A 144,179-nucleotide genomic window follows, 5' to 3' on the forward strand; every position below is an offset into this window, starting at 1 on the left:
TTGTAATGATACTTTTTATTCTTTATTGCGTCACACGTCAATATTGCAGCAATATGATGTCGGACTGTAAATGATGAATTCTGGATGTGAAAATCCAGGGATTGACGTCATGAATATCAGTCTGCCCTGTTGGAACACTTACTATGACCTTCGTCAGATAAGTTTCCAGGCCTGACCAACTTGAGCTTGGATATTCAAAGTGGACGACATTTGTCAGACTTCTTTTTAAATATTTCTTTTAAATAAGTTCTAATATGTTATACTGCTTGCTGTTTCAGTTCATGGCCATTTTATTAGTTGTTCCAAGAAGTTGATTTTTTTTAACAATTTGTAAGAGATTTCCATTGGCCATATGTTGTCACCATTGGTCAGAAGCCAGTTAGCTGAAGTTTCTTAGCAGTTCACTTTTGGATCAAAATTACTCTTGACTTTGACCTGAAACCAGAAACAAACTTGAGTGAGTGGACAACTTCATCTACTACTGCCAAAAGTGATTTAGTTACAGTATGTTCAGTTATTGGTACAGATCACCGATCTACCTCAAGTAATGTGATGCAAAACATTCCTTTTTTTCTCCTCTATCACGTGAGCCACCACCCTGCTGTTCACTGGGGAGATACTCTCAGGATGATGCAGAAGGGAAGGGTTTCACCCAGACATTAATAATTCATGCTTCATCGAACTGTATTCCTCAATAATATCATAAAGTACAAAAAACCTATCCAAGTCTGTATTAACTTTTTAAAAGTACAAAATATTTCAATAAATAGTCTCCTTCAAATCCCCAAATCACACCAAGGGATAAAAGCGTAGTTCCTCGGTTGCCAGTATGCAGCTATTGCTAAGTGCAGTGTTTAAGAGTCAGTCTGTTCTCAGTAGGTGATTGATGTATTGGTAATCAATACCACTGATCCAGTTGTCAATATCCTCTGTGAGTGGAGCCCGATGACATAACAACTCTAGTGTGTTGACATATGTGGTATTGGCAGAGTAGATTTTGCAGGCCACACGAGGCTTCCCAGCAGTAATGATCCCTGTAACTTAGCTACACATAACATTATCTGGGAGACATTTAAAAGAGTTTTCTCTCATTGATGATATTTTGTTGATGTCAATAGTGATCTGTTTGCATACCTTAGTAATACCCCCATAACTTTCTTTGTCTTTGGCTTTAGGCCCATAGTGAGTTTTGTTTTGTGCCTCTATTAGAAATAGTCCAGCATACACCACAGCAGTGTACACGAGAATTGGACGTCAAACATTGTAACCATGTGGGGACTAAAACATGATCAACTTGATGAGTGAATGGTTGGCTACCCCACCTGCCTTTTTGGACTCATAGGATACTACTTGTAGTGTTGTTTTTCAACCAACGGATCATTATGAAATCTCTCTTTACTCCACTTTGCTTCTTGTGATGAATAATACATGACATGCTTTTGAGAGGCCAGGGATTGCGGTGGTTCAGTTTGTGATTGGGATGATTGTGTGTTATTGTGACCCTGAGGCATCGACGCCTCTATTATCAACCACCAGCTTGTTATATATGCACCACTGCAATATGCGGACTCACACATTAAGTACTTGCTCGCTCCTTAGCCCTTTTTTTTATTCACTCACTCACTCACAAACGAACGACCTGTGAAGGACTGGGTTACGAATGATCTGCAGTAACCCATGCTTGTCATGAGAGTTGTCTAATAGGATTGGATGGTCAGACTTGAGGACATGGTTGACACATGTCATCGTATCCCAACTGCATTGACTGATGTTCATGATGTTGATCATTGGATTGTCTGCTCCAGGCTTGATTATTTACAGACTGTTATCATATCCCTTGATTATTACTGATTGCAGCATAAAACCTCACTCACTCACCCACCTACCCACTTACTCACTCACTCACCCACCCACCTACCCACTCACTCAATCATTCACCCACTTACTCACTCACCCATTCACCCACCCACTTACTCACTCAATCACCCACCCACTCACTCACTTAAGGGATCATTTTTATGTATCCTTAGTTCTTCAATGGTGTTTGTCTCAGCCTTTTGCCGAAAATCAAATGTACTTTATTACAATATGATTAAGTCATATTTTGCTAGCATTCACACCACTTACTGCTATAACTTCTGTCTTCGTTTACCAATTAAGCTTGTGTGTATTGTTATCATTTGTTTTCTGCTCATGAAGTTACATAGCCTTAGTGTTTGTGCTTGCACTGATGCAGTGTTTGTTAGCCTCGAGGTATGGATTTGTTAACACAATATTACTGGTGTCATTAACACCTGTGCAAATCAAAGGGGACTTGTATTGACACTCTTGGCAGATTGTGCAAGCTGCGCAGGAAGAAGTCACAATGTCTGAAATGTCACCAGTCTATTATGAGGTTTGATCAATTGTGGTCGTTAAGGGCCACCGCTTTGCCTCCAGAGACAGGATCATTAACTCAGAACACAACAATAGAGTCTAGAGAGTAAGACAGCCATGCATCAAAAGCCTTCAATCATTGCCGTAGTGATTTGTTAGGCTGGGCCCTTGAGTGGGTACCTTTGTTGAAATTATGTTGTTGTTTTCAGTTCAAATTGCGGAGAAAACTATTTATTTGGAATTTGAATATTTTATGTGTAATTTTCTAGAAGTTCTTTTCATTTGAGATTATTTCAGAAAAATAGCTATTCCAGAAGTATCAGTTCAGGAAATTTTCGAAAAAAGTAAACCTTTTTTTTCAAAGGACCAGTGATGTTGAAATAAGTAACTCAGATTCCCTTGAGTTGAAAATAATATAGTTTTATGCCAGACTGACTAAGCAATAGTCTATAGATATCATTGTCACTTGCAGATAGTGATGTCTTCATGGCAATAGTAGGGCAGCAATAGTTGAGATATATCATGTATGCCATTTGGTTATGGTGTCTTGGCAGCAATAGTTGAGATATATCATGTATGCCATTTGGTTATGGTGTCTTGGCAGCAATAGTTGAGATATATCATGTATGCCATTCGGTTATGGTGTCTTGGCAGCAATAGTTGAGATATATCATGTATGCCATTTGGTTATGGTGTCTTGGCAGCAATAGTTGAGATATATCATGTATGCCATTTGGTTGTGATGCCTGGGCAGCAATAGTTGAGATGTCTCATGTATGCCATTTGGGTATGTGATGCCCGGGACAAGTTTTTTTTCATTTTTGGCAATCAGATAATGGTATCTTATCGAGATACTTTCCACTTACGGTTTCAAACTGCAAATAAACTTATATTTCATTTCATATCTGCTGATAATGTCGCTATTACATTTCACAATAACAACAATTTAGATTCGCTGTTCTTTGAATTTTATCACTATGCAATAAATAGTCCAGTAAACATTCAATTGGAAAATTAGTCAGGACAAGTTACTTTCTTGAAGTCACTTGCCCTGTGGGAAGTCGCTACAAATTGAACCCCTGGTATGGTGTCTTTGCAGCAATATTCCAGTGGATAGTATCACTGTGGCTGTACATAATGGTGTCTGGACATGAACAAACCAGTGTCTGACAAATGGGATACAGTCATCCAGGTTGCAGATTACATAATCCCCAGATCTCCTTTACCTGTCCCGTACAACATGCGTGGGGCTCTAGTTTGGGGGACCCATGGAATGATCATGTTGACTTGAATGAGCCAGTTTGTAAGGTGTGCATCTACTGAATAGTACCCATCTTCAGTCTTACTGCTTCTGTATATTGTTGTGGTTGAAATGGCCTGACACCAAGATGGCTGTCTGTGACTCATGGATTAGATTTGTGTATCCTGTAGCATGTAGTCTGTGTACAATGGTGGTTGTGTGTTGTGTCTGCAGCATTGTGTTTGGTTGGTAATACATTCCACACAATTGGTAATGTAATAGGGCAACCAGCATTCCTCTGAACGGACCACCACACTGTTTGCTCACAAAACAATTGAACCCATAGGTCTTTCTTTACTTACCAAACATTGACTTGTCATGTCTGTTTGTAATATGATATTTGATTTGTACTACAGAAATGAAATGTGAAAAGTGAAATGAACATATTCAGTCATGAGCATTATTAATAGTTGATGTAGTAATTCTATACTAACATTTTTCAATCCGTGATTTTGATCAAAGAACTGTTATCAAAGGTTACAACAGGAAATGACTGACTGTGTCCCAATAAAAGAATGTATCTTTTGAAGATCACATATACTCTAGGGGCTACAAGTACATAAATCATTTACTGGCATCATTATAAATGAAACCCATCATTAAGACTACTCATTTCAAAATTTAATTACCTTAAATCAATCCTTATGAAAACAGTACAGAATTCTTTCCTGTGAACGAAATTTCAAGCAATGAGAGGGGCAGACCTCTGTGATGTAATGTGAGGTATGCGTATGTGGGACACTGTATAATTCATGTACATTTCCAGTGATAAATTATCTTGTTTACAGGTTTGTCTAAACCTGCAATCGTGATTATTCTTGTGAAAAATAGAAGCTTTATGTTTTCACAATCTACTGTCATTTAGCAGGGGTTCAAAAATATTTGGAAAAGCCACTTGCCACAGGGCAAGTGACTTCATGAAAGTAACTTGTCCTGACTAATTTTCCACTTGCCCTGATTTTATGACACAATGAGTGATGTTAATGTTTACTGGACTGTTTATCAAAGAGTGATAATTTCACTCTCTACTAGCTCTACTTTATTATTACTGCGAATTTTTAATAGCTTCATATGAGCAAACATGAAACAAAATCCAAGATTATTTGTGGTTTGAAACCATAAGTGGAAATTATCTAGTAGTCCACGGACAAGTAAAATACCATTATTTGATTGCCCAAAATGAAAACTGACTTGTCCCGGGCGTCGGGCAATGGGATTTTTTAACTCCTGATTTAGTCTTGTTATCTGCCTTGCCAAGCTTCCGAGTTGTTTTCATTTTGTTGTCATAATGGTTATTAATCATTATGTTATAATGAGTGTCATGCAAAATCGTTTTGGCCATGATTCAAAAAAGTATTTGACTACAAGTAGTAAGTACTTTTTATTTCCAAACCTGCTGAAAACAAACCATAATGTATCTGATTCTCAAACTGACTTTAGGCCATCATGCAACACTTAAAAAAATGGGAGTAAATTCAGTTTAGGTATGTTTTCACAGTGTTACAAAATCTAAACTACTTTCAACTGGAAGGAAATTATGTATTTAATTGATAGACAAGAGAATTTTGCATGTCATTGCATATAACATAAAAATTTCACTCTTGGAGGTGAGGTGGGTCTCAATATACTACTACTGACAATGTTATTGTCACCTCGACCACAACCTCACTTCCAAGAAAGAAGTTGTTATGTTACAAGTTGTGCGTAATACTTTTGATCATCAATCTTTTACTAAAACTAGTATTTAGTTTTGATTCTTTTAACTCTATGCAAAACAAATCTAAATAGCATTTTTTATTTTGGAAATGAGGTTGGGGGTCGAACTATCCAATTTAATATATATACTACAGACTTCCTTCGCATTCACAAATGCTTGTTTCACACTCACTGACAACACATTGAGCACAATATGCGGTGTCCGGTGGAAATCTGTGCATGGTGACACCATCACCCGACCCTTTGGAACAGGTGATGGCAACTCAACAATTCGTCATGACTTTGTTGACGTTGAGAAATCAGCAAAATGACAGGCTTCTTACACATTTTCCATACAACTAACTGAAAATCCTTCCTCACATGACGTCACTGCGGTTTGGTGCAGTGCTCTGGTGACAGACTAAACCTGTCAGTGGTTTCATTGACAAGTGAGGCTGAAGGAGACGACCTTTGGACAACTTATATGGTATTAATTAACTGCAAGTGTTTAAGAATGAATTTGGTGTTCAGCTTAAGACTAGTCACAAGTCTTTCATTTGTAATGGTTGAAAGAGTACAAAATACAAAAGTTTATTTGTTCTTTAATGCAGAAGCTCTTCTCACCTGTGAAGATCCTGGTTTGAATTGGTCTTCAGTAACCCATGCTTGCCATAAGGGCTGAATAACGGGATCGGATAGTCAGACTTGCTGACTTTTGACCCAGTGTGTTTGACCACCCGATCCTGATCTTCACAGGTACAAGGAATCATATACCTGACCATGACTGGTGACTTGTGCTGTTACCATAGAGTTTGACTCTCCTTTCTTTGTGTTGGTGGTAGAATGCAGACAGAAAAAATTCTGCGGAAGGATGACAATATATTGCGACATCACTTGCTTAACAACGATGTTAGGACCTACACTAAAAAGTCATTCTCATAGCAATAAGGAAGTTCATTCATATATTGTCATTCTTCCTTACTGCCTCAACTTCTACATGCAGCTCGAAGAAGTTAGAAAAAAAATTGTTTTGGTTTTGTAACCAGTGATTAATCAGCAACTGATTGGATTTATTTTGCTTTTTTGTCACATTGATGAAATATTCTGACAAGGGTTGTTATGATCCTAGGAACCAGATTAATCTTTAGAAATCAGTATTGACTGAACCGTCTCAGAAAATGCAACATTTTCCACTGTGGCACTGCTGGTGTAACTGCAATAAACTTGTGAACATAAATTCTGTACACTATGATACTGCATTCATTAACTTTCAAGCTGAACCTATAAAACTTTGTCAATTTGGATAAAATATTCCGATTATGATAAAGTTGTTATATTAGTAACAATATTTGTTCATCATTTGTATGACCAGGTTTGTTGTTAGAGTTAAATCAATGGGTGATCGAAGAAAATAATGGTGGCCATTGTGATGCATCCTCCAGAACACATGGGGTAATCAATTTCATGTAATTGTCATCCATAGCATTGATGGATGTGTCACCGAGCAGTCGTCTGTAGCATGTTGTTTTCTTATATCTGTTGACATGAAAAACATTCAGCACAATACGAGACAATAACCAACAAGCATTCTATCATAATCAACCAATAGTAACATCTGAGGACGGTGCCAATATAGCTTTAGCTTAGTTTAAATATTTATACAATTGTTTGGTCTGGAAGATTTTTACAACACTTGTTTTGTGTACAAGGACATGATATTTTATGGATTGCAATTTCTTTATACTGTGTATCAATGTTTCATGCTTGTTTCTTGCCTGTTATCCATCACTTGAAGTTTGCTTTTTATATAGAGTGTCACATCTTTCAGTTTCGTTCAGCTGTAAACTGCATATATTCCATGATGTGAAACAGGTTTGGTCTAATATAAGCATTATTTGTTCTTAACATTTAATCACCTTAGGAATATGCTTTTACTGTAAAAAATTTCATTTGATTGAGGTATGTCCTACTTGGTTCAAGATTATGGGCAAGCATGCATTTTAGTAGTCCCCAAGATACCATAAATAATGCTTAACGGTTTTCTGTTCATGCTGATATATGCACTCAAATATTTTTAACAGTCAGTGCTAAAGATCTGCTGATGTTAAATAGAGGTGTAAAAATATATTGAGGCTGTGTATCCCCATAGAGTAGTGGTTATAAATTCAAATTTGCTCAAAGTTCATTTGGCAAAGATGGGAATTTGTGGGGGAGATACAGGTAAACTTGAGGATACCGTGAAGATATTACTGTTCATATCCAACCAGAAAACGCTAGAGAATATGGTTCTTGAACAGTTTTTGGTCCTATTCATGTTTTACATCAATAATGTATGAGAAGATTGATACTCATGATGTTGATCTCTGGATTGTCTGGTTCAGACCTAATTAGTTACAGCCAGTCTACACATAGATGGAATATTGATGTGTGCAGTGTAAAACAACAACAAAACAAAACATCAATAATGTAATGAATTGTGTATGTTGCAATACAGGAGTGGAAATCAATGGTTTGTTATGCGACCTTCATAAAGTGTTATAATATTCATAATGTATTGTGTATTGTTGTGTATGCCAAATATGGTTGCTAGGGAATTAGTACATAGAACCTGTAATCACTACCATGGTAAGACAGAGGCACTTTCTGTCTTGTATTGTGTCAAAGAGTGTCTATACCCTAAATCCAAAGTCATAACTTGGACTTTCATCAGAACTTCAGTCGCTATGTATACTCAAAATTCTTTTAATTCTTCCATGCAGTCAGTCAATGTCTCAAGTCCTCTAGGTAGTTTTGATGGTCCTTGGTGGTTATCAGGAAGGCTATAGTGAGCAGTATTGACCAGTGGACAGATCAGGAGCCATGTGTATAACACCCAGTTGATAACAGTCAATGGAGGAGAGATAAACCCAGATAAAGACATAAAACAGTCTTCACTATGGTAGGCGGGGCTTTATGGTCTGTTGTGACGAAGTCAGGTAGTGATTAGTAGTGAGGATATGTATGTTATATACCCTGTAGGGCAGACTGGCAGTTCCCTAGTTTCACAGTCTTGTTTATGTTCTCCAGCGTGAGAACAAAATGAATGAACAAAATCAATTCTACAGTTAATATGTTTATTGTCACAAACAAACACTGTATGTTTTACAGTCAATGTGTAACATGTGATCATTTTGAAATTTCCAAGATACTTAAATATTTTAGGTTTTTAAGAAACAGAAAAGACATATCTTATATTGACCCACCAGGAAGCATGGAGGTGAAAGACTGTTTCAGAAACTCAGTTTTATTCATTTTTTATGAAACATTGAAATAACCATGAATGCGAATCAAGTGAATTAGAAGATACCAGATACTGCCTTCCTCTGTCTGTGCCACAAAGCTTGAGCATACAAGCATTATAAACACCAGTATCATATATAGCCAAGATGAACACTGTTCTGATTGTAAAGAAGGCTGATATGAACCTTGTCCACTTTATTGATGATCTTGCGTTTATCAAGGAGAACATATTTGGTCTCCAGTTTTACACATAATGCAAACAATTCGTGATGGGTTTACGTGGCCACACTGAAGGGCCAAAGGAGTGTTTTCAGAAAATCCCATGTCCCAACAAAATGGATACACACAAAGCAATCAATACATTAAATAAAGCTGGTTTTATCCATAGTTTAGTTCTTTTGATGTGTGGAGTAAATTTTAGCTTGTTTACCAGTCTCTAATATCTCTCTGAGCAAAAAGGTCAGGGTCACGTGAGGAAAGGTCCATTTGTTCAGAAGTGTCCTGAAGACAATTCAGTGGTTGACACTGTAAGCAATGATCCATGTTATAGAGTAATGTCAACACACAGTCAGCTCAGTGACTGAATCAGGCCACTCCATCCATATGGCCACCTCTTACAATCTTTCGTAGGTTTCTTGGATCAGTTAGGGCCAGGATGGGTAGACATTTCAGACCTGGTACCCAAGGTAGCATTACTCGACCCAACCCAAGTACCAGTTAGAGCTTATTTGACATGACGGCTGAAACTGTAGTACGGTCATATATTGATAATCGTCATTGTAACACAATTAATAGGGGGAGTTTAATGTGTGCATTTTCATGATGGAAGAACAAATATATATTGTATGTTTGGTTGATTATTTAGGTTCCATGTTTTCATGTCATATATCAGACTATCTATTTCATGTGACCATTTGGGTCCAGATAGTTTAGCCAAGACACAGGTATTGATATGTATTCAACCACCCAGGTTCTAGGGTGACCTGCCCCAGGCCTAGTTTACTGGATCCATTCTAACCAGAAACCCCCACGAGGTCATTTGAGTTTATCATCAAAGTCTGCTAAGCTACGCCTCATTAAGCAGTTGTCCCAGGGTTGATTATAGTTACAATTTGATACCCATGTAGGTAAAGCTTTTGCATTGAGTTGCATTTACATTCAGGAACATTTATGTCAGTAGCATGTAGTCCCTGCCATGTGACCTTCAACAAGGTCATGACCTCATGCTATAGTGCTAAGAATGAACACGGCATTACCTGAGTGTTTATACAATAATGACTGAGCTACATGGCATTACAGAGTAATTATCACACAGAAAAAAGGTCAGTCATCATTAGTGCAAAGTAATAATGGGTTGGACGTTAGAAAGTATTTACTTTCCTTTCGCTGAGCTGTTCAGAACTTCTGAAACCAGCAATGATTTTGTGAACTGTACCATGCATAAAACATATTGTCGTCTTTGTCCAAATGGGTGTTTAATTCAGTGGTTCGAAAGTACATCGATCAAATGCTTCAGAAAATATGCAGGGTCACTAGTTGGATTTGTTTGATGAAACGTGATATCTTCAGGCACTGGAAATTAATTTGACTATGCCATTGCAGTTTTAACTGTGCCAGTGGGAGTCTTGCTTCAGGAATTGATGACCAGGATAGGGTATGCAATTAGTATATTATATTTATTGAATGGGTCCCTGAAAATTGGAAAGTTTCAAAATAGTTCAGTGACATTTACTCAATGATGTAAGTGTGTAGACCCTAGAACCATCTTGTTTGAATAGATTTTGTGTCTCTTATAACTTTAATTTCAGACAATACCAAATATATTTCCAGTAGTAATATGTCCTCTGATGTTCCTACATATCTGTTCTGCCTATTTTCAATTTGTAATGCCACTTTCAACAGCTCTTAACAAATCCACATTCTGAGGGTACCAAACATGCATGAGCTTACACCATGTGATGGTCCCCACCCCCACCCCAACCACCACCACCCCCTCCATCCCTACACACCAGAAATGGACTTCACACATTGTACCCATGTGGGTAATCAACCTGGGACTTCAGCAGAACTTGTGGATGCTTTAACAATCAGACTACCCCACCACCTGGCATTTGCTTTGAGACACTGAGAGACTTCAAAGCTGTCAGTTCTTTGAGGACCCTTCTAGGTGCCTTGGTTCAGTGAAGTTGTGTTGGGTCAAGTACCTGGTGTGAGGGTACTACATAGCACCTAGAGTCACTTAGCTCTCCTGGTGTCATAAACTTGCAGGGTAGTCAACATGTAACTGTAAACTTTTTACTGAACGTGCTATACTGTCATCGGGTTAGAATCTTGATCTTCAGTTACCCATGCTTGTCGTAAGAAACAACTAATGGGATTGGGTGATTAGGCTTGCTGACTTGGTTGACACATGTCATCATGTTCTAATTATGTAGATCGATTCTCATGCCGCTGATCCCAGGATTGTCTGGTCTAGACTTTTTCATTGACAGATCACTCCCATGTAGCTGGAATATTGTTGAGTGTGGCGCTCACTAAACTGCTCCTCTTGCTAAATCCTCAAATAGCATCATCAGCTTCTGTCAGTATACTGCATTTGCACTACTCATTAGAGTTTAGTAATTGTTTAGTCTGCCTCATGTTGACCGTCATGAGTGCAGAATGACTTGTCGTTAGGCATACCAATTGTTTTAATTCAGAAAACCCAGCTCCCTGTCCAATCCATGTAGGCACCATTGTTCCAAGTGAATACCTTCACAGGCAAAACAACAGATCCAGACAGGTATGATGGATTTGTTACAAGACTGATCAGCTTGATTGTGAATGTCAACACAATGCTCAAACATTATACTCTGGAGGATCAGTTCATGGTCACGGATTCCTGTACTAATACACCATTGAGCTTGTGGTCACGCATGATCAGGCTGATTATAACATTATTGGTCTGGATGTGAAATCAATCTGAAATTAGGACTGGGTACGTTGCCATGTGGGAACAAGCTGTTTTAATGGACTGACTGCCATATGGACTACACTGTGGAGAAGTTATTGAGTATTTTCACTGGAATATCAAATGTAAGATTGTGTGTTCAAAAGATTCTTGTTGTAAATGTTAAAAAATGTGACCCGTGAAGATCCTGGTTAGAACTGATCTTCACTTACCAAAGCCTCATAATAAGGCAACTAACAGGATCAGGTGGTCAGGCTCTAACATTGTTGACACATGTCCCAAATGCTCATGCTGTTGATCACTGGATTGTCTGGTCCAGACTCAGTTATTTACAGCCCGCTGCCATGTAGTTGGAATATAGTTGAGTGTGGCCCAGAATTACACTCACATGAACTATTAGTTTTATGATGATGAGCAATAGCTTAGAGAATGACACCAGTATAAGTTATAAACTACATGATAGGCAGATGAGTAAAGATTATATATCGTAAGCGCATGCAACTTTTCAGAAGTCAGTTAAAAGGTCTCAGAGCAGGTCACTAACTTAGCTGTATCGTCAGCCAGTGTTGACTTGAGTATATGATCACCTCTGCAAGGATACATGGGTCATTAGGCTGGCAGTAGGACCTTTAGTGTATTGTCAGTGTTTCGTACTTGAAGTCCTCCAAGATCTGATATAGAACCATGCGTCACTAGCTTTCTATACACTGGTTGATCAGCTACTGGTCATACCGATAGTCTGCATGGTTGCTATATTGCTACCTTTGGAATGTTGTAGGCTTCAGTGTGGCTGGAGTGTTTGTTTCAATAAGTCATTTGGTATTGAAGAATTGCAAATATTTTGCATGCATTGATAACAGTTTTGTATGTGGTTGGTTGTAAATTGCCTAAGGACACAGGGACAGTCAGTGTGGGATATTGATGTGATATTTATCACCATGCAAAATAGTTGTGTAAGGGTTCGTTATGTTCACCTTCAAATATGTTTTATTTATATTAGGAATTTTATGTTTGTAAGGTATGCAAAAAGCTTAAAACATGTGCATATGGAATGAATTTATAAAAATTGCTTGCATATTGAAAAAGACATCAATTGCTATCAACCTGTTTTTGATTAGTCATGCTATAAGGCAGTGCATACATGCTTAGCAAACTGACACAGTCACATATGCTTAGTTGATTAAAATCACTGAAATGCTCACATATTCGAAAGCAGTAGATAATAGACATTGATATACCCACTCAACATTGTTATTGCCCACAAGAATACAGTGGGTACAGTAGCTAATTCTTGAGCTCTACTAAGCCAACGCCATTCCCTCCTCAGGACTGACAATGTGTAAGACCTCATACTTCATTCTCTGAATTTGCATTTTGAGTCTAATTTGTAATTGTTTTGTCACTTGGGTGGGTTAATGTTATCATGACAACCAAGATTATGTCTTGTTTGAAGTAAACATAAACAAGCATGTTTCTTTGAAAAGGACAATAAAGATTAAACTAGTTTTAGAAAGCTGTTGCAACCTATACTCAAACACATTCATTTTGATGCAAATGAATGAGGTGGGGATCCGGAGGGACTGTTTGAATCATTTACCGCCGTAAAAACTAATCAACACTGTAGAAGGCATGTTACACTTAACTGATTTCTATTTTGATAATGAATACTGACATACACAACACTGAGGGAATCAGTGATTGATTCTGTCACTCCAACTTTGAAATCCTTGTCATTTGTTGACTAAAGGCTTCTGAGCACTGACAGTGAAATTTCTTGGAAATGAAAGACATTTATGCTAATGTTGCCTGATTTGGTGCCTTCTCGATATAGACACATAAGTCTGTTTTCTTTGTTGGTGCTGTGAAGAAGAATACTAGCAAATTAATTACATTCTTTCTATGAGTTATTGCGGTGGTCGTCAATACTTCTTGACTTAATAAATATAATCATGTATATATGTTTGAAAAACGACAACTAAAATATGATTTAACAAGAAAAGTACGATACTTTTTTTATAACAACCCCTTCATTGTATTGTCATGGTGGGGCAGCTTAGTGGCATCCCCCGTCGTGCTGAAGGTAGGTGTTGGATTCTCCACATAGGTCAATGTGTGAAGCCCATTTCTGGTTTCTGTGATATTGCTGGAATATTGCTAAAAGAGATGTAAAATTGTACTCACTCTTTATTGTATTGTGATGATATGTTTTGGTGATGATTTGTATACGTTACTGTCAGTATGGCTGTTTATAGGAAGTGATAATCATAAGACTTGTAGGTGTTTTTATAATTATTTGTTCCTGCGTGTTTCTTGACATAAATTTGAGCAACACATACTTTTGGGCTGTCACTGATTTGATCTGTGTTATAAAATGGACCTTTCTAGCCGATTCTTAAAGTATTGCCCTTAGATCAAGTTGAAATGAACAGTATACTTCAGATTTCATCGCACTTATAAACAGATGTAGTAATTATTATTAGTTGTATTGACAGGTCTTTGTCGTATTTTGTGTCATAAACTGAACCTTTCCCAGCCGCTGCTATGAGTATTGCCTTTAGATCAAGTTAAAATGAGCAATAAACATCAGGTTTCACTTCACTTCTTATAAAGTGATGAAGGAATTATTATTAGTTTTATGGAAAGATATTTGTCATGTTTTACAACTGATTTAACAACTCTCTATATCGTCATGAATAATCATTGTCACTTTCAAGATTGAATTCTATAATTAAAATCCCAAAGAATACTCTCAGTCAAATAATGTATATACATATATATGAATGTTTGAAAGCCGATACCCTATTGGTTCCTTACCGTCATACTTAAACTCCTGTAAAGTTCCAATTCATTTCTATTCAATTTATTTTCATAGCCATGTCACACCGGCCTGTTATGTTCTGAATATGAGAGGTCAAAGGAAATGTGTATTTTTTCGTATGATATTTGTATGTGAGCACAGCATTATGTAGAGAGGGTGTGAATGCCTAGCCCCTTAGCAACAACATTCACTGCACCCCTGCTACGTACGAGCGTCAATTACAGTCTCAGACACAGTCACAGACACACAGCCAATGTTATAGCTGACATTGATTTCACTATGTACAACATAGCAGCTGATTGTGTGAGCTTGTATATCGTACACAAGAATGAACTGATAGAGCAAATGGCACAATGACTTGTGGAAAGGGAGGGTAGACTATGTACTTACTCTGTTGACAGAGTGATTATGGCGATATCAACAGTGTGTCGGTTTGGGCGGTGGTTTCCATGAACTCTTCAAACTTTCGTAATTCTTAAAATGGTATTTATTCAACTTTTGCTTTGACAACCACAACATGCTGGTGTAATTCAGGGATAGCAGAATCGTTTACGCTTGAGCAATCATCCCATGTGTACATGTAAGTAGGACAAGATGAGATCTATACCTCCATTTGCTGTATTAATACACTTTCTGTAGCTTTGGGATATGTTACCCTTTCCTTTTTTTACTGTGAAACTGACATGGTCATGTTTGATGACAGTTCAACAAGTATATACAAGGAATTATGTACTGACAGTGAATTCCTTGATGAAATCTAGTGGTTTTGTTTACCATTGTTCTCCCCTGCAACATTGTTGTTGTGGTTGATATAGAAACGAGTTCCGTTCGTCCGTCACCCGTGCATCCACAATAGAAGAAGAATATCTCCTAAAATGTTCATGATAACATTACCAAAGTTGGTACACATGGCAAACATGATCCGTTTGCAGGTTAGACCAAGATATGAATTTTATTTTTTTGTTGTTTCCATAGAAACATGACTGAGGCTGTGACTATGAGGATGTCACCTTGTCTAGCTCAGATCTCCTGAACTATAAATGTTAGCTCCATCAAACGTGGTACACACATCAAGCATGATCCCTAGATGTGTCTTTTGGGGATTAGACCCAGATATGAATTTTAATTTTTGCAGTTTTCATGGAAACATGACTTATGCTGTGACCATGACCGATGATGATTATATCATCTTATCCAGGGCAGAGCCCCCAACAGCTTTATCAAACTTGGTACACATGTTTGCCATATTTATCATGATCCCTAGATGTGCCTTTTTGGGGGTAACACTAGTGTGTGAATTTTTTGTGGTTTCCATGACGGTTTTGACTTTGACTGAAATTCGTGGTTGCGCTCTTTTCTGGAGCAGAACTTTAAAACCATTCGTTATTTCTTCACCAAACTTGGCACATACGAGGGTTGGCTGAAAAGTTCTAAGCCTCACTGTGAAAAAAAGTTACAAAGTCCACGTTTGTAATTTATTTTTCTACATAGTCCCCTTCCAAGTTCACACACTTTTGCCAGCGATGCTGCAAGGCCCGAATCACAGTCAGAAAGAAATCTTCTTCAGCTACCCTAAAAAAATCAGTCACAGAGGAAATGACATCATCATTACTTGCAAAATGGCAACCGGCGAGTTCCTTTTTCATTTTGGGGAACAGGTGGAAGTTAGAAGGAGCCTAATCAGGTGAATAAGGAGGATGGTCAATGAGTTCAAAGCCACAATCGCGGATTGTTGACATGGCCACCACCGATTTGTGAACAGGTGCATTGTCTTGGTGGAAGAGGACACCTTTAGCAATCATCCCTCGTCGTTTGGCTTTGATTGCTTCTCGCAACTGGTTCAGTAGATCAGCATAGTATCTGCCGTTGATAGTTTGACCTTTTTCAAGATAATCAATGAGCAGAATACCCCTGGAATCCCAAAAGACTGATGCCATCACCTTTCCAGCTGAAGGAACAGACTTGGCTTTCTTCGGAGCTGTTGAATCAGGATGCTTCCACTGTTTTGACTGTAGTTTTGTTTCTGGTTGAAAGTGATGTATCCAGGTCTCATCCATGGTTACAAATCGTGCCACAAAATCATCGGGATCTGCTTCAAAACGACGCAGATTGTCAAGGGACGTCTGGAACCTGACACGTTTCTGTTCTGCTGTCAAGAGCTTTGGCACCCATCTTGCGGAAACTTTAGTCATTGAGCATGATAATATGCTCAACCCTCTCATGAGAGATGCCCACTACACTAGCAATATGTCGAGTACTCAATCGTCGATCATCCATCAACATATCGAGCACTCGCGTGATGATTTCAGAGGGTAGGTTTACCAAAAGAGCTGTAGTGGAGATAAAGCTATTAGTACGTTTGTAGTTCTTGTGTCTATGATTCACTAAATGATTGTCCTCATTGGTGGCAAACACCTGTCTCTACCTGGTGGGGAAAAACCACTCAGGCTGAGAACTTTTCAGCCAACCCTCGTAGATAGGTCTGGTGGAGTAGTGTTGCCTTTTGGTAGGTTTGGATTTCTGAATGAAATATTTTTTGCTCTTCCATGGCAACAGGTTCGACCTCAACTGATTTTTGTGGTAGTGTTCTTTTCTGGAGCAGAACTGTAAAACTTTACAATGCTCTCCATCCATCCATCCACTTTGCCATAAGCACACCAAAACATACTTTAATCATAACTAGCAGACATATTCATGAAGAGCATGTTGTCGTTGTGGGGGATATTGATGACTTTGTCTTCTTGTTTATCTTTGTTTATCCATCAAAAGCCAAACATGACTAGGCTATTGAAGTTAGGAATATGTTTCGTTACCTAGGAATCAGCACATGCTGAAAAATGGGGAAACCTTTTGGGCTCAGTTATTAGAATTCTTTGGGTAGCTTTTCCAATAAATATAATCCTTGGACCTCTTTCACCATGGAGTTACAGTAGAGAATGTTTTGCTCATTTCATTGTTAACCTTGGCTTCATGATCTCGTCAATAGTCTTTGTTTTTCATTAACAAACAGTATGAAATTTTTTCAGATGATTTTGGACATACGTTTTGTTTTAAATGGTTTTGAAGGTAAACCTTGAAGAAGTCAAATACATTTGTGTTTGAAAACAATGGAATTTAAATCCATTGAGAAATGGCTTCCTCAACAGAACAGACTTTTCACTGTGACACTTAAGGGTGGCATCCCATCGATTATTCATTGATTGCATGTTCATTGCTGCTGTTTGTGGTATTTTTTCTGTAAGAAGTACTGACATTTTTTGTGTGTGTCAAACCAGTGTGCATTATGTTATGAATGATTTATCAGTCAACACACAATACTGGCCCGACATCTTCAAGGGTCAAATGATTAGCAGTGTCTTCAGCACATGTAGATGTCTTCAGTTTCAACATATTTAAAAACCATAATACATCTCCACAGATGTTCTTGATGCTGATGCAGGATGTTGGGGCAGCCTAGAGGTTTAAGCAACTGCTTATCACGCCAAAGACCCTTGCTCAATTCCCTGCATGGATACAGTATGTGAAGCCCATTTCTGGTGTCTTCACCTGTGTCCCTTGCTTGAATATTGCTAAAAGCGACTTGAAACTAAACTCACTCACTCTTTATGTTGCAGAATCAGTGGGTGAGGAAAAACCTTCCCCAGGTCAAGACAGCACCAGAGACCCAAGAGAATATCTACCTAAACTAGAGTCTACCAGCAACTACACGGAAAGTGGTGACAGCCAAAAGTCACAGGATCTCAGTCCCACTACACAGTTGGTGAACGCTACTATCCTCGAGAGTCTGTATGAGCTTCAACTAGCTGGGGAAATCTCTCTGTATTCTTCTGACTCTGATTTAAATAGATCCCAGCTTGAACCTATCCTTGAAGAGGAGGGTTCTGTGATCAGTGAGGATAATCTTGACAAGGAACGAAAAGAGAATGTGTTGGATGAAAGTTTAGTTCCTCCAGTTACTGAGCCTTCAGAGACAGACAGGACATCACAGATTGTGAATTCTGAGGAGTGTGTAGATAAGAACCAGAATCAAGTAGAAAAGGATAGTGTTTCAGGTTCTGAACCTGCAAGGTTAGATCGTGATACTAAGAATCCTGAGGATACCGTACAGGATTCAGCAGAAGCTACAGGTGATCACAAGGAGGAAGATTTGGAAGTGAGTGACAAAACTGAGAGTGGATTAGGCAGATCACTTGAGACAAGTGATCATCTTGAGACAGCTACACCAGACCCTGACTCAGAAGCTACTCAACCAAGTCAGGATCTTGAATCAGAAGCTATTGAGGTGGACAAAAGTGGAGGAGATAATTCTGGTGAATGCTGTCAGGCTGTAAAAAGTGATACATATGTGAAAGGTGAATCAGCTGGTGATAGTCCAGTACCAACAGTAGCATCACCACATCTTGCTGGAAGCAGCTTAAAGGAGGCAACTGCAACTTGTGATGGTGTGAATGAAAACCTACAAGGTGTAAAAAAGTTACCAGAGCCCAATTCCAAGGATACTACTGAAAAGGAGACTAGTGTTAACGAGGAAGAGAATTATCCAGATGGAAAGAACAATGTGACAGGAACTGAAACTGATTCTGAGCAGACTACACAAGCAGACAGCAAGAATCCCCCACCCAACACAATGGGGTCTGGAGCATCAAAGGATGGGGAGCTTGTCGAGGATGGACAAGATGGCCAGTATGCCCAGAGGTCGATGGCTCCCATACATTCAGGGATGTCACCTACAGGGAGTCAGATCACACAGAGGTCAGGGTCACCGTTGAAGAGGAAGACATCATCCCTTAGTCGGCACCTGTCAAAGACTCAGCTAGGGATATCAGGGCTTCCCCCATCGGTCTCCCACTTCAGCACTTCAGTTTCAAAGTTTATAGGTGAGTAATGATACATGTTGCATGAAGACATGATCATTTTTCTCCAGACTCTTGTAGTAGATCAGCAGAATTTCTGCAAGTTAAAAACTGTAGTAAATCAGGATGACAGATACCAGTACAAAGGATCAAGTTTAAAGAATTATGCTCAGTTAATGATAAAATTTTATCAAGATATTATTTACCAGCAACTAGGTCGATGAAAAACTTTTGTCAAGAAATTATTTACCTGCAACTAAGTTTATTATAAACTTTTGTCAAGAACTTATTTACCAGCAACTTCATTGATGATGAACTTTTATCAAGAAATTATTTACCCACTTACCCATTCTACTTGGCCTACTCTTTGAAGAGTAAAAAGATTAAGGTGAAATTTTATTATTATCTTTAAGTATTAGTTCTTGTCTGTCTGCCAACCATGTTTATAAAACAGTTCATAGCAAGAAACTGAGAACAATCTCCATATGGAGACCAAGCAAACATAGAAATATTCTTTTCATATTCCAGCCTCTCGGTATAGTTTTATCATGTTCATGACTACATACATATTATTATTGTTGTTATGATGATCTGAGGTTGTTGATATTACATTTATTCATTTATTCATTTATTCAAATTTTACATCCTGTTGCTTCAAGTTCCCCTGTGGTTACCATGCCATGTAACCATGTCAATATTATGATCAACATGAAGTAATAATAATTAATTAGGTCTCATATAGCTAGCCAGGGAGCAGGCATAATCAATACATTGCAATCTGTTGTACTATTCCTACATCTTACAATACTCCTGAGATGGCAGATACAGGCTGCTCACAGGAATAGCACCAAGGGCTCTCTTGGCAGTTATTCCACCTAATCATGATCTTTGTTGATGTTGTCCATAAAAAGAGTTATAAATGTTTTATGAATGTCCCCAGCTGGTTTATTACATTTTATTGACATTTATCAATTTGTTGGCCATTTTGAGTGTTCCAACTGTTGCTGTAGACAAATGGAAAGCTGATGCTAGAATACATTAAGAGGATCATCTGGAAGTGTCTTGTTACATGACAGTATTCAGTATTTCTTTGAAAATCATAAAATGTGTATAAGGTAAGAATATCTTCACGTGCCTGGTTATCAGAAAGAAAATGTTAGTTATTCATTGATAACTATTCTTTGTTGCAAGGAGTGACTGGTTACATAAGAGATATGAATATTCTACTATATAAGACATTAAAAATATCTCCTCGTGCCCGATTATCACAATAAAAAGATGTTCTGTTTATTGACCCATGAGTATACTCTGTTGCCAGATGTGATTGGGTATATAAAAGATATGATTTTTGGACTTGTTGATTGGAATACATTTTTATCTCCCTTACATATCTTGAAAACAATCCTCACCTCAACTTGTTATACACGTTCTTTTGAGAAAATATATTTGTTAGATAGATGACATTTACAAATGAATTCTGTTTTTAATTCTGTTTTAGATAAAAGGTATGTTAAGAACAAAAATGAGAGAAAAACGGAACAAATTTGCAATAAAAAGTGTGTTCATTTTTAGGATGTAAGTCATTTTAAGAATTCCAATTATTTTTTCTAATTTATGTTTTCCTCCATCTTTGCTGGTGATAGGCTCTGGTGAGTACATACCATCACAAATCTGCTAACACAAAGTTGCATGCTGTACTTGAACTGACCCACGTGGAAATGACCAGCCTGTTTGCTGCTATGGAGATAGTACCTGGAAAACATGTTTGACACATTAACCTGCACAGCATTTCACGTGTTGCCGAATTTCCACTGTTTTGTTTCCATGGTTACTGTTCAGTAATCTCATTTGTGTGTTCAAGCTACGAAATCCTGTAGAAATGTAGATAATGCTTCCACTTACATTAATCTGCACAGCACATGCATTGCACTATTTCCACAGTTGTTTCCATAGTTACTGGTCAATATGTATGTCCATGAATTCCCATTTTCAGACTTACAGATTTTCCAGAACAGCGATTGTTTGAAATGAAACATGCCCCTTAGAATTCATTCAAATTACGAAGATAAAAAATCCTGTCTGTTCGGAAGTTTATATGATTGTGAAAATGTCCAATACCTTTTTCTTGAGCATATTTTCTGATGATCTAATACATTGTCTATATCTGATGTTATTATGTTAAAAAGATTCTTTGGAAAAGAATAGGTTTGTTTACCCTGATCACGGCTGCAACAATGTAGTTTACCTGATCATAGTTCCAACAATGTAGTTACCCTGATCACAATTGCAACAATGTAGTTTACCCAGATCATAGTTCCAACAATGTAGTTACCCTGATCACAATTGCAACAATGTAGTTTACCCAGATCATAGTTCCCACAATGTAGTTACCCTGATCACAATTGCAACAATGTAGTTTACCCAGATCATAGTTCCCACAATGTAGTTACTCTGATCACAATTGCAACAATGTAGTTTACCCAGATCATAGTTCCCACAATGTAGTTTACCCTGATCATAGATGCACCAATGTAGTTTACCCTGATCATAGTTGCATCAATGTAGTTTAACCTGATCATAGATGCAACAATGTAGTTTTCCCTGATCATAGATGCAATGATGTAGTTACCTTGATCATAGTTGCAACAATGTAGCTTACCCTGATCACAGTTGCAACAATTTAGTTTACCCTAATCACAGTTGCAACAATGTGGTTTACTCGGTTCACAGTTGCAACGGTGTAGTTTTCCCTGATCATAGTTGCACCAATGTAGTTTACCCTGGTCATAGATGCAACAATGTAGTTTACCCTGATCATAGATGCAGCAATGTAGTTTACCTTGATCATAGTTGCATCAATGTAGTTTACCCTGATCACATTTGCAACCATGTAGCTATGGTGATGACAGTTGCAACAATGTAGTTTACCCTGATCATAGATGCAGCAATGTAATTTACCTTGATCATAGATGCACCAATGTAGTTTACACTGATCATAGTTGCAACAATGTGGTTTACTCAGTTCACAGTTGCAACATTGTGGTTTACTCGGTTCACAGTTGCAACAATGTTGTTTACTCGGTTCATAGTTGCAACAGTGTAGTTTACCTTGATCATAATTGCAACAATGTAGTTTACCTTGATCATAGTTGCAACAATGTAGTCTACCCTGATCATAGTTTCAACAATGTGGTTGTCACTGATCGCAGTTGCAGCAATGTAGTTTACAATGGTCACATTTGCAACAATGTAGTTTCCCTGATCATAGATGCAACAATGTAGTTTACCCTGATTACAGTTCCAACACTGTAGTTTACCCTGATCATAGATGCAACAATGTAGTTACCTTGATCATAGTTGCAACATTGTAGTTTACCTTGATCATAGATGCAGCGATGTATTTTACCCTGATCATATATGCAACAATGTAGTTTAACCTGATCATAGCTGCAGCAAGGTAGTTTGCCCTGATCACAATTGCAACGATGTAGTTTACCCTGATTACAGTTCCAACAACATAGTTTACCTTATTCATAGATGCAGCATAGTAGTTTACCCTGATCATAGTTGCAACAATGTAGTTATCCTGATCATAGTTACAACAATGTAGTTATCCTGATCATAGTTACAACAATGTAGTTTTCCATGTTCACAGTTGCAACAATGTAGTTTTTACTGATCATAGTTCAAGGAATGTAGTTATCCAGATCAGAGTTGGCACAGACTTGTTTGGTATGATACCAGTTGGTACAACATAGTTTATCCTAAGCAGGGTTGCAGCAAGATGTCAGTACAGAGATCGCATATGCAAAAGGTAGTTATCATCCACAGTCAGGTGCAACTTTGTTGTTATCCAGATTACCGATCCATCTATCTAAACATCTGTCAGTGACTTTCTTCTTAATTCAGATTCAACAGCCTGGACACTTCATGTCACTGAATTAACTGTGGTGTCCCTCTTGAATTAAACAACGTATTCACTTTTCAGTTAACCAATTCATCAGTGTTGTATTTCATCTCACAAGTTCTATAATGTACTTCCCTTTCTGCTCACAGTCAACAATGTAGGCATTTTTCTACTCAGAATCAACTAAGTAGTTATTTCTTATCTCATAGATTCAAAGAATATTGTCCCTTTTTGGGGGTACAGATTCAACATTGTATATATTCAATTTTCATATCACTGGTTCTGCAGTGTATTTATATTTTATATCACAGATTCGACATTGTACTCATTTTTCCACTCTGATTCTAAAAAATGGATATTTTTTTATAGATTCAAACAATGTTGTCACTTTTTATTTTCAGATTCAACACCAGTCAATTTTCAGGTCACTGAGTCAACAATGTATTCCCTTTGCAACTAAAGTTTACAGATTCAACAGTGTAGTCCTTTTGCAACTTACAGATTCAACAATGTAGCCAGCTTACAGATTCAACAATGCAGCCATTACCCAGGAAACATTTTTTTCTTTCTTTCAGATGGATATGAAGAGGCTATTGTCAAAATCACAAAAGTTGGATTTAGTCTGCCAGAGATAATAATAATGGAAGGCCAAGTAAGTAATGATTAAAAGTATAAAAATCGATAATACTTCTAATTTAGTTCTGTGTGCATAGCAGAGAGGCCCCTGTAAAGTAGAATTACCTAGCCAAATGCATGCCATGTAAACTATTCATTAAAAAAGATTTGCCTCAAGACTGCAGTGATCTACATTACACTGGCACCATCTACCTGTGTTGTGTAGCATATGTTATATTTGATATTACTCTTCCACATCCCATTATAATCGCAATCACGCAAAGTCAGGCGTCTGTCTCTGTGTCTTGGCGATTAGTTGCCTAACTCTGAAGGTGTGGGTTCGAATTGCAGATGGGACTCAATCCACCAACAGTACTACCTTTGACCACTTTCTAAATGGCATTGAGTATTCATGTGTTTTGAATGTCTGACATTTGAATAAATATTTATCATCACAGTTCTCCACTTGTGTCTGATGGGGATGCAGATTTCATGTCTGTATTCTAAAGCAGCAATGTTAGTCCAAGTAGTGTAGGACACAACACAGTCACTCACTCACTCCAACCTTTGTCTTTGTTAGCATGAACCATGTTGTGAAGCAGAACATACTCATATGTGCGTAGATCATAGGTAAGCAGTATCACACTAGTACTGACAAGATGCCCCTGTTGTCAGGTCCGCACCAAGTTCCATCCAGTGTCAGATAGGGTTAGCCAAGTGGTTAAAGTGTTCCTTTGTCCTGACATGGACCTGCGTTTGATTTCCCAGATGTTTGATACCTACCTTAATCCCATTTCTGGTGTTGCCCACCGTCATGCTGGAGTCAATGTTTGCCTTAGGCATAAAAGTTCAAGAGTCATCATGATTCCCTGGTGTCATGAGAAGCAGTCTTGGACATGTTTTGGGGAGTCAGCCTCAGTTTGCAACTTTCATCAAGGTATAGGTGTGATAGTTTAATAACAATAAAAAACAGGCTAAGGAGGGCAGGTATTTAAGCAGCTCTGAGCTGTTAACTCGCGAACATTAAACTAAGTAATTGTAAACAACAGCAAATTATAGGTTTAAATCATCTGAAGTACGGGCCCAGTAGCATTGCGTCAACAATGACACAGGCTTCTAAATTTGGTGTGTATTTTGAGATAATTTGTGCATCAAATACACGGATTTTCTGCGTCAGGACAAACACTGTGGTGTATTTCTTAAAACTGTAATTTGAAACCCAGTCACTCATTCACTCCCATGTAGTTTCATTTCCTCATACTTCAGTATCATCAATTGCAGAGAAATGTTGAATAGGAGAGTGAATTTCACAGACTGATAACGCAACAATGGTTTAATGAGCATTAACTGCAGACAACATTGATGTTTATTGTGGATCATGTTGACCAGTGGGAGGATATACATGTGTTATTCATTATACCATACAATATTCTTGCATTGCATTAATAGCTTGCCATTGTACAACATAACAAAGTGATTGCTGTGGTCTGTTGACATAGAGGGAGGTATTGTTCCCTGTCAGTTGAAATGAAAGGTTGCAGGCAGTTTGTTGAGAGTGGGACCATCATCCTCTTGTCTGGCAGATCATTCTAGCCATCATTCATTGATTCCTGGTATAAGTGACAACCAAACTCATACATTCATAGGGGAAAATTGATTGTCTCCTGAGCAGGTATTTGATGACAGAGATAAAATACAGTCCCAACTCAAATGGCCTCTAAAAATCTTATATTAGTTTTTTTTCATGTCAGGAAAATCAACAGTCTATACATACAGCTTTTCTGAACTTCATTAAAACTAGACATTCAAGATGGTATATAACTGTTTTGAAACATAACATAATATATTTCCTGAATCTGTGAACAATGGGACACAGTGGCTCAGCTGTCTCAGAGTTGTCTCCCCTAGGTGTGCCAGGAGTCGATAATTGTGGGGTTGAATCCCAGTTTCCCTGTGGTTATTACTACCATACCAAATATTTGGGGTTTTATCAGTGGGATAGTCATTTGTTACCACCATCAAGCTGACAAAGCAGCGATTGTTCTTACATGGTTTCAGAAAATATGAGTAATAGTCAAAGGTTCTTTGTTAAAATAACCCTAACTTGAAACTGAGGGATCACCTCTTATCAAAAACCCTTTATTGACATGTATATATTATGTGACCAATTTCTGGTATCCTAAAAGTAGCAAATTGATGAAGTATAGCTAAAAGCAGCATAAATCCTTACTCACTCACTAAAACATCTTACCAATAAACTCCAGGAGTCTAAGGACTACTTGTAATTCCAAACATTGGACATGACGAAATATGCTAATTTCACAGTAAAATGAAATAACTGTGTAACTGAAAAAAGCTTTTAGCATTTTCTAGCTGATGGCCTAGTTGTCGGAGACACTTCATTGTGCTCTTCAGTTCAACAGCATGGGGAACTTTTGTGTTTTGCTTAGGTTCATGGTTTCCCTTGATTATGATACTAGGTTTGGCAGTTTCATATCCCTGCTTGTTGGTTTCACCAAATGAATAAACGATTTCAGGCACACAAGGGGTTGTGTGATAGCCTAGTCGTTAAAACATTTGCTGAAGATCTGGGTCTGATTTTCCAGACGGCACAATGCTTGAAGCCCATTTCTTGTGTCCTCTGTTGTGAATATTGCTGTCATATTGCTAGAAGCAGCATACAACAGTACACATTCATTCAAGCTGATACGCCATGATATGATCCGAATATTGTTACAACCCAAGATGTTCTCTCACTTTTGCGAATTCATGAGTCCCATAATTCATCCAGTGTTCAAGGAAGACTAATCTGCCTGTCCTGTATATTAATACATGATGAGCCAATCTGTGTGCTGGCTCACACTGGGGCAGCCTAGAGTGATTCATACGGGGAGATTTCCCTGTCAGTTCCACAGCAAGCCTCAGCTAAGCTGCTTACTGAATGAAAGGCCCTGAAGGCAACATAGTTAAGCTGTACTTAAATACAGCAATAAGCTGGATTAGTCTCACATAAAGTGTATTTGTTTGCATACTCATATCTTTGTCCAGTTGAACTGAAGGTTGAACAGACATATCTGTCCAGTTGAACTGAAGGTTGAACAGACACATCTATGTCCAGTTGAACTGAAGGTTGAACAGACATACCTATGTCCAGTTGAACTGAAGGTTGAACAGACATACCTATGTCCAGTTGAACTGAAGGTTGAACAGACATACCTATGTCCAGTTGAACTGAAGGTTGAACAGACATACCTATGTCCAGTTGAATTGAAGGTTGAACAGACATATCTATGTCCAGTTGAACTGAAGGTTGGACAGACATACTTATGTCCAGTTGAACTGAAGGTTGAACAGACACATCTATGTCCAGTTGAACTGAAGGTTGAACAGACATACCCTATGTCCAGTTGAACTGAAGGTTGAACAGACACATCTATGTCCAGTTGAACTGAAGGTTGAACAGACATACCTATGTCCAGTTGCACTGAAGGTTGAACAGACATATCTGTCCAGTTGAACTGAAGGCTGAACAGACACATCTATGTCCAGTTGAACTTAAGGTTCAACAGACACTGGTTGTGGGGCAATTTAGATGAGAGTTTTAACATTACTGTTGTGAGATATTACTGGATTGTTGTTTGTCAGGAAAGTAGGATGATGATACTTTCTGAAAAATACACAGATAATACAGCATTGCATTTTTTCCAGACCTCTGTTCAACAAAACAATTGTAGAACACTACTGATCCTAACTCCCATACTGTAAGACCCATAAAGATCCAGATTGAAATTCTCCTTCAGCTATCCATGCTTATCGTAAAAAGCGACTAACAAGATCGGGTGATCAGGTTCTTTGATTTGGTTGACACAAGTCATTGTATCCTGATTTCATTGATTGATGCTCATGATGTTGATCACTGGATTGTCTTAGAGCAGTGTTAAGACCAATCCAACCAACCCATATTGTAACATAGACTTTATACTACTGTAGTACAATGATCATTGTGTGAAACAAGATCCTGTGGTCAAAGTCACTGTGAATGCAGAACCCATCAGAATTCTTAAATGTAACATCAAATTTGAAGAAAGACCTGTCATGATGACGCTGAAGGGTATTATATATAAATCTTTGTATGGGGTCATGGACAAAATGTGACTTTTTCCGATAAGAGCTGTAGGTAACTCGCCCCAAAAGTGGCATGTCAAATGCATAAACAGTAGTAGCAAATATGGGTAACCTCTATGTAGCAAATAGAACATTGTTATCCTACACACAGCAGTTCCTTATCTCGTGTAAAACCACACACTTTTGTCTGAGGACACCTTGCAATCTAAGGTGCCAACACTAAGTGTCCCTTTAAGTGTGCCTGAAGCCAGTGATGAGTTCTGATCTTATTTTGTCCTGATTTGGTTCATTGTTTTGTCAGAACCGTTCCTGCAGTCCTTTCATAAAGTGATAAAGTTCATAAAGCCGAACTTACATGCTTCCATCAATCATCATTTAATCAATGAAATGATTTTGGGCATGTTTATTGTTTCATACTGCCGTCAGCTAAATTACAGCTGAATGACAGTGTTCTGTTAATAATTGTGTCTGGACCAGACAGTCTAGTGATCGACACCAAGTCACAAACCTGCCAGCCAGTCCATAAAATAATGTTTCCTCTGAGGTGTTGGATACATAGACAAAGTTGTCTGGAGTTGGTAAAATCATACCAAGTTCAGTATCACAACGTTTGATCTCAATCACAGTTCATTTGGTACACTTGAACTTAATTATGACATATCTCTCAGACAGTGGTCAAGTCATGATATCAGCAAAGGCAGTGACAGATTTGTCGCTGAAAATAAGGAATGTATATTTACAGTGTTTTTCTATTTCTAGTCTGTCACATTTGTATGGGAAGAAAGGGTGTCCATGATACAGGTAGGTCAATACAGTTAGTGTTTCCCATCTTGAAACCTATAGAACCCTTACCATTCTATAACAATATTGTTATTTGTTTACAATATTGACAGTGTTTGACTAACAATATTTGAGATTTTTAACGCGCTTTATTTGAATATGGGTGATGTTAATCACCCATTTGTGTTTAAATGGGTTTACAAAGTCATTTAGCTTTGATTGGTGGAAATAAAATTACGTCTACTACTTCACTTTGATGAAAAAGTGATGCTGTTATAATTTCCTCTCAGTGTGTAAGGGCTGCCATGCCAAGGAACTTTTTCAAACTAATACTTCTTATGTGTTAAATAGGTAATTAAGTTAATTGTGTATAGCTGTTTGATATATCTGTGTGTCTACAGGTGGTATATGATGGAGAGAAACTGCGACCTGTGATTGGTGGATATCAGGCCAATCCAGATGAAGTAGACGGACAGTATGAGCTGCAGTTCAACCTGGAGGGAGAGTACAAGTTTGCCTTGTGAGTCCAGTTGTAGATACAATCTCAGTAAAATCACATATGTTAATCTTATACAATACCTTTATGCATGAAAAAGAGAGCTCTTTTATAGAGTTTCCTTGAGTTGTTGTTGTTGGATTTGTTGTTAAAAGCCGCACTCAGTCAGTGAGCTTGACCATCTAATCCCATTAACTGGCTCTTGTGACAAGTATGGGTTACTGAAGACCAGTTCTAACCCAATTCACGGGTAATTTTGAGTTGTGGAGGAATATGTTTGTTGCTGTTACAAGATCAGGCCACTTGTATCTGAAGAAGAGAATTGCTATTTTTTTAAAATGGAAGTATAGAAGTTTGAGTTCTTGTCCTGTTGACGTTGTCATTCAACATGAGTAAATCTGTATTGAATGCCTCAAGAAAGTAGCAGTGTTTGTGAGGATAAACCTGACTGAGAGTACAGATAATTTGAACCTGGAGCCATTGCTCTCAGCAAAGATGACGTAGTTGAGTCAAGAGACTTTGTAAGTAGGATTGCTAATGGAATATGTTTATGTGTCTTTTATCTAGGAATGGAGTTCGCTGTACCCCTCTCGCCGTGCTTGTCCGGCGCCGGATGGACCTTCAGGCTGTTGTAACAGATGAAGGGTTTTCTCCAGACATTATTGAAATCTTCCAGGGTCACACAGTGAAGTGGTCGTGGAAGCAGTGTGCTGTCCCCCACACCATCAAGGAAGTCATCCTCTGCATGGACAGGGGATCCTTCAGGAAGCAGCCCACAAACTCCAGGTTGGTCAGGAGGGCTGAAACATACCTCAGAGTAGACCTATCCAACACAGAAGGAGCTTTGTGATTGATCACCAGTCTGCCACATAGAAAGTCCTAACCCCTAACCCCCATTGCTCTTCTGTCCCTATTTCAGAAAACTTACTTGTGAACTGTGATCTTCACAAAGTCTTCATTTTTATGGGAACACCTCCTTTACCAAATCCTAGATCTGTGTTTTAATCATGGAGGACTAAAGTATGTTTTATGATTAATTTAATAATTAAGAATATTCATAATGTGCCTTTCTAGGCTTCATATCTTGCTCAAAGTGCACAAAGAATGCTCATAGCGCAGTCTTGGATTATTGTTACCCCAGATAACCCTAGCTGTGAGTTGCTAGAAGGTTTATGGTTATGACTTAACCCACTGGGTACCCAGTTTTTGCTGGTGAACAGAGGCAATTTTGAACACAGATTTTGACAGGGTACATCATCCCTCTGGATCTGCTCTCAAGTACTAGGTCGGTTTGAGGCTGTTTTTGTGTGGGTCAACCATGATATCAGTGTTGTATCCAGATAACTTAGAGAGCTCTGTTTACTGTTATGAGTTACTGTGTTATATACTGGCTGTTGAGCTTTGTAGTTCAAAGTGAGTTCGTCAGCTTCCAACTGTTTTGCTGTAATTACACCTTGTGCCAGGTTATTGTATTTTGTTTATGAGATCTGTTGTCCTTTCTGTTACAGTGTGGTGGCCACGGTATCAGGGAGCTACAGACACACCTTCCAGTGAGTACACAGCCAGCATAGCTAACTATAGATGGAATCCTGTAGCATTGCTATTGGAGCTATAGATTATAGATAGAGAATATTCAGATCCTGAGAATATCTGCTGATGTGTTAGTGTGTTATTGGAAGGTACAGTTGGTAGGATATTATTTACTGAACTTCTAACCTGTTGTTTGAAATGAAAATCCTGGAACCATGTTTGGATTGTGTTTGTCTTCTTTCAGACGTCCAGGCTTGTACTACTTCATGACGGAGAGCTTGGAACTAGGACGAACTCACCTGTGTGTGGTGCAGGTCAGGGAGGCACCCAGGTGAGAAGGAAGATGTTGGTATGGGCTGCACTCACCTGTGTGTGGTGCAGGTCAGGGAGGCACCCAGGTGAGAAGGAAGATGGGGGTATGGGCTGCACTCACCTGTGTGAGGTGCAGGTCAGGGAGGCACCCAGGTGAGAGAAACAAGGGGGACTGGGTCACACTCACCTGTGTGTGCTGCAGGTCAGAGAGGCACCCAGGTGAGAAGGAAGATGGGGTATGGGCTGTACTCACCTGTGTGTGATGCAGGTCAGGGAGGCACCCAAGTGAGAGAAACAAGGGGGACTGGGTCACACTCACCTGTGTATGGTGCAGGTCAGGGAGGCACCCAGGAGGGGAGTCACCCCGCTGAGAAGGAAGAAGGCACACCTAGGTTTGGATACTGGGAATTGGACAGGGCCTGAAACACATGTTTGGTGCTAGTCCACGAGGTAGCTTTATCACAATAACTAATATAAACATGGTTTCATGAAAAATGTGGTTTGGCTTGGACCTGACTAGAACATGACAAGATTTGGACTTGACTGAGATTGACCATCAGGATGTTTTGTATTCAGATTCAGTTCCCCATTACAACCCAATATGGCTGACCTAACCCTGTGTAGACCTTGTGTCTAGAGCTGCCCTGTTGTTTCAGAGAGCACAAGATCGAGATTCTGGACCGCTCCTTCCAGCCCATGATCCTGCTCATAGAGGAGGGAGACAGGGTGTGGTTCCACTGGGATAAACACAAGGTACAACCCTGGCCAAGCCGCTCCTTGAAGTACTATAAAGAATGTATGAAATGGGTTGTAAAAGATTTTCTGGAAAGAATTTTCCACGTCACTATGAAAAATAGTGAACAGTCATAGTTATCTGGTTATGAAATCTGATTGAGACTGGTTTTGCATTGCCAAGCATTCTCTGGCCACCTGCCTTACATCACCTGAAATATTGATGAGCTCATTGTTGATCAGCTGTCATCACCTGGTCAGATATTTTATGGCACTTCAGTAAATGTTTAGCTTAGAATAGATACTTAGGAAACCAACAGAAAACAAAGACATGTTGTGAATAACATTTGTATTCTAAGATTTTCAAATCAATGCAACAGTATCATTATGGCAATGCAATGCTGTGTGGCAGTACAAATTTAGAGGTAACAGAACAGAAGAGCAGCAACAAATGTAATGATAGTGAAATATGTTTTCCATCTGCTCTGACCAGGACTGAGGTGCATCTGTGTGTACATGTATGTGACTGTTTCTTCCAGTGTAAAAAGCACCACAGTATCTACCAAGTGGAAGCTCCTGCCATGGACCTTGAAGAAGATGAACCGTACATCGTGAGTCCTCTGAATTTATTGTCATGGCTTACATGGAAGTGTTTTGTGGTTTTAGTATTATTTCTGACATTGCCAAGTGCAGATTAGATGTAAATATTGAAGTGTCTATTAAGTAAATGCGTAGACTTGATTATCTACAGACTGCTGTCATATACAGTAACTTGAATATTGCTGAGTAAGCTGTAAAACTATACTCACTCAGTAACTCTTGTCGTGGACATATGTCTGCACTACCCACTGCCTGTTTCTCCATCAGCCTATCAAGGACGGGTTCCGATGGACTGTGCCCAGCAAACAGGGGATGTTGTCACATGAGTTCCACAAGACAGGGGTGTACTATTTCTCTGACCAGAACTTTGAGGAGGCTGCTGAGTATCTGGGCACAATCATTGTCAAGCCTCGGCCCAAGGAACACTACATAGAACTCAGGGAAAAGGGCTTTGCACCTGGTAAGCATATAGGATGAATTAACTTAAAAAGTGTTCTGTTCTATTTTCGATTGAAATGTCATCCAGTGTTCAAGGAGGAAATTTTCTCCCATCTTATCAAACACTTGGGGTTTTGTTTTGTTCAAGTAAAAAATTTGATTTTTGTGACCCTTATGATCCTTGCTTGTAGTGATGGTGTGACATCTACGTTTTTGTCATACGTCCTGTGGGTGTGTGCTTCCAGATCTGCTATTTGCCAACACTGGAGATAGGATATGGTGGACGTGGGACGGAGAGGGAATTGTTAACGTCAATGAAACTCTCCTGGTTTTTGAGGAAGATAAGTGTCTCAACCCCATCGCTCGGCGCCCATCGTCTGAGACTGAAGGTATGCAAGCCATAACTTGTATGTGCTACATCACTATAGCAACAGGAGTCTTCTCGAACTTGCTGATCTTGCAAGAATCTGTAATTGAGAAACAGGGATTGCAAAAGAGAACTTTGACAATACTCCATTTTCAGGATTGTGAGCCATTTTCTTAAATTAGCATGGGCCATTCCTCTTGTTTCAATAGTAAAATTCAAAATTTTAATGGGCTATTTATTATTCTAATGTGCTAAATGGTGCGTGGCCCCAGCATTTCCCAATCCCTGGTGAAATTTCAATAATATTCCTATGATTGAATTTAAGTAAATTACTTAATGAAAGGTATAGTTAAAAAGGTGTCGTTTTTTATTGGTTTTAGACATTAATCAACAAATTCAAATCCTTTACATTAAGCAGTGGCATTCTATGAACACTATAAGTCAGTATGTACTGTTCAATACTTAAGTGTTATAATTTCCTGCTTAACCACGTCCCATGTTACAGTGTATAGTGCAGAAATGTACATGGATCTGGACGAGGCGTCAATGAAGCTGCTGACACGTGTTGGTCATGCAACATATCACTTCACGACAATTGGCGTCTACAACTTCCGTGTGGCGGACACAGGTGACAGCTTCACCACATGCTCTGTTGTGGTCAACCCAGGATCTCGGGTAAGTTCACAGAATGATGTTAGTGCTGGTACAATATTTGTCACCATTGATCCTCATGCATTTCATTTTGTGTAAAGAAAACTGTCAGCTTTGTAGAACAACTGTTGATGCTCACATTTGTACGAGAGTACCTAGGAAACGAATATCTAGGTTTTGAATAAACGCACCGTTTTCGTCAAGTGGATGTCAGATAAGTCTCTACGGTTGTCTTGTTGTAGAACCATACAGTTCATCTGACAGACAATGGGTTTGAACCGAAGGTGATCACAATCCGGCCTAACGACCGTGTGTGGTGGGTGTGGCAGAGTGGCAAGAAACAGCATAACATTATTCAGGTACGCCTTGGGTAACTCTTAGAGAAAGTATCAAATCATTCAAATAAAGCATTTATCAAATCATAAAGACAAAGAGAGTATCAAACCATATGATTAAAGAGCTTCTTAAATCATACAGGTAAAGAGAGTATCAACTCGTACTAGTAAAGATTGTATTAAATCATAGAGGTAAAGAGTATTAAATCATACAGATAAAGAGAGCGTCAACTTATACAGGTGAAGAGTACATTAAATTGTACAGGTAAACAGAGTATCAACTCGTACAGGTAAAGAGAGTATTAAATCATACAGGTAAAGAGAGTACCAAGTCATTCAGTTGAAGAGAGATATACAGATATATACACAGATACATCTCACAGACTGGACTTTGTATTGCAGTATATTGTGATTCAGGTACCCATGTCATTATATTTGAAGCTATAGGGTTTGAGAGTAAGTGACTCAAGATTGTACATGCAGATCCTATTTTGTACATATGAAGACCCTAAACTTAAATTAGGAAGTTTTGCTGAGGAAGAGTATTTAGTCAGATTTTCAGTGTGTCTGCTGCTTTGTTAGATGAGCGTTAAATATGAGTTTTGAATCTTGCTCTCTTGAATTAATGGTACACTATTTCTATATGATACATCTTCAAACTATTCTTTCTAGCTCTGATAATGAGTTATTCACCCCCTGACAGGTATCCCACCAAGGTGTGCCTATCACCAATGGTTTCTGCAGCGGTCAGACCCGAGACTCTCCATCAGCATTCACCCACCAGTTCATCATGCCAGGAGTCTTCTACTTCATCAGTAAAAATCTGCCTAAAGTGTTTGGGGCTGTCGTTGTGTCCACACAACCGCAGGTGAGTTGCATGATAGGGTTGGTTATTGTAGACTTTAGTGGAGTTGTGATTCCTAGATTCTGTCACAGACTGTTAAGGAGAGCTGCATGTTGTAGTATCAGTGAGAAGAATTTTATTTGAAAAAGGAATATGGGACTGAATAACAGAACAATCATATTTTCTAGGGATAGGTATTGTAGTATATTATCTGTGAATATTTCATTGAACATTTACTTGAAATTAAAGATCGCATTCCCCCTAAGGGTTCTCAATACAAAAGGTTCCTGTCCAGCTGGTTGTCATGTAGTTCTGTATTATATTGTGTGGCTTAGTATAAGCAATATTATGAAAGGTAAGGATTGACCGATTAACCTATAAATATTTCATCATGCATCCTCGCGAGACGTAAAGTCATGTCTTCCTCCATGATGGCTTTTGATAGAAAATGTAGGTCAGTTGTTGTTTTCCCTGTGAGACTGTTCTGTATGTTATTTATTTTCTTTGTCTGCAGGTCCATGAAATCAGCGTCACATCATCTGAAATCAAGCCTGACCCGGTTGTGATCCAGGTGAACGACATTGTGGCATGGACGTTCCGCAACCCCCGGACATTTGATGTGGCGCTGGTGGAGACAGTGGACCAAGTGCTGGATGCCCAGTTCTCTGAGAAAGTCCTGGCTCCCAGGTAAGTGTCTTGGGATTGACCCCATGCTGCTGTAGTCAGTCTGTTTTGCAATGCAGAGCAAAGTGGGCGGACTGTCCAGGGTGCCATGCTAGTAAGAGCAGTTTGCCTGGATCAGTCCTCACGAAGTGGAAAAAAAACCTTGGAACTGACATTACTTGCAGGTTCTTTCAGTGTTGTCGCTACCCCAAGTGTGCAGTATACTTTGTGTGTGGTACAAAACCTTTGCACTTAAAAGAATCCCTCATCCAATGGTAGGTGATCCAAACACGTGCAGACACTAAGTTATGGGTACAGTATCATGCAGTTTCCTGTCCTTTTGCCTATAGGACTGATTCTAGGTAGGAACTTGATGGGGACAGATGGACTGATGATAATGGGATTGCTGTGAAACCTAACAGACATGGTTTGTGTTTAATTACACTCAAAGAAGGTTACAAGATATGAATTTAGAGATATGTGAATCAGTTCGGGGAAAATGCTTTGGCTGTTATCCTTTAAAATATTGCTATATTCCCATTATTTGAATATTTCATGATTATTTCATTTGAATAAGGATCATCTTGTCAGTGAAGATTGCAATATATGAAAATACTATGGCTGTTATTGTTTAAAAGACCATTGATAGACAATAATTAGGAGCCAATATGAAGGTATCTTTGGCCAGTTATAGACTGTAATTGACAAAGTTGTAGTTGATTTTATCATTGTTTCCTATTCAATTAAGTCAAACATTTTTTGTAGAGATGATTTTAATCAGTGTAAGGTACCTACAATTGTCAGGCTGCCAAACAGTATTGATTTTAGGAACAAGGCAGTAGACTTTCCAGATGTAAGTATTCAGAAAACAATTTCTCATTCAGAATATGTTTAATGCAGTGATGCAGGGACTGCAGCCATGAATCAAATGTTATGCTCGACTAACTGTTTATTTCTTGTAATAATCCCTTGGGGCTGTAGGCAATACACTTATACCTCCATACACTGAATTGCAATGGCCAGGTGCTTGTGATTAAGATGCACGCTTTGACATTTGTCACTCACAATGTAGAGTCAGTCTATATGCCAGTATCTTGTACAGTGGTGAGTTGACAGGATTTATACAGTTTTTATAGGAAACTGGACTGTATACCTGTGTTGTGTGCAATTTGATATTGTAGGATTATTTGTTTTCCGAAATCTTATCTGTTATCTTTTCTCAATGTGTGTTTCATCATCCAGACATTGTAAATACTCACATTTTGATGAGATGGAGTTATCTTTTATAAGTTATCAAGATGTTTTACAAATGTTCAGGTGATTGGCTGGAAAACAATGAATGTTTCTTAAGCATGACAAAACGGATAATATGATGATACAGTAATGATTCTAGGCCAAGCCCTTGCACCATTCTAATGGAATAATATTTAGCATGGCACACTGTATAGGTGTGTCAGTGAAGCCATAAATGTGATGCTGAAACACGTCACAAGTTTGTTTTCGCTTTGCAACTCAGCCAAAACTCAAGTATGGTTTTGGTCTCTCTTGTTGGCCTCAGCTGGATTTCAAACCTTGTGAACTCATACTGGTAACTAGCAGTGTATAACTAAAACTTCACAACAATTTGACATGACCCACAATATTTTCTATATGACCCACATAACTGGTGGACCATGGGCTCACTTATTAGAAAGGCATGCATGAACACTTATGACAATAGCATTCTTATGATAAATAACTTTCTCTTTCCAATGTTTATGTCAGTGTTGATGTCAATACATTTTGTTTATGTGCAAGTAATAGGCATCTTTCACTCATTGTTTACTTGGTTACATAATGTAGTAACTAATTATTGATTTTAAATCAATAAACAAGATAGTGTAACAAAACAATCAATGTGTCTGCTTAGTGAAAGTATCAGTGTTAGTGTCCCTGGCATTAAGTCTTGTGACATCCCAGTGATCCGAAGAAGACTCTGAGAGCAGTTGCCAGGGAAACATGTTGACAACGCAGCTGAGTTAGATGCAGTGTCTGAGTTAGTCATGGACCAGAGACAATGTGTTGTCAGTCATGTAGTATTATTTTGGGATATTATCATGTGGTGTGATTTTGTTACCTTCACTCTAGTGTGTGAGTTTTTAGTGACTTTTCGTATATTTTGTATAAATTGTTTCCCTTTATGTTTCAAAAATGTGTAATTTGTCTTGTGTTATTTTGTGCTGCTTTTTAACCTTCACATTCAGTTTAAATGTGTAGGAATGATATTTGTTGTTTTTATTTAATGAGCACACAGTATTATTCCAGCTATACATAATCTGGACCATACAAACCAGTGACTGACATAATGAACATCAGGATACTCATTTTGGACAAGATGACATGCATCAACCATGTCAGCGAGTCTGTCACTGATCTTGTTTCTGGCATCTTACGACAAGCAAAGGTTGCTGAAGATCAGTTCTAATCCCCATCTTGTATAAATGTAAATGTGCGTTATGAGTTGTAGTGTTGGAAACTGGTTGAAATCTCAAACTTGATGATAGCTTCATGACAAATGAATAATCATCGAAAAAGATTGGTTAGCATCATTTTTCAGATTTTCCTAACCAGGTTATTGCAGATATGTATAACATTATGCAGCTTTCTACTTTAAGTGATGACCATTGTATCATAAACATAAAGCTCTTGGAGTCTGGAAGCAGTATTTAGTCACGACTTCTCAGTTAGTGAAGTGAGTTTTCACAGAAATAAACATGTTTTCAGACCCTGACAATTTCGAAGATGTGTTCCTTCATCAAGTGTTTCAAGCACTAAAACAGAAAATCCAAAATTGTTTGTGCTCGTTTTGTGAAAATGTCATCAATTGCATGGTCGTTTGGCCACCGCAACCAAGCTTCAATTATGACTTAACACTTATGACTTGGATATATATATTTGATTGATTTTTGTCCTTTTGTCTGACACATGAATTTTTTACACTCACGATTATCCATGTAACCTTTCATCACAGGATGTCAGACTTTGGACTAACACAATGTTGTGTTGTTTCAGACGGTGTATTCCCCGCGCACTGACGACTACAGGGATAAAACACTACCACAGCAAGTCCTTCCAGAAGCAGAAGAGCAGCCAGAACGTAAGCACAGTAACCAAAAGCTTGTAACAGTCTAGCCTTTCCAAAGGAATATTTAGTGTAATTATTCCAGAGACTGAAACCGTGGACAGAAACTTGATTATTTTTAACGCCACATTTTGTAAAGCTTTAGTTTTCTAGAAACAGGTTAATTTGATGAAAAAGTTCAATTTGGAGTTTCCTAAATTAATAGAATTCACATTTTATTACTTCACAGCGACTTAATTTGGTGAAATGCATCATGTGTTGTATTTAGGACTACACGTCCCTAGTAACAACACACTCTGGTGGTTTGGGGGGCGTCGACTCCCATCTGGTATTCGAACCCGTGTCTCAAAGTGAGGCATCTTGTCATCAGCACTCAAAGTCAGTGATCTGACCCACTCAGTTATCAAAGCCAGTCCTAAACCCCTAATATCCCAATTTTAGTGTGACATTATGATTGGCATACTGTTCCACTAACCAATCTTACCCAAGTCAGTTGTAAAGAATGAAAATACATGCCTTATATCCACTTATGATATGATATAGAACAAGACTAAATGTGGATGCTGAAATTAGTCTCATGAAAAAATATCTGAAGGATACGCAAAACATACATGATAATAGTGAAATAATAGTGAAAGTGTTATCGGAAGGATTGGGCGATTGTTTTTACTATTGTTCAACTGACCTTCACATCAAGGAAATTGCCTAATATGTACAATGATGTTGAGGTATGACATCACTACCGATGGCTGATTTCTTACACAATGGCTGCTTTGCTGACAAAGGTAATCAGGATTTTTCAAGAACTCTTCCCTTGATTCAAGGATCATTTGCTCATAAATATGAGAATGAATCTGACTACACTCGGCCTAAGATCGGTTAGTGGAACAGATGTAACTTCTAGCTAAGACGATTGTAAAATTGATGTTCTTACCTAAGACAGGTCTTAGCTAAGATTGGTTAGTGGAACGGGACCCTGATCCTCTTGTTAGGTTTGTCTCTGCAAAACCTGTGTGTTCTGGTAGTTGTGAAGGCTAGTTTGATGAGTGTTGGATAACCATTAAAGGTTTTGTTCCACTTAGATATCTATATCACTGACATTTGTGATAAAGTTTCTTTGACACCTTTTGTAGCAGTTTATGGCTGAAACGAAACTGAGCAGCGTGATAGCTGACGAGCGATACGACAACGAAGTGATCCGTGTAGATAACCAAGGCTTCCATCCAGCTAAACTCTTCCTGCAAAAGGTAAAACATTATGTGGAGGGATGCATCCGTGACATTGCAGGATATATACAGTGCCATTACTTCTGCTCACTGGAAAGTCAAGTCGCCGAATTGCATGCAGTTAAAGCTTAGTTCTTGAGAAAATATGATCATGTGACTGACTTTTCCTGCAGTGCTCAAAGTGTGATGTCATAAACTTGTTGAAAATCATAAAGCAGGCACCTTGTTGAGATAGGTACCGGTGTCGGTCGCTTTCAGAAATCTTTGAAAAGTTGACTGCATCTCTGTAGGTGTCTATTGTTGAAGTTATTACTATTGTTATACACAGGTCATAAATGGATTCTACGAGAAAAAACACCTAATTCAGAGGCATATCACATTTCAGAAATTTAGAATAGCTAGTTATTCAGTTTCTAGTACACTTATGTTTAGTTAATGACTCTGGAGTCAGCATTGTAAGGGTTAAGATATGCTTGAAAGGCTTGATGTTTGTCTACTGCATATCTTTGTTCGGGCTCGCTGAGATGTGTTGAATGTAATGAACTATTTAATGAGGAGGAGGATCTGATGGGTGAGTCCTTTGAGTATGTCCTGTGTTATACAAGAACAAACTGACTGTGCTTGTCTGTAAAGGGCCAGAGTGTGTTGTGGACGTGGAAGGGCAGCGACATCCCGCACAACATCATCCATGTCAACTCCCCCGACAGTGATGTAAGATTTTTTTCTGGTTCACTTGTCTAGTGTAAAGCATGAATCATTTTACTGTCTTCACTTACTTTTATTAATAAAAAAATCTAAGACTGGGTATCTTGTTGATCTATGAGTATTTGTGTCCATTTACAATCAGTTCCTAGATGTTTTGTTTGTAGTTTAATAGCCACACTCTGCAATATTCATGCTGTATAATGGCAGTCTGTATTTTAACAATTCTGGACCAGACAATCCACTGATTGACACATTGATAATTGCACGGGTGGAATACGATGTCTGATCCCATTAGTCACCTTTCATGCCAAACATAGGTTGCTGAAGACAGATTCTATCCAAAATTTTCATGAACGCAGTTCATATCCATTTGAAATACTTTTTCACAAGATGTTTTCCTGTTGTAGAATCCTCTGAATGTGATTCAAGGAGCCCTGTCTTTCAATAGTGGCAAGCCAGTCACAAACAATAGCTTCCTGTACACATTTGACGAGGAGGGTAACTACACAGTCGCCTCCCAGGGGGCGCCAGGTTTCGCCTGCACCATCGTAGTTATGGATGTTGGTGAGTGCACTGATCTGGCTTCTCTTTAAAGGATAGGAACATGTTGAGATCAACGTTATGTAGCATTGGTGAAGTGATTACACGTTTTTTAGGGACAAACATTATGGATGACCAACTTCTTTATTCAGCTTGTTGTTCATCCATAACGGTTATCTTCATCTGAATCTCAAACTTCTAAATATGCCACTCAAAGAAGACAGGTTGTAATTCAATTTCTGTTTCAGCAAATTAGCAGCAGTTTACATTCAATAAAATGAAATCAATAATTGATTAACGACAATAAACATGAACCAAAAGCATCTGCTGAAACAGCAGATAACATGTCTTCTCACTGAATGGATATTTTGATATGATTTTAAAACTATGTTTCCTTTTGGCATTCAATCCCATTTTGTAAGAATTATATGAGTTTTTAAGATAAAAGTCTTTTAATAATAGCCATATTTACTGACTGAGTTCAGCTGACAGCGAACATGCATTGGTCCATATGCTTCATTTGTTTTCAGATCATTGACAGCTCATTATGTATTGATCATCAAAAGGTTTCAGTGTTGTACATAGATTACATCCTTGTGATCACTTGATTTGTCAGGGAAACAACAGCCATTTGATGTTTAATCAATGAACTTTTTTGATTCTGATAATTCATCATGCGTTGTATCTTTATTATAGCACCGAGGTGCCCAGAGCCTCGCATAACGTCCGAGTCCAATGGTGGCACAGTGAACCGCTATAGTCTTGTAAAACTGGCATGTCCCTTGGATGGTGCTACCATCCACTACACCACAGATGGGTCTCTGCCAGCCCTGCATTCTGATTCAACAAAGGTGAGAGATGCTGTTTGTGTGTGTTTGTGGGTGTAGAGGGGTGAGTCCAGTGGTGGCACAGTGAACTGCTGCAGTATTGTGAAGCAGTACATTGTTGATGAATAGTGCTTGGTATGTCCTGACATGTTTCCATGTATGGTTCATTATTGCTGTTTCTTGTGTACAGAGGTACAAGCCAGATCAGGGAGTTATTCTGAGGGACTCTGGGCTGAGCTTTGTCCGAGCCATGGCAGTTACTGATGGCTATCTGAACAGTCACGTCTTCACATCCAAGTACGTTCCGCAACTCTTCTGTCTATCTCATGGCTGAAAAATCACTCTCATGAAAAATAAGTTGTTACCCATAAAGTTTGTCAATATTGTCATTTTATGAAAGGTCTTCTGTCTTTGATGTTTTAGATCAGTCATTGGCATGTGCATCACATACCTTGTTTACCACAGTGTAGTGTTGTTACTTTGTGACTGGGGAGGTGTTCAGGAGTATGCTTTCAGGATATTTACTGACTTTATCCTGTATATGTCCTGTATGTTCCAGTCGCTTCTGGGTGCTGACACGTGGAGAGGATGGAGAGGCTGTTCCAGAAGATTCTGTGACAGAGGATATCCCGGACAAGCAGGAGACATCGGTAAGTTGTCATGGGCAACCAGGGAGAGGTAGAGATGTGAGACATTACTCTCTTGTCATTGGCAACTGGTGAGTAATAGTGAGCAGGAGGCATCATTCACTTGTCATGGGCAACTGGCAAGTGATAGTGAACATGAGACATTCGTCAGTTGTCATGGACAACTGGAGAGAGATAGTGAATAGGTGAAATTGGTCTGTTGTCGGAGGCAACTGGGAAGAGATAGTTGACCAGAGACATCAAGTTACAAAGGGCAGTCTGGGTTAAATAGTTAGCTGGAGATATCACTCACACACAAGGCCAACTTTGGTATAAATAGTGAACAGGACACTGGTCAGTTGGGATAGCTAAATAACTAATGGGAGACACTGGTCGGGGTAATGAGGAGTTGCAGGAGAACAAGAATGCTTCAGATAATAGAATAGTATTGGTATGCCGTTGATGTTACCATGCATTTACCAAAGTGTGTTGTCTCCAGACAAGTACCTGGAACTGGTGGAACTGCTGCCCCACCATCAAGGGATGCTTCACAGCCCCAGGAGTCATGGAGCTGTACTGGGAGAAGCCGTCAGAAGGGGCACAGCATCTTGTCAAGGGATACCAGGTTAGTGCAGAAGTGGGTTGACCAACCGTTAGCCCTCTGATGCTACACAGAAATGTCCATTTACACTTAGAAATGTGTATGCACTGTTTGTTTCAATGTCATTAATCTTATTGAAGAAGAAAGTGTGGCAACCATTGATGTCTTTAATTATTGGCATAAACATTCCCTTTGGGTTGTTTCTATCCCTTTCTTCCTTCACTTCGTGGACCTTAGGGCGAAATAAGGGGGAGATAATGTGGTATTCCAAATGAGAAGTTGCAGTTAGGTCCCTTGATGAGCTCTCCCTGAAGTCCATCATATTGCTGCTTCATATTTTCCTCAGTAACCACCAGTGCAGACATATGTGCAGGCTATTTTTGGAAATTTTTCAAATTGTGCATTCACAGTTTATTTCAAATCTTTAATCTTCTTGAAGAAGAAAATGTGGCAGCCATTTATGTGTTTGTTTCTGCAACTGATTATCAAACTGTGATGGGTTCCTGTCTATAGGTGTATCTGAACGGCGTGACATACTGTGAAATGTTCCCCAAGGACAACAACAGCATAAACATCAGCGGTATGGCTGGCAACCGTCTGTATGAAGTCTATGTGGAGGTCTATCCTAAACGCTCCACCGAGGAACCTCAGAAGTCTAACAAACTGGTGAGTCTGATATGTCAGTAAAATTCCCAAATTTGATTAAGACATTACCAATTCTTGCGTTTACATTTGCAGCTGGTGCTTTGTAGAAGCAACTTGATACCATAACTGGAGCAGAGAAACAGGATGTTATGCCTAGTGTAACATTTATTTCATGGAAAGTAATGGTTCGAGTCAGTGTTATACTTTTCTGAATTGAGGAAGATGTGAAAAATGTTAAGAAATAAAACTATGACTTTTCTGTATGTTCCTGCCAACTGTGTTTAGTTTTGAATCTTAGATACATCCATGACACCTCACCTGTAATATTGGGTAAAATAATGGTGAAGGTTTCTGTGGATCATGACTGCACATTCATCCAGTCATTTTGCACATTGCCATTGTATCGACAGAATATAATTTGCTGAAGTGTTAAGTGTGGTCTCTTGTTGCCAGCGTATGCGATGTCCGTCCACGACACCAGAGGGCGGCCCAGTGATCTCTATTGAGGTGTCCGAGAAGTCTGATGCCCTGACCATCGTATGGATGTCCATGGATACTCCCGAAGTCCCCATCGATGGCTATCTTGTCTTCCTAGATGACCAGCAGTGTGGACCCAAGGTAGGACATTACAGACATCTAGTGGGCAAGAGAACAACATCTTTGTTTAGAGATCTTTTTATGTTACAGCATCTGTAGAAGAGTATCATCCGTGCATGAAATAAGGCGTGTCTGACTGCCCGAGATGGGCTAGGTTCCAGACAGATGGTCTAAATTTACAGCTTGTGAGCCCTATGGTCTCTTGGAGAAAATTTCATTCATCAGAGTAAATTCACCATATTTCAAATTGAGCAATATATTTATCCTACTGACTGTTTGGACATTGAACTATAGTATTGCAAGCTCAGAGCACTGCTTTGACATATTATCACAAAAACAGGGAGGCGTATAGATGTGTGGAGTTCTTCAAACTAGAAGCACTGCAAGTACATTTCAATATCGATTGTCTGGTCTGGTCAAAATCCATTTTGGGCTGGTATCATTTTGACGTGACCAGACCTGATGTCTGCCTGGGTTTTTTGTCTCATTTCATATATCTGGTATGATAGCTCGTATTTGCAATGGGTACAATGGATTACTGTTTCTTGATAGTGCTGAGGCTTCCAGAATCTGTCATGGCTATATTCTCCTGAAGACAGAGGTTGAGGAATGGCACTCTGAGTGGAGCATGTACACAGTACATCATGCTTGGTGGTTTAGCTGATTGTGGGGAATTCTTGTTCTGTTTTGTAAGTCCCTAACAGTTTATAGGTCACCATGATATGGCTGGAATATTGCATGTATAAGAAGATTCTTTAGAAACTCTTCTTCTGTGTATCATGCTGTCAGAAGTGTTTTTAAACCATGCAGTGTGATATACAATTGGCTTGTATGAGAATACAAACTCGTTTTTACAAAGTCCTAAAAACCGTTGACAGCCCTTGGTTACATTAAGTAGTCACAATCAGAGAGGATATCTATCAAACGTGCCTCAGACTTGCTCAGACACTGTTCAGTCCTCACCATAGAAAGATAAATCTCAGCCAAACATATCTATTGATTTTACTGATAGTAAAATACTACAATCCAACCTTAATATGTCCCATGGATACAAGTGAGTGGGCTCTTATCTGTCGTGCAGTTGGAAACATTTATCTTGGAGATTGGAAAGGCCCTTGCAGGTTCATTGATTCTAGGATTCCTGTTGGTGAGACTTGAGAACCAGCTGAACTTGGGATGGTGATATATCAGTAGAGTTTTGACAGTTATATCTTTCCAGTGGTAACTTGTGTACATAAGTTGCAGCTGTTTGTGGTGGTGTTTCTTGTCACCTGGAGACATAGGCTTTTATGACTTGGGTGTCTCTTGTATGGTTTCACACTGGTAGCTGGTGAGGTTTTGATGCCCCTTCTCTGCAGGTGATAGTCCTGTTATTTGTTGTTTTAGTTTGTTGTCTGATGACTTCAGGAGCAAGTAGGTACATCATTCCAGTTGATATACTATTGAAAATTCTGGTTTATTCTTATTATTTTGTATGATCCGCTATGGAATACACTGGAGATGATATGTTTTTTTCCTATATGTATTATTTGTTCTTAATTTTTGTTTTATGATGGGTTACGTGAAATTCCAAGCTAGAATTTGTCTTCAGCAAACCGTGCTTGTCGTAAGAGACGAATTACAGCATCGGATGGCCAAGCTCAGTAACTTTGTTGATACATGTCATCATATCCCATTCATGTAGATTGAAGCTTATGCTGTTGATCACTGCATTGTCTGGCCCAAAGTTGATTAATTACCGACCGCCAATATATAGCTTAAATATTGCAGAATGCACGGTTTGTTGATACATGTCATCATATCCCAGTTACGGAGATCAATGCTCAGGCTGTTGATCACTGGATTGTCTGATCCAGTCTCAGTTATTTACAGACTGCTGCTATATAGTTGTAATATTGCAAAATGTGGCGTTCAACAACAAACCAACCAATTCAATTTAGTAATGCTGCATTGGTCACTATATCTGACTGGGATGGACTGCAGCAATATAATGTCAGTATGATAACTGCATCCTGTCTGTCTGTTTCAGCTTGTACCGGATGAGGATTCTAACCGATGTAAAGTGATTGTGGGCAGCTGTGAACTAGATAAGACCTACAAGATATACGTCCTGGCGCTGCTGAAAGGTAGGCCACCACACGTGGATCTGTCTCCCACCCATGTACAGATGTTGTTATCCCACCCCTAGACCTTGGTGGACCTGTCCCCATACCTGTGTACAGATGTTGTAATCCCACCCCCAGACCTTGGTGGACCTGTGTACAGATGTTGTGACCCCACCCTTACACCTTGGTGGATCTGTCTCCCTCCCTGTGTACAGATGTCATGACCCCTCCCCCAGACCTTGGTGGACCTGTCTTCCTCCCTATGTACAGATTTTGTGACCCCACCCCCAGACCTAGGTTGACCTGTCTCCTTCCCCATGTACAGATGCTGTAACCTCAACATCAGACGTTGTTGGACCTTGTTGTGCCCCCACCTTCAGACAAAAGCTGACTTACCCCTCCCTCTATTCAGCTGCTTCAACCCCCACTCCCAGGGATTGTCAGACCTGTTCCTTCATGTGTACAGCATTAAATAACCCACACACACACTAAGTCTGACCTTCCCCCTGTGCATGTGTGTGCAGGATCAGATGAGACACGGATGTCCAACATCCTTGAGGTGGAGCTGCCCCTGGACAAGACTCAGATCATCCTTCCAGGGGAGGACCAGAGGGTGGAGGATGACGAGGTGTACCAGGAGTACCTGGAGATCCATGAAGGATCCGGATACCTCCCAGAGATGGACAGTAAGTGGCACATCAGTGTTCACAGTGCACAGTGCTTGCTATGCATGTTGTTTATGGACAGTTGAAGATAGAGTCCATTTGTTGCAATCAGATGAAGGCAGGTTTAATGGAGTAGTCTTGAGTTGGATGGGCAATGTTGGTACAGTAGTCTTATAGTGACACGCTTCAGTTATGTCACTTTGGTGTATCTGAATCCACTGAACATGAAAATGAATCCCAGATTTACCCTGGTCACTCGCTTTGAGTTAGCCTGCCTTGATATTGCTGGAAAATTGGCATTAGTGGCATAAAAGCCAACTCACTCACTCATTTTGAGTTGGCCCTCTGTGATATTACTTGAATGTTGTCTGTATCGTGGCGTAAAACTAAAATCACACACTCATTCTACATTGGCCCACTGTGATATTGCTGTAATATTGTTAATAGAGACATAAAACCCAACTCAGTCACTTGTACACTGAATATTGGACATCGTATTTACCTGTAAAAAATATTTCAGCTCAGTGTCAGATGTATCATGAGAACTACTCTACCTTTTGCACTTTCATATTTATGTATTCAGTTTCACTTTCCTCGTAAACTGCATGAACATCTGTATTGTTCAGCACCATTTTGTTATATTTCCATGCACATGTCACTCTCACCTCCTCCTCCTCCTCCTCCTGTAGAATCTGCGAAGGAGGACGTGGACGGCCAGGACGGGCAGAAAGTGGACACCTCACCACCTGTCATGCTCGATGCTTCCACTCTAGGTACACATGCACTCTATGTCATGGGTGGCGGTAGCACCTGCAGCATGAGCCTCTCTGCACTTTCTCTCAAGGATCAGCATCAGAAACTGGTGTCATCCATGAAAAGTTAAAACTAAACTGTTTTCATCCACTGCATAACAGTGGTGGCTATTTGTCATCTCTTACTGTAGGATGATGAAAGAAAAACCTAGTCTTCTATAATGGTTGCTTCTTGTAAGAGGTGACTTGTTCTTGTGATGTCTGACATACAGCTTGTGAAGATTCAGGTTACAATTGGTCTTCAGTAAGCCATGTTTGTCATAAGAGGCAAAAAACGGGATCAGATGGTTAGGTTCTCTGATTTGTTTGACAGATGTCACCATATACCAGTTGTGTAGTTCTATGATCATGATGTTGATCACTGGATTGTCTGGTCTAGACTTGATTATTTACAGACTTTCATGTAGCTGGAATGTTAGTGACTGTAGCAGTAAACAACAAGCAGACCTTAAGTCATTTACATGTTTTTGTCACGTGCAAGAACGAGCATCAGCTGATCTAGAATCAGTTAAATTATGAGAAGCTGTTTTCAAAGTTCAAAATGAGATTCAAGTGTTCCTTCATACAGATATGGAGTTAAAAGTGAAGATATCTAAGCATCGTAGACTAAAATGTCATTGACGAAGATAACTATAACCATTGTACCTGGAACTTAGGATGGACATTTTATGAATGCTTCCTTTGGTTTGCCAAATTTATACCATATGTATCTTGGACAGTATAAAAAACTGAAACATTAGGAAGCATGTTTACATAAGCTGATTTCAAACAAGTACTTATAAAATCAACTAGAACTTGCAAGGTCTCTATTTGGCCTACTTGTACTGACACAGACGGTATACATTATATAACACTAGGCAATGCATGGTTCCTTGTCAGGAGATGTAGTTCAGGTGAAAGGCTACAGGTGCTGCTAATTACATGGTCTTTGTCGTTTGGTTATGTCAGGTTTTGGTGTCACAGAGTAAATAGTTTGGAAAGTACTGGCAATTCATGTTTAATTATTAAAAAATGTTTTAGTTGTTATGTATCATACATTATGAAATTAATCTTTTTGCACTCTTTAGTCAGATGAAGGGTTCCATTTCATTCCATGGGAAATAAGGAATTTAATAATGCCAGCTCACCTTGAAGAATTGTATATGTGAAAAATCACTTTATTAGTGAAAATGGTTACGGACGGAAACAAATAAGGGAGCACCACTTCCTAACAGTGTTCTGCATTTGTTCTCAGATTTCCTCCACAGCACTGTTCCAGGTTGGGGATGAAAATTGGAAATTATTAAAGGAACGCTGGAATTTTCCTTTATTTGGTTCTCCCAGTATATTAAAAATAAACCATTTGTAGTCCTTAAAGTCTCATATAGGGTCATATTTAATTCTACATTTTAAATTTTTTTAAATGTGTTTGAGAATGGCATTATGAGATGAGACATGATATTGTCCTGCACGTTTCAAGTTTTGATCTGATATGGAAAATTACTGTGTAGAATCGAGTTTCAGGTGTAACAACTTTTGTTTACTTGTTAGCAACATGACTGTTAATGTACGCTAGTCTAGTGATGGGAAACTCATCAACGCTCATTAAACATGCATAGTGGTACCTGGCATGGGAGGGTTAATTAACTGGCGATCTGTCTTGACTCCTCACGTCAATTTCAAGCCTGATGAAATATACATGATGGTTGTTGATTGTGAGTGGGTATCTAGGCAACTTGCCCACGTGAAACTGGCGCTTCTCAGTTCGTCATAGACTGGCCCTCACTGTAACACTGGGGCTAACCACGGCGCCAGTTTGTGGTAGATACCGCAATGGATTCTCAGGTGGACATCCCTTGTGAGCTCGGCCAGGTAATGTGCTGTTGTATGCATATGCAACTGTTGCAAAATATACACCCAAATTTCATTCCTTTCGGGTTTTTCGCCTGGTTTCAAAAACTTAAGGAGCCGATGAGTCATTTTGTAGGCTTATTAGAACTGAAACATTTTCAGCAATTGATAGATGTTTTAGATGCCTATTAAATCAGAAGATAATCTCACAATCAGTATATTTTTAGCTTTTAACTAAGTAACACATGAAAGTCGACATGTCATTACAGCGTTAGGAAGTTGTAGACTGAAATCACCCTTGTACACTCATGTATGATCTGTATTCATGAAGTGTATTGGTATTTCAGTGTCAAATGATATTTGTATATTTGTGTCATTTTAATAATTCTGTCCTTCTAAATGTCCGCCTCATCTTGACAAATGTTAATTTGAAGTTCTTATTTCAGAAGAGAAAAATCAACATGCCAGCGCACTCCCACCCAAGGTTATTGAAGTTGAAACAAGAGGTCAGTGTGAACTTGTTGTCCTTCACCACTTGTAACCAGATACAAGTCTGAGTGGTTTTGTATCTGTAATATTCATCAGTTTAGTTAGACATTTAAAGGAAGTTTGTTATAAACAATAATGAGAGTTATCAAGCACCAGTGTTAGTAGCTACACTGACACGCCACTCATCACAGGACTCCAGATCGGCCATATCAGCCAAGGTATGGATATAAAATATGGACAGTATGCTTGAAAATAATTTAGAAAATGCTGCAGGTTCACACTACAGCAATGGCGTGCGATCTAAGAATCATTTACAGATGTATTTATGTGAAAAAGTAGTTTTTAATGTTTAATTGACCTGGAGCAGTAGCAGTGTTCTGGTGCATATATGAAATTTAGCACAATATTCTTGATACTCCATTAAATTCCATTCAGTACTCTAAATGCACTGTAAGGTTTTCCAGTACTCCTGTATTGAAAACATATGGAGTACGTACTCCTGATGTTGAAAAGCTATCTGGAGCCCTGAATTATAATAATATAGAAGTTATGTATCCACATAACTCTCCTTGTTGTTGCAAACACAAACTTCTAAATGCCACTCAAAGAAATATTTAACTGTAATATTTAACTTGATGCTGGCTATCCTAATTACAGTTGTCATTATTTATTTCCTGCATTTGGCTACTAGTTGTAGAGGTGATCTGTCTTGACCGTTGAGCAGCAACATTTGTCTCAAGTTAGTTCTCTGTGGAGATATATCAGTTACATTGATGCTTGTTATCTAAGACAACTAACAGAGGGATCAGGAAGTGATTGAAACAGTTGTTAGTTGATAGTACTAAGTAGGTGATGACCTGACAAGCCTGGTGTTCACATTTGGCCTGACTGCTCTGATACAACTTTCATCTCATCTGCTCTTCCAACAAAGGACAGTCATGCTTTTAACCATCGTTTGCCTGTTTCAATCTGATGTTCTACTCCATAGTATATCTGTGCATGGTATTATCTGCTCACAATGTTCATGACATGTTCTAAGCATGGAGATGTTCCTGCATGTACAAAGGCATTCCTTCATTGTTTACTAGAATCTCAGAATGATGTTGCATGATCAGCCAATTTGGCTTCCCTTTGACACAGCCTGGATCCAGCCACATGCAGCATGGCAGGAAGGGAAGGTTACCACTGGATGCACAGTTATGAATGTTTGTGTCTGCATGATGTGTCCAAGGGAAGAATCACTGCCTTGTATATCCACTGAATTCACCATTTGATGACAACCCTGTGCACTTCTGCAACTGGAAGAAGGTTGCTGATGAGTGTGTTTTAGTATACAAAATAACTTGGATGGGGTCGTTGTTGTCTTATCAAACTGAAAGTGGAACACACAAATGAACCCGACCTTGGCAGTCTACAGTAATGGGAACGACCAGTTTCTGTGCACACTTGGCTTCCAAGATACACTTGTATGTTCTAGATTCAGTTGCAGTGCCTGGTGTACCTACCTGTAGTACAGAAAGCAATGACGATGCCTGCGATTGGCATGTTGCATGTGTTGTACACTGTTGTGGAGCTGGACACATGTACATATGTTTCAACTCATGGCTATGATTTCACTGCACTGTCTATTGCCACACAAGGAAGTTTCTGGGCACGATTTGTTGTCTACCACATCCACCTCATGGAATGGCTTCACACTGGCACTTAAATGTTTCTACCTCCATTGATGGTTCTGTCTTTTTGTCTCAACCAGGCCCACCATTGTTTCCTCACAAGAAGAGGAGACTGAGGACCTATGCCAACATATATGTGTATCAGCGAGTGAAACAAGATGCTGTTGAACCCAGGAAAAGTAGTCTTTCCCGCCTCAAGAAGTCCATAACAGCATCAAGGCATGCCAATACATTTGGGAGGAGACTGTCACAGGCCGCTCCACCAGAACCTCCTCCAGAGCCAGAGCCAAGATCTGATCCCAGGTTCAGGAGGCAAGCTTCAAGAATTGCTAATTTAGGAAGACTTGCTTTGAAGAAGAGACATCAGCCCTCAGAAGAAGAGCCTCAACCCGCACCAAGATCCAAATTTAGTTTCAAATCAGTTGCTTCTACTGTTCTTGAGTTTGTGTCAAATCAGCGCAAGATCCAAAGAGCTGTTGCACCCAGTTCCACAGGTCGGGTTCATATAAACTTTGCCCGTCTGAAGAGTTTTGTGGGCAGCATGATGCCCAAATTAACTGAAGTAGCTGCAGCAACCAAGATGCCTGCCCCCAAGCTGGATGAACCAGAGAGTCAGAGAGAATATGATGATGAGCGGGAGGGCAGAAGGTACAGGGACTACCATCGCAGGCAAGGCAGTTATGACAGGTCACCCCAGAGGTATGACCCTGAGTATGACGACCACCGCAGAGACGACCATTACTCCAGATCTCGATATAGAGATGATTATAGGCAGGGGAGCTTTGAGAGGTCTCCTCACAGAATGGACGGATATCGTCAGAATAGCTATGACCCCCCATCTCAAAGGGGAGATAGGTACCGTCAGGCCAGTTTTGATCGGCCTTCTCGGGACAGACAGGGAAGTTTTGATAGGTCACCTAACCGGTTTGATTCCAGGTATGATGACAGGCGAGGAGTGTATGAACAGCCGCCAAGTCGATTAGATTATGAACAGGATGATTATAGGCATTCCTATGATCGCTCACCTCACAGGTCTGATTATGATGATGACCCACGACGATACAGACGATCACCTGTTCCCCCAGATTCTGAATATAGCAGACGGTCATATGATCGGTCACCTGCACGGAGTGACAAACATGACTGGTACAGACGGGAGCACTTCCGTCGCTCATCAGATTACGAATCTGATGACTATATGCAGCCTCCACCAAACAGTAGGGAATATGACTGGCACATGTATAATGCTCACAAGCATCGTTCTAGAGACAAGGGGCATCTGAGAAGATACAATTCAGATCCCAGAGCAGACTCTAAGAAGCTGTCTGTTCCTGTGTACCGTGGTGATGAGGACTCAGATGACTTTGGTGATGAGGAGGCCGAGCAAATTTACCAAGTCAATCGCTACAAGATGCGCCGGAAGTCGGCTGCAGAGGAAAAGAGGCCAAAAGAAGTTCAGTTCATGTTTGGTCCAGGGGAACATGGTGGTGATTCAGAAAGTGGAGACACTCTGACACCGTCTCCAAGGGTATTCAACAAAGATCTTTTCTCACCTCGCCCTGATCAGCAAAAACGACCTTCAGATGGTCATTTAAGGTCAGCTCATAGGTCAAACACCAATCTGAAATCTATCTTGAAGCACAGTGACTTCTTCCAAGATCCATCAGATAATATTGACATTCGGGACGAAGATGAAGGGGCCATAACTCCACCTGGGGAATATGGAGGAATGCTTCATCGGTATCTGGAAATATTTGATAATTCTCCCAAAAGAGAAGATTCGGACTCGTATTCTGATGAAGGTATTCTTGCATGATCAGTTAGAGGACCTTTCTTCTACTTGAGGTTTTGATGGCTTTCACTATATTGGTTATTCTGTCACAAGGTCATTAGTTATTCACATATTTTTCCATTAGGTCATTAGCTTTACTTCTCATTCGTTTGAAAGTGTTTTCAGATGATTTCCAATTTTGGTAGTAAGCATGATGTTTTACCTCAAAGCTTGTGATGATATTTTTGTTTTCAGCATGTGATTGTTTCTGTCTGTTTCCATTCATGTATGCTAATCTGTGTTTCCAGATGATTCTGATGGTAAGTGGAACAATCTGAACCAGATTTTCAGAAATATTTGCTGGTTTCTTGTGAGACTCAACTGACTACTTGTTTAGTTTATTTAGTTTCCAGCCTAGATGCTTCAATCATGGTCAGCACAAGCTGAAACTCTCGCATCAAATAAATGCTGAGACATAGGTTGTCAGTCAAAATGGGTAATATTTTGAAACCTTTTAGCCTGTCCACAGCTTCTTAGTTTAATAATCAGAATCTAGATAGACAAAGGTCTTGAACACTGACACATTTATTCAGTTTTTAAGGGAAGTCATCAACGTCCAAGTATAAGGGCAGTAGCATAGCCAGATAGTTAAGGCATTATCTTGTAATGGTAAAGACCTGTGTTTGATTCCCTTTATGGATACAAGGGGTGAAACACAGTTCTAGTGTGTCAAGTTGGGATTTTGTTTCAGTATTGATAAAAACAGCACAAATCATTACTCACCTCCAGAAATGAGTATCACTTAGTGATAGGACACAAGGGCTTCATCTTTAGGTACAGCCTTAAGGTGTCTTCTCTGTAACACAACTCAGTTTTCTGCAGTGGAACTTCTCACAACATCTTCGTTCATCTGCCATTTTCACGGATTGTTCCTGTTACACATTTATGGCACATTCAGTTTCAAGTCTCTGTTTTGAGTATTCTGACTGCATGTATTTTTTTTAACTAATAATAATATTTCATACTTTGAATAGACACAACCTGTGAAGATTCGGGTTACAATTGGTCTTCAGTAACCCATCCTTGTCATAAGAGGTGACGGATGGGATCAGGTGGTCAGGGTCTCTGATTTGTTTGACAGATGTCAACATATACCAGTTGTGTAGTTCATTGATCATGATGTTGATCGCTGGATTGTCTGGTCTAGACTTGATTATTTATAGACTGCCACCATATAGCTGGAATCTTGCTGAGTGCGGCATCAAACAATAAACAAACAAAATGAACATGGGATTGTTTTGGTGCACATATAGAATATAAAGAAACTAGAATAATCAGAGACACCTGTGATGAAGAAAACAATATTTCAGTTTAGTGTCTTCATCTTTTGACAAAGTTCAAAGTAAAATATTAAATGCTTTATGTTGTGATTTTCAAAATTATGAACTTGGTGTTAATTTTCCTCATTGTAATAATCCTGTTATTAATCAGTATCACATGTGGCATGATGTGATCTTAATTCACTAACAGAGACAGGAGTAACACTGATGCTGGCAGTAAGGCGAACTACGTGTCTCAGCTAATATGGGGTGACATGGTGGCCCACTGGCTTGCTGTGCATAGTTATGTGCCTTGATGTGGGTTCTGTCCCTTGACTCTCCCTTGAATACAATCCTTGGCATGATAGAACCCGTGTTCCGCAGCACACAAAATAACCAAGGTCACACGTGGGTTTGGGAATGTCTGGGCTGACAGCCATGATATGACTGAAATGCTGATAAAAGGGCTTTTAGTGTTAACCACTTACTCACTGTAATCATTAATATGTTCCTGAGGGTTATTTATTTTGTGGTCCTGAATGATAAAATGTAAACGGTAGTTTTTCATATTGAAAACAAAGACCATTAGCAATTAGTGTCAGTTCTGTCAAGTGTTAAGTTAAATGCTTCATGAACATGTACTTCAAGCTGACGGAATAAACTGCAATCTGGAATGACAGTTTCTGTATTGTAGTGGTTTATCTTTGTAATTGGACAGAATGACTGAACCACACTTATCCAGATAGTATTCTAGAAACGTCTGCATCAATCTGGGTAATGAACAGATTAGTTTCAATATATCAGAAGTTAACATTCTGTTGATTTATGTAGAGCATTTGTCTTTCTGTAACCCGAGATGTCTGTTCTCGCCAGACCAAGGGGTCATGACTGATGACAACTTGGAGAAATCCACTCAGACAAGACGAGGACATGGTAAGCAAGGGCGACGGCTTGACAACAGTCCCCTTCCTCAGAGCCTCATTGATCAAAGTGAGTCTGAATCAGAGAGCGAGTCTGAGTTTGAGTCTGAGGAAGAAGATTTCCCTGGCAACAACGTTGTCATCTTGGATGCGACCAAAAACCAAGCAACCGACTCTGGCAGGACTGAGAAGAAGCGCAGACAACGCAGACCTGGAGATTCTACAGACTCATCACCACGGAAACGCTTCTCTCCACGAGATGGGAAGTATATAGAACCAGAGGATGATTTGATGGTGACCCATGCTGGCGATAGGCATCCGAAGCGGAAACGCACCATGGCCATTGTAGAAGTGCAGCAGCAAGTGGAGCTGGATGTGGACAGGATGGAGGTCCAGGGCAGCTCGGACAGAGCAGACCGCAAAGTCGCAGTCCCAGGAGCACGCGAGGGAGCCAGCATGATGCAGATTGGAGAGGGAGAGGTGAGAGACAAGTGACCATGTGAAAGTTCACATCTTTTGGAGTTTAGGCCTACTTCTCATAACAAAGGATAGGAAACGTCTGTTGTAGCACAAACATTTGTGAGAATGGAAATTTCTGGCCCTTAGATTCTTTTTGAAACAAAACCCTTGTTACCATTCCCGTGTTTGACAATGCAATTTAAAATTTTGTTGCTCTATGTCTGTGCCTGTCTATGGAGAAAATGTGGAATTCACAGAATACCATCACTCTTTGTTCAGTATAACCATTGCTCATAAGAAAAAGTGATTATAATTAGCAGTGGCAACACAGAATAAGTGTGATCAGAAATCCTATTCTATACCTGTTGAGCACAAGACATCATTTTCCTGGTCATTGACACTGCTGGTGCTGTTGCAGTTCATCCTTGGCGATGGGGATGGTATCCTACCAGCTCCTTCCATCATGGTGGAATCCCGGGGCAAAAATGGGGTGAAGGTTGTGTGGGAGCTTCCAAAGTCAGTGGACTCCCAGTACAAGCTTCTGCTGTATGTTGTCAATGTTGTTGGCACAAAGTTCACCAGCGACATCAACAGTGATATCAGGTAGGAGGCCTTGACTGTAGGTACAACCAAATTCAGAGTGCATACTGTGTTGTTATCAACTCAGAAAGTAACTTTGATGTTTTTTAATGTATAGTAACCTCACAAAACTTATGTAGTCTGTTACTCACATAGGTTATGGATAACACAAACGTACAGTCATGATTAAGTTATAGAAGTGACATCAGTGCTGTGTTATTGCGCTGACATCTCAAATGATGCCTGAGGGTACAGGAATTGCATAAGAGTAGTAGTATACTAGCAGGAAGTGACTCAAGAAAGTGTCAGTGTTTTCATGCTGAACCCTCTGCTGTTCCTGGCACTGTAACTGTGAAATCACTGCTTACAAGATTCTGTGTGTTGTAGCTTTGAGTGTAACCTGGTAGAGAAGGGGAAACCGGTGCGGGGTGTTCAGCATTGCTGGAACGTCTCTGACAAGCAGAAGTGTACCATCAAGGGGCTGGTGCCTGGACTTACGTACAGGTAGGCAGTAGCATCTCAACTGAAAAAAGTAAGTTGCATGTTTTCTTGAAAGACGTAAGTACAGTTTCAATACACACTTGTTGTCAGAGTGACACTGAGACATCTGTTATTTTACAGACATATGCAACAAATTACCTGTACATTTCATGTTTCCAAGAGATGTGATTCCGCATGCCTGTTCTGTGTGTATTGCAGGGTGTATGTGATCGCCAACTACTCAATGGTACATGGGCAGCAGGCCTGTGAGATTCAGACAACATCCTCAGTCCTCTACTACACCACCATGGGACCACCTAAACCTCCCAAGATCAAGATCATCAGTGTGGACCTCTATCAGGTGGGCTCAGTGGAAAATGTCTTCTTTGTGTCTAAGTATAATTTGTTCTTTTTATGTAGGAAGTCTGGATAATGGTAGGTAGTTTAATTGTATGATGTGACTAATTTGAAGCTGTAGACCTGAAGGTAATAACCTGAAAGTTGCCTCCCTTGTCTTCCAGGCTGTTGCTGAGTGGGACCCACCCTCAATGCATCCTGACCTCAAGCTAAAGGGCTACCAGATCTATGTGGACAATAAACCTCTTGGTGGTGTCCGGTCCAGCGACGTCCGCCAGATGGTCATCAATAACTTGATACCAGGTGGGTGGACAAAGTTATTTTTGTTTTTTGTTTAACCCCACACTCAACAGTATTCCAGCTATATCGTAGCAATCTGTAAATAATTGAATCTAGGCCAGACAGTCCAGTGATCAACAGAATGAGCATTGATATACGTATTTGGGATATGATGACATGTCAACCAAGTCAGCAAACCTGACAACCGGATCCTGTCAGTTGCCTCTTACAAGTATTGCTTGCCTAATTCTGAAGACTATCTTCACTGGTTTAGGGTAGGAATACAAGGTTGTTTTAGAGCATAGAACATGGGTTCTTGAGTTCAAAGATGTTCAAAGATGACTTACAAAGACACAGAGTATTACAGCTACTGAGATGAAGGGTGTATGGTTAATAACCGAAAAAGATGTTGAATCAGGACAGCTAAGGTTATTGATCATTTCCGAATGTGCCACATCATATAATGTTCTAACAGATAAACAGTCGCTCTTCAGTTCCATAAACACCATAAATGGTATATGTGTCTGTGTTGCAGGCAAGACTCTAAGTGTGTATGTGGTTGCCATTACATCACGGGCAAGTCAGGAGAGTGAGCCGTCACGGACAATGCACATTACGTGTCCACGCCGACCGCCAGCAGTGGTTATAAGCCAGCAGCCGTCTTACAAGAAGGGATGTGTGCTGGTGGCCTGGGATAAGCCCAGATACACACATGCTTCCAACGATGAAGAGATCTCACTGTACAGGTCCGTAGAAATATGCTGCACATTACGCTGTGCCCTGAATAACATTTTGTGCTATATGCTCCACTGGAAGAATATGCTAATACAGTTTTTACATCGCCTTCACAGAGAACTGGGCAGAGAGTTGAAGGCTACATGGGAATTATAGTTTAATAATAAAGAGTGTCATTGCCTCATGTATGTCACAACAGACAAAATAAGAATGGAGACCTGCTTGTGAAATATTGCAGACTTAGGTTGTCAGCATATGGTTACATTTCTGAAATTATTTTCTTAGTGAAATATTGTAGAATTGTGACTGAAACCTTAAGTTTGCATTAGGCATCTGGCTGACATGGTGAAATATTGCAGAATTCAGGCTGCTAAAATAAATAATGCAGACTTAGGGTTGCAGAGTATGACTACCACAGTGAAATATTGAAGACTTAAGGTTGTCAGGATATCTGTACCTTACTGAAGTATTGCAGACTTCGATGGGAAATCCCATTTAACCATTTATGCTAATTTGAAGGTGAGTGAGTGAGTGAATTCTGAAATACTGATTATGACAATTATTTGCACAGTATCTACATAGACGGCCACTGGCATGGAGAAGTGAAGGCCAACAAGATGAGTGACAAGCAGGGCTACCAGTTCTTCCTCACCGATCTCTCTCCAGAGCAGCCCTATGACATCTCCATCAGGGTAGGTACAGGCCAATCACAGACACATCACAGACTTGATGAATCTGTGTACACGCAGCCAACTGCTTTGTCATGGTGCAGCCAAATGAATGGGTGTCCTACAATGTCATTGCTAGGTCCCACACTGCTGCAAATGACTTGGTTCCAAGTGTGCCTCTGTTCACAGTGGTGGGAACAAAGATGCATGCTGCCCATCAAGTTGAGAATAAAGAATAGTAAAGACTGTTCAAATCTTTAGTCTTGTTTGAAAAATTATAGCATACACCTAAGTAAATGGCATACCATATTCATTATATATCAAGTTAAGTGAATATTTTTTATGAATTATACCTCCCTTTCTTAATGGTGTTACAAAATTACATGTATATTACAGATTTGTAAGAAGGTGTTGCTTGTGTGTTTCAGGCAATCTGTGGCACTAGACGAGTCGACTCTGATGCCCAGCACATATACTGCCTCAGCGACAGCAGCATGTCCAACATTGTTCCTGTGATGGCACCAGCTGCCCCCAAGTCACCCAAGCTGAGGCTGGAGGGACTCCACCCTGATGGTATAGACTGCACGTGGCAGGTGCCCCAGCAGTTTGGAGATGCTTCCATATCAGTAAGTAGAATCAGTAAGTGGGGGGTGTTTGCTGCACTACACTAATGTTGTAGAAATCCTTGTGGAGAGACTTCCGTAATGTCCCAAAATGAAACTCACCTTAGGCAAAATTGCCTCTCCAGCTAACAGTGAATGTGTGCCTGGTGGGATAAGATGGACATATGACTATTGATCTTCTAGTATCTGACAGGCAGCATAGGCTAAACAGGCTGTTATTATAATGTCCTTATCGCCACTAAACATCTGGGCCTAGATTTTCAATGCTGTCATAGTGCCAATATGATTGTAAGTTTAAGACTATGTTTGACACTTACGACTTTCTTTGTGCCAAGAGAGCTTCAAAAACTAGGCCCTGGATATTAGGTGATCTACAAATTACAAATGCATATATGTCAAGTCACTGAAATCATTGAGATTTTGAATTTATTTATTGTATTGCACATGAATATCTACTGCCAGGGGACAATATTCTTGGATCGGGAAGTTTGATATTGGGTACTCAGACTTCACTACAAAAATGTTTCCAAAATAATGTTCATGATTTTAACCAGTTCATTTCAGGATATTTTCCATTAATTTGCCAATGGCAGCTTATGCTGTTGTCAACTTCTCTTTAGTTAAACATGGTGAGGTTATGGGTGCCATACCCAAGGAATTTGCCAATGGCAGCTTATGCTGTTGTCAACTTCTCTTTAGTTAAACATGGTGAGGTTATGGGTGCCATACCCAAGGAATTTGCCAATGGCAGCTTATGCTGTCGTCAACTTCTCTTTAGTTAAACATGATGAGGTTATGGGCGCCATACCCAAGGAATTTGCCAATGGCAGCTTATGCTGTCGTCAACTTCTCTTTAGTTAAACATGGTGAGGTTATGGGCGCCATACCCAAGGAATTTGTTGGATCCAAATGACAAATCTTTAAACATCTCATAAATACGTAGGGAGTGTTGGCTCCGATCTGCCATGCATATTTGTTGTGTATGTGTCATGAGTAACACGTCTCTCCTTGTACAGGGCTACCAGATGTTGAAGAATGGCAAGCTGTATGGCTCCATCATACCGCCAGACGTGAACAGCCTCCGTATCCGGGACATGATGCTCGGGGAGAAGGTGGAGCTGAAGCTCATCGCACTCACCGAGCACCCCGTTGGGAAGGACACACGCAAGTGTCTGGATGGCGACTCTGGGATCGAGGGAGGACTCAGTCAGCCAGATGAGAGAATCACAGGTATGCCGATATAACCTGATGGCGATCATTTCCATAATCCATCATTAACAGTTTATGTGCCGTTTGATTTGAGTAATTATGCTGATATGAAGTTAATTTGTGTAGTTTGTTGTATGAGTTATCTAACCTTGTAATATCTGCACTTAAAGTAAACCGTTTGGTCATTAATATTTCTGATGAGTTGTATGCAGTGATTCCTCAAAGGCTGTTATGAAGGAGTTATAGCAGTACGGCATATTAGTATGTAAATGCATAGAATAGATAGTATTGTATTTACGTGAACTGGTTCAGGCACGTCTTTCACTGATCTGTAGTAAAACTGTCCAGCTTTGTAGCTTTTTTTGTATTGTATGAAATTTACCTTTTGACTACACACATCTGCCCATCTGTTTGAATCAGCTTCTTGCAAAGTTGACTGGCAGGTGACCTGTTTGATTAGGGGCATCCAATGGCATTGAATAGTGTCATGCAAGCGTAGCATGGTATAAAGTTATTCACAGGCATTGCACAATTTCGTTAGGCAAAGGCCGAGACAAACCTGCATGGAGGCTGTACCACACTGAATGGAGATCTTGTGTAGGCCACACAGAGCGTGCAGTAGTCATATGGATATCCCTCGATACCAGGATCCTAAAAATATTGTTTGCTTACCACACATACCATGCAGCCTCCTTAAGATCTCCATAGAATGTGGTGCCTGTGCAATGCCACACAAGGGCTAGGGGCATAGGATTTATCAAAATTGTAAGGCGTACAACCCCTGTAGATACGTGTGACACTTGTACAGCTGCTGCCTGCCACCTGCTGCCTGCTGCCACATGGTAAATGCATAGAAATGGGCAGTTTACGGATGCCATAGACCCATCGCAGGCCAAATGTGAACCAGGCATAAGGCATAGAACTAGATGAACTTCCTACTTGTCATTGTCTCCGCATAGAAAGTCTGTGAATATTGATAGTCAGTTTACTAAACCAGATACTAACTTGACCTTGTTGCACTATGTAGCTGGCCTACAGAGCCTTTGAATTCTGTTTGCACATCAGTCTGTTAGAGTTGAGAAAGATCTTGTGAAGCTTGTAGTCCCAGGTATGCCGAAGTAACCTTAGACCTGCGTAGCTTTGATGAGTGTTTTGCTATTCAGCCACCACGTCAGAGCCACATAAACTTATTTTCCACGCACATGATGATCCTACGGCAGATCTGCCATCTTCTGTTAAGGGTAACTATAGACACAGAGTGGGCATTGCAAAACATTCGCTTAATTCAAGCAAGTGCAAATAAGACACAAACTTCAGATATGGAATCAAAGGCACCTCCTGACAATTGAAAGGTGAATTTGTTTTTGCTTTTGTTTTCAAAATTCAACTGTGTATTTATGACATTTTGAAAATATGATATTGGTGCGTCAACATTGTTTTGACGTATTTAACGGCATTGTTCTGCTTGACTTCTGAATATTGTGATGATATATTTGCACTTGGTTGCTGACAAAATCAGCTTCTGACCTGTGACCACAGAGCAAGAATGGGAACCTTTGTAGAGTAGTAGTCAAAGGGCTTGTTCTTCAGAGCCATTATATGCTGTGTCAGTAAGTCTGTGTTAAGGGACTTACAGTGTTCCCAGAAATTATTGAGAAAATCTTTGGGTTTTTTTCTAATGATGCTAAGATTGGAAAAAGGGCTTTCACTATGCACTAAGCATACTAAATAAGGGAGACAACTCTTGAAGGCTTAGAAGGCAGCTCATTACGTCAAGAGTTATCTCCCTTGTCTGAGCAGACGGCTTCCTGTGTTGACATGGCAGAATTTACAGCAAGAGAGAAAAGAAAGCTCATTCTAGATGATTTTGAAAGGGGTGAGGCTGATGCTAAAGGGTTAGCTTGTAGACATGGTATTCCTCTGTCTACAGTATACAGAACTTTGAAGAATATTCAAACAGGAACCGGGATAGAGCACAAAGCAGGGGCAGGTCAGCCTAGGAAATTCAGTGTTGTGGATCGCCGACGACTTGGGCAGATTGTGAGTAAGGGCAAATTGAAAAGTGTTGAGAACATCAGAAATGAAATGATTAGCAGAGGAAGTCCTCAGGTATGCAATGAAACAGTTAGGCAGGAATTACAGAGACTTAATTGGGTGAAAAAACGTGGAATTCCCTCGCCGTTGATGAAAGATGCACAAAAGGAAAAACGTTTAAACTGGTGTCGGGCTCATGAAAATCAAGATTGGGATAATGTTTTCTTTTCGGATGAAAGTTCTGTTTGGCTTTTCCCTAATTGTGTGAAAATTTGGACCAAAGATACTGTCAAACCTATCTACCAGCGACCAAAACATAGCCCGAAGTTTCACATGTGGGGTGGCATATCGGCTCGCGGAGTGACGCCATTGTGTGTTTTCACGGGAAACTTGACAAAAGAAATATACGTTGACATTCTAAATGGTCACCTTCTTCCGACAGCACAAACATTGTATGAAGATTATTGGATTTTCCAGCATGATAATGACCCAAAACACACTGCGCGCTACACAAAACAGTGGTTGTCGGGCGAAAATGTTTAAGTTTTAGACGGTTTTAGACTGGCCCAATTACAGCCCAGACCTAAACCCAATTGAGAATGTGTGGGGAGTCATGAAGGACAGAATAAACCAAAAGGGACTGAGAAATATTGAAGATATGAAGGCCGAGGTGGTCCAATATTGGGATACCCTGTCACACGATTACCTACAAACTTTGATGGGTAGTGTGACTAGGCATATTCAGGCATGCATTGCTGAGCGAGGAGGTCTAACAAAGTACTAAAACAAGACTGAGACTGTAAAAGGATGATGTTTTAACATGTTTATGTAAGTAAAACGCCAGAAGTTAATAAACGTAATGAGTTACATGACGCAACATGATTCTCAATAATTTCTGGGAATACTATACTTCGCAGTATTAGCATTGCTTTGTGGAATGAGGCCTAGCACTTTATCATATGGTTTTTTTTCTTCTTTCTCTTTCTTTCTGTGGTTTCACTGCTTATCTGCCCTTGTATAGTGTAGTTCAGTCTTCAGGAATACCTAGGAACTGACAACACAGTGTTCATTTCTGGTAACACTGAAACAGAATATAACAGCATGAAGGATCTAACCGTGTGTGTGCTGTGCAGTGTGTATCTTGACTACGAGTGGCATTCACCTGGTGTGTCATATAACCCTCCTCTTATACCCAGCCACTAACTCTATTCTCCTGAGGACCACGGCCAACTCAGTCTGTCTCACCAGTGTTTGCCCCGTACATGAACATTTAGGAGTCAGTCATCATGACTCCCTGGTGTCTTGAGAGGGAGTCATGGACATGTTTGTGAGAGTCAGTTTCAGTATGGAACTTTTATGTGATTTTTTGATAATGATGAAAAAGAAAAGAAAAAGAGGGTAAAGCAGGTCAGGTATTTCATCAGCTTTGAGCAGTTAAAAAGCAAACCTTAAACTAAGCAGTTTTAAACAATAGCAAATTACAAGCTGAGATTATCTGACCTTAGGGTCAAGTTGTGTTGCATCAACGATGATGCAAGCTTTTAGATTTACTGCATATTTTAGATCATTTGTGCATCAAATACGCAGATTTTCTGCATCAGGGCAAACACTGTCTCACAGCTTCTGTGGCAACATCTGAATTACACACAGTGGTCATCTTAATGTAATTTTATCATGGTGAAGCTATCACTTTGACTATCCAAAAATTTCCTTTTTAACTGAAGGGTTTGTGACAATGCAGCTTTTATAACCTACTAACCTATTATTATAACTATATTCACAAGACTAATGTGTAATCAATGTTGAAATGTTTATCCTTTAGAACAAGCATGAGCTGAAAGTGTACAATTTGTTGAAATTTATGTAAGTATTGAGCAAGCAGCATTGCTGCTTCTAGGAATACCACAGATGTATTGATCACAGTTTAGTGACACATTATTGTATTTGGATGTGATGATGTACATTTTCAGTATTTGTTTGTGTTTGAAGCGTCGAAGTGACGTCCTCTTTGACATTCATCACTGTTTAAGGTTACAGAATGAAAGTGTCAAATCAACATTTTACCAGAGCTTTATCGCACTACCTTGTACTGTAGGAACTGTACTGTAAGAAACATCGATCTCTTTTAACATGTGGTAACTGTGAAATATAATTTGGCAGCCTCAGAGATAATTCTGTTGTTGACTTTATGCATCCTAGCATCAACCTTTTGGCAAACATACTTCAAAATGGTAACAGTTCTTTCTTGTGTTCTTTATTATCAAAAAAGTGAAATTTTTTGTTCAATGCACCAAGCATTTTTTGTAAACTTAAAACAACACAACCTTGTGGCAGAATTTCTTTGTGTGTGTGTTCTGTAATAATTATGAGTTGGTGTTAAATTGCATTAGATGCATGTGTCTAAGATTGATGTTACATTGTAGATGTTTTCATTGGTGACCGTTACTCGGGGTGCGCCCCTGGTCCTGAGCTGGTGGTGCACTACACGGGTCTGGTTCAGCCCCCGAGGGAGGTGTGGTGTGAGCAGGTCACAGGACACTCGGCACTCATTGTCTGGAATACAGGTAGGAACCTCTTACATTCTTTCCACAGTGATGCCTCTGTCACAAAGTTTGTAATGGGAAGTTTACATGATGTACACTTTTTCCATTGGATGAGATGAAGATACATAACTGAAACAAACAACACCTTTTGACATTGATGTTGTAAATGAGACTGCATTATTAAAATGACAGAAACAGCAATGGAATACTTTGGTTTTGTTTGGAAACAGTAAGCCTGTGGCAGAGGGCAATTGGGGATGGCAGACAGACTTGATCTGATTTCCAGAGGCCAAGGGCTTACTTTTTCAAGCAAAACTTTGATGTTGGTTTTGATCCAGCTTAGGAACCATCTGAAGATATTCTTTAGATATAATTTTGATATTTGGTATTTACTGTTGAAATCAACTTGGATGCGACTGGCATCCAAAACCTTTCCTTGCATGCCAAATGTACCCACTCTTGCACACACTGCCCACACTACCTGTCTTGTGAGGAACAAATGGTTCATGCGAACAAGCAATCTCATTCTTCACAGCAATCCTTCATAGCCTAGTGGTTAAAACCACCAAGGGAAGGGTTGCAGGTTTAAAACCATGTAACAGCACTATGTACTGGAAGTCTTCAATAATGATATTTTTCAGTCATGTTCAGTGAATAGCAAGACATAGTTCTATCAATCTTGTAAACAAGAGATAATTCTAAGTCAAGGGCTATTCCTCTGTAGATCAGTGGGATTCGGGCAATTCTGTAGAAAATCCGTATGGAGACTATGCCCATGAAACTGCTTGTAGTGGTTTACTTGGTTAATGGAGAACCTGAAAAGACAATAGAGCAATGTCACTGGATGTTTAAAGTAAGTTTATAAGTGAGCATTCTGTCAGGCTGTTTCATGACTAATAGAGAGTGTGCTGAGTAAAGTGCACCTGAAAATAATTTGTGGTGCTGTTACACCAGACGTTCATCATCCCTTGTTGTGAAGCGTATAGAACAATGTTACATGATAGTTTCTTAAGCAACTTTTTCTATGATTGATCACAAAATACCAGATTTCAGATCCTTTGAGTACAGAGGTTTCAGGACTAAGTGTTATATTTGTGTTATGTGCACTTATCACTATTTTGAGTTATTTAATCATTCATCATTCTCATTTGAGCCCAAACAGACTGCAGAGTTTGAGAGGTGTAATGGTGTTGATGATTGTTGATGTTGGTGTTTCCATCACAGAAAAGCTTCATTGTAACGTATTAAACATAACCTTAAGGTGTAATACCTCTCATAAAATGTATTGCCATTATGAACACAATTGTTCACTATTTTCACTCATAGACTTGTCTAATTCTTTGGTATGATGCTTTGATTTAATGGCCTGTGCTTTGAAAGCAGGGGTACTAATAATGGCTATTTTATATTTCTTTAGGATATAGTGTTCTCACTACATGATCCTTTTCACAAAACATACATCCTGGTTCTACGATAAAAACAAAACATAATCTTCACATAATGTCCATGTTATGTGCCTTCTAGATACTGCAGGGTAGATCACCTTCAACATGCGATCATCCAATGTCTGCGGTATGTAAGGACCTGTATACACCATGGATATGCTACATGCAGCTGTGTAGACTCATGGTGTGATGCATTGTTCCGGGCAAGCTCTCTAGGACCACCACAAACTGTTAAACACAATTGTTGTACATACAGTTGCCTTATTGGCTGTCCAAGTCAAATTTGTGTTAATTATTTGTGGGTCTATTAACACAGTCATCCTTGGATAGGTTCCATTGTCAATGGGATAGCAATGCATACAATTAGAGACCGCGGGTTGTTGGCATTGCTGGTTAAACCACACTAGAAGGCTTAATTCTAAGATTTACTTATGCAGTTATTGGAAGATACGAACCGGTAATTTGGTTCTTAATGAAGATGTACAGCTTGTGAAATTTGATTCTATCTTCTGCTGAAGAGTTTATATATGACAGTGTTTTTAAAAATACTTTGCTTGAATGTCAGTACATAAGGGGAGGTTAGTGGGCAGGCTAAACACCTTCCTTGACCAACTGGAAAAGTATTTTAAAGGTTTAAATTTTTTAAATCTGGTTTCTTACACTACTAATATTTTGGACTTCTGGGATATGATTAATGTTTGGTTGAAATGAGGGAAAGAGGCAGATTCAGTAATTGAGGAAGTCTGTACCGTGCGTTGAATAATTTGCCATATGCTTGTACATGTACTGCTTTCATGTTCATTTCTGAAGAATATCAGCTTGTGAAAAGACTGGTTTATGTACAAATATTGGGAAAAAGTCATAAAATACCCTTCAATCAGCCTTTTGAACACATTTTAGACTTAGTGTTATGATATTTTCATGCATGAGTTCAAAGAGTTGTATTTTCATTTAACCTTGCATGTTATGACTTTCATGTTAATTCAGCATGTCTCATGGACCAAAATGACCCTTGTTCTTCATGTAGCAATATTCAATTGTTTAACACACACAGAAAATTCCATGTCACTGTTCTATTAAATGTTATTAAGAAGATGGTAATATCTGTTTTCTAGTCATAGTATAAAAATACTTCCAATATCAAGTCACACAGATGTTTGCAAATAAATTCCAGTTATAAATATGAAGAGCCCATAGTTTCTGGTGTATGACTATCTAAAGCCCAGTATGATATCAGTATCTATTGTGGCACCTGTTCACACTCCATTGGATTGGGTGTACAACTGATCACAGTCGAGTCACTGATATCAGGTAGATAGAAATCTACTTGAGCACATTCCACCTGGGTCATTTCTCTACCCACTGTCACTTCAAGCCAGGCACCATTATAGTAACCATGTGTATTGTTGATATTGACATGACATGAAAGTCACCATCCATGGATCGCAGTCGCTCATTGTAATAACCATTACTGTCCTTGTGTTGACTCAAATTGAAGTCTTGAGAGCCACAGCTGAGAATCTGTCCTATCTTCTTATAATGGACATTGTAGAGGTTTTTTGAGGTGGAATGAAAGTGACGAGGTCATATATCTCTATGACGTGCAATTGACGAGGTACCCTGCTCTATTGATCATGCTCGTTGAGGCAGAAGAGGTTATATTGGTCGAAGGGGGTTACTACCCAGTGTGTTTCAACTCACAGTAAACAACATGCTGTGAATGTAGGAGAGGAATACGAGATAATGTCTTGATATGGATACTAAACTCACCTGGATTACCCCTCATGAAGTCAATTAATCAGGTATGACCTGTTTTAGTTCCATACTTTTCAACTGTGAACGTGTACAACGTATCAAAGACAAGGGCCATGTTTGCAAGAGTTGTTGAATTGAATTGTTTGTTGGTCTGTGTGAAAGCTTTGGTAAACTTAATAGATTTAGTTATAAAACATCGGCCTAAAAACTTCAGAAATAGTTTTGTCAGTTGAAGTATATTTTCTGTTTCATTTACTTCATTAAATATCACCTGAGCAAGATGTGTTTTTATTTGATGAATTATATTGCAAGAGGAACAAGAAAATAGCATTGCTCAAGCTTGCTAAATGGATTCATACTAAGATATGAAATGATTGTTTGAAATTATTCTATGGCTACCTGATAAGAAGCAAGCATAAATTATCTGACAGTGAGAGGTACACTGGTTTTGTGCTATGATACCCAGAGTAGGGTGATTATCTTCACAGTGTTTAGGATTGGAGGCCATGTGTTCAAGTGCACAATAGCAGAGGCTGTATATCTGAAACACCTGCTGGACAGCACTGGTACTGAGTATGTGATCTTATCTACAGGATCAACTAAAGCTTCTGTTTGACACCAGGTGATCAGGTGCATCGTTTGGGTGTTTGATATAGGGTGCATTAAGCATTGGAGTTTCAGATTAATGTTTCATTGATTAGATAACGTGTTTAGTAGATCTTATAATGATGGTCAGACATAGTGGCCAGACTCAGATTGGCTTCAATACCTTCTTAAATATTGAAGCCAATCTGAGTCTGGCCACTATATCAGGATCATAAAAAGAAAAGTGCAATGTTAACATTTGTTATAGATTTTAACTGTCAAGATGTAAGATTCAGACATCCATACTGTCTTTACAAGATTTGTTCAGTGTGAATTACAAGCATGCTAGTCGTTATATATGTTGAACAGCTTCTTCTCTTATATGTAGTGTATATCTCACACCTACACATTTGGTTATTATGTTAGGATACTTTTCTCGTTTTGTTTTGCGCTTGGATTTGGAGGGCAGGGGTTGATATGGATGAGAAATATGTGTTATATTTAATGAAACAAAAAATCCTTTTGCAGCCGATTGTGTACCTTAGGTCTGTGGTAACAACCTTCTGCAGCTGATTGTGTACCTTAGGTCTGTGGTAACAACCTTCTGCAGCTGATTGTGTACCTTAGGTCTGTGGTAACAACCTTCTGCAGCTGATTGTGTACCTTAGGTCTGTGGTAACAACCTTCTGCAGCTGATTGTGTACCTTAGGTCTGTGGTATCAACCTTCTGCAGCTGATTGTGTACCTTAGGTCTGTGGTAACAACCTTCTGCAGCTGATTCTGTACCTTAAGTCTGTGGTAAAAATATTCTTTCTATCTATCTATGTATCTATCCATCCATCCATCCATCCATCCATAAATCCATCAGTGACAGGAAACAGTATTAACCTAAAGGTAAATTCAAAATGACAGGTTTTCAACCTCAGTGTAACGGCATGGTGTACATGAGGTGTTGGTGTTGCCATGACTACAGCATCAGACAACTTCCTCCTTGTAAATAACCCAGCTGTCACACACATATGTAGACGGCAAACAGTGGTGTCATAATCTCCACCCTGTGTCGTCCTCTAGGGTGTTTGTGGGGATGTCCAAAAGACAGGTCATCAACACTATCTAGGTTCCAGCAAGATAAACTCTTGTCTATTGCTGTAGTATAACACACCTTGGACATATCATCGGGACAGTCATGGTGTGTGTTGTGTATGTTTAGGTGTAAATATTGTTCCTGGCAGTATGGAGCAGATAGGGCAAGTAGTTTTGTGTCCTGAGTCAGGCGTTTGATAACTCTGATCTTTAGTGTGGATCCGGGCTAAAATTGGCCCTCAGCAACAAATGCTTGTTGGAGGAGATGACTTATGGGATCTGGTGGTCAGACTTGCTGACACATGTAATTGTATTCTTATTAATTAGACTGATGCTCTATATTCATATTGCCACCACATAGAATACAACATTCAACAACATTAACAAAACAAACAACTTCAATTTTCACTGAGGTGGATTCAGTATGCATCCACTTTATCATTGTTAGGACTCTGTCCAGGAGGTCTTGTACAAATTGTATATAAGAAGTATTTAAACAGTTCATTGTGTGTTATGTTGGTATGGGTTGTCTTCGCCATTGTTTAGGTCTCTTTATAAACAGAGGCAGTAGAGTAGCCAAGCAGTTAAAGCATTCGCTGTCATGTTGAAGACTGGGGTTCGTAGTCTTTGACCCTTTTAGATGGAATGGAGTGATTTCATAGTAGAGATTCAAGTGTCCTTTGAATACTGTCATGGGTCCTAAAAGGTTCCCAGAAAGACGCTGCTATATCTTTACAAGTGGTGTTTTTACTATGTTCCTCCCTATGCCAAAAGATGGTTGTATTTTCCCACCAGCAGTAGTATGTGCACTGTGATAGGCTAAGAGACTGTAGCCTGCTTGTGGTTTACCTGTGGAGACACTGTTGTACCCTCCCTAAAGTCAGTTCTTATCAGGACAAGTGGCTTCTTCATGATCTGCAGGGCGATTAGTTGTCAGTATCACACAAGTCAGGGAGTCAATCTGTCATCATCGCTTGACAACATAAGTGGGTAATCAATAGAAGCCTGATTTATGTCCATAACCACTGAGAACTTATAGGTTTCACACATGCTGATGCATTGGTCTGGAGTTGGTGCTTTTGTCAAGTCTACTCACTACTGTCATTAAAGGGTTAATGCGCTTTGCATCTTAATTTCATCTCATGATTGTAGGAATTTATCTAGTTGTCACGTAAAGGAACTATAAATTGTTATAATTGTGGTCCCAAGCATATCCCAAGCTTGCAACATGGGGCATGATATATTAGATGTTATGAAATTTTCTGATGTCATTATAAAGGCCTGAAGCCAACTGAAGGGGTTTTCAATTCTCGGGTAACATTCAACCATTGACGCTCTTACCTATATCAACCTTTCTTTGCCAGTTTGAAAATGTACATATGGTCTACACACCTGTGACAAATGTGATAATTCAGTAAGCCATTCTTTTTGCATGTTTGTTTATTGTCTAATGCCACACTCAGCAATATTCCAGCCATATGGTGGCAGTCTGTAAATAATTAAGTCTGTACCAGACAATCCAGTGGTCAACATCATGGGCATCAATCTACACAATACAATGACATGTGTCAAACCAGTCAGCGACACGCATGGGTTACTGTAATTTTTAAATTGTGTTCTCAACAATGTAGAATGATGCCAATTTAAACTGTTTATATAACCATGGTCTGAATGTTATTAAGTTGTATGAAGCATGGAAAGGTTATGGTTAGGCTACTTCATTATGTTTTGCTGCTCAAAGAGCCAAATTAATGTTCAATTGCCAGGGTAAACGAGTGAGTCAATAACATATTGATTTCCCTGATCACCCAGGATTATGCCCAACTCTCTCTGATGTTATAGCTGTGATGGTCTGATTGTCCTGCAGTGGAAATGCTGTCATCTGGTGTGGAGGAATACACAATGGTAATGAGGCTGGCATGATGTATTACTGTGCAATAACACCTTAGCTGTGTCACTGCCAGGATCCCAGGTTGATATAGCTCATACACACTGGATTAGTGGCACTTACAGGCAACTGTGTGGAGTTTCTACAGGTTAGAGACCCTATAAATTACAGGGTGCTGTTTGGAGTTTCTGCAGGATTAGTGACACTATTATTAGAGGGAGGTGTGTGGAGGTTCTTCAGGATTAGGCTACTTAAAATGACATGCTACAGGTATGATGTAAAGTAGGTGTGAGGTCATTAGACAATCAGTGCTTTCATTTTTACTGGTCAACCTTTAGTTACCTTTCACCTGACATGGTTCTGTGAAAGGGATATTAGTGATTGCAGGAGTCTAAATCTTCTCAGACAAGAAGCAGCTGTTTTTTGTGACTTTTATTGGTACCATTTCATCAATACAAGATTCCTAACAAAGGGTGACTAAGCTCCCGTGGATTACATTCCATATGTTGTTTTCAGGGGTTACCAGAACCTGACACTCATGTAATCACATTTGTTCAAGTATTACTTTATTTTGAACAATGGTGAAATCTGACATTATGCTCTGTCTATCAGCGTCTTTGTTTTTGTGAGTGGAGTGACATTCCTCAAAATAGAAGCTTAGCTGGAAGTGATTGTCTGTGTTTTTTGTTCAGCATGTTAGGCAGCGCAACAAGACCTGGCCACAAACTGGACAAGTAAGTGAGGATCACAAGCCAACACTCTCTCTCCCCACGTTGCACTTTTACTGGACTGGTAAATATAGGTCAGGAATGGCAAGATATCCTTCTCTGTTCAAATCCTCCTTCCCCTTTCCCCCAACTAAGCATGAAAGTCTGGAGGTCCTTGTCAGTACTAGTGTTGAGAGGTTGATTAATCAGGGTCTAAAGTTTCAAATAGAAAAGCAGCCATTCTTTACGAATCCAGATCCACCTTCAGTTCCAACACTTCAGTGGATGAGGTGCAGCCTGCAGTCCTGGAGAGATTTGAATGTAGTTGCAACAGTGTCATTAAGAGTTATTTCTTGGTCCTGAGCAAGCCATGCTTGCCATAAAAGTCAACTACTAGTATTGGATGGTCATGCTTGCTGCTTTGTTTGACACGTGACATGGTATCCCAATTCTCCCATTGCTATTGCTGGTCAGTGTTGGGGATTCGATCCAGGAGTTCTTGTATGAACTGTATGATAACAGCTGGTTTTATCAAGTGTATTGTATGTTATGGAGGTATGGCATGTTCAGTCATGAGATATTACGGACTGATGCTCATGTTGTTTATCACTGGATTGTCTGTTCAAGGCTTTTTTTTTTCATAGTGTGGTCAAGGCTTGTTTATTTACAGGTGTTGTAGGTAGAACACTGCTGAGTGCGCTGTTAAAGAACAAACAAACAAAGAGCTTATTTCTGATTAAACAGCTCTGACTCAGACAGTACCACAAATGCGTCTAGGCAGTCTGATAATGTGATGTCTCTTTTGCAGATTTTGAACCCAAGGCTCACTTTGTTCGTCCCGACAGTTACCAGGTGACATGGTGGCCAGGTGACCGTCCAGAGGAGGAGATCAACAGCGACAGCACAACAGGTAACAGCAGAGCTGTAGAAATTTGGTCATACATGTATGACCTCAATGTAGCCATGAAACTCACTACAGCTCTGTCTGTGACGGCTGTGCTAGTAGTGTTCTATCCCAGCTCCTTTTCATCTGACACCCATCCAGCAGGTTTAGTGTCATGCATGACAAGATGGTATGATTTTTTGTTATTTCATGATGTAGCTGCCATATTGTTATAGGATAATATTCAGTACCTTTTACTTGTCCAGCTGTCATCATTGCCGACACTGCCATCACAGGCCCAGTTAAATCGACATTATGAATTCTTTGGTAGTAGCCTGTGACCACTTGTTTTATTCTTGCAAGTGAGAGTAAAATCTATGCATTCCAGCCGGTTTGCTTAATTTGCAGGTGACCTGTAATATATAAACCTTCCATCCTGACAGGACAATGTTCCAGATGTAGCAAACTGTTTAAGTAGTTTATGTTTCTATTGGCTATCTCTTGTCACATGAATTAATTTGACACAAATTGATGTTCTCACCTAAATGAAAATTTAAATAAATAGTTTTTATCTGATGCCAGCTTGTATTTGTGAGGATGAAAACAAGGGAGGCATATAGAATAATGTCATCAGTATTCATGATCAGTATCATATAACCAGTCTGACTACACAATTCAGCTTAGTTTCAGCTTAGTTTCAGTGAGACTGTATGAGAACATTAACAAATACTTCTTCCCCATACTTCTAATACGCTTCACGACCCAATGGTCTTGAGTTGGGAAGGAGCAATTTCTAACTCAAGCTAGCATTCATGAAGCTCCTCAGAAAGTTGTATTCAAGAATTTCAAGAGCACTTGACACAGAATTGTTCTAAGTTTGCTGAGGTTTGACCTTTGCTCGCCTTGGGCCCTCAGGCATACTTAGAAATGACAGCATAGGCATCTTTCAAAGGAATAACATTCACATGAGTCAGATGAGATAGTTTACCCTTGAACAAATATTTATTGTTTCAGTCAAATCTTTGTGATTTATTGCTTAGCTTTAGTCATTGTTGAATATTGTTCCTGGCAAGGTTGTCATGGTGATAGACACGTTTACTGAATTTTGCTGTATGCTTACTGACAGTAGTCTACCGTTTGTTGTGGAGAAGGGGGGAGAACTCATGTCACTCACAGTAGTAGGAGTGTTATTCCTGTTGTTGATAGGCAGGATTATTGTAGCCTTCCCTGCAGACTCTAAACAGTTTAAGCATTTTACTGAATCTCACAATCAAGTTCTCTTTAAGTATGTGTTAGATATTTGTCATGATGAGCGTTACACTGAAATACACTGCCACCTCATTTTACTTTTGAACTGAGATCGTAGGAGTTGAGCGAGGAGCTGACAGCATGATGATGATGATGATGATTGTTGGAATCCTTGTTGTTTCTGAGATTCTTGTATCTGCTCAAGTGTGGCTTATTAATGTCCACATCACGTGGTTATGTATGCTTCACAGCTATCTAATTCTCACCTCCCTGAGAAGTATATGCCTTATGGCACTAGTGGTGTTTTGCCTGCACATCACATTGCCTTTTGGGTGAACAGCCACATTTGAACATGGGCCATATATTGTTGCAGAGGACCACCTGCTGATCACCAGTCTACGGCCATGCACTTCTTACACTGTCGTTGTGGAGGCCAGGAAAATGGAGAAGTACACCGACATTGATGAAGGAACTTGTGAGTGCAGCCAAATATGTCAAGACGTAATTCATCAATAAATGGTCATGTTTGTTTTGAAAACTTCTTAATTCACAGACCTGTGATGATCCATGCTTATCATCATAAGGGAGATCTTGTAGACAGGCAAACAAACCCGGTTGATGCATGATGTTGTATCCCGATTTCACTGCTAATAATATCAATCATTGATTCGTATGGTGCAGACTCAAATATTTACGTACCACCATGTTAATAAAATGTGCCGAGTGTGGTGTTTAGGAACAAACAAAGATTTTGCTTACAAATGGTATGATAGTGTATGGATCCTCTTCCAGACTTTGAACCTTTTCAAATTCGTACTAATTAATTTCTCACATAGTGAGAAGAGTTCGTAACCTCTCCAACCTGTACAAAGACCAATGTAACAAAGGCATTGATTCTTCCAGGCACTACAGAAACACCTGATGGCCTTAATGCATTTATCCTGACTTCAAAGTCTGACCAGCTGTCTGTGAAGACAGCCTCTCCGCCTGATGCTCCTCGTAACCTGGGGGTGATCGCCACTACATGTAACAGCCTGAAGATTGCATGGGACCCACCCCAGGAGCATGGAGTGGAGGTCATCGGTGAGTAGGGGTTACACTTGAGTGTATTCTCTTTTCTCGTTTCTTAATTCTGTGGAAAATATTTATATGAATGAACTGAGTTTTGTGTTGAAGTCTGATATTCTGTTATCACTGGGGCAGTGAGGTAGCCAGTAGTTAAGGGGTCCACTCGTCACATCAAAGACTTGTTTTTGATTCCCCACATGAGTACAATGTGTGAAGCCCAGTTCTGGTGTCCCCTGCCATGATATTGCTGGAATCTTGCTAAGAGCAGCTTCAAACTGAACTAACTCACTCGCACTCTGCTTGTTATCACTTTTTCAGAAACACTTGATCATCTGGTTGTCAACTTTGTATTTAGGCAGGTCACTTGTCTGTGTTCAGACATTTCTTATGTAAAGTTAAATTAAGAAGTTTATCAGATGTTTCAGTTTACTCCATCTTACCCTCTTCTGTTCAACACTAATGTATCTTATGCAGCTATGCGGATTGAATGCGTGTCCCTCAACGCCAACGATCCCCACCATGTGTCTGTGGACACAATGCCAGATGCCAAGATGGCTGTTGTGGATCACCTGCAGGAGAAGACAGACTATCTTGTCCGAATCATTGCTGTCACTGACGAATATTTTGACCGTCTGCCAGACAAACACAAATACAAGAAACACCGTTCTATACCCAAAGAGACCATGATCTCACCAGATGATTCTGTATGGCTTCCAAACTCCAGCATCCTGGCAAAAACTGCTGGGACAGAACCTCCGACCAACATTAAGGTCTTACAATCTTCCACAACATCACTACGCCTGACCTGGACGCCGCCATTGGTGTATGGGTCAAACAAACTTCAAGGTCAGATCGTCCGCTGGGCAGACGTGAAGAAGGGCAGGTTGAAGGATGAGGATTTGGTTGTTGCTAGTCATGTAAATCTTCTTGCTACAGAGGACAGTCTGACAATCGAAGATCTTTCTCCAGGAGCCCATTATAGAATAGTCATAGAAGCTGTGGTTAGCATCAAAACTTCTCTGGATCCAGACAAGTGGGATTCTGGGATAGAGAAATATAGAAGGACAGCTCATGTTATGTCCAAGGCTCTAATGGCAAGGACAAGAGCCCCGATTGAGCCTCCCCGGCTCCTTGTGTCATCCTACACTCAGAACACTGCCAACCTGTACTGGGAGAAGCCACCACTGATGTCAGTGATTGGCAAGGATGACGATGGACGACCGATCTACCTTCGCAGGTACCTGGAGGGCTACAAGCTGGAGATCAATGGGAAGCTGCAGTGTTGTCTGGGACCAGCTGCTCAGAGCTGCACGCTCACCAAGTGTAAGCCGGGCAAGATGTATAAGGTGACACTGGTGGCGCTCACCTGCACAGAGGATGCCAAGAAGGAAAGGAAACAGAAGGTGATGGTCTTTGATAACCTTGGAGAATTAGTGGGATTTCTTCTCAAGTCTAGAAATTAAGACATCAAATATCTTGAACCTCTGACCAACATTAAGGTCTTCGTCTAGAGTTTGTATAGATCAAGCAGTTATGTTTTTCTTACCTTGGATCTTTGAAAGATCCCTAAGGAATACTTTGTAAGAAAATTGGCTCTTGTGTTAAGTTGTCCGAAACTAAATCTGTCAGGTACATCTGTTGCCCAGACATTTGTCTGGTTGTTCTCCTAACTGACTACAGAGGGTTACAGAGTTAACTCTCTGAAATAGGTTCATGTACATCTATTCCTGTATGTGGTTCTAGTCTGATGCTACTTATGAAAAAATGTGTAGAATAAAAGTCGTTTTCTTAAAAAATGATTCACGGTCTTGTCTGAAATGATCATGAAAGGTTTATTAGCTTGTCATAACATGGATTATTCTTATGTGCCCCAGTATAAGGGCTTCTTCAAGAACACTAACCCCCAGGACCTGGACTATGCCACCATCTTGGATGACCCTGAGAACCTGGATGAGGCACCGTCAGACTCTGCGGAGATCACACTGCCCAAGAACCAGGCAGGTAGGTTGTTAAAGCTGTAATTGCCTGTTGACTCTGTCAGTAATTATGCTTTGCAGAGATGGACTATCTTGTAGTCTTTCTTGTTGCCATGACAAACTGAGATTTTTGTACCCGCAACGTTAAAGAGGTTGAAAAAATTCCAACATCAAGTTTGTTCAACCAATAACACTTGAATGTTTGCGTGAACTTTTCTTGAAAGTGGAGTCAAAACGTGTTTAATATAGTTGTTCAGCTGAAACCAGGAATCATGGTCAGAGATATTAGTGATTGTTTCTCACACTTTTTGGCTTGTTTCTATGAACATTAGAGTGGTATGTTCCTCTATTGCAGGCTTCATATCCACACTTACTGCGGAGTTCATCCACCAAGCTGAGAGAGATAACAAAACATTTGGAGACGTTGTCTTGTCTTGGACCACTCAGGGGCAGATAACTCCATTGAAGCAGTTCAATATTATATGGTACTGTGAAGACAGAGTTATCCAAACCAAATATGTCCAGCCCATGCAGATACAGTGCACTATCCCCATCACCAAGATCAAGTGAGTTCATTCCCTGTAACACCTTCTGATTGAAATGTTGTTTCAAATGAGTGTGATAATGAATGTATTGTGTAAACTATTGGGTGATAGGCCTGTAACAACTGCTCATATAAAATATGGGTGCAATGTTTCAGTATAGGTTCTTGTAGTGTCAAGCCTATGTATGTAAATAGTGACCTGTGAAGATCTTGGTCTTCAGCTTGTCATAAGAAACTAATAACGGGATCCGGTTTTCAGGCTTGCAGACTTGGCTCATGCATGTCATCAGATCGAAATTGCATAGACCATTATTAATAATGTCAGTCACTGGATTGTATTGACCTGACTTGATTATTTACACAATGTTTTCACATAGATGAATATTGCTAAGTGAAGTGTTAGGCAACAACAAAAATGTGTTGGTGATGTTTTTGGACATTGAACATGCCAGTCAAACACCATTCAATGTGTTGAATGATTTGTCTGTTCCAGAGCCACATACACCATTACTGTTGAGCCAGTCTACTTCACCGATGTCATTCCTCAGACAGCCCAGGAGATACAGATCATGATCCCTGGGCCACCTGATTCCCCCGAGATCTTCCTTAGAACAGTCGAACCAGAGGAGTTTATCATTGAGTGGGGAGAGCCCAAGTTGTATGGAGGGATCAGGGTTAAAGGATATCAGGTAGGAAGGATGTTGAAAAGTGTTCCTTGACAGTCGATGAAATTTATGATCAGACATTATCTATTTTCAGCATGTAAATTTTTCAGCATGGCTGAAATATTCCTGATGTGACTATAACTCACTCACTCACTCAAGTCCCATCAGGCCATGCTGTTTGTATAAGATAACTCAGGTATTCAGACCTAATTACATGGTTGGTTCAGGGTCACTGTGACCTGAACATTTTTTGACTGATTGTATTTCTTCATCATTCCAGGTCTACTTGAATGATAAGAAGGCAGGCAATGAGCTGAGTAGCTCTCATAGGAAAGCTGTGATTCCATGCAGGCCAAACAGGTAAGGATATTGTCCTCTCGACTGCCAATATTCAGACTGAGAATCTCAACAACAGAAAGAAGTTTTCAACGTCTTGTTGGAAACATTTTTGGTTGGTTTACTAATACCCTTGTCAGATTGGTTTAATAATTTCAGTGTGAAAAAAACAAAATCTCTGTGGTGTTTTCTAAAGTAGCAAACTTTATGTCAGGTTTAGTTTGACAGGAATACATATAAACTTTCCTTTTGATATAGTTTGTCTAGATAAACAAACAAACTAGATAAACAAACAAATGATGGTGACCTCGAAATCTCTTTTGTCTAAATGTGGGTAGCATGTTCATTTGCTTTGAAGAAGGGTTGAGTTTGTATCCAACATTTGTCTAAATTAGTCATCTCATGCTGAATGTGCCCAGTCTTGTTGAAGCTGTTTCTTTGATGCTCATGATGTTACTCACTGGATTGTCCGGTCCAGACCTGATTAATTACACTAAGCCTCCATATAGGTGGAGTCTTCACAGACTCCGATGGTGGTGTAGCATCGTGGTTAAAGTGTTTGCTTGTCACCCCGGAGACCTTGACTCAGTTGCTCACATGAGTACAATGTTTGAAGCCCATTTCTGAAGCTCTGCCATAATATTGCTGGAATATGCTAAAATTGGTGTAAAAATAAACTAACTCACTTCACATTGCTGGTGTGTTCCCTTCAGATATATAAAATATGTGATACTTCTGTAAGTGAGTACTTGTGTCTGCAGGACATACAAGATCAGCCTTGTGGCCCTGAGCTCCAACCCTGAGTACATGGACTCCCCCAAGTCGAACAGCCTACTGGTGAACACATCATCGTCTTCCCCTCGCCCCGGTGAGAGCAGCCTCACCCTGGAGGACTGGTCGTCTACTGCGGATGACCACGAGGTCCCCCTCAAGGTGTCACGCATCTCCGAGAACTCCATCCACCTGGACTGGAGCACCTTCCTGGAGACAGAGGGCATCGGCTTCTACAAGATACAGTGGAGCAGTGTGGCCCAACCAGCGGTAAGGGTGGATTACTGATAAATACACAATGCCTTCAAAGAGTAAGTGTCATCATAAATATAATGCATTTGATCACTAAATGGAATTGTGCAGTCACAGCTTTCATGGAGCTGTGGCAATTTATACTTGCCAGAAGGGTACACAAAGTTTGTGATCTAGACTACTAGTTGTCCAACTTTCATGATTTTGGTAGCTGTTGTGGCGGAGTGAGTTAGATTGTGTGTTGGTGATAAGGTGCCTGACTCTTAGGCTGTGGGTTCAAATCCGAATTGTACTCAACCTCACGAAGGGGCTAAAATCTGTCCTCTGCTGAGAAAGTGGTATCCAAGATATAACCAGAGTGAGGAGTGATGGACAGAAAAGTTAGGACAGAGCAATCTCTTTCTTTTTTGTAAGGATATTTCAACATGGAAAGCAGTGAAGGATTTATATATCCTGTTTTATTTCTGTGATTTTTTAGACTTGCATTATTCATAACACAAATTGGTCTGGCCATAAAGGAATTATGTTATATATTATGATTTCAATAAGCTGAAAGGGACCACAGATATTTGTTCAGTATGGATTTAACTGTTTTTACAGAATTGACGAAAATTTAAGGCAAGTGGCCTTGATCCGTCTAACATCTTTCAGTTTGTTAATAAATGTAGACATCAGGCGAGTGAATCATTGTTAATTTTCGAAGTATTTAGAGAACAGTGTTAACCAACAATGTTTTTATGTTAATTAAGAAGTGTTCCATGCCTGAATAGCTCTGCACTTTGCTGACGTGGTCAGACATGCTGCTCTGACCTCTTGTTCATGACTACTGTTGAATGTCAAGCATGTCCTTGTGTCCATGGCAACTGTTGAATGTCAAGCATGTTGTTTCAGCAACGTGAGGTGCGTTTGTCTGAACGGGACACCAACTGTGTCATCAACAAGTGTCTGCCTGGGACCACCCACTTCGTGCGTCTGGTGGCATACAACGAGGAGGGTCAGATCATGGACAAGTCAAAGCAGCTGACTGTCCAGACGTCTGCCCCACCAGACAGCCCTGTGCTGTCTATTAGGTACAGACATTGTAAATTAGAAATAATTGTGAGAATAACTTGTGATGTTTACCAAAAATGTTTTCCACTATATGGAGTGGTCATAGAATAACCAACCCTGAGGAATTGCATATTATCCATCTAGAAGGATGAGACTTTGCTAAATTTAAAACTTTAGTAAAGAAAACGTAATTAATTATACTGACTTGCAAGATGCTTAATTCAGTTGCGTCTTGGAAGAAAATGAAACTTATGTCTTTCTTGTTCACAAAGAGAGATCACATTTGTTGACAGTTACAATCTTCCTGTAGACATAAGCAGTGGATTATGTTATCTGCTATTTTCCATAGACATTGCAAACAACCAGTACACTTGATAGGAATAATACAGTATGCAGGAACCAAGGATTATCACTCAGTGGGCATAACAGAAAATAATTTCTTTAGCATCTGGTCATAAGTTGCTGAGTTTCAGCTGAGACATGATTTCTGTATTCGTTACATGTTGTGTATGAAGCGTACATATTCTTCCAGGGCGTGCAACTTCCGCTACATTGCCATCCAATGGGACAAGCCCAATACGTATGGAGATGCTCTAGTCACTGGCTACAAGGTCTACGTTAACGGAATTGTAGAGGCCATCTTGAATGCAGACCAGCTCAGCTTTACGTTCACACATGGCAAATGGTGCCAAGAGTATTCCTTCCAAGTCCAGGCCCTGACTGCCACAGAACGCCTCAACAGCAAGCCCTCGGAGCCCCTGGTGGTTCCGTGGCCTGGAGTGAAGCCGCCGGCCATCTTCCGCATCCCGTCGGTCAGCAGCTCCACCCTGAGAGTCGGCTGGGAGGCCCCCTACATGACAGAGGGCATCAAGGTCAAGCACTACAGGGTGAGTCCACTATGATGGAGGATGTTGACATGGCATTGCCTGAATGACAGTTGTTGTGAACTTTGATTAATCTTTTCATACTTTCAAAAATTTATGACTGGGTGATGTTAATTGTAAATTTATTACAATACAATACAAAATAATAATAATATATATATTACTCCACTTTCATTTTCTGGTGAACGAACACAATACAACAGTGACAAATACATGTATGAAAATGCTAACCTTATTAAAAAATATGTCTACATACATTCACATCAGTAAAACAGTGAATTTACCAGAGACAAATAGACTATTGGTAAAGATAGTGATAAAGGTAACACATGTTTATGGATGACAACTCTTTCAGTCTTTTATGATGTCACGTTTTGGTATAGATCCTTTTGTCATTGGATGTGATGTTATGAGAATTTAGACCAAAGTGTTATGTCATTATCAAATATGGAAGTTGTGATCCATACAAGTATCGTTCCTTTATTGTTATTAACCAACATCTTAAATGCAAAACCAGTAAAGTGGTTTCACCTGTACCTGTCCATGTATGTTTCACCTGTGTTGCGTGTAACTGTCCACATGTGTTTCAGCTGTGTTGTGTGTAACTGTCCACATTTGTTTCAGCTGTGTTGTGTGTAACTGTCCACGTGTGTTTCAGCTGTTTTGTGTAACTGTCCACATGTGTTTCAGCTGTGTTGTGTGTACTTGTCCACGTATGTTTCACCTGTGTTGTGTGTAACTGTCCACGTGTGTTTCAGCTGTGTTGTGTGTAACTGTCCACGTGTGTTTCAGCTGTGTTGTGTGTACTTGTCCACATATGTTTCAGCTGTGTTATGTGTAACTGTCCATGTGTGTTTCAGCTATGTTGTGTGGAGGAGGACACGGAGAAGCTGGTTCAGAGTATTGGACCAATCCACCCTGACACACGCGAGGCCGAATTTAAACATCTCAAGAAAGGAAACTACTCTGTCTACCTTGAAACACATGTGAGTTGCCATGGTTACACGATTCCTTTGTTAGGACTTAATTGTTATTGCTGGTTTACTTGGTCACTTCACTGACTACAATTTTTTTTGACATTTGTAAATAATTGAATCTATATGTGAGACTCCAGTGATTGACATTACGAGTGTCGATCTGCATACAATATATATAGGATATGATCACCTTTATCAACCTAATCAAAACACCTGATACATGCAAAGGTTACTAAAGGCCAATTCTAACCTGGTTCTTCAGGGGGTGCCTTTTTACAGAAAGGAGGCGGGGTGAAAGAGAGGTTGAGGATGGGGTAGGATAGGGGGGAATGTTTCAGCCATCTTCACTGGGAATTTAAAACCAAGTTTTGCCCCAAAAAGTGAATAAATTGGAATAGTGCGAACATTTTTTGTCTCACGAAATGAACAGGTTATATTGAAATGTTTGTTTGAATATGTAAGAAAATGTCGGGGTATATTGATATATAAGTGGGTGTATGTAGATACAATTGTATTGATTCAGCTGGATACAAAGAATGCGTTGACCAGTGTTTAATGGATGTGTCCTGTTCCAGTTATATGGGACAAGTGATGTGGTGAGGTCGGACATGATCCGCATGCAGCCAGCGCTGTCCCCCGATCCTCCTGTCATCAGCAGCACCATTGCAGGCCTGGAGGAGCGCAGACAGATCGAGAAAGTCACCTGTGACCTCGTCAACAAGCGGGACAGGTGAGACCAGACTACAGATACGCTCCATCAAGACGATCATTAGAAATTAAGGTAGAGGCGATGGGAGCATGCACACACTAGGAGCCTCTGGTGGACTGCTTTAATGCTCTGGGACATTTTAACAGGTTGAAGTACTTTTTAAGACTAAATAAGGCTTGCTCCAGTGAAAGGCATCAATGACTGTAAAGCAGTTTCATTCCAGTTCAGTATGTGATCCTGTTCTTATTATTCCAGGTTGATACGAGCTGTAGGACATAAGTTAAGGAAAATTGGTGCCCTGGCTCACCCAATCAGAGCAGAAAAAAATGATGTAAGTACAGTGAGGTATAGGTGAATGAAAAGTCTGATGTTTGATGAGGACCATCCTCGATATCTCCAGGGTCTGCGTTCCGAAAAGTCTCCACTATACCCTGGACGCATCTACAATAATTTTATTACCTCCCTTTGCTGACTCCGCTTTCTCACAGTAGCCAATCAGAGTGGTCGCCATTATAACCGAATTTGCCAGTGTCAACAAAGGTAGCAGTTGCAACTGCGAAGGTTTGCTCGCCGTGCGACTCACAATTTGGGGAAATCATACATGCAACTTTATAGGTCCTTAAACCTTTTTTAAAACATATGCAAGAAATCCATCTAATACTTTCAGAGAACCTACGCATGGTTTGTTTGCCAAGCTTAATCGGTTAGAGAATTTAGAAAGCGAAAGTGAGTTGTGATTGGTTCGCTCAAATTCCCAGCGTAGACACCTGATTGGATAAAAAGCCACCCAAGGGAGGTAATAAATTTATCGGGCAGAGCCGTAGATGCATCCAGGGTATAGTGGAGACTTTTCGGAACGTATACCCTGGAGATATCGAGGATGGATGAGGACAGGCTCATTACAGTTTCCGATGTGATTGTAGATCCATGTACTTATATAAGATGGTCCCACATTCAAAGCATCAGCTACACGCCCTAAATTTATTTAAGAGCTATCACTCCATATCATGATGAAATTGCTATAAATTAAATTCCTCAAAATATGGAAGAAGGTAGATGTGATAAGTCTGTAATCAAGATCATTCCTATCCTGTGTTGCAGGACATCATCCTGGGAGCACACACACTCACCAGAGTCGAGGAGCTTCTAGAGGATTGCTTCAATGCTCTAGAACAGTACACAGGTATGAACAGGATGTTAAACTTCAGGAATAATTGTCTTGTTTTCATGTTCAGTCAAAAAGAGGCAGTGGGGTAGCCTGGTAGTTTAAGCATTGACGGGTGATGCTGAAGACCTGGGTTTGATTCCCCACATGGGTACAATGAGTGAAGCCCAATTCTGGTGTCCCCTTCATTGATATTGTTGGAATATTGCTACAAGCACGTAAAACTAAACTCACTCAAAACGAGCATATTATTTCAAATGAACAAATAGGACACATCAAACCTGGTCAATATAAATGAAACTTTTACTGTAAAATTGATGTGGCATTTTCAGATGTGTTGCCTGCTACACTTTGCACTTGTATATGAAAGGTAGAAGTAAGTGTGTCTGGTGTGTTGCAGGCCACCTGATTGCACATGTGAGCTGGCAGTGCCCCCAGTCCAACCCTGACATGGCCATCTCCGGCTACAAGGTCCTCATTGACGGCAAGCAGTATGGGAACGCCATGCACTCTGGGGTCAAGACAGTTAGGATCAAGGTAAGGAGATCTATCCTAGCTGCGCTACTGTGTTTTATGAAATGTTTTATGTATTGTATGCCTCAATCTTGGCAGACAGGTGTTGTCATTGATTTTGATTATGTGCTGCCTCATTTGTTTGCTTGACATGTCATTACTTTGGATCATTTGTAACCCGTGAGTGACACTGCAAGTTTTGACGAATTTTGTCCCTTTTGGACAATAGAATCCTGTCACAGGGAATGATCTTTTTGCTTCACCAAAGTGGGAGACATTTAAAGTTAGCATCACTCCAGTCTTTGCTTCCACATCAAGGCAAATCATTACCTGTATCTCACTTCTGTTCAAAGCATCGTGAAACTTAACTGACTGTATAACTGATGGGTTTAGTTGTCTGATGTGTGATGTTGTCATAGTGAATATGTGAAATTAGTGATGTTGTCATAGTGGCTGATTATGACTCCTGTGAGATGTGGCCATGGTGACTCTTTGAGTAGTATGAGCTGTTGCTATAGTGACTGGATGACTGATGGCATGGTGACTATGACTAATGTGTGATGTTGCCATGGTGATGGTATAATGTGCAATGTTGCTATAGTGACTGTGACTGATGTGAGATGCTGCATGTATGACTGACGTTGCCAAGGTGATTGTATAACAGATGTGAGATATTGCTGTGGTGACTGTATGACTGATGTTGCCAAGGTGACTGTATAACAGATGTGAGATGTTGCTATGGTGACTATGACTGACGTTGCCATGTTACAGCTGGGCCTGGAGCAGTCCAGCTACAAGCTGTCCCTGGTGTCCATGAGTGAGAAGCCACAGGGAACCAGTGAGGAGTCCAACACCGTGGAGCTGCTGGCCACGCCCTTCAAACCCTTCTCCTTCTACTGCTACCATGCTATACACAACAAAGATACAGCGTAAGTCAGTCCCGCCTTATTGGCAGATCCACGATTTAACCTGTCCCATTTATCATATCACATTATTACCTTTACACTGATGAATTATTTCATAAAACACAATGACCACACCCCAAAGATTTCACCCACATGTTGTAAGCTTTCTTTTGATGATGACTTTAGGAATCCATCCAAGGCTCTGATGATCAGGGCTTTGCTAGGATGGGTTACATTTGACTAAAAGGCAGAATGTGTATCCCCTACCCTGAAGCCTTGCATTGCCACAACTGGCTGCCCATGCATGTGATCAGTAACCACACAGTCATCTCCCTTACTTTGACTGTCGCTGATGTTAGCTGAGTATTGTATTGAAAGAGATTCTGAACTGAATGTTAAACATAATAATAGGGGGATTTTGTTTGGAATTGTGACATTTTATCCAGTTGTCCTACTTACAACTGGTTACGCATACAGCTTGTTGGGGTATTATTTATTGCTGACTCTCAGCAACATATTCCAGATTCAGTGTTACAGCATCGACCCGGTCATGTAGCATGTTGTGTTGCTTGTTGCAGCTGGCCATCATACGGCTGCTGCAAGTACCAGGACTCAATCACATATGAGCGACAGGTAGCCAAGAAGCTGGCCAACCAGGGCCTTCTGCAGAAACATGTCCCACCGCCAGCCTGCAGTCTTCTAGATGTGTTTGATGGGGTGTTCAAGCCTCTCATGGGAGCACACAAACCCCAGCATCCAACTGTGCTACTCTTCTGGACACCATGGTGAGGCAGCTTGTGTAATGATGTATAGTTTTCATATCAAGCAAGTGATTTGTTCAGAGTTGCCTCTGTAAATGAAGCCGAAAATGGGTACCCAGTGGGATAAGTCACATGACTATCAACCGTCTATCACTTCATGTTCAGCTTGGGTAATGATAATCAGATTGTAGTGCTGTGAGCATACCCCTCCATGGTGCAGAAATCAGTGCATTACAAATTACAGATGCCCTTACTATCTTTATCAAATATTCACATTCTTCGAGCATTTTAATAACTATCAAAAACTACATATATACTCATGGAAACAAATAAGAGAGCACATGAAAGCAAGCACGAGTGTTCCTGTTTTTGTTTTCAGACTTTCATCCTCAGTGTAATGCATGCTTTTTGAAGAAACATAGAAAAGAACAAAGGAACACCGGTACTTTCATGTGTTCCCTTATTAGTTTATTCCAGGATATCCTTATTTGCCGGAATGTCTTGTTAGCATTTATCTCCACTCGACTTTTCTTCTGTGCAGGTGCCTACCTTCACAACAGATCATGTCTTTCTACACAAGATTTGCCAGGGAAACCGCTAAAGAGGTAAAATTAGTAAATCAATTATCATATAACAAGGTGAAAAGGTATCAGGAAGCGCTAAATGTTTACAATTGTGTATACAGGTGTGTATGAACGTTGACCCTTTTACCTCCAGTTTTAGAGTGTGAAATTCATTGTAAAACCATGATATCCAAATTTATAGATGTAATACTTTCCTGGATTCAAATGGATCTCAGGACTGCTATCATGATGGTTTACATATTTGTTTCCCTGTTTTACAGTTTACGTTTGTTGCTGTAACATGTGGAATGTCGGGCGTGTCTGTGGCGGACAGGAAGAGCCTCATCCATCTCATCACCTCCAACGGTTGGCGTGAGGACGGCATGGTCTGGCACTGCACCAGTGAGTGTGCATCCAACGTCTATGAAGCTGCAAACAATGTTCGCAAGACGCCCACAGGTAAGGAGGTAACACTATGTTGGTACATGCATCACAGTAACAAAGTCTTGACTGTAACATATGATTCTCAGCTGAGTAGAAGGTGACAATCATATGCCTGTTACATCACCAATTCAACTCATGAGCTATAACTACAGATATCTAACACCTGGTTGTATTTTGTATGTATTCAGCCATTATAAGCAAAGTTCACTTGCTCATTCTGATCCGTGGCTAACCATAAAGTTATCTCCCCTCCTATGGTTGTTTCTGATGTTTGAATAGCTAAATATGCAAAACCTTTTGGGTTTAACTGTGGATTCTGAAGTGCATGTTTTAAATATTTTGTAGTGGAATTGCATTTGCAAGTGTGCGATTTGAAGTAGTTAGCAAGGGAAATGTATGATGTGCATGGTCTTGATGGAAGCTGGTCTTGATGGAACTGTGCGTGTGTTTTAGGCATGAGGCTAGAGAGTGACGTGGAGGGCGAGCGGCAGATGGAGCTGACAGAGCTGCTGGGTATTGCAGGCGTCCCCACCTTCCTCTTCCTCCATCCTGACGGTAAGTCACAGCAAAGTGTGGGATGTGTACTAGGCTCAGTAAAACAGGGATATAAGCTAAATCTTCCTGCAAATATAGAACAAAACAAAACAGGCTGTGGTGTCACTCATTGTACTTTACGCTGAAAACTGGGTCCATTGTCTTTTTCTTAGCTTAAAAAAAATTAAAGCATTTGAAATTTTCTCCTCAGAGCATTTTGGTCCTTCCCGATTTGTTCAGATTGTTTAACAGTCTTTTTGCCTTTTGTACAACCTGTAATGACATGCTGGTTTGTTTCTTGTCTCCAGGGTACATCGCATGGCATGGTCGGTACAGTGCCTACGACTACTCGTCATTCTCAGCCTTCATGCGCCACACCATGAGTGAGGTGCTGCACCAGCCATGCCCTATCTACAACTGTGACTGCTGCAAGAACGACATGACCCTGGATGATGAGCTCTTCAACTCAGGTATCACCATCTGCTGGGAGAGATGGAATTGTTAGACTTAAATAAACATTTTCCTGATTGCTTGCAGACAAAGGTTTTAATATAGTGTATTGTTTTGCAAATAATGTGAAAACTGATTGTCTAATCGTATATCAGATTTGTGATATGTGGGTAAGGCTGCCAACATCCCTCTACAACCATATTCTGCTGTGCTTAGTGTGGCTTTCTGACTGATTTCATCAAGCATTGATGGTGCATATCTCATCAGCTGATCTAGACTTGCATGTGTAAAGGTCACTTTGGTATAGCCTGAATATTGCGGACAGTTAAATAACATCAGAACATTCACCTTCACCGTCCTAATACCAGTTTTTGGCATTAGGATCTGGGTTACAACTGGTCTTCAGTAACCCATATTTGCCTTTAGAGGCTGCTAATGGGATCAGGTGGTCAGGCTCGCTGACTTGGTTGACACATGTCATCATATCCCAACTGTGTAGATCATTGCTCATGATGTTGATCACTGGATTGTCTGGTCCAGATTCTATTGTTTACAGAACACCACCATATAGCTGGAATATTGTTCGGTGCTGTGTAACAAACCAAACCAGCTGTTGGCCAAGTAGTCTAGGGCCTTGTTGCTCACTCAGCTAGCCAACCTGAATCTTGAGGTTTCCAATGAAAGCTTTCACTTACCAGCTACCTCTTCCTCATTTCAGGACTTCTATTCACCAATGAGAACAGTCGCCACAGTTCACCAAAGAATGTGAGCATCATGCTGAAGGAGGACACAACCCTTCCAGTCCCGGGGTCTAAACACAGCCCATCACACGAGCTGAAGCACCTCCCACACAACGGGTACGCCGACAACACAGCAGGTGCAGACAGGGTGTTTCTACGCAGGAAGCAGTCGCCCAAGAGGAAGAAGACACGAATCAGTGTCAACAATCGGCCATTCTCAGCCTCAGCTTCTGTATCCCCACCTCAGTTACAGAGTAGTCCTTACCTTGCCCGCCTCCGCTCAACATCGCCCCGATCTTACAGGACCAGGAACAGGCCAGTCAGCGCAAACAGACTCAACCATTATGTATAGACCTCCGTCCATGTGGTCTTCTCACTCTAATGATGTCATGACTGCTGACTTTGAAATCAGAGAATGTGCTTCAAGGCATGTTCATGACTGATACCATTTCAGTAGTGTCTGGACCAGAATTAGGTTCTTGGAATCGTGAATTTATTTATTTTGCATATACCAAGTGTGGACTTCAATATTAAGGCAGCATTTGGAGAACGACCTGTGCCAATGGAATCAAATGTTTTCACATCAGATTTTGTTCTAGAGCTAAGTTTGCCATGATTTGACGTTAAAGGGTTTGATGCAAGCTGTTCTTTATCAGAGCTGTTTGGTTAAGCCTGCAGATGGAGTAAAGACCATGATGATAACTGAATCATGCCATTATCAAGACAATCGTGGGGTTTTATACACATATACCGGTCTCATTGTAATTATCACCAGTACAATGACTCGTCTAATGATAGTGATAACAATGGCACAGTGGCAGTTTAATGATTTTCTTAAGTGATGAAATATCACCAGATGTTTGACATCAGGAGAATTTGTTTGATGCTCTATGCAAAATATATTTCTTTTTGTTGGAAACAATTTTAGGGATGGCAACAGGAAAATCAATTTTCAGCTGAGAACTTAATATTGTGTCATCAAATGGGAGGTTCAGGGGGATTCAACATATTCAAATGATTCGATTCACAAAACTGATCAGTTTGAATAAAATTGATGGAAATCTGCCGATCAGCAGAAGATTGCTCTCTTAGTTTTAGAAAAATCAGAAACATAACCAGATGCCAAAATAATACTAGCCTACATTTTGGAATTTCCAGCTTATCTAAACCATTTCAAGATTTGGACATATCGAGTTGTTTTTTAAATGATGCAAAGAATCTTTCATTACTTTGATGCAACTGTCTGTGATATTTATTTATATTTAAAATTTATTACATTTTGTCTGTGATACTGTTTTACCAGCTGTATATTGTAAATATATATTCTGTATGTTGAGAGGCCACTTCTGCAAGCATCATTAATGGTCTCCTTATGCAAAAGCAAGCATGCATATTTTTAACACAAATTGTTTCTCAATCTTCATGTAATGACTCACTCAATATTAGAATGTTTAGTGTTAGTTCAATCTACCTCACATCCCTCCTTCCAGAACACCTGTTTCATTCTTCAGGTTTAAACTACACAAGGATGTAGTACTTAAACAGTGTAACTATTTCTCGACAAGTAGGTGCTGCCTGAATTGACAGGCTTTTACAGGGGCTGTCCATACACAACATTGTATGAAATAAGCCAAAATCCCAGCCACATATCACAGCTGATACCTTCAAAATGGTACAAGCCCAAAATGGATTAACTATATCAAACAATCCGAAGAAAATAACTCACCTATTAGTTACAATGAATCATTTAATATCCTCAACTCCAGTGTATGGAACATGTTATCTAAATTTTTTATCAGACCATTGGGCCTGCAAGCTGTAAATTGAAACTAACCATCAGAAATCTAGCATGTCTCAGCTGGTCGGACGCGTCTTGTTTCATGTAGTACACTTATACACAGACACAATAGCATCATGCTTTGCTAGTGCACATTGTAGACAGACTTATGACCTTTGTTATGTTCAACAGTCATATCTTTTATACTACTGAGTTGTATTGAGGTAGATAGCTTGTATTCCACAACCAATGAGAACAATAGTTGGTTTGTTTACTTGCTGTGATATAGTTATATATTCCACTCGCAACAGATAATGCCAAGGCTGACAGAGGCTATAATCTTAACATGGAGCATACATGTAGATTACAGTGCTTGTCTAAAACAAGAGGAGGGTCACCCTTTTCAGTTCTTCGTCCATTTCATATCTACTGCTGAGTGACATGGATTGTATGGAATATAGCATCTTTGATGGAGGAACGTGTCACTTGCTGATTTTGAAAAGTGTTTACAGGCTATCACCTGCTGTACCCATTTTGTTATTATACAAATTATCTGAGATCCTGATTCTGTGATGGTTTTCACTTCATTCATGATGATTTCATCCTGCCAAATAAGCTGAATCAACAACGTCTTCAGTAGCATGCTTAATGGCACACTGCTTTCAAGATAACTGTATATCATATTATTTTTGTATCATAGTGTAGACACTGTATATTTCTATTTGATTTGGAATCTGAAATGTGCAAATATACTTCCACAACTGACATTGTTTGACTGATTGATAGTGTGACATGTGTCCAGTTCCTGTTGTTTCTGTGGAGTTGTGATGTATATAACACACAGGGCCCCTAGAATGTCACCTAACAGAATAACTACCATTTATCATATATTAAGCTGACTATAAGGATGTTAAATAAAATCTTGCAGTTGTATGTATGTTTTGTTTTCATCCCATTTGGACAAGCGTGGGTTGGCTGAAGATCAATTGTGACCCGACCTTCACGGGTTTGAAACAATTTGTGACCAAAGAAACAGTCCACTGGAAGAAATAAGTGACAGATTTTAGGACTTCTACAAAGTCTCCGCAAATGCAGAGGTACATAAAGATAATCAAGACAAATCACTTCTAATAATAGTCCCAATAGATAACACCATAAAGACATGTGCCCAGCAAAGAATCACACAGTTTCAACGTTCAACCCCTTCAAACCCAAAAGGGGTGAGTTCTTATCACGTTGAATATCATTACCATCAACTGAGAGCACTTTTACTTTGATGGTAAGGTAGTAACTGCAGCCAGGGCATGGGCAAGAGAATGATCAGTGTAATTCTTGAAAACTGATTATCTCCCTTTGACTAAATCATCCTGGCTTGGAACAGAAGTCTTCCTTATTGTTGAACAATTCTTGCTTCTTGAAAATGCACTACTGTTCATTCCTGCAACCAAAGAAGTCAGGTTCTGTCTCTTTGACAACATACATCATACAAATCTCCAGGACATTTGAAGATGTGATCTTTGTGCCCTAAGTAATACATTATGACACATCATATCTGGAGAATATGTTTATTTCTACATCAGAAAATATGAAGAAATATCTTACAAGCATGCAGAATTGCTACCTGAAGTCTGAGTGATTATAGCTTAATGCTGTTTTTTGCAAATATCAAAGAAAATTCACAGATGGGGGTGTCTGAAAAATGGGGCTTTACATAAGCCTTGAAACTGGATCATCGTTATGACAAGCAAACACTTTAACCAGACAACTACCCCACTGACCAATTTGATTTTAATAATTTCAATATAAATTAAACAGTTTTGGAAATTACATGAATGAGATACTGACTTCTTTCAGCATCAACCATTTTAGCAAGGATTTCATTCTTTCACCAAATATATTTGTATATTGTCTTAAACAATAATATATCATTATTTGTGTATACTTTGTATATACTAATATTACAAAGTTTCATATTCTAAAATTACCTACGAAAGAAGTAATACACTGAGGTCAAAACCCTTATGCATCTCAATACAAATCAGAAAAATACAATTTAATGAGGTCCAGGTTTTTTTATGAAAAATGAGGTGATTACTTTTCCAAAGTGGCTTGGAGAAATCAAATGTTCAAATCAAAAAGAACACAAAAAAGATTTATGCAGTGAGAACAAATTTCAGTCAGTGCCAACTCAAAGACACTCCTATTCTGAAACTTACAACTATATAGAAAGATATTAATATTGCATCAACTCCATCTATTATATCATTTCAGACTCCGTACACAGTACTGAATTTCTATCACTGGATCAAAATCTTATACCCAATCAGACAGATCAAAGTTTTCCTTACTGATTGAAATCTCTTGTAGTACCTGTTCACATCCTCCAATTGATAACTGTTAACAATACATGCAAAAATCAGATTAGAAAGCACTACATGACTGACAGTTGTGCAAGCTGACTGCTACAGTCTGGTGATACTATCATTGGCTCTTTGAAACATGGACATAACACCTAATGGAGCCATTAATATTTCCATCTAAAAAGATTTTCAAAGTACCCAAAGAACAGTCACATAAAAAACCCATTAAATCTTAAGTACAAAATGTTATAAGAATACAAAATGTTTTGGCAAACACCACAAAAAGTCTAAAATATTTAGCTTGTCAATGTTTGCATCAATGTTCATTACTTTCGATCTACACAGGTATGACTATAATTATACATTGTAAACAAATCATTTCAGATCTCCATTTAACATCAAAGAGACCTACCTCCCAAACCCAACCACTGATTCTGAAATCTTCATGTCATTACAGTCACTTAGCCAAATAGGTATTGTAGTCTCAATCGAAAAGTACAGGCTGTCAGTATGACACATTAACACTGAATCTATTTCAGATAGATGCAGATTTTGAACAGGAACCCATTCTGCTTCAAGCAGTAGTTGCTAGGGACAACAGATGCAACAGGTGTCTTGAAACCTGCTACACAGTCCTGGGTTTGAAGGTTTCAATTCTGAAAAACAGTTAACAGATGGACAATGAAACTGCACGTGAAAAGCCATTGAAGATTCACTGATGGGATCATGATAGAGTCTCTCCCTTCGTAATCTGAAACAAATACATATATGTCTTTTAAATGACAATCATAATAACATATTTGAAATTCATGCTGCATACGAAAAACATTTCCACAACACATTAAGACTATCCCCTCGCGTCTCTTGTCACACTCACCAATATTCTGGCCATTCTATACCAATGAAGTCAGTGAATAATTTTATGCCACACTCCGCAATATTCCAGCTATAAGGCAGCAGTCTATAAATAATCAAGTCTGGACCAGACAATCCATTGATCAACAGCATGAGCATCAATTAGTGCAACTGGGATGACAGGTGTCAAGCAAGTCAGTAAGCCTGACCACCTGATACCATTACTCACCTCTCAAGACAATCATGGGTAAAAGAAGGCCGATATTCTAAACCGGACATTCACAGGTCGTACTAGTGGAATGATGATGCACGTGATTGTGTGTATCTGCTGTATCAACTCACTGATAGTGATACTAGCCTCTGAAATAACACTCTTTGTAGAAGCGAGAAGAGAAAAAGGCGATGGAACAATGGACTAATTCATAGATTAAACATGTTAAACTATAAGTTTTATGGTTTAGCTATAAAGAAACCAATACACTTTACAGCTGACAAGCACCACTTGGAGGTAACATGGGTAAGACTAAGAGTCCCTGGATCATTTAAACAGTACAACATTTGAATCAATTCATTTTTAACACTGAGTGAGTGTGTGAGTTTAGTATTACGCCACAATATTCCAACTACATGAAGGTCATCTGCAAATAATCAAGTCTGGACGAGACAATCCAGTGACCAACAACTGTCAGTGTCAACACGAGCATCAACCTACACAGATTGGGAAAGAATGATGTGCCAACCAAGTCAGTGAGCATGACCACCTAATGTCATTAGTCGTCTCTCACACCATGCAATCAAACATTCACTGAGAATTAGGTCAAACTATCAAATGTCAGACCACAAAGAGGCATCTAAAACTGCTCAAACAAACAATGTAAACACAGAAAGGAAAGTCAACATAGTACATTAAATCTCTAGTGTATGGAAATGTTTAAATGGTTGTATCATATGTATTATCTAGGGACTGGGAAAGGCAGGGGCCATGGGCCATTTTGCACATTAGAATGAAAAATGGCTCATTAAAATTTGTAAGTTTACTATTGATACAAGGGAGTGGCCCATCGAAAATTCAGGAAATGGCCAATAATCCACTGTCAAAAGGTCTCTTTCCCAATCCCTGTATCTGTGGTAATTCTTAAATTCCTTTTCAACTCACAGATAATCTGTTGATCAGTTACTAAGTATGTTTAAGAACTGCATTATATACAGTGAAACTGTCCAAAAGGTTTTCCATGGTAACATTGAATTCATTAACACATGAGTTTCTGTACTAAGCATCAGAAGATATACTTACCCTTGCTTCAATGTACTCCACTCTTCGCTCTAATTCTGACAACTTCTCATTTAGAGTGGCAAGTCTAGAACGGCATGACATGTCTGAAATGCAAAGGATCAAGAATTAGAGAGCAAAGATTCACCCAGGCTTTGATTCGATTTTTTGATACTGGAATCTTGATTAAATCATTTTTTATTTGATAAAGTAAAATCATCAGATTTCATTTAACTCACAGAGGATCTTAAACAAAACATATCACACTGAAAGCTTTTTCTAAGATTTGATGAGGAAATCAGGGAAGTAAATCATGGTACAGGCTTTTTCAAAACAAAACATCACTTTCGGACCTTTCACATTAGCTTCCCTGAAGCTAAAATGCTCTCACACTTCCAGCATCAAGTGAGTCAAAAAATCCACAATCAATTAACAATAAATCTTACTGGATAATTAGCCTGGTATCAACAACCACCTTACGCCTTATTTCAGTTCTCGAAGCTGCTCAAGTTGGAGTCAAAATTATAATCTCTCTTTGTGGAAATAATTTAATATTGAAATGGTGATAATGGTTAGGTGTAAGATTCCTACACAGGATGATCAATTATCGTACACAACAGCTAAGTATATAAGACATAACTTTTAGGGGAGGAGGCAACAAATGAGCAGCATGAGTGTAAGGTTACTTTTACGCTGCATGCAGCAATATTCTGGCTATATGGCAAATGTCTGTAAATAATCAAGTCTGGACCAGACAATCCAATGATAAATAAATCTACACAAATTGGGATATGACATGTCTCAACCAAGTCAGTGAGCCTGACAAACGATACCATTATTTGCCTCTTACTACATGCATAGTCGCCTTTTGCAGCAAGCATGGGTATGAACAGCATGGCCTATTTGAACATTCTTTCCATATTCAAGATAATATCAAAGTGTGTAATTCTAATGTTGATGATAGCCTAATGTGATGCATCTTTTTGAAATTAACCACTTTGGTGACATTTTAAAATACACTTAAAACTAATTATTCATACATACCGCATGAGTTAAAGATAATTATAGATGTTCTACCAGTGGTGAATTGTCAAGCATTTTCCATCAAATTTAGAAATATTCAAACATCATGGAAAAGTGCGCTAACAATGGACAAAATGACAGACATTACACCCTGTAGAGAACTGAAGACAAAGCCTTCAGTACTGTTCAGCATGACTTGGAATTTTGGATTACTCCACAGTTCCTCCCTGATATGAATAATCCTGACAAAACGTGTGATATTTGGTGAATCACTTTTTTCATTGTACACAACCATGACATGCTCATTCAGGAAGCATTATCATTATCTTAAACAGATAATAAAAAAACAATGATTTAAAAAAAAATCTAAATCAGTACGATTGTTACTATGTAAAGATAAGTACAATGCTCTAGCAGATCAATGGTTTCGATCAAATTTTGAAAACTTGTAGGGTAAACTATGGCTATAAAAAAAATGATAGGGAACATTAACTTTAATTTTGTATAAACCTTGATTGCTATACACATTTTGATTGTAAAAAAACAGAACGTCTCTGGGATCAGAACAATCTGGCATTTTGTTATAGGTATTCTCACTGTAAACATAGTGATGATCAATATCCAAAGCACAACTCCATTCAGTGTTGAAACCCTAAAAAATGCTAATATATAATAACCCTGTCTATACTACAGTAGTTCCATGTGTGAACACTAGCCACTGACTTTTGGGTGAGTACTGTAAGCTTTCTAAAGTAAAGAAGTTAGCTTATACACAATGGTCTCAGTAACTAGTAAAAGACATAAATCACACTCAGGTTACTAATCAAAATTGCTTCTACTGGAACGGCAATGTGAGTCAAACTGTGTCCAGTAGAATGTGTAGGTTCTTAAGCAACATGACAAATGTGATGACCTTTCACACATTTGTGACCCGATCAAGCATTGCTGATCATGTTGACACTAGACTTAACAGGATGTAATTGTCAAAATAGCGTCAAATGTCAAGAACCCATACGATTTGAAAAGCATGCTTTTGACAGATACAAACTAGCTCACCAAATGAATTCAAGAAATCAGATATTTTCTTGATGCTACAAGTTATCACTTCTATGTATTCTCTGTTAGCCCAATCTTGTTGAATTGGCCTTTGATGAGGTGCTGGTTGATGGTGAGTCGCCATGTTCCTGGTTTCCTGTGCTAAGTACTGTATCAATGACTCCAATTGGGTGAAGATAATATATGAACCAATCAAAAGGCAGCTACTAAGACCATGTATGACTTTACTCAATCCATCGGTGATTGGTTGCATGTAAACATTATTAACCAATCAAATATAAGGAGTCTGTACACGGAAAACGCGTCTGCTTCTAAACCAACTTACGCAAAGGAGGAACCTGCCTTGTGTCTTATGAGGTGTGTGGTGTGGGGAAAAGGTGATTTCGGTGTCCCATTATATCCAATTCAGGTAATTCCTTATTTGCCGTAATTTTATGGTCTGTAAACTTTTGATTCAGGCGTATTTCCTCAGTCACTAGCAAATGTCAACAAAACGAAGTTGTGCTTGAATCGTTTTGGTCTATCGAAGGCTCTAATAGCCATGATCGACTTTGGAGCGAATGATAGTGAGCCGTTGTTCGGCACACAAAAAACATCAGTTTAATTGTTTACTGCAAGGGGATACCCTGTCAGAGAACGAATTCAATGAAACAGTCCAATGGATTAGACTACGGATTGATTTGCTCTTGGAGATCAAGCTGTTATTGGCATGTTCAATATCGCAGTTCATGAATGTGTGAAGCTATTTTTCTAACATATAAATATTTTTCACAGGAAAAGACATGTACATATTGAATGTAGTGTCTCCTATATAAGGACAGTTTATCCATGCCTGGATGTGGATAGAGGATTAGTTGATGTTACGGTACACAATCTGTTTACCAAATCCTTAGTTCCATGAAACTAGAAAATATGTTAGAAAATACATATTTATGCTTTTTTTTCAGTGGCTAGTTTACCTCAGTTCTACTCACAGCACAGTTCTTGACATGATACAGTTCATTCTCGTTGATTTTTAACCAGCAGAAATTGTCATGTTTTACATGATGTTATTCTCTGCAGTGTATTAACTTACTATTTCTGTTGGATTACAGAGAGGACAAGAGACTTTAATATGTGAATGGTTTTCACATTGCTGAATTTGTAGCAGTAAAACGTATATGATGGCTTTCAAGTCTCTCTGGAACAGACGCTGGCTCTCCACAGACACCTACAAACCACCTGAAAAAGATGAGCATGTAATGGTTGCTGATTCTCTCCTATCAGAGCTAGAGTTTCACATTAGAGATATTGATAAAAAGAACAGAGATAAGGAGGATGAAGATAAACGTCGCACAACAGGAGTGGATTACTCTTGGCTAGTCAGTGTTACACCAAAAACTTACGAAATACCCCAGCTTGAACGACTGGAACTGGAGGAACTTTGCTACAAGGTGTCATCTACTGAATGTGGTAAAATCATCTCATTGTTTCGAGATGCTGTGCTTCGTGAACGACCTGTTCGGGAGCTGCCAGGTGTAATGAGATCATGCATTCTACAAGTCATTGAACAACGACCAAGGGAGGAAACACTCTCTGAATGGGTTACCAAAAGGACTATGAGTCTCACAAGTCTTAAACTAAGACCAAATCCCAAAGTTGCCCCCAGTTCTGGGATTGAGGATGTCGAAATGCAAGAAGGTGTTCCCAGAGAAACGCGTGCCATGAGCATGCCTGACTTTACTGTGGAGAGATCTAGAACATGTACCATGAGATTCTGATTTCCTGAATCAAACCTTTTTTAAACAACACTCCAGTCATATGCCTTGCTCAAAAGATCATTATGTATTTTGTCCATTTGCCAAATATATTTATCATGATCTTTCATGTTATTGTTTCAAGTGATACAGCTTTTTGTCTACGCAGTTGTTTTTGACGATTTTGTTGAGGAATGTACAAATATGTTTCATATTTACAGTAAGTAATATATGAAAGTATTGAACAGATGTCTCATTGAAATAGAACGTACAATATGTTCTTATTGTTAAAAGGCATGAAAGGAAGGTTATTTAATTATACGAACATTTCCGTGAGGCATCATTGAAAGATAGTACACAAGACAAACCAACTTCAGCCATGTGTTGTCTTAAAGGTCACATGCAATGTAAAACACAACTTTGCAGATTCTGATACCTTTCAGTATGCACTTGCCGAAACAGATCATCAAATATGCCAATTCAACCTAAAAAGTAAAAAAAAACATGATGAAAAAAAAGCCTGCGAAATCTGAGTTCAAATGATTCACTAATTTTCCCCTAGCATTGGGGGGAAAAGTGGTTTCAACAGCTCTGCTCTGCTCATGCATAGTGAATAGATTCGTAGAGCATGAAACAGTATGCCTGCCCGCAGTATGGGGTCATGAGCAGCAGTGTAATCTTGGTTGTATATACAAGCAAGTAAATAATCTAGTCATTATATTAAATAAAAAAAATCCATGTTTATTGTGATAAGCAGACACTGTTACAGAGAAAACGCAATGTCTGGTTTATTCACACCTATATGGCTGCCTGCCTGCCTGTCTGCTAATGAGAATATGCAATGCACAACTTCAGTCATTGACCACTTGCTATTTTAAATTAACACCTATCAGGTTCAAAAGCCATAAACAAAGCATCGGCTAAGCGTATTGGCAAATGAACCAGTGGCTAATGAAAACGCTTCGTTACCCTTCAGTGCACACCCACAGTCTCTGAATGGGTTTGATATCGCGGCTGCTTCATTTCGAGGGAGGTAGACTCAAGTACAAAATATTGCTCTTTTTATACGCTTATAATTTTGTTTACTTGGTTTTTCTTAATCAGCAATGCATTTTATATGTCATGAATAAGTGATAACTGTAGTTTAATTATGTTTGATGTTTTGGTTGCATGTGACCTTTAAGATTGCACAATATTGAACTTCAAACTTTTATGACCATATTGGGATACTTTGTCACCTGAAAACCTGAGTGTTCTAAGTCCACTTTTGACAAAATTAGAGTTATTATGCTTGGGGTAGGTTTTAGAGCATAATCTTTTACTCTAGCAACTTTGCACAGTTTCAAACGCAAACTTCATTCTGTCTCTGTGCAAAATCACATGTTGTTAATTTTCGAATGTTCAAAGTTGTGAGCTGACCAATGAGCAAGCACAATTTGATCACATGACCTTGAGATTGACCAATTTCGAAGTGATTTTTATCATGGAGATGGAACATTTAACTTTGTTCTTATTTCTGCTTTGTTTCATGTAGTCCTTAGGAAAGTAAAAATAGGTTTAAACAACAAAAATACAACCTGGTAAAAAAGAAATCTTAATCCATATAATCATGATTTGTAGCTGTGTTTTCAACACTTAGAACACTTTGCGTTTTGTCAAGTGTTCTATCTCCAATTATTTTTCTAGAGTTTCTTATTTATTTTAATACATTGAGCTCATAATTTGCTATTTTCTGATAATGTTTGCCATGTCACATGCATGTGCAAAATTCCAAAGAATTCGATTGAATAGTTTAGAAAATATCATTCTCCTAAACTTCAAGATCAATTTTCTCGAAAACAGGTTTTTGTTACTTCGTACACTCTGGTTTACAGGCGACGAATTTGTAAAATTTTCAGTTTGTATCTTACAAGTTATAAGGGCTCAGCAACCAGAATGTTAAGATACATAGTAATGATCCTTCACATAAACATGATAAAAGGGTTTCAGATCAGCTAATTTTCAATGAACTTCATTGATATTCATCTAAGATATCCTCTAGTTTTCAGTTTTAGTAATGTTACAGGAGCGTTACTTTAAAAAAATTATAAAATCATGGAAATGTCTGAATGGCATTTTGTTTCACTGGCAAGATCAACAGTCCAAATGATGCCAGGACAACTATAACATGTTATTGTTAATGTTATGAAGAGTATATGTAGAGAACAAGCATCACTATTTAGGACATCTAGACAGACTTACATGGCTGAATAATATAAAGTATCATTTGTATATAGATTTTTTTATTGACTTGTGATTTGGTTGCAAGAAGGATTTTGTTGTAAGACAGTCTTTACTTAAGTCCCACAATGAGATGTATGATATCATGATGTAGTTTCTGTTAGAGTTAAATATCACCTGTTATCTTGCACTGCAATGATGATCATGATAAGGACTGATGATATCAGTGGCGTTAAACATCACAACATTTAGTAACACAGGAGTTCAAAAATATTTTGAAAAGCCACTTGCCACTGGGCAAGTGACTTCAAGAAAGTAACTTGTCTTGACTAATTTTCCACTTGTCACTTTCCACTTTATGATACGAGTGATGTTATTGTTTACTGGACTATTTATGAAAGAGTGATAATTTCACTCTGCTAGTCCTACTTTATTATCATTGCTAACTTAAATAACTTCATTATGAGCAAATATGAAATGAAATCCAAGATTATTTGTAGTTTGAAACCATAAGTGGAAATTGTCTAGTAGTCCGTGGACAAGTGAGATATACCATTATTTGATTGCCCAAAATGAAAACTGACTTGTCCCTGGCGTCAGGTGATGGGATTTTTGAACCCTAGTAACAGTAACAGTTACCCCAGTCTTCAACCACTTGAACCTGACATTTATTAATAACTTGAAGAAGGAAGAGGACAGTTTTACAGAGGCAATGGTTCTTTAATGTAACAGTGGATGTGTCCTTTGCCATTGTCTATTACCAAGTAGTTATGTTCTACCATGCTTAAGATGGTTTCGGTTACGTCTTTTTCTCTATTTTATTATGTCACAATCTCCCAAACTGATGTTTATGATACCATCTGTACCCAAGCATTATTAATATCTTAGGTATTTGTAAACCATGACAGACCTAGCTCCCAAGATATATGATCCAAGTGGTATTTAGAATTTAAGATGACAACAAAGATCATTGTCATGAGCTCATGTTCTAGATGAAAGATTTAAGAGTACATACAGGATATAATACTGTCCTATGCTATATTCAGACATTTCAATTTGTGCCTTGAGTGAATCTGAGATCATGTTTCTATGTAATTAGGTTTTATTTTACTATTAGCCCAGACACTGACACATTAAAATGCAAGTGACTTTTACAACATTTTCTGTCATAAGTGGCAGGAATGCCTGTTTGCCCAAGCCAATTCTGCCTTCGATTTCTGATGGGCTGTATCAAGTTGAAGATATTGTTTTCTTGAGACCTGTATAAATACAAATATAGTAGACAATAATTAAACGTGTAACTATAAAATGACAGTATATTCTGTTTCTGGTTGTCTAAGTCCCAATTCAAAGATGATAACGTTATTTTGACTATTTTCAGCATTTAGCAAACATTAGGCTGGATTATTTTTGTTGTTTGTTTATTTGTTGTTTAACTTTTCACTCAGTAATATTCCAGCTTTATGACAACAGCCTGTAAATAAGCATGGTATGACCAGACATTCCAGTGACTAACATTGTGAGCATAGATCTACACATTTAGGATACATACGTCATCCACGTCAGTGACCCTGACCACATAATCCTGTTTGTCATCTCTTGGATTGGAGTGCTCCAGACCAGCTCTCAGATATTCACAGGTCTCAAAATATGTGTAGTCAGGTATCATCATTTGCCGTACTTACGATGATGTCTGTATTCTTTTCATCAGCCTGAACAGGCTTGTCTATGATGTCATAGTCAAGATCACCTTAGAATGTGCAATATTTGTTCATGCATCCAATGGCTAGTGAATGTACTTGTACAAATTATATCCATAAAGAAAGTGTGATAGTACCTCTAGCATCCTTACTCATGTCAGCATGATGAGGGACCTAGTATTTATTATTGTGAAGTTGGTGGAGTGATGGATATTTGTTGGATACATGTTGTTTGTGTCATTTATCATGTTTTTTCTGTAACAGAAAAAGTCAAACAATATGTTGTGGATCTAAAACCAATTTTTGTTCAGTATATAATTATATATATTTAAAATTTGAGACAAAATGATTTGTTACCACTGTTTTATGTAATAGCATTTTTGTCAGGGAAAAAATGTTTGTAGAATAGCACATGGTTGTTCGTTCAGTAATAATATATAAATGTAAAACAATATGTTTTACATGTTTTAATAAGTGATGACTAGAGTTTGATAAGTGTGTAGTACTACATGGTGTACATCTTGAGTACTTCAGTATGCAACTTCACATGTCCGTTAGAACGTATATGTTATTGATATTGATATTCTTGTGATATAACCATGGTTACTTTATGGATGTGGTGTAGTATTAGTTTGCCTAGAGATGTTCTTAAAGCTGAACAGCTACACATATCGCAGATATTAACATATTACAATGCATGATACTGTACATGTTGTATCTGTCATATCATGGCAGTACATCTACAAGGCTGTACTAATCAACAGGTCAGTTCATATACAGTGTGTGTGTGAAGTGGAGTATGATATTTAGATTGGCTCATGTATTCTATGAAGATGAAACATTTGGTTCATCCTACTTAAAGTGAGTAAGTTTAGTTTTAAGCCACACTCAGCAGTATCCTACTTAAAGGCATCGTCATCAAGGAGTTGCATGTGAAGAATTTCGGGGTTCAAATCTTGAAGTGTTCAGTTTAATTTTGAGATCGGTTTCAGTATTTTAGATCTCTCCTAGACATAATCTGATTGTCGTACAAGTTTTTCTTAGGATTTCTGTATTATTATTTTTCTTTTTCAAAATTATTTTAGTAAAAGTATTATAGTATTTAAGGATGGCTAATCATAATGTCAAAATATAATCTTAAAAAGTCATGTTTATCTCAAGGAAAATAGCTGTACATTGTTGGTCATGGGCTAAGTGATCATTGCCTGTTTGTGGGAGAAGCTCAGAGCTGTGTGTGTTTGATACCTGACATATTCACTTGTTTTCTTCACAGTGGTCGAACATGTCATATATTTTGATTGACTGCAGTTTTCTGATATTTTTTAAATAAGGTCAAATGCATCACATGCATCAGCTTTTATTATGTGTATGCAACATAGGAAGTCTGCATATTAATTGGCAATATTTTGTGATTTTGATCTGATGTAAATCATTCCTGCTTTACAATTCTGCCATTTTGTATTTACAAAGTTTTATCTATTGATTATTCCCTCCATTTGCTGGATCAGTGTTGCTTGGTTTACAATATTGTATGTATGTTTTACTTGTAAGTTATGTTTTCCTTGTACACTTTGCATTTATGTTTTGGTCCTGTTTGTCTTTTCACTAATCTCAAGCATGTTGAATACGTTTCACAAGTTGTTCTGTAATATATTTTGTCTACTTATACAAAATTTTGCTTGCCAAAAGAAACCACATAAGCTTGATATATGCATTGTTTTTGTAATCGATACTATTTGTTTTTCCTTCTGAATAAACACAATCTGAATGGCAAGTTGAAGGGACTAGTCCATAAGGTGAATTGCACATCTAAGTTACTGCCATGGCATGATAAATTGCAGGTCTAAGGTACCTGACAGTAATATGATAATTTGTAGGGCTAGGGTATTTGGCTATGATATGATAAATTGCAGGTCTTGTGTACTCAGCCATGGTTTGATAAATTGCAGGTCTAAGGTATTTGTCTGTGGTATGATAAATTGCAGGTCCTGGGTACACGGTAATGATATGATGAATTGCAGGTCTGGGGTACTTAGCCTTGGTATTTAAATTGCAGGTTGGAGGTACTTGGCCATGGTATGATATTTTATAGCACTAAGGTACATGGCCTTCGTATTTGAAAACTGGAAGTATTACATGTTTCAGTTGGAGGTCTAAAGTACCTGTCCATGGTATTCTTTATTTGTAGTGACTTAAACCATGTTTACAGACATGGATAACAATTAAGATACACAATAATCTGTAATCATTTGGGAATTCCTTGAAATGAAATAACATTTGCAGAACAGTGGAAGCTGTGTCATTCAGTGTCCTCATTCAGTTCACACACTTTCAGATATTGTTCCCCTACCTTTTAGAAATAATGTTTGAAGGATTGTGCTTACTTCAATTCAAACTTCATATCAAATTGTTTTATGTCCAGTGGAAACTGATAAACCCTTTTCTAATATGTCGAAAACATTGTGTCTGTTTCTTAGCTACTTAACATGTTTGCCATGAAAAAAATGTGATATTCAACTTGCTGTCACCAATAAAATTGGTAGTAGGTTTTCATTGTCAGTTCAAGAAATACATCCTACCCTCAGTCATTGTGACCAATATGGATTTCCTCAATAAATATGTTTCTTTTATGAATGTGTCCTATTATTTCTTGTCTGGACTAGATGGACAGTTACACTAAATTTCAGTTGAAATTGGGACCAGTGTTTATCTGTTTCTAAGATTCATGCTTGTATGTTTGTCTGCAGTGTTTGGCTGGACCTGGAGTTCACCCAAGGTGTAGATATATAAGATAAGCATCAAAGAAGACATTCCTTCCACTGTAAAGTGCAAAACCATCATATGACAGGAATTCTGTTTAAATGCCTGTCATGAGGACTCACTCCCTCAGATGGCGGGGTGTCATAGTAGTTATTAGGCATTAGTTCATCAAGCTTAAAACCTGGGTTTGATTCTCCTCCTAGGTGCAGTGTGTGAATCCCATTTCTTGTGTTCCTCATCAAGACATCAGGAATATTACTGACGGTGTAAAATTAAAAGTCACAGCCACAAATTAGTGTGTATTTTGCATATATTTTGAAGCTTATCAGATGTTATTTAGACCTAACTGCACAAGTTTCCAGTAATCAATATCAGTAATCCAGTATTGAGCCACATTAATGATCTCTAGTGATTGGTAGTAATTGTTCTGTGTAAAATAATAATACACTGTAATTATGTTCTTCCAAATGTACAGATTGAGATGTGCAGTATCTACATTGAAGGGTTACAGGAGGCCGGTGTCTGAGGCCACCAAATTTCTTAGTGCAGAGAGGCAGTAGAAACATGTGAACTGTGTTTGAATCATGTTTGGCCCAGCTGCATATTAGAACTGGCCTCAGGAGCCAGTGCTTGTGAGAGGTCACTGTCCTTTCCGTATTAGGCAATTATAGGGATACATGAATTTGCATGTCATCATATCCCCAACACTGATGCTCATGATATCAATCAATGGTTGTTTGGTCCAGACACATTTTCCCAAACTTCTCCATAGAACTTCAATATTGTGTAGTGTCACAGTTTAACATCAAACAGAACAGTCAGCAACATGTCCTGTTTAGGTATTCCTCTAACTGGTAAAGGTCAGAGACATGCATCAGTTTATGCTTTTCCTCCAACATTTAGCTATCAAGATCTGATGTACTGTTCATAGCATTCTGGTAAACGACCCACTCACTTTTCATTTTAAAGTTTCATTTTGACATTTAGAAATCCTTGCATTTGGTATTTACCCTCAACAAATATACTTTCTTGTTATCAACATTATTTTTGTCACTATTATCACACCTGGATAGCAGGACAATTTAGTGTATAAATTTTCTTCCTTCTGATTCTGTTGTGGCACATGAAACTTCATTCACGAAGCACACAAGATGCCTCTTCACTGGCACCTGTCGGGAACATAGTTTAATTAGCTCTGAAATGATTTTTCCCTCTCACTCTCTTCTCCCACCCACATGACGGGGATGTAGCAGTAAAAGCATGGGAGGATACGCTCACCATAGACGACGGTACAGACAAATCAGATTAATTTCGATCGAGGTCTGGGAAACGAGGTTAATACAACAGTATGACTGAAAGAACGATTTAACTGGGAGAAGTGCTCCAGAACCTACAGGACGGTCAGGACATTTTGATGAATCAGCACTGGGTGTGTCATCCAAACTTGTCAATGAAACAAGTTGGAATGGACTAAATCATAAGATTGTGTGGGTTTTCTTGTAGGTTTTAGAACAACCGTTACATAAATTCCATGTGGATCGTGGGATATAGCCTGGATTGTTTAAGGTTGGTTGATCCAAACAGAGAGGATCAATATCTCATATTAGTAGAGTCCATTATAAGGTTATTCCCCACTGAGATGTGACTGGGATGGCGATACGACGTGAAAACTACCATAAGGTACCACTCAAACTAACTCATATCTCATGATATCCCTGTAAATCACACAGTGATTTGTCAGAATTATTGAGCTGAGAGAGTTCAATTCAGTTTCATCGGGAATGAAATATTTTACACCCACGATGGTTCTTGGCTCGTATTGCACATTAAACCACTTCAGGCGTGAGCATTTAGGTAGCTTTTCGGACCATTTTGCACATTTTACATTTTCGATAGTCGTTATTCTTTTCCCCTTCGATTCGCTTACAAGAATACAAGTCCACTGAAGCCCATTTCTTGTATTCAGCCGTATATAGCCGTGGTTTTGCCAGAGTATTGCTAAAGCCAGTAAATACGGTAAAACCATACTCACTCACTTCCTTTTTCCAGTTTTTTTTTATAAAAAAACATACAATTATTGTGACACAAGCATAAACGCATTCTTCAACCTCTTATCACACCCAGACAAAAGACTGGCGCATAGTTGAAGAGAATCATCCCACTTCAAGAAAAGCAAATAATAAAAGAAACAAATATGTAAAAGTACTGTTCTAAAAAATCTGAATATTCCATTTTCTGAGGAGCATGAATGAAACATCAGTTAGTCGAAATGAATAGCTCTGAAGAAGACAAAGGCTGACAAAGGTTGGAGAAGAGCTGCAACAACCATGTAGCGAGATGCAGGTCTGACAAAGGTTGGAGAAGAGCTACATCAGCCATGTAGCGAGATGCAGGTCTGACAAAGGTTGGAGAAGAGCTATATCAGCCATGTAGCGAGATGCAGGTCGATATCACTTAGGTCATCTTTGGCATATTCCGATTCTTAATGCAGTTCCACTTTGCGAGGATGTCTCGGCGCATATAGACTTGCCATTGTTCCGTCACATGTGATTGTCTCAAAGATCGTATTGTCCTTTCATCTGGAACGATAGGAATTCTAAGAAGGAACTGCTGTGAAGACGTTATTGTATCAACCATCGTATGTGCCTCATGAATATTTGCTTGTCTCTGAAATGATGTTATGTGAGTGTAGACTGGTTCAGTGATTACACATGCCATGGAGTGTCTTGTGTGCGGCCATAACTATTCCATCTTCTATTGATTCGTAATAAAACTGCGACTTTACTTGCAAAACAGATTCTAAATTTCTAGCTTTAATGTTAGCTTTACACTTCGAAATCGATACCACCACCGACAATATTGGCGAAAGGATTGGTTTTCATTTTTTGCGACGGAACTAATATAGATAATTCCTTTCAACGATTTTCTCCTCTCTAAACGCCATTTAAATTCGAGGACTTAACTGTTTGGATGGGGCTAAAGTGTTATTATACGTCCCAAAGATATCGCAAGTCTATAAGGGAAGAGCCTTATCAGATACCTAACTCAGTCTATCGATTTCTGGCAGTGCAGGAATGGAGTCTTATCTTAGAGCTCCAACCGCATTTACTAAACGCAAGCCCTTGTTTGTGGGATCAGTATTAGAAACGTCAGATCACCCCAGAATCCGGAACGAAAATAACACTGCAGCTATTATCGGTTCTATAAAATCTGATTTAGGAGAATAAAAATAAAGGGTACTTCGAAAACATAGAATGAAAAAAAGATCGATTGACGTAGTATAGTGGAGTATTAAAAGATGCTAAATCTGTCTGTGGTATTTCTGGTAACGTTGTGGTCTATTCACGCTGATATAAACTGTAAAAACTGTCCATTAACTCAAATTCTGGATGTTTATCTGTGCCGCTGTGTATAACACTAAACTGTGTTGCCTGCTGGGACAGTCGGCGTAACTGGGCTTGTCTGTCGACGTCACAGGGGATTGGGTCGTTACTTTGTCGATTAGTATAAACCGCTCCTACCATAAGCTTACCACTGTTATTTTAAGATTATAGGTTTTTGATAATTTTTAGACTTTACCAAATATCCAATTAAGTATTTTAGTTAACGTGTTACAAGTGGTCAAATGTAACAAGAGTTACATACCCGTAGAAACTAATAAGGGGAAGCATGAAAGTACAAGTGTTCGTTTATCCGTGTCTAGAATTTCACCCACATTGCAATACATACCTTTTGAAGAAACCTGGAAAAGAATAAAAGAACTCTGGAACTTTAAAAAAAATATAGCACATAGCACACAGAGTGCAGAGTTCCCAATCACGGTAGTCGCCCCTTTCAACAAGCAATGGTTTCTAAAGACCAGTTATGACACGGGGTTTAAGGTACCTCTCGGATCATGACCTGGGTGTTTCACGGGGCTGTCTAAATGGGATGCGGTGTGTCAGTAACGTACCAGTGTGGAAAGACGCTCGTGTTCTCAGTTACCGGTATTCCGCATAGCAGACTCCTGGCGAGATATAGCTGTACTATTGCCGATATGACGTTAAACAAAACTTACTGAAAATCTTGCTAAACAAAACCAAATAATAATAATAATATTTTTTTATTTCATATCGTTGCCTGTTAACGACTGGCACATTTTACGCGAACCTTCTCATGGTTTGTATTTTGTATTACCTTCCCCTGTGTCCCTTTTGTTGGGCCCCTGGAATGCAGAACGTAACCTGACTAGATCTGCTTCAGTAGAGAGACAGTCAGTTCATTGTTATACAAACCTAACCATGGTATCAGTAGTTTGGGATCCGTGTCAGCATAACATGGATATTAGTTTATGAGTCGTAATTATAGTCTGTGCATGTGATCTAGGGTATAATGACGTTCCTTAATGCTATATGCGTTATATACTGACACAACAGATACTGGTAAATCCTGGGTCCCAGTTCACAGAATATTCGTATCCACTTTACGACCTATCGTATATTCTGCAATGTTACCTATGCTCATTATCCACCCGACGAAGGGGCAACAATTAGCCTTGAAACGTCGTGTTAAAAGAATTAAAGAGGTTGTCATCCATAATAGCGTCTTGTATGACCTATCGTAACTCAATAGTTTATCATAGGCTTACGAATGTTGCGATTTGGTATGGCTGTATTCAACGTGAGTTACGATTATTTTAATGTGATAAGATCGCTCTCAACAAACTATGTTAGTTATATGATGGTGCATCTGTAACCATATTAAGCGCATTAAACAACCTAGCCTAGCAGTTATCTCGATCACCGTGATCCCGGGAGTAAACATGGATGCATCGAGTGGCATTGTATCGAGAAGGGGACGCTAAAAGAAGAAACTAACAGCCCTCTCCAATAAGCTTATTAAATTAATGCCAGCTTCTATTGGCAAAGCAAGGACATAATATATATCGACAATATTTACCACAAGGAACAAGAATGGTGAATATTGTGCCTACTTAATGAAACGTTTAGGTCAGTCTATCATAGACTGAGTGGGTAGCCTCGTGGTTCAAGCGTTCGCTCGCCTTCAGCCTGGTGTTGGGGCGGAGGGGAGGCCTAGTAGTTATGGCGACCGACCAGATAAGGCAATAAAGGCAATCGGTATCAACGTCAACAACCAGTTGTTGGATACATCTCGATACATCTCTCACTACACAAATCTGAAACGAAGCCCTGGGCTCTATTCCCTACATGGGCACAATGTGTGAAGGCCATTTCTGGTGCCCCCACTGTGATATTGCTGAAATATTACTAAAAGCGGCGTAAAACTAAACTCATTCATTGATTCAGCCTGGTGTTAATTCCATTAGGACGATCGTTCAGCTCAAAACAAATCTGCAGCAATGATATCTGTGGAGAAATGTGGGGTTTCTATCCAATATGTCTTACTGACCAGATGTTGCCACCACCTGGTTTCATTGAATGTGAATGAGTCTTGTGTTACGCCCATTTTAGCAATGTTCGGCAATATCATTACAGGGGAAACCAGACACGTCACGCTTTGTAGTGATGTGGGGAATCGAACCCAAGGCTTCCCGTTTCAGATTTGAAAGAAACACACTTGTTTACTGAGAGATGTATCGAGGATCAATAATTGGTTGTTGCTGTTGATATCTGGTGCCTTTTTCCTTATGTGGTCTGTCCAGGGTCGATTATTTAAAGGCTCTGGGGATGGAAGTTGCACAAAGCATCCACGTCCATCTTGTACTTAATCTATGTAGCTTCCGGTCATAGCTGGTCAAAGCAAGCCATACTCATCATAACACGCAACTAAACGGATCAAGTGGTCAAGCTCCCTGACTTGATTGATAGGGTGTAATTACAACCTGACGATGTTGGACGTTTTTCCGACTAATAAGAACTGGTCTGTATCCCCTGGGGCCTGTCCCGTAAAGGGCGCCGTGATATAGTTATCATATTGCTGACTGCTGCGTAAAGACCACCCAGTGTTCGTAACGTTACGACCTTTCGTAAATGTATCGTTTACTATAGGCCCTGTCAAAAGCGCTACGAATGCTTAAAAGGCCTTTGTTCTCTAAACGTTCGTAGCCCTGAAATTTCTTAACTTTGATCGTAGCCAATATGTCAAGAATGCGCTTAGGAAGTTCGAATTGTTACGAACGTTTAGAGAATAGGTAGCCGAGACCTAGGGTTACGATGCACAAGCGTTCATCACTCTCCGACATTCACTCACCCCACTGTTCCCGGAATAACACAGGCTGTTGATCAAGAATATTATTTAGTCTACGACTGGCTCCTTTAATGTCAACTCTTATCTTTTGCGTCAATGGGATAACGTTTGAAACAGGAGAGTATTCTCGTAATCAGTTGGAAGAGCACTGTCGTACAATTCCAACCATCCATTGGACAATTCCTCATTTTCTTGCGTTCAGTCGCTAGTCTCGAAAGGTTTGATGAAGTTGCTTTCTAACTAGTGAATGCCATCATTTGGCTTTTGTTCTTCTTTGATAACATGTCTGGGACTTGGCATAAACAATTTAATGTGGAAATATCAGTAGTATTGAAAAATATTGACTGGCATACTTCATTTCCAGTATTAGAAGACATTTGATTTTTTAAAATATAGAAGAAATCTTTGTTTTGTAAATTGTGAATGAATCTATTTTTGTCTATTTTAAGTTTTAGAGCAGTTCATTCTAAACGTTTTATGAAATGTATTTATTGTATCCGTGATATGTACTGAACTATTCCGATGTGCATGCTTTCATCGATGTTTTGACTTTTACGACCAGCCTTTTGTGCCAGCCTTTTATGATTGCTCCTGTCTTTAAAACAACTGACATACAGGCTATCGAACATTAAATTGCTGCACACTCGATCACCCAATTACGTGGCGTAGCCGATGAATGCTCCTACGCCTCCACGGCGTCAAAGACATGAATCGCTCAGACACATACGCATGCGTGCGCATGTCTTTGATGTCAGAATGGTATGATCTGCAGGGAACATAACCGCTTCCACACGTCTCGACGGAAAACCTGGGGGTACACTTGCAGGTGGTCGACAGCGTGCAACCACGTAGCGGAAAGACATGTTTCTCATGAATAGACATCATTATTTCGTGACTGCCACTACACTCAGAAATGACCGGCGGAACGTCAGTGGTGTTCAGGGTTTTACTCATCTGCAGTGGGGACATACATTTCCATTCCATGGAATCGTTATCACGATCATTTCCTATGGGTGTGAAGATCGACCGGGCTCTCGTACCCTCCACTGATGATCGAAATATATATGCAGATGGACATGCCCGAATTTGGCGTCGAAAAAGGAAAAGATATTTAGATTCTAACCGGTTCCAATGATTCTAGACCACAGCAGTTGTATGCAGTTTGCATGTAACCAGTAGCAGCTGTTGGCAAACCATCTGACTTAAGCTGCAGTTCTTGTTTTGCAGCCGACAAACATGGCACTTTTACGACAAAGGATAAATTGAAATGACAGCTGAAAACGGTGTTATCATTTTTGGATATATTTTTGATGCGAATCAGGATAGACTGTTGGAAAATATTGTAGTTATGGACGACCTTCCTGTGCGTTGCTAGGCAAATGGTATACTTGAGCTCCAGTAGATTAAATCGAGCGTCTATAAGTTAGTCGTATGGACAGAGTACTATTGGTATCAACAGCTGCAGCTGGGGTCGTCTGTCTATCCTTTGATCCTTGTGCATAAACACTGGTATGTGAGGGATATTGGTGCTTCCGTTCACAAATCTTGTGTCTGTATAACAATTGACTGGTTACAGACTTCTGAAGTGTCGCCAGCATCAGGTTGTGTCCACTGTTAAGTAGGTATTAACGTTATATTCGGCGACAGCAGACAGATTTAATCATTTACTTGTGACAGGGTAATACTCGAGAGTCGTGTATTTTACAGCCGCTTCATATACTTATTCGTTTTTCATCGCCTTTCTCATGCATAACGACAATACTGTGGTCGTTCATCACCACTAAAATTTATTGGGTCTGTTGTATATTACTCACTGTATTAGTAATATTTGTCATGTATTATTCGAAATGTTGAACACATACAATATATCCTTCGATTCTTTGATGTTATGTTGGAAAATCATTAAAAGACACACAAATGGTTTTATTATGACGATCATTTCCCAAATGCGTAGATCGATGTTCATGCTGTTGATCACTGGATTCTTGCAGACCTAATTACTTACAGACGCCTGCCGCATAACTGTAATATTGCTCAACGCGGCTTTAACCAACATAGCACAAACAGAAATAGTGACCATGAAGGAACAGTATTTGTGTGCGCAGTGTGGATCCATTCATTCCTATTTGTCCTATTTTCATTCTACCGGCAAAATAATCAATGTATAATATGTACAGTCAGACAAATAACAATTACCTCCCTTGTGTATATAACCTTAACCCCCTTGTGTATTTAACCTCCAGAGATTTTATTGATTCCGCTTCTCCGAATCAATTTATGTCAAAATCATCATTTTAAGACGGACCAAATATCAGTCATCCATAACATCAATGACAGCTGATCATGAGGGAAACGACTCAGACAAAAGTTCATAATCTGCCGCTGTTTGCCCAAAGCCAGCTGAAATCGTGATAATCCTGTTCCAGCCATTCACAGACTCACCATCATTGGCAGTATTTTTGTCCACCAAGCATTTATTTGAAGACGTCCTTGACGGTGTTTGTTTCACTTTCCTGACCGGTCAAGTCTCAGTTGATGAGCTGACGGGTAAATTCGTCTGAGTGTGTTCAGCAACATGGCAGTCACGACCTCGGGCGGTGCACGACAGACCGTCTTTATTGTAATAGTCTTGGGGTGTTCAGAAATACCCGATAATTGGTCAGTGTGGACAAGTGGAACATGTGTTCTATTTCTATCGTAAATAGCTCGATATGTCTAGTTGTCCGAGATCAGCCTGGGATGTGGTTTTGCATTCAAAATAGCCTAAGACAGCTGAAGATCTGCTTCGAGAATCCGTAAACGAGACGATCGTGACCCATGCTTCTCTCAGTAGAACGTGCTGCATCAACGACGGGAGACAGATCTTGAATGAACTATTTTAGCATCCTTTACTGCCGGAATACGGGACTTTGAACTTAAATAAATAACCGATGTATTAGACAGACATTTAATCCCACAAATCGTTTTGAACTAAAATCCAAAACGCGCCCAGAAATAATCCTTATTGCGGAAGATTCGCCAAATTTAACTAAAGAAATAAAGACATCTTTTTGAAAATAAGTAAAACGATCCTGAAATCAGAATAGAAGCGTTAGCATGATCTAATGTAGGGATGCCTGACTTGGAACTTACGAAAATGACCGATGTACAAGACAGACACTTAATTCCAGAAACATTCTTTCCGTTTTAAAGATATACATCTTCACAAAAACGTAAATAAAATCCGAGAATAATGCTATTTCGCTTAGGCAAGTTAGGCTCCCAAAATGTTCTAAAAATGAGTTGAATTATTTTATGAATATATTCATAGGGTATGGCGGCAGACTTCCTATTACCATGAAATCTCCGAGTAAGAACTTATTACAAAACACTAATGTACTTCATTAGCTTAAACATTCAAGACAGTTACAAATTGATGCAAGAAATAATAGCACAGAGATTTCTTTCCTAAAAAGATAACATATTCTACTCTAATGATGGAACTATTTCATGATGTTTAAAAGCATGGCGTAGCCAGTCAAAACATGGGAAGAATTTCGTTTGCATAAAACAGCATGTTATTTTACAATTGCTTCAGAAGTAATTTTTCCAGTTTTCTACCATTTCTTCCACGAGAGACTGATCAGAGTGCACGTTTTCAAATAAATTTCCTATTTCAAGCAGAGTTTGAATTACAAGAAAAGCATTTATCTGAGGTTGGCGAGCGATCACGTAATTCACCAGCCCCAGAACCTTGTTTCCTGGCTATCGTAGGCACACCACTTTCAGAAGGGTTGAAAAGAACTGTAAGAGATAAAAACGACATGAAAAACGGACTTATTTTGTAAATTGTTTTTGGAAAGAACCAGATCCCATCAGGGGGCATTGCCGTAGTCATTCTCTGATTATTGATTCATTGCAATCACTGTAATTTAACATGGAAACACTGGCGCCCGTTACTGCCAATCCATTCATTGCTGTTGAAAAATTGTTTGGGAAAGTTTCTCAAAGTCGATTTTTTCCCGTACTTTATTTTTAAGATTTAGAACTGGCAGCTTGATTTTGAAGCGAATTCTGTGCTTTCCTATTTGCTTAATCTATTTGCTTTACGCGAACGCAAATCGAAAGTTTTAACTCATTGAGGTCGAAACTGGATCAAATTGTCACAGAGGTTGTTGAGAAATACAGACATGCAAATCTTTTTGCTTTCTATGATTTACATTTACTGTGATTGAACCTGATATGGACCGACATGTATCTCATACCTTTCCAATGTTGGCTGGACCACTACAAGGTGGAATATAAACTGGCACTGGAAAGGTGGAACCGTGGTTAGCTTTGACACACACACACGCGCGCGCGCACGAGAGAGAGAGAGAGAGAGAGAGAGAGAGAGAGATAGAGAGAGAGAGAGAGGAGAGAGAGAGAGAGAGATTGGAAACGTAATTATGAGATACATATAAAAGGACACCTAAAGGACAGCGGTAGTCTTGCTATTGAACACTTGTGTTGTCTCTCAATAGAAAGAAACTGGTGAACCTTTAGCTGCCCTCTTTCGTTCTCTAGTAATCAGATTCGTGAACTGATCGACGAAATTACGAACCCACACCTACCATACCCCGGGCACGAGCCGGCTAATTCCTTCACAAATGTTATTGCATGAAAGAATGAAATCGACACCTGCGTCAAATCTTGTGCAACTGGCTTTCAGGCAACATTAGAGCCACAATGTCAACTTTAAATAATCGATACGAACTTCTTGTCAAAACAAGGTCCGTCGGGAAATCAGTGAGGAAATGTACTTAAGTGTATGTCTGTGTTGGTTATATCAGGAAACCAAAGTGTTGGTTATATTGACGCGCTGCATTTACTGCAGACGAAAACATCGCACTGATAGACACCAAGTACAGATCCATTGAAAACAACTGACTTGCTGTCTATTGGTCAAAGCCTTCGTTTATCACGCCGAAGACCCGGGTTCGATTCCCCACATAGGTTACCTTGTGTGAAGCCCATTTCTGGTATTCCCCGCCTTGATGTTGGTGAAACATTAAAGAGCCCTGAAACCATACTCACTCACATACCCGAGTGCGTGCGTGCGTGCGTGCGTGCGTGCGTGTGTGTACGTGCGTGCATCTGTTGTGGACATGGATGCGTGCGTGTGTAACATCGGTAATGAAGAATACTGACTGACTGTGCTATAGTCACAGGACATTCTAATGCCAGGGCAAAATTTACTTCACAGATTACTTATGAAACAGTTTGAATAAATTGATGATGTTGTCAAACGCTTAACACTGACAAGAGATTATTTGAGTTCAAATTATGGAAATGTGCAGAAACGTAAACGTGTTTCCATGCAAGGATGGAATTTGTAAACATCGACTGATTGATAAAACGACATATATGAACAAAAGTGTTACTTAGCATCCCTAATTTATAAGTAACCACGGTCACGCTGAAGACCCGGTTCGATTCCTCACATGGGTACAATGAGTGGAGCACATTTCTGGTGTCCCCCGCCGTGATATTGCTGGAACATTGCTAAAAGCGGCGAAAAACAAACTTAATCACAGTCTTCCAAATTTTCAAGATTTTTCATTTAAAACATTGCTTGGTGTGATGTGTGGTCATTTGATGTGAAAAGTCGGACTCGTTATCCGATTGCCGACATATCAATACACTGACTGTGTTACATACAGCTGTCAGTATAACTTTTCGTGCCACTGCAGTTTATAAATGAAAAAAGGCGACTACATTTTAAATACTTTTAGCACTTTCTGCTTTCCGAACCAGTCTCTAATTTTAAACACGGAGTAGAAAATTCAATACTGTACAATACTGTTAAATTGCAAAGTGAGAGGCTGAATCAGTGGCGAGACTGCAATCCTCTCAGACCCTTCGTTTTTCTGAATGAACGTCTGAGAATTAACTAGACAGCCAGGATTCCAGCAGCACAGCAGTACACGGATTAACGGCACACGCATTAGGTCAGAGATTTCACGAGATTTCAGTTATATACACCTCCCCCTCCTATGACAGTTCACATTCAACATGTACCTATATACTACTTCGGTTCGTAAAATTAATACCCTTGAAGATCCGGTTTAGAATTGGTCTTCTGTAGCCCATGCTTGCCGTAAAAGGCGACTGACGGGATCGGGTGGTCATCGTATCCCAGTTGCGTAGATCGATGCCAGTGTTGCTGATCACTGGATTGTCTAGTCCCGAATCGATTATTTACAGACCGCCGTCATATGGCTATAGCTGGAATATTGCTGAAAGTGGCGAGAAACTAAAGTCACTCACTCACTCACTCGTGTTTGTGTGTTTGTGTGTTCAGTGAATGGGTACCCGGTAGGAAGAAAGTGTAAGCCTCCCCTAAGCAGCACTGGTTGCATATTGCAGGGAATTAAAAATCAGGCGCGGAATAAACGTGTTATCTAGTTTCTAAAACGCCAGGCGCGTAGCAAGCCATTTCTTCGTGTAAGCCGCCCGATAGGTTGCAAAGCTATATATTCAGAGTGTATTGAGTGCCTGCCCATCTTTCATAGCAAAAATCATGAGTAAGCCCAGTCTTTTTTATATATAATGGTAGCTACACTCAGCATTCTAGCTATGGGACAGCAGCCAGTCACGGAAACAGAAAATCCAGTGGTTGACATAATGAGTCACAAACGACGCCAATTTGGGCACGATCGCACTGATTCACCAAGTAAAACAATCCATTCAGTTGCTTCTTATGGCATATAAGTGTTCTCGCGTTGAAAGTTCACGGTGTTTACTGGTAACGAGATATGAGAAATCTCATTTTCAGAGTGCCTCTTACGACAAATAACTGTAACAAGGTAGAAACAATTAATCTGGAATTACCCGTCGACAAATCGTTAACAGCGAGTGTGTTATCCAGTCTGCGGTGTTCTAGGGAGGAACTATATGCGGGTAATACCTAAACGTACTCAGATGTTTTTTGTGTGGAGGAAAAATTAAGGAATGCCCAACAAATATGTAATTAATAATTATGTACTATTCGAAGGAGGTGGGAGATACTGGGATTATGTATGGAGGTTGAATATTTTACACACAATTATTTTTTCTTGAAACTGAAAATCCCAGCTCCCATCAGTATTCTACATCAGAATATCAATCTGTAACACGCGAATATATACGACGTTTTCGAAGCAGCAGGGTACACTATTAAGCGATTTTAATTCACGTATGAAACAATAAGCATATTATAGCCCAAATTAGAGCCCAAATAGTCCAAATGGTTTGTCCGAAAGGTCCAAAAACTATCAGTTCACACAACAGAGACACAGCACACACATCCAAGTCTATCTCTGTGTGAAGAAACTCTGGAACATGCGTTTCACACAAGACACAAGGACAGCCGAGCACGACTGGGGCTGTTGGGATTCTTCACCAAGATGCATCTCCACAACTTGAGGACGGGCTCTGGAGGCAGGGACGGGGAGGGAGGTCAGGGGGTCAGGCAGGGAGTAGAGTGGGTTGACGGTGATGGTGAAGACACCGGGGCGCTTACAGAGAGGGAAATAGAATTGGTTCAATCATTGAAACCAGTCACGGTGCTTATCGATAGTTTATACCAAATAGCGCGTATTAAAACACATGAAAATTTCGACATCTGTACTACGTTGTATCAAGATATGCAAGCCACCTCCTCACAATCATGAATATGAAACTCCTAAAAATTGTACTCCTCTGTCCATTGTATTGTTATCATCATATGATATTAGAGTCTATGTTTCTGAAGCAATGGTAAAATAATGCTAGTCATTTTCATTGTATTCGCTGTCCTAAAAATCACAAAAATCTTATACACTATTCCTTACGTTGCTTTACAAACACGTGTTGTGCGATCTTAGCTAAAGGCATGGTACAAAGAATTTCTTTGTGGTAGGAAACAATGTTTCTAGCTTGCGGTGGGAAGAACGCTTTGGGGGGTCACTCGAAAATTTCAAAAACTGCTGAACAGCTGTGAATCTACATGGATATACATGTATATGATATAGGTTGATTATTTCAAGTTTGACGAACCAGAAATTTGGTAGGGAATCCAAGATTATTATATATGTCAGTATGTGATGCTTTGCAGGGGTTCAAAATTTGTTGCAAAAGCCACTTGCCACAGGGCAAGTGACTTTAAGAAAGTAACTTTCATTGCGACGTTTAATGGCTACGTTTAGAGCAGATATGAACAGAAATGTAAGTTTATTTTCACTTTGAAACCATAAGTGGAAATCTTCTAGTAGCCCACGGACAAGTAAGACATCATCATTTTATCGTCCGAAATGAAAATTGACTAGCCCCGGGCGTCGGGCGATGGTATTTTTGAACCCCTGCTTTATGACACTGTTACACTTTGTTATAGTACATTGTGACTAAACCATCATCTTTTTCTTGATACATTTATAAGATTCCATATTTACGTCAATAAAATGGATAGTACTCCATATCTTGTATTGTTAATTCTAAAGAATACGACACATTCCATCAACATGAACCTATAGATGACCTACAGGATCAGGGACTAGGAGAGTCTGGTGGGAGACAGGGGCCTGGTAGGTCCTAAACCTGTGGAGGTCTTCCACAGCTGGAATGGAATAAATAGAAATATATGCACATATCAGGGATCACTTCTGGAGCAAATGGTCAAGTGAATGGGGGAAATTTCTTCCTTAATCTGGATGGGATTTTCAGAAGAAATTATTGGACATTGCTATAGAATTACATAGTGTAAGCACGCAAAAGTGGTGGGAAGTTCTTGTCATGTTAAATTTGTATGGTATATTTTGTATTATAGTGGTAAAAATCCCCAAAATAACAGATATAGACTGAGAGTATTGGAAGAATGGTGATTATGTTATGCTGTTCTATAATGTACACTTTAAGTTTTCCCTGAAACTTAGTTACATTGACACTAGATCTCATATTAGCCAGAGGACATGCATCTGCATACGTCTTAACTTAATCCCTAATAAGGTTTGATATAGAGAAATGATAACAAAAAATCAATTCGCTGAGATACATCAACAAGGGGTCTCCTGCCTGCTGAAATGAAAATGGGTGGAATTCACATCCATCTACATCATTTTCTCACAAAAACAAATCAGATACAAGATACACACTGGTGCGTGAAACTATACAAGGGACTGGCGAAGTACATAAACGTTCTGTTAATGAGTCTGTCAGTAACTTATTATTTTCGATTCTTCATGACACGATTCGACATTGGATTGGATTACATGTGGGCATCTAGTTGAAACCTACGAAATACACATAAAAAGCAAAATTTATTTAATTCAGACACCACGACAAGATACCTTGATGAGGGACAAACGCAACAGAGGCATACATTCTGCAGAACGTTAGATACGTGCGGACAAAAGAACAAAATGTCAACACAGACGTGGAATCAAAGTGCAGTAGCAACAACCAATATGGCGTTGTTTGTGTATAACGGTGTCCATGGAGATCCGTCAGCGACCGATGCATCTCGGCGCTTTCCGTAAACTGGGCCGCATACTCTTATTCCATAATGTTTTGACTGGTCCACACCATCTGTTGTGCAGCCGCAAGCGAAGGGTAGACCACCAGCAAGTGCTGTGTATGGCATTCAGCTGTAAAACTGGGTGCCGAAATCCTCCGTCGCGCTAGGAGATTCGTAAGCCTATGATAAACTGTGGACACTGTTTTACAGATGAATGCCATAGATTTCCCCACTCCACAAACTGATTGTGTCAAATATGCCATTGTGGTATTAAAACGGCAGTCGGGAATGCATGTGGTTAGATTATAATTTGGATGATTTAATATATCATCTACCCTAAGGCGGTTTCAACATGAATAATGACCACTGACACGGAAACCTATATGGAACGTGAACGGACCTTCGTCGGTACATATACTGTATAAAGAAATAGAGGAAACTCGTTAAGGAGTTTGAACTTTCAATACTGTAAGCTTCCAGTGATAGTTGTATGATAATAATGGTAGAATTGGGCATCCATTGCCTGTCCACTACGTCAAAGGATGTTATGACTCCTACCACGTTAGAAAACGAAGGCAAGAGATTTGTAATTTATAGCTGACGTTTTCAGATGAATAGTATGTAGTAGCACCACGATATATCAAACATTCATTTACACGTCGTACCAATCTGGTTTCGAGGCTCCCAATGGCGACTGATGGCAGTCTCCACTATTCCTCTTGCAGCCCATGTTCAGCCATTCTCTTCTAACAGAGGTTACTTGTCATATCTTACGTAGGAAGATGTGACAAGTAACCACTGTGGGAAGAGAATGATGTTCAGCCAACTTGGTCGATGGACGAAGCAGAAGGAAAAGTGAAAGGTGTTGCGTGTTTTAAAACCATGGGTCAAACCGCAGTACTCTTAGATACTCTTACTCAGGCAATACCCGGAAAGGTCCGGATTAGAATACTGATTTTCAGTAAACCAAGCTTGTCGTAAGAGGCGAACTACGGGATCGGATGGTCAGGATCGCTGACTTGGTTGACACAAGTCATCGGTTCCAGATTGCGCGGATCGATGCCCATGCTGTTGATCACTGTATTGTCTGGTACAGACACGATTATCTACAGACCCCTTTCATGTAGCCGGAATATTGCCGGGTGCGACGTAAAACCAAACTCACTCAATCACTGTATTACTCGGGCAAAAACTGAAGTTCCTCAATGGCTGATAACGAATTTTCGCCCACCATACCAATGAGACGGGCCCACTCATTTCTTCAGATGTGATTACACGAAAGAATGAAAAATAAAGCTTCCACAAATCATACAAAATGGCTTTCAACCTACGTGAGATCCGCAGTGTCACTTTCAAATATTCAAAACAAGGTCCACGGGGAAATCAACAAGGAGACGTAACGCAGTATTTTGTCTATAAATAGCCAAATATACATCCTTAACTTAAAAACCTCCATAATTTGCAGTCGAAAGCGTCACGTCGAGGGACTTTCAAGCGCTCTTACTGCAAATACAAATAACGACGACAGTGCTGCTGATGCGGAAGATGACAGCAGCTAAAAGGGATGCTGTCTTGGAATTAACGATACCCTATCCCCGTATTTTCAGTGATTATCATGACAGATCAGAGTGGACAGCTTATATATTTGAAAGGTGTTGATAGGGTCGATTATAAAGATGTAAGTGTTTTAACAGTCTACTTAAACGTAGGCTCAGTTCTAGTGGTGACACTGCTTGTACTGAGTATAGCAAGGGATGTTTATCTACACAAACAAAATATTAAAAAGGTATATGTGGGTCGAATGTTCAGTCATGCGATGTGCGTGTTCACTACAGTTTCCTGAATAGGTTTGAAAGACGACAGTACTGAAGAAAATAACATTACCCGACAAAATACGTATGACGTAGACTTTGGGAAAATGAACGATGGCGAGTAACTAACATATACTCCGCAGAAATGTTCTGTCGCAACATTGGTCCTAACATTAACCACTAGTCGCCAGTGAGCTGCACTTGGCCACCGGTGAAATATGGAATCGTCCTTGTCCTGGAGGCCCAGTGATGTCTAGCGATCGTGGTGATAGAGACCTAATTCATATGGCAAGTCGCAATACCACAACCTATATTTAAAAAAACCCTCACCGACAATAGAGAGTGGAAGCCCGAATCCTCTATTCCAGTGCCGTTCTCATATAAAACTCTCAAAAATGTCAGCCAGACCACAGGGCTGGTTAGAATTAGAACTTGCCAGCCCTGACCAAGACCTACCTGCCCACAAAATATCCATAAATATGGATATACATGTCATTTTTTTGTTTTAGTCGACATGCATGGACCAGGTGAATTTGAAGAATCTGGCACTGCGTGTTGAAAATAACACGTCCCGGGCGGTTGGGCATGCAGGAATTTCGAACACTGCTCGTAGACGTGCTGGAGAGACTCCGAGAAACCATGAGTGAGTGAGTATGGTTTTACGCCGCTTTTAGCAATATTTCAGCAACATCACGGCGGAGGACACCAGGTATGGGCTCAGACATTGTACCAGTATGGGAATCGAACCCAGACCTCCGGCAGGACGAGCTAATCATCGCCCCGAGATATCATGACGTAATGATGTAATGTCATAACAAGGCATTTCACCAGACGATGTGTGCAGCTGAAACCTTAAGTGGTGGGTTGGTTGTATGGGCCTGCGGACTCTAAAAGTGGATCTCATTAGAGCACCTTTGGTACTCTGCGATCAGTTTTGTCGACAGGATGGACACCGCCGTTGTGCCACAACGTGTTTTGTTATCACCTTGCCAGTCGTACGAGCCCTTGGAGACGTCTAAAGCTGTGATTATGGGTTCGAATCCCGAGTAAGTCTTTCCGGTTTGTCAGCATCATACCAGGAATGGTCACGGCACCAACGTGATATGGTAGACATCAGAAACCTGCACCTAAGTGACTAATATTTGGCATCTCTGTTTTCCCCCCTGAAAACCCCTGATATAATTCAATATTGTTGAAATCAATGCAAAGACAAACTCACTCATCTAATGCAAATTGCATGAATTTAACTACGTATTTCACAATTTGGCTAACTTTGACGTCGTGGTCAAGGTCACTAGTTTTGTAAAAAGCATTCAAATAAATAACCCCCCTGGAATGAGATTTTATATTCACAGGTTTCAATGTTTCTTGGTTTATGGCTTGTATGGGGACCTAAGACTTGGTGATAATTGACTTGTTCCATTGAAAAGTGTTCACCGTATGTCTGACTTGATGTTTAAAAATGAAATGACAATTTAAAATTGTTACTTTGTTTTAATTTAGGATTGTTATTGTCAATAACATCTCTACACATCAGTGTTTACTTAACATCAGTGTTTACTTAACATCAGTGTTTACTTAACATCAGTTACTTAACATCAGTTACTTAACATCTGTGTCTACTTAACATCAGTGTTTACTTAACATCAGTGTTTACTTAACATCAGTGTTTACTTAAAATCAGTTACTTAACATCAGTTACTTAACATCAGTGTCTACTTAACATCAGTGTTTACTTTAAAAATTATCACACTTTACTGTGAGTGCTATTGTCAGTTATATCCGCCAAATAAATGATATTAGCAACATTTAGGATCGTCATAAATGTGACATTAGGAACGATAATCATATGACAATTAAAATGAAATAATACAAATTTATTATCAAACTGTGTATTACATATGATTTGAAACATATCTAGTATCTACCACAGTGATAATTTCTTACATTTCTTGCATGTATTGGTATACCGGTATTGGTGCTAATGTCACATTTATGACGGACCAAAATGTTGCTAATGTCTTACGCATCATGACAACAGAACATCCTTTTTTTTAAAAAAACAAAAATAAAAAAAAACACAACCCCCCCCCCCCCCCCCCCCAAAACAACAACATAAGAATACGGTGGTGTCTTATTTTTTCAGATTTTGTGCGTTTAGAAACCACGAACCATTCGAACACATCGCAGTTACTCTGTTTTCAGTTATCACTGATGTGCAATGGAAGATGTTTTTTTCAAAGTTTATGGATGATGCCATCAGTCAAATGTCAGAATATGACAAGATATATACTACAGCCTGGAGACGAGGTTTAGTGCTGATATATCACAAGGACATAACACACTAGGGAAATGCAAAATGATCACGCAACATGTGGATAAAGTTAAAAAAAACCCCGAGTTTATTGATTAAACTTTAAACTGAAAAATAGTGTACATTGTACAAGATCTGGACAATGCAAGACGCCATGCCGTGTGTCACCTGTGTCGAATACATCGGTCAGTGTTGTCTGTCACATCGGGGCTGCAGAATTTGGTATTTTTCTGTATCTCTTCAATGATGAATACGAACAAGACCTTCCGAAAGTCACGTGACCCCAAATGAATGTCAAGGCCACACACCCACCAGCTGTCAAAGCTAGATGTTAGTAAGAAAGAAACCGAATCCCAATCACAGCAAGCAATTAATACACAAGATCGGTTCTGAAAGATCCCCGGCAGACAAACAAATAACACTTGTGAGGGCATCGTCGAGCAACGTTATATTTTGGTTTGGTTTGATGTTTAACGTTTCAGCTATATGCCAGCTGTCTGTAAATGATCGTGTCTGGACCACACAAGCCAGTGATCAACAGCATAAGCAAATGGGAGCAACTTAATTTATAATGTAAAGATTGCAGGTCGCAATGACCTGATTCCGATGCTGTGGTCGGCATGACCTTGTACCCTCCGGCTCGCGATAACAATCAATGAGTGGCAAATGTCTAAACAGACTGTAAACAGTGTAATATGCCCCAAGCATAAAACGCTTTTTCCAGAAATGTCTGGGACACTTAATCCGTTTTCGTAAATTCCAGCCTCTACTCTCAACTCACCAACTTGTTTCTTCCTACAGTAAAATATGAATATACAACCACACAAACAACGCTTCATGAACAATTTAAACATAACATGATCCATTTAATTTTTTGCGTAAGCGAGAAACACGATTTACAAAAATAGCCAAAATAGTCCAAATGGTTTGTCCGAAAGGTCCAAAAACAATAGTTCACACAACACTGGCACATCAAACACATTCAAGTCTATTTCTGTGTGAAGAAACTCTGGAACATGTGTTTCACACAGGACACAAGGACAGCCGAGCACGACTGGGGCTGCTGGGATTCTTCACCAAGATCCATCTCCACAACTTGAGGACGGGTTCTGGACGCAGGGACGGGGAGGGAGTTCAGGGGGTCAGGCAGGGAGTAGAGTGGGTTGACGGTGATGGTGAAGACACCGGGGCGCTTACAGAGAAGAATCAAACCGGTATAATAGATAGGGTGATGAAATAACATGGGAAAGTCGACAAATATAGTCATTTGTACACAGTTGTATATTGGTCTTTAAACCAAAAATAAGTAAAAGTACACCATCTTGCGGATAATTAAACATAAATGACAAAATCATTTCCAAAATTGTGAAAAATCACTTCGAATCAGTTTTGGCGAAAAGCAGTCAAAGTAAACTTAGGCTCAGTAGTATTCGTTACACTGCTCAGTAATGCTTATAGACATTACTGAGGCGAAAAGGTGTGCATTCGGATTTTGTTTTTTGTTTTTTTTTAGGGAGAGCATTTATATTACGTATGGGAATGGTATAATAGTGCCAGGATTGCCTTTGCAAGAAATGAGTGTTGACGTATTTAAAGCTTGATATACATTTCATATCTTTTTGGGGGGAGTACACACAGTACAAGGATACTCTACACATACAATGGCAAATAATCAACTTATAAAGCATACTTATGTATAATAAATTAATGCGTGTGCTTGTGTCCGGATGACAAGGACTTGTTGGAATATTGTGAAAGCCAGGTGATTGAAATAGAATTACTACATTGACCATATTACATGAAATGTATGTGTTTCCATAAGGAATATGGCATATTTTTGTCGATGAAAAATCAGCTGGGAATCTGGTAGGCTTAAGAGGTTTAGAAATTAATATTAGATTTGAATGTCTTTGGGTTACATTTATGCAAGTGATTCTAACATCAAGTATTATTTTCTCAAACCTCTACTATTCTACTAAAATCCATAATATTGTCTTTTAAACATAATTTGGTCCGTTATCACAACTAACAAAACACTTTCAAACAACTGGGACCTATTGATGACCTACAGAATCAGGGCTAGGCAGAGTCATTCGGGAGACAAGGGCCTCGTGGGTCCTATACCTGTGGTGATCGTCCACTGCTGTAATGGAATAACAATGGAAATCTAAATGTGCACATCTATTGACATGGTGACAGCCGCTATGGTGGATCCTCATCAGCCAGCGTTTCTGGGTTCGGTACCATTGCCTAGGTAATGTGATATTTTGACATGATGTTGGGACAGAAATACACCAGTCTCATCCCTTGACACCAGAGCGAATAAGAAGTGTCTACAACTTTTAAACTCCCTTTGAATACTTTATTTCATAATGGACTTTTATTCTCCAAAACATCATGTACTAATGTCATATTGGGTAGATCACACAGACATGGGCAAGGAGGCACGTAGTGGTATTCTCATCGTTTATCAAAAGGTTTAATTTATTTATATGCCAGATCACGGGAATTTGAATTGAAGAATATGAATTAATAACATATACCAGATAGCTGAGAAAATCCATGAAGCGTTTCACAAGCCTAAATAGAAAACCAAAAGAAACGACATAGATGCACACATTCAAATTATTGCAGTCTCATTCAAATGTGACAAATACTTTCACGGAAAACTTTGAGAAAATGAGATACCATGAAAACACATGAGGAATATGGATTATGTTTTACTGCGTCTGTGAGTCAATTCCTTAGTCATTTTATTGTCACAAAATCTTCAGGACACGATTCAACTTTGGGATGTAATCCGTCAAAAATCATCAAAAAGAAGTCTATTAAATAAGGGTAAAAAGCAAAATATAATTTCATTCAGCGACCACATCTAGATACCTTGATGACAGGCCAGAGCAGCTGAAGCATACATCACGTAGAATGTTAAATACGTGCGGGATAAAGAGCAAAATGTCAACACAGACGTGGAAACAATGCACCATCAACAACCAAAATGGCGTCGTTTGTTTCTGATGGTCTCCATGGAGATGCGTCAGAGACCGTCGCCTCTCGCCCCTTTCCGTAAACAGGGTTGCAGATATGCTTGAATGTTTACAATGGTCTGTAAGGTGGCACCTTAGTATTAATATGTTTATGGCTGCGTCCACTGGAAGGGTATTTTCGTGCAATATTTTCGTATTTTCAAATAGGTTACCGCAGATAGTTGCACCTTAAGCAGCAATCGTCTTGCACAACTCATCTGGAAATTCTTTGTATATCTGAAATAACAACGTTCGTACTTTCACAGCACGAATAACACTGAGGCTAAGTTTACTTAGACAGGTGTGACGGTGATAGCACAAAGGAAGACCACTCACATTGCACTGCTTTTTTGAAAAGCATGGAGTAGCAACATCGACTCATTTTAGTAACAAATGCTGATTTGAAACAATGCTAATTGTCGGACATAAATCTTACTAAGACAATTCCCACGAAGAGGAGGAAAAAACCCTGTCCCTAAACTTCCAACTTTGTTTAGCGAGATAATAACGGAATGACGATGGTAAGGATGCAGAGACCAGTTTAAACTAGTAAGGATGAAGCAGGTACCATAACTCCGTTAAAAAGAATTTCGGACACCATTTGTCAAACGCTTTTTAGATCAAGGTAGGTAACAATATTAATTATCTTACTTAAATAGTTACTGAGATAATCCCCACTGAGCGGAGAGGCAAACTCTCATCCTGTGCTCACAAGTTTGAGACGGTGATGATAACCAAAACAGTATTGTAGTGACTTAGAGACCAGTTAACTGGCCGGATCTCGCACCAATAGAGCATCTTAGGAATGTCCTTGGTCGAGGGAGACATTCGAATCACCCACCTTTTATAAATCATTAACAGCTCATTAAGGTTCTCCAGAGCAGCAAGCTGTCCCTCCGGCAACTCAAGGAGACCTGTTGTTGAAGCTTTTAACGAGAGAACAAACCAGAATCGGTATCAATTTTCTTTCGTTTTCGTTCGTTGCCTTTCTCAGACATCTACTGTTTCAGGAACCGAGCCACGATTCTCAGTTCACCTAAACGAAGAATTGCTCTTCCTAAACCACACGTGTTTTGACCATAACACTAATAAGCCAAGTGAAGATCGAGAAGATCATTTCATGTAAATCCTTCAACATGCATAGCTGACACTGTTATGTATTCCTGTTTCAGCTGAGCGTCAACTTGTATAATTGGTACATGTAAAAATGTTCTACCGCATATCCAAATGGTTATTAAATTCCGACACTGTGCTCGTTACGGAGTCTAAAAAGAGTCCATGAAATCTGTGTCATAAAATGTGTAAATTGATGATCCGTACTTATTGTATTATCAATATTCTCGAATATAAGTGCAGGGTAATTGGGTAAGAAACCACGTTGTAAAGGATGGATCTAACTGATGCAGCGGATCTTCACCTTAGGGCATTCATTTGTTGCAGAATACAGGCACAAAAACATGAAAGGAAAATAACATTGTTGTAATTTCTCCTTAGGCAAGGATATATGCACACCTCCGCAACAGCTCTTAAGCAATAAATGAAGAAATCTGATGTTATAGTTTCATTCAAATTTATAAACTGACCGGCAAAAGAAAGTATGCAAAGTGACATAGACACACAAGCATAATGCAGCTGTGTTAAGAACAACTTTACTTAAGTTTAGCTAAAAATCACACCATGTACCATGCTACAGAAACACGTGGCGTCAGACATGCGCATGTTCACTGGGATCCCTGAAGACCAGTTGTCAATCACATAGAGGATAAGCGGGTACTGAGTTACACACAATAAATATTCACTACCCTCATCTTAGTATTTTAATAATCCTGTATGTCCACCCTTTACATCAATAAAGGCACACAGCCTCCTTCTGACCGAAGACATGCGACGTCGCACAAGGAATGCGTCCTGGGGGGATTGTGAAAGTTGCTGTCTGTTTTGTAGTGGGTTAGGGCGTTTCCCGGGGACATGTCAGTGTTACCCACTGTAGAACGTTCACACTGTTCCATTCGACGAACGGCGAACAACTCGAAACCAATGCATTGTGTGACGTCTGTGGTCACAGGTCAACACCTGTCCTTTAAAGGGTCTGAAGGCCCTGATACCTGCTGGCCAAAGAAAGACGTCTTGCCAAAGTGTATCGACTGGCACGGTGATCATGGGAATTTGCCGCTGATGACATTACCGTCAGGAAACGGTTTCTCAGGCATAATGTCCTCAAATGCCGGTTTTCAGATGGAGTTGTAACTCGCGGGTTACAATTTTTTGGTCTCTCCCGCGTCTAATCTTCTGTCTGTAACGTTGCAGCAGTTTGCAGACGGGTTTTTGTGTGGACTCTGTCCGCACACCGACTTTTATACCCTTTCTGCATGTGAAACTCTGACAGCTGCCGAAGATCATGGTTCACAGAAATTACCACTTTGACGTTTTATTCACGACCTGCACGTGAATGTCACTGCACGTATCAAATTGCCACGTCGGGGCGACATGTATCATTCAAATATTTCTTTAAAATTTGAGCAAAGGTAACTTTTGATATAAACTCATGGGCAAAAGAAACTTATCACTTTAAAATTTCCATTTACGCTTCTAAACAAAACTGAACTAGGTAAAACATACTGAGAAAACATTCGCTAAAACACATTTTTAAGCTGAGTAGCAAGCAAAAAACCCGAGATATTGTGATTTTCGTGAAAGCACGAAAAACAGTGAAAAAGGTTTTTTGAGTGTAACCAAAAGTTCTCGTGCACATTGGTTGCATAAATACAGCTGTTCGACAGTGCAATCATGCATTATCAAAAAGCATATCAAAGTTATGCCACGACTGTCATCGGAGCAACGCAATAGGGCCATCGGTATGGCCCATATGGGGGCGTCACAACGTCAGATTGCCAGAACATTCCACTGCAGCCAGGCAACAATCAGCAACCTCCTGAGACGTTTTCAGCAGACAGGTCAGACCACTGACCGTCCAAGATCAGGTAGACCAAGGGTTACGACGCCCGCCGAAGACCGCCATATCCGTACGATACACCTACGGAACAGATTCGTCACAGCGACGTCAACGGCGACCACAGCCTTGGGACACCGCATCAGCAGACGAACCGTACTAAGACGTCTCCGTGCTGCTGGTATCAGAGCTCGCCGTCCATTCCGTGGAATGCCCTTGACCCGCCAACATTGTCAACGTCGGCTGCAGTGGGCACGAACAGTACGTCGGTGGCAGCGACGTGACTGGCAGAGAGTGCTCTTCACTGATGAAAGTCGTTTCAACTTGTACAGAAATGATGGCCGAGCCCGTGTATACCGACGTAGAGGTGAGCGATTGGCGAGGAACTGCATTCAAGAGGTGCACCCATTTGGAGGAGGTGGTATCATGGTGTGGGGTGGGATTTGTGCTGATCAGAGGACACAGCTTGTCATCCTGCATGGAAATCTGACAGCCCAAAGGTATAGGGACGAAGTCTTGAGGCCAGTTGTTTTGCCCTTTGTGCGTCAACAGCCAAGAGGTGTTCTTTTGCAACAGGACAATGCACGTCCGCATACTGCCAGAATCGTTGAAGATTACCTCAACAACGCCAACATCAACGTTTTGCCCTGGCCAGCACGTTCCCCAGACATGAATCCCATTGAACACCTCTGGGATCATCTCGACAGACAGCTAAGACAACGACAGCAACCACCAGCAAATCGCCAACAATTGGAGCAAGTTCTCTTGGAACTGTGGCAGAGGATTCCTCCTGACGTCATCAGGCGTTTGACGACATCAATGCGGAGACGTGTACTAGCGTGCATTGATTCAAGGGGTGGACACACTAGGTACTGAGTGCTCAGACACTTCCAAGATTCAGTTTTCCACACACTCTGTGAATGCAATCCTCTGTGTAAACTTTCACGTCCACCCCATGTGTCATCTACCTCACTTCCTGCATGCATGAACATTGACAGGGCATCAACAAATACAGTTTTTGCTGTGTAAATGGCTTATCTTTCTTATATAAACATTCTTTCTGACATTTTTTTGTTTTTGTCGTTTTTAACACAAATAATGTCGGGTGATAAGTTTCTTTTGCCCATGAGTTTATCTAACATTTCCGTGCATTTAAGTTGGTCCAAGTGTACTCAAATATGTATATGGTTTGTGTGGTTGTGTAAAATCTCTTTTTCTCTCATACCAAAAGTTAAGTGATGGTATTTGATGCTACTCACCTAAGAACTCAGCATCAAAGGGAAGTAACAAGGTTTGATCTGCGTTATTGTAGTGGGTTGGAGAAGGCAATCACAGTGAGACTGTTAAACTGTGGAAATCTCTCTCTCTCTCTCTCTCTCCCCTCCCTCCCTCTCTCTCGCTCTCTCTCTCTCGCTCTCTCGTTAACGGAATGATTTCTCGAGACCTCATGGAGATGAGTGTGTATCGTCTTATCTGTCTGAATCTGCTTGACCGAACATTGTATACGAAATGCACAGTATTATGCTCGATCAAGCTGCATTTGTTTCTTATCGTCGCTAGACACTTGACCTATCAAGGGCCTTTTCTGCAAATGCCACTTCTCTTTCTGCCATTAGCCGGAAGTGTACTTGAAGAAACGTCTTTTGCCCTTCGCAAAAGAACAGGTTGACATCATCTGATAATCAGGGTGATCAATAACGGAAGCTGCCACATTGCTGGTAGTTTGCCGTTACTGATATCTTTCTTTGAAGCATAGTTTAACAACATAAATCTGGTCTCTACGATGTGAATGAAATGATTTCACGGTCTCCCCAAGAGGCAGTCTCCCTGAAACAGATAAACACTCAGACACTGATGCTTAAATGGTTTGATAGTTAGTGATCCATTTGTCCACTATAAGAATCAGTGTCTGTAAGAACGAGTGTGACGGAATCTATTAACACATGCTAAACGTCCCATGCTGTATCAAAAATTAAAAAAACAAAGTGTTACCGCCCTCGTCACTTTTGAAAAACATGTACCTGAGAATTTTAGTCTAAATAGTAAATATACGAATTCACCTAATGATCCACGTGTAGCGAATCTCGAACCGAGATTTGTGTATGTAAGTGGCCTATCCAGAAATATGCAAATATAACTAAGTGATTTTGTATTGTAAATGTAACCAGTTGACCTATGTGTGACACAGACCCACTATATATATAACGGAAGCTTATATCTGGGCTTTGATATAGTGGTATCGCGCCAGTCGCGCACGCGGTTCGGGTTTGGGTGTGATTCCAAGCATGGATACCATTTCTGAAGTCTTTGTCTGGTGTCCCCATGTCCTGTATTGTTGGCATGTTGCTAAAATCATAGTCATTCATTTCCTTGGAGTTGGAAAATATTCGTTCCCTTTGATTCTGGAAAATGTCGCCTTTTGGTCTCCACTAGGAAGCACTTGCTTTAAACATGGCGCCTTGAGACCAGATTTGAGACGCCCTTGACCTTTGATCGTGCAGTGTCAGGCGAGGTGAAAACTTAGGTATGATGTCATTCAATAAAACCCCACAAAACACAAACCCGCTGGCAACGAAATATTAAATCATTCATTTAATATAAAAAATAGTTCCGACGTTTTGAAGAGGAAATGGACTGAAGTAATGGTTCAAAATTAGATATAGGCCTAATTAAAAAAAGTCCTCCATTATTGAAAAATAATGGAACCTTTAAAGAAAAGAATAACGGATGTGTTTCACTTTAACACTATGGGTCACATGCAGAATTGCGGTTACATTTGTTCCGACAGTTTGACGACTTTTTGTCTACCAAGAGAGACAACCTATTGTCCACAATCCTCTGCAGCTTCGGTCTTCGTTACACAGGCCAGACGTTCAAACAACTCAATCAATGCCAGAACAATCTCCGGTAACCATCCCAACTGACTGTGTTAGGAGGGCGTCAGCGGATTAGTGGGTAATCGAGATTTACCACGAAATGTCTAAGTGTGTTATACAGAGACCATCCTGACAGTTCGCATTTAACGTACAACGAGGGATTTACTGACACATGGTGACGAGATTGTCGTTACACGAGGCGACAAGCTGAGATTATGAAGATGGTTTGAAGTGTATGGTAAAGTAGAAAAATAAACTTAACGTGACGACAGACTTCATCTGACGACCTCGGATGTGATGTGACTATCTGTTATGATGTGACTGCGGTTGTGTTGGGAGTTGATGAAACATTGAGTTACAAGGGAAAAGGTAGGGATACGGCTTTGGGAACGTTTAGGGGAAAAGGATTGGGTAAAGATATAGGAAAGTTTAGGGAAAGGATTGGGTAAAGGGTATAGGAAAGTTTAGGGAAAAGGATTGGGTAAAGGGTATAGGAAAGTTTAGGGAAAAGGATTGGGTAAAGGGTATAGGAAAGTTTGGGGGAAAGGATTGAGTAAAGGGTATAGGAAAGTTTAGGGAAAAGGATTGGGTAAAGGGTATAGGAAAGTTCAGGGAAAAGGGTAGGAAAAGTGTTGGGGTAAGGATTGGGGAAAAGGTGTGGAAACGGATTGGGGGTAGGGAAAAGTGGGGAAAAGGTGTGGAAACGGATTGGGGGTAGGGAAAAGTGGGGAAAAGGTGTGGAAACGGATTGGGGGTAGGGAAAAGTGGGGAAAAGGTGTGGAAACGGATTGGGGGTAGGGAAAAGTGGGGAAAAGGTGTGGAAACGGATTGGGGGTAGGGAAAAGTGGGGAAAAGGTGTGGAAACGGATTGGGGGTAGGGAAAAGTGGGGAAAAGGTAGGGGTCTAGGTTGGGAGAAATTTCTGGTCGGGTTCTCCTGTTCCCGATGAAGTGTTAAACCCTGTTTGAAGTTTGTCAGCACCAGCCCCGTATTGGTCACGACACCTACGTGATTTCTTTCCATAATTCGTTGACAAACTATAACATGAATGGGGTAATGTTAGAAACAACGTTAAGGTCAACTCATTCACTGTCATAATCAAATTGCTTACTTCTGCATTTTTGTTTACATTTTGACATCAAGGTCGCTACTTTTGAAACAGACATTGAATCGAACACCCCCAAGTATAACATGAGCTCAGGTTAACTCAAATATGCACCCGCGTGTTTGCTGCAATAACTGAAGAATTGAGAGATACGTTCACAATGATTTGGAAAGTCAACAGAAAGGTCATGGTTGACGCGCAGCATCACCCACATTGACGTCAGTATTCAGCTGCCCTCTACGTTCTAGGATACAATGGACACATACACACAAGTAGAAACATATCCATATCAGTCTCATTCTGATTAAGTAACCAACTTGACTCCCTGTTTTATGATATCTCTGCACTGAACACCATTGCACTGATGGTGGTTAATGACTGTTTCGATTTTAAATTATAACTTGAATATCCTTGTCAAATCGTTTCCCCTTGTAAATTTCACTGCCGCGGATATAAACAGGTACATGCTTCTCTTATTGATAAAAGAAATATTACCGATGTGACGTTAAATTTTAACTCACTCACTCACTCTTACTGATAAATGTTGTTTGATAATATAATATAATCTATAAAACTGTTTATGATTAGCTTCTTGAATGACATTGTACATAGAAACTAACATTCATTGAGTCGTGAAAGACATTTTCATCCTGGCATATACATGATTCAAAGGCCACTTTAATGTGACATAACACGGAGCGTATGAGTAGCTGACTGACTTGTGGACACACTGTTACACCATTACACTGTTACTGTCTACACGAATCCTAACATTCTTTCCTTTAGTTCAAACTTTTCTTACTAGGAACTCATGCATCATAGCTATTTTTTCGCGACATTTCTTGAGACAGCCAGTAAATTAATTACAAAATGAACGAGTTAAAAACGTTTGATATCTATTTTGGGGAATCAATCTGGATATACGTGAATAAATAAGAGCTAGACTGTATCAATATAACTATATCAAACTGCCATTTTAATATGTTCTAGGCATTTAGGAATTTTTTGTAAGGTGTGGGTTGAACAAAGAGAATAACCTCTAAGCATACCATCTGACTTCCGTATTTTCACGTTTTTTTTTGTTTTGTTTGTTTGTTTGGGTTTTTCGGGGGTTTTTTTAGTCAAATTGGTTTCCCTCACATAACTCATACAACGTTATACGTGACCATAAAATCTAGTATATATGTCACCATGTCGTTCAGATTTAGGCAGTACATGTAATTACTACGCTTGCGGTATGTATAAGGCGTCACTGTATTTTATCGGCGTACCATAAAACGAGGTTGTACTTTACAGGTTTATCTTTACGCAAATATGGACATTCAGCACTCTCTGATTTTCAAATCGGTATGCAATTATAAACCAAGAGTTAGAAAATTGAATACACAATTATTCCGTTGAATTGCAGTGTCACAGTGACAGTGTCCATGTGTGTGTGAAAACAAAATGTCATTTGGAAAGTGGTCTAACGTAGAACGTTACATTTGGGATTATACTCTCTTCGTAAAGTACAGATTCTAGTACTTATATATGTGGTTGAGTCCCATTCGGTATTCGAACCCACACTCAGGGATCGAATCAGTTAGGCAACTAATAGCCAGCACACATCAGCCGCCTGACATACCTAGCCGTGAAGCACATTTGTTGAAGCACGTTGGCTGAGAAGGTTAAACGGCTGGCTTTGAGGGCTGTTCACGAAGCAGTGAATGGATACCCGGTAGGCATATCTGGGAATGTTACTATTAACCTTGGCGACTGTGGAAGAACGAATAACCAATCTTGACCCCTGTGTACGGTTGCTGTAAGCGCAACTAGCAGCCGAACAAGAACGCGTCAGTGCACACAAGCTGGAAATGTATGATCTGACACTTTGAATCGGTGGTGCACCCTCCATATTGTTAAAGCGTCTTGGGGAATCATACACAGACCTAACACTTACATCTCGAAGACATGGTGACAACGGTTCGGTGTGAATATGCCACAATGGTTGTCTTAGCGCGTGTATACAGAGTCATAATTCGGAGTAAACGAATCAACTGTGTAATAACTCGTTAGGAAGAGCCCAACGTGTCTCCAGTGCAAGTATCACAAATACGTATGTGCATAGTATCTTCAAAATTATGGACGCGATTACCTGATATTCGGAGAACGGGTGGGAAATGAGGACCGGAATGTTGTATGACCATCAGATACACTTTTCCTCCAAACACCAGACAATTTTAACACAAAACAGTTTCGATCTGCACCCCGACATCATTTCGTCAAATAGTCCCAGCTGGTGTAAAAGTATGAAAAAACACACGCTTTCTTGTAGGAACAACGTTTATCATACACATAGAATGTTTATTTTCATATGATTTTTAATCCCTATATGGAACAGTATGTATTTTATTACATATAAAAAATAGCACAAATAGTCCAAACGTTTTTTCCGAAAGGTCCAAAGAACAATAGTTCACACAACAACTGACACATCGAACACATCCAAGTCTGTCTCTGTGTGAAGAAACTCTGGAACATGTGTTTCACACAGGACACAAGGACAGCCGAGCACGACTGGGGCTGTTGGGATTCTTCACCAAGATCCATCTCTACAACTTGCGGATGGGTTCTGGGGGCAGGGACGGGGAGGGAGGTCAGGGGGTCGGGCAGGGAGTAGAGTGGGTTGACAGTGATCGTGAAGACACCGGGGCGCTTACAGAGAGGAAATAGGCTTCTTTGAATCATGGAAACCAGTATTGATTGACAGCTTAGTCAAATGGCTAGTATTAATAAAACTGGGAAAGTGGAAGAATAATTCGTCTCGTCTTTGCTTGATGTGAGTGCTGATTTGCACAAAACCCAGCTAATCTTTCATGTTTTCTGTCACAATTTTCCTTCTTAGAGCAGACAAACAATAAGTTCAAGCAATAGACTACACAGTACACATACAATGTTAAATGCACACAATGCATACTGACTCTGTTGTATTGGAGAATTGTGAAGGTTAGTACAGTAATCGAATACAGACCTGCCATAGTGCCATATTGCATGAAATGTGTGTGTTTCAATAACCAGTATGACATATTACTGTCGGTTTAATTTCAGCTGGTAATTGATTGGAAAATGGGTAGGGATGTGGATTTGTATGTGGTCTATTGAATTACACGAATGATATGAATTTAAACTTCATGTCTATATTTTTATCAACCCTCTAAGTATCAAATTTCATATCTGTCTTAATAACATAGTATAAACCAAACTGCTTGTCATATATGCCTTACAGAACACATTCAAACAACATGAACCTATGGATGACCTACAGGATTAGGGACTGGGAGAATCTACGGAGCCTTGTAGGTCCTAAACTTGTGGAGATCGTCCACAGCTGGAATTTAAGCAAAAGAAATGGTCAAAGAAATACAGTCCTATAAAAACATCCTCGACATAGTGGCAGATAAGTCCTCATTGGACAGAGCAAATACAATAGGCAAAATGACCATAGGCTATTGCGCAAAGTAGAGACTGGCGTTTAAATGCAAGGATCATGGGGATTCTTGGGGAGTCTAATCGAATTAGTGCCAGTATGCGATACATTGTAGCCGAAAAAACACCAGATTCTCCCTTTGACACCAGAGTGAATAAAAAGTTGGTGTATGTAAACTTTCAAAACTTCAATGAATACTTTCTTCTGTAATGGGTGTATCCTCAAAACATGTTACATGTCAGTGAATCATGGGTAGATCTCATAGACCTGAGAAAGCGTGACATATATCTCTATATACTGATATTCCCACCTTTTAGCGTGATGTGCACGCTTTATTATCACTTAACAGAATTGGCAGACCTAAAATTAATAACAGAAATCACTTTACCAAAATAAACAAACACTGCATTTCAGTGTCTTGTGCAAGAAGTGGAGGCGACGGTAAGACTACGGAATACCGGATACCTTACGCCATCTTTGAAAGCAGTTTACTTTGGGTTTAGGTGCGGTTTAGGGTTAGGGTTTGGGTGACTTGACACTAAACAATTGGGCTTATAGACCATTCTTAGCCAATATGCATGACCTCGAGGTCAAACAGTTTCGTAATGTACCGTCCAAAGGACGTACAGATCGAGATTTGTCGACATTGTGCGAATGTGTCCTTGTCACGTTTGGCCTCGTTTTGGTACAGATATGAATAATCATAAGGCTTCATTAGGAATGGTCTGTAGGTATCTGTAGGCTTACACATTCACTTAAGACACAATACTTGATCAGAAAACACAGAAAAAATGTATGAAAAAAATGTATCTAGCACGAGGAACCGGCGAAGTACATAGAGTGTACATTTTATTGTCACAAAGTTTTCAGGACACTGATGAAAGGATTCTATTTTGGCACACAATCCATCAAAATTCATCAACAAGAAATCTCCGAATGAAGATAAAAAGCAAAAATAAGTTAACTTTGGGTCCAAACTCAGATACCCTGATGATAGGCCAAAGCAACGAAAGCATACATCGAGCAGAACGTGAGATTCGCGATAAAGAGCAATAGGTCACCGACGTGGAAACAGTACAGCAGCAACAATAAAAAAAGCGTCATTTGTGTGTGAAAATCTCAAAGGAGATACGTCTCCGCGAACGTCACTTCTCGTCCCTTTCCGTAAACTGGTTAGCATATGCTTATTAGTAAACATTTAGACTGGTCCTCGGCCTCTTCTGTGCAGACAATATCGAGCGCCATGGTGCCAGCCAAGCATTAATCAGTTTCACAGTAGTGCCACAAAACCTTTCCCGACCACTAACTCATTTCGGCAAATCTACTCTTTGTTGTAATGAAATAAGAGTTTGGCAACATTGTAAGACGTATATTGTATTTTTATAGAGCATTATTCCGAACATCAATATTTTCAATGTTTTAAATAAGAACACACCACCAGCAAAGTAATTTGTTTTACAGCCGAATGCCATGAATCCTTCCCAGTCCACAAATCGATTTCGCCAAATATACTATGGTATCATTAACACAAGAGTCTGGCAACAAAATCGCCATCTGCTCAAAGTTTTCAGCGTTTGTATTACGAATAAAAAGGCTTTATTCGGCACCGGGAATAATATTTAGATCCATAAAGGAACATTGTGGCTACTTGTGTTTCATTCAGAAGCTAAAAATAGAAAAGAATTAAATGCTTGTCACGTAAAACGCCGGGAAATGGAGACGGTAAATATGTCTTTGAGTCCCGACTCACTCGTGATAGCACAAGGGGAGACAACTCTCGTTGTACTGATTTCTTAGTTAAACCATAGAACTGGAGATTTCTCCAACATAGTGGTTTATGAATTACCATTTCACACGGTGTGCACTAATTTGAAAAGGATGGAGCAAGTGCCTTAACTCTATAAAACGGAATTTCAGATACATGGTGTTAAACTCATTTTAGATCGTGACAAAAAGCAATGTTGATTATCTCACTTAAATAGTTACTGAGAAAATCCACACTGAGCGGAGAGGCAAACTCTGATCCTATACTCACAACCTTGAGGGTAGGGGATGATATTCAAAACACTGCTGTAAGAACGCAGAGACCAATTTGCTCTAACTTCCGGTCTGTCACCAATAGAGCATCTTTAGCATGTCCTTGGTCGAGGGAGACATTCTAATCACTCACCATTTCTAAATCATCAACAGTTCATTAAGGTTCTCTAGAGAAGCAAGCTGTCCCTCAGGCAACTCAAGGAGACATGTTATTGAAGCTTTTAACGAGAAAACAATTTTTGTTCTTTGCCCTTTCTCAATCTAATTCCAGAAACCGAGTCATGATTCAGAACACGCCTTATGCAAGAACGGCTGCTTCTCCCTTGACCCGCATGCTTGACCATGCCACTAAATAAGCCAGCGGAAGATAGTGGTAACGTAAAGATGACGATCATCCCTGTAAACGCTTCATTATGCATAGTTATCACTTTTGTGTAATTCCCCATGTAACTAAAAGTAAACCTAGATGATTAGTGTATCGTACAAAATTTTTTGAAATGAACTGAAACAGGCTCAAATGTTCCACGTCATATTCAAAGGGTTGGTGTGGGATTCTTGCAACGCTCTTAATAACTTCCGACACTGTGCTCGTTACGGAGTCTAAAAACAAGTGTCGATTAAATCTGTTTCATAAAATGTGTACATTCATGATCCGTACTTCTTGTGTTATCAATATTCTCGAATATAAGAGTAGGCTAATTGGGTGAGAAGCCGCAATGTGGTGGATGGATCTAATTGATGCGGCGAATCTTGACCTTCGGGCATTCATTTGTTGCCTAGCACAGGCTCAGGAAAAAATAAAAGGAAAATAACGTTATTGTAAATTCTCCTTATACAAGAGTATGTGCAGATCTTTTCAACAGTAAATGAACACAAAGAAATCCAAACTCATATTTTCATCCACATTTTCAGTAGATGAATTGGCTTGATGCACGGGCTTTTCGTGCTACGCGTGGGGATGAGCTCTGTTCGGTAGCACTTTATCTCTCTATCACACACACATATACACACACGCGCGCGCGCGCGCACATGCACACACACACACTCACGAAATGTATGGGTTGAAGTTGCCGACAGAGAGTGGCGCACTTCAAAATTAAATGTTATATGTTTTGTATGTTTGTTTGTTCGTTCGT

General features: G+C 39.6%; 5 protein-coding genes across 6 annotated transcripts; 2 read left to right on the plus strand and 3 right to left on the minus strand.

Moving 5' to 3' along the window:
• The first annotated feature begins 13,640 nt into the window (after positions 1–13,640).
• LOC137297303 (uncharacterized) lies at positions 13,641–93,715 on the plus strand. Its single transcript, XM_067829313.1, has 66 exons — positions 13,641–13,680; positions 18,033–19,295; positions 20,915–20,920; positions 23,754–23,830; positions 28,678–28,719; positions 29,100–29,218; positions 29,762–29,980; positions 30,703–30,744; positions 30,969–31,055; positions 31,693–31,789; positions 32,308–32,379; positions 32,636–32,828; positions 33,052–33,195; positions 33,679–33,848; positions 34,067–34,183; positions 34,863–35,027; positions 35,518–35,690; positions 38,718–38,802; positions 39,924–40,034; positions 40,647–40,724; positions 41,126–41,282; positions 41,955–42,109; positions 42,276–42,382; positions 42,645–42,735; positions 43,211–43,336; positions 43,826–43,978; positions 44,411–44,575; positions 46,584–46,680; positions 47,184–47,345; positions 48,014–48,097; positions 50,413–50,472; positions 54,208–54,219; positions 56,092–56,618; positions 57,016–57,200; positions 57,564–57,680; positions 57,876–58,017; positions 58,178–58,316; positions 58,828–59,038; positions 59,599–59,719; positions 60,124–60,321; positions 61,335–61,548; positions 62,691–62,768; positions 65,985–66,125; positions 74,376–74,477; positions 76,072–76,173; positions 76,602–76,781; positions 77,241–78,169; positions 78,641–78,767; positions 79,098–79,308; positions 79,780–79,975; positions 80,232–80,311; positions 81,049–81,328; positions 82,202–82,380; positions 82,893–83,247; positions 84,105–84,230; positions 84,797–84,951; positions 85,186–85,261; positions 86,032–86,113; positions 86,496–86,632; positions 87,380–87,537; positions 88,092–88,298; positions 88,816–88,879; positions 89,119–89,296; positions 89,735–89,836; positions 90,124–90,285; positions 90,984–93,715. Exons 1-66 carry the CDS (start codon positions 13,641–13,643, stop codon positions 91,355–91,357), a joined length of 11,304 nt encoding a protein of 3,767 aa, XP_067685414.1. The 3' UTR covers positions 91,358–93,715.
• A 618-nt stretch (positions 93,716–94,333) lies between these two features.
• LOC137295990 (protein BRICK1-like) lies at positions 94,334–99,501 on the minus strand. Its single transcript, XM_067827608.1, has 3 exons — positions 99,347–99,501; positions 97,292–97,374; positions 94,334–95,893 (listed from the first exon to the last, which is right to left on the minus strand). Exons 1-3 carry the CDS (start codon positions 99,468–99,470, stop codon positions 95,867–95,869), a joined length of 234 nt encoding a protein of 77 aa, XP_067683709.1. The 5' UTR covers positions 99,471–99,501; the 3' UTR covers positions 94,334–95,866.
• Positions 99,502–99,630: 129 nt separating this feature from the next.
• Positions 99,631–101,601, plus strand: LOC137296215 (protein RD3-like). Of its 2 annotated transcripts, none has more exons than XM_067827953.1 (2): positions 99,631–99,710; positions 100,451–101,601. In XM_067827953.1, the coding sequence occupies exon 2, from the start codon at positions 100,507–100,509 to the stop codon at positions 101,104–101,106; it is 600 nt and encodes a 199-aa protein (XP_067684054.1). In that variant the 5' UTR covers positions 99,631–99,710; positions 100,451–100,506; the 3' UTR covers positions 101,107–101,601. The 2 variants fall into 2 exon arrangements, with proteins under 2 accessions (XP_067684054.1, XP_067684052.1); XM_067827951.1 differs by having other exon boundaries at positions 99,637–99,755; positions 100,441–101,601.
• A 19,681-nt stretch (positions 101,602–121,282) lies between these two features.
• LOC137296765 (uncharacterized) lies at positions 121,283–123,326 on the minus strand. The gene is made up of 3 exons (XM_067828611.1): positions 123,293–123,326; positions 122,489–122,562; positions 121,283–121,486 (listed from the first exon to the last, which is right to left on the minus strand). The coding sequence occupies exons 1-3, from the start codon at positions 123,324–123,326 to the stop codon at positions 121,283–121,285; spliced, it is 312 nt and encodes a 103-aa protein (XP_067684712.1).
• Positions 123,327–128,497: 5,171 nt separating this feature from the next.
• LOC137296619 (uncharacterized) lies at positions 128,498–130,501 on the minus strand. The gene is made up of 3 exons (XM_067828429.1): positions 130,468–130,501; positions 129,654–129,727; positions 128,498–128,776 (listed from the first exon to the last, which is right to left on the minus strand). The coding sequence occupies exons 1-3, from the start codon at positions 130,499–130,501 to the stop codon at positions 128,573–128,575; spliced, it is 312 nt and encodes a 103-aa protein (XP_067684530.1). The 3' UTR covers positions 128,498–128,572.
• Positions 130,502–144,179: the final 13,678 nt, after the last annotated feature.

The sequence above is a fragment of the Haliotis asinina genome, chromosome 9, assembly GCF_037392515.1.
Source record: "Haliotis asinina isolate JCU_RB_2024 chromosome 9, JCU_Hal_asi_v2, whole genome shotgun sequence".
NCBI classification, from domain to species: Eukaryota; Metazoa; Mollusca; class Gastropoda; order Lepetellida; family Haliotidae; genus Haliotis; species Haliotis asinina.

Coding starts and splice junctions, on each gene's coding strand:
- LOC137297303 (XM_067829313.1), top strand. CDS start 13,641: ATGGTGGGGCAGCTTAGTGGCATCCCCCGTCGTGCTGAAG. Junction 43,979..44,410: donor CTCAGAAGTCTAACAAACTG/GTGAGTCTGATA, acceptor TCTTGTTGCCAG/CGTATGCGATGTCCGTCCAC. Junction 87,538..88,091: donor ATACACAACAAAGATACAGC/GTAAGTCAGTCC, acceptor TGCTTGTTGCAG/CTGGCCATCATACGGCTGCT.
- LOC137296765 (XM_067828611.1), bottom strand. CDS start 123,326: ATGTATGCCTCTGTTGCGTTTGTCCCTCATCAAG. Junction 122,563..123,292: donor TGCGTTTGTCCCTCATCAAG/GTATCTTGTCGT, acceptor ATTCCATTCCAG/CTGTGGAAGACCTCCACAGG. Junction 121,487..122,488: donor CTCTCCTAGTCCCTGATCCT/GTAGGTCATCTA, acceptor CCTCTCTGTAAG/CGCCCCGGTGTCTTCACCAT.
- LOC137295990 (XM_067827608.1), bottom strand. CDS start 99,470: ATGGCGACTCACCATCAACCAGCACCTCATCAAAGGCCAATTCAACAA. Junction 97,375..99,346: donor TGATTTCTTGAATTCATTTG/GTGAGCTAGTTT, acceptor TTTGCATTTCAG/ACATGTCATGCCGTTCTAGA. Junction 95,894..97,291: donor TGGAGTACATTGAAGCAAGG/GTAAGTATATCT, acceptor TATTTGTTTCAG/ATTACGAAGGGAGAGACTCT.
- LOC137296215 (XM_067827953.1), top strand. CDS start 100,507: ATGATGGCTTTCAAGTCTCTCTGGAACAGACGCTGGCTCTCCACAGAC.
- LOC137296619 (XM_067828429.1), bottom strand. CDS start 130,501: ATGTATGCTTCAGCTGCTCTGGCCTGTCATCAAG. Junction 129,728..130,467: donor TGCTCTGGCCTGTCATCAAG/GTATCTAGATGT, acceptor ATTCCATTACAG/CAGTGGACGATCACCACAGG. Junction 128,777..129,653: donor CTCTGCCTAGCCCTGATTCT/GTAGGTCATCAA, acceptor CTTCTCTGTAAG/CGCCCCGGTGTCTTCACCAT.